The 144179-nt window shown below is 43.9% G+C and overlaps 2 protein-coding genes across 9 annotated transcripts; one reads left to right on the plus strand and one right to left on the minus strand.

The window, feature by feature from the left end:
- Nucleotides 1-7608: 7608 nt before the first annotated feature.
- Nucleotides 7609-28510, minus strand: RO60 (Ro60, Y RNA binding protein). The gene is made up of 9 exons (XM_047755472.1): nt 28384-28510; nt 19476-20074; nt 16609-16829; nt 15671-15817; nt 15285-15422; nt 11430-11546; nt 10359-10472; nt 9528-9674; nt 7609-8309 (listed from the first exon to the last, which is right to left on the minus strand). Exons 2-9 carry the CDS (start codon nt 20053-20055, stop codon nt 8157-8159), a joined length of 1617 nt encoding a protein of 538 aa, XP_047611428.1. The 5' UTR covers nt 20056-20074; nt 28384-28510; the 3' UTR covers nt 7609-8156.
- On the plus strand, nt 28464-65238 carry UCHL5 (ubiquitin C-terminal hydrolase L5). Of its 8 annotated transcripts, none has more exons than XM_047755475.1 (11): nt 28464-28722; nt 37729-37792; nt 39394-39499; nt 48491-48616; nt 48738-48799; nt 48879-49009; nt 51121-51184; nt 57608-57710; nt 58783-58896; nt 62514-62612; nt 64981-65238. In XM_047755475.1, exons 1-11 carry the CDS (start codon nt 28479-28481, stop codon nt 65023-65025), a joined length of 1158 nt encoding a protein of 385 aa, XP_047611431.1. In that variant the 5' UTR covers nt 28464-28478; the 3' UTR covers nt 65026-65238. The 8 variants fall into 8 exon arrangements, with proteins under 8 accessions (XP_047611431.1, XP_047611432.1, XP_047611429.1 ...); XM_047755476.1 differs by having other exon boundaries at nt 58786-58896; XM_047755473.1 differs by having other exon boundaries at nt 28586-28722; nt 39394-39574.
- The last annotated feature ends 78941 nt before the right edge of the window (nt 65239-144179 follow it).

Genomic DNA, 144179 nt, shown 5'->3' on the forward strand with positions numbered 1-144179 from the left:
CCAGATTCCTATGGAGACCTCGCTCTGCCCTGGGACCCAGTGCACGTGAAAGTCTGTGTGCACCTCTTAAGAATGGGGTCTCGGTTTCCCCCAGTCCTGTGGAGCTCCTGGGCACAAGCCCCACTGGCCTTCAATACCAGATGCTCCGGGTCTCTTTCTCCCAGTGCCGGATCCCCACACATGAGAATTTGATGTGGGGCTCAGAACTCTCACTCCTGTAGGTGAGTCTCTGTGAACCAGTTAGTTTCCAGTCTGTGGAGCTTTCCACCTGGGAGGTATGAGGTTGTTTATATCACGAAATCACCCCTCCTACCTGTGGATGTGGCCTCCTCTTTTTCTTCTGGAGTAGGGTATGGGCTTCCGGTCCATTTGGGTGGAGACTGCTCAGTCTTTAGTTGTGAATTTTGTTGTTTTTAGGAGAGAAGTTGAGCTCCAGTCCTTCTACTCTGCCATCTTAATCCCGTCTCCCAACCATGTATTTTAATGAAATAATAGTTATATACAATTAGAGGCATTTTTAAGACCACTGTTAATGCTCACACCTTATCTATTCAAATACCATAACAGATTGCGAACAGCCTTCCTCTTATAAGGTATATGATACCTTAAGAGAGTTCTTTAAAGAAATAAAAAGACAATTATTTGATGTGCATAGAATTTATTTGGTACATCTACCAGTTTCTACAAGAATATAAGTGACCAGAACAGTTCACACAGGGCCTACCCGCCCTCTGTGTCCAGAATGATTTGTTCAGTATGGGATTTGGCAGGGCTGGAAAGGAGAGTCCAGATTTCAGAGTATCAGTGAAAACTGTTGTGTAATGAAATAAATTCCATACATTATCATTTCATCCATTTTCTATTAGAAAACAGCAACATTACATCGTTAGGTATGTTATTTACAGTGAACTTGGAAGACTCAAAGCATCAGTGAGTTCATCAACAGACTTAGGAAGCCCCCTGCCTCTCCTTTCAAGGTCTTTTCCTTTGAAATGGAGCTTGTTACAGATCAGACTTTATGTACTTTAAAGCACCAGCTTGATGATTTAAAGTTTTCTCTGTTTTATAAAATATCCCTGCTTTGAAAGGCATAGTGAATGCAAAAACGTTCATATAATTAAACATCACTGGCCTGGATACTTCTTATTGCAATAGTCACAATGTTCTACAGCTGTATTCAGTTCTTTGAATGAATTTGCTTGTAGGCTTTAAACAAAATATTTGCCTCTTCTCTCGAAAAATTCCCGTAAAAAAGGAATCATTTTTGATTGGTACATTTCTGTAAATCTGTACTTTTTCGCTTATAGTGTTTAAATATGCAACTTGGTCCTTGAAGATCCTATTACATAAAGTCCAGCTTCTTGGATAATCTGTTATACAAAACAATAAAAACCTGAACTATCACAAAACAGTACTGAGGTTAGCAAGTCACCTGTGTATAACGCATCAGTGTGCCTAGATTATCCTGATAATGGGTGCTTCAACTACTGATGTACAATCAGGCTTTAATACTTAATAGTCAAATTTCTGTCCTTTATATAAAAGTCCCTTTGAGTCTATGCTTCAGAAACCCTGGCACTGTTAAGGCATTACTTAATGAACAGACCCTATGCAAAGGAGTAGTATGCCCGTGTGGAGAGCTGGTCATCGTTAAGGCAGTCAACAGTTTCATTTAGTTCACTTTAAGGCTCTTGCATACTTAATTTTTATTCTATGCAGGCATTAGTCTATATCATGAAAATGTTTATCGAGTGGCCAAATATGGACACTGAAGCCTCTATGTGAAGCAAATGGACAGTTCAGAACTGGATTACAACACCTCCTCCCCAACCAATTTTTTTTAAAAAAAGATGATTTCACGTATTTATGTCAGAAACTGGAGAACGTCTTCATTATCAGAAGCTGGCAACAGAGGAGGACCATGTAACTCAAATGCATGACGCGCAGTTATGTCTAGTTACACCATATACCAAATGACATGCACCCCATCTTCAGAGTAACAGTGCAAGAAAAACATTTTTCTTGGTTACTATTCATTAATTGTATAATATTTAATTTGTATGGATTCTAAGGCGTCTGCACTGCAGCTGCAGTCTAGTTAGTATTTTAAACACAAGTTTTGATGCCATATTTGTACTAATATAGTATTCCATCAATTGTAAGTGGTAATGATAAGTAAAATAGCAAGGCTCTAACTAGATTAACTACCCTAAGTGTTCATTAAGTGAAACCAGTGAAACAGAGCTTAGTACATCTTTTGTTCAAATACAGATTCTGATAACTTCTAAAAGGAGAGAAAGTTAAATGTATTTTAAAATGAAAGAGTATCACTTATGTTCATTAAATTAATATGGTGCATGGCGGTGCTAAATTGAAGCAAAGGGGAAAAAAAATCTCCTAAGGCTCGGAAATATCTTTTTATATATTTTCGTCGTATTTATAAAATTAATTCTCATTGAAAACAATCACCTTAATTTCAGTAATTGAATTTTGCAACATAATTCCTAAGTTTGATTCTTTCTACCAATTCCCTGTATAATTTGGTATTTTCAGGGTTTAGGAAAATGTGTCATTTATTATAATTCTACTCCAACAGTATGTTTAACTACATTATTAGTTTTCTACATGAAAAATATTACCATAGGATTAATTTTTAAATTTTCTTACTAATTATCTAAAGCAAATAGAACATAAAAAATGTGAATGTTATGTTAAAAAAAGGTTGAAAGTGGATACAGGTAATTTACAAGATCTTTTATGCTACCACCACACATATACGTAAGTTCTGTGAGGTACTTGGTGGGCCAGAGATTTTGAGGGTGGTCTTTCTACTTACGGAAATGCAACCACTGAGGCAGTCTATTTTCTGAAAGAGTATCTGATTAATTATTTTTTAGAGTGCTTTTTCTAAGAGCTAGTTCCATCTAGTAATTGCCAACAAGAGCTGAATAATTCATTTTACTGAAAGGCCACCACATTTCTGCAAACGCCTAATACAAAAGGTACATGATGTCATTGATTTGGGGAGAGCATTTATCAGCTCGGTTTTTGTTCCAAGAGACCTGCCCATTATTAACTTGGAAAAAAAAAAAATCTTAAATCACCATGAAACAAAAAGCAATCAGCAAAAGATGTATCCTAAACCTGTATTTGGGTGACTTTCCTGTCACTCATTTTATTACGCAAGTAGAGCAGGACTCGAAAAACCAAGACAAAAACATTAGAAGAAATTTTAAAGGAAAGAAAAGGTACAGAAATAATCTTCCAACAAATAAGACATTAAAGAGCAGATAATTGGGATGTATTAAATAAAACCCATACAGTACCTATGACTATTCGAATCGTTTATCCTTTTTTTCAAATTCTCCCTCGTACGGGTTTACACGGAAGCGCGAACATTTCTCCAGAAGGGGTTCACCCCACACCTGTGGTGCCCAAGACTAGAACTTTTCCTTTTTGATTACCAACTGTAAGGGATTTGCCAAGAAACCTGTGGGTAGATGATCTTCGGGTCAAATTAGAGTCAGTCCAAAAAGTGAGCACAATGGTTTCCCACTAATTGTGTAGCTAGAACTCTACTATGCTTCTGAAGATGCTTCTCACTTAACTGTCAGATCCTGAAATGCATTCAGGAATTCTGTCTTAAATTTCCAAAACAATTTTAAATTGTTTTTGCAGAATCTCAGGGGAAAAAAGCCTGATGAACCAACCTTCTGTCACTGGTAGATTTACCTGCTGTTTCAAATCATTGAGCACGGGTTCGTAAGAGCATCCTTCTCATTTAGAGTTTGTTTTCCTTCTGTGTAATGGGATCTTAGACTTGGAACATATTCCTTCTTTCTCTAATCAGAGAATAGTATCCTCTTAGTCATACGCTTCTCTGTTAAAGTTTTTCTTTCACATTTTCCCATTCAGAACAGGAGTGCTCTAAAAAAATGACTGAGCCCATTGAGCTATTTTTCAGAAACATTTTATCTTTGGAAACATATATCCTATGAAGTGTTTTTAAGTTTCAAAAGTTCTAACTTGTATGGCAAGCCCTCTTCCCAACTGAAACTTTACAAAGATATAATTGCCCTATGATCCAAGCATCAGGTATGTTCCTTTTTAAAGACAGGAAAACGCAATCACAAAGGTTAAATTGGTCTGCAGTCACACACAGTAAGTTAGATGAAGCGAAGGAGGTTCCAGAGTAACGCTAAACCCCACTCCGATCATCTTCCTAATGCTCCCATCCGATGGTTGCTAAGCTAAATAATACGTAACAGGGTTAGTGAGTGGAATTTCCGAGAAATGTCAACTAACGAGGAAGGAGAGAATTAGGAGTTTTGGTTTTACTGAGTACGACCATATCCTGAAAATATTTACGTATTTTCTAGGAAATAAAGTTGATGTTTCTTAGGATTGTTTTTTAAAAGCAACATTTTCCTCATCAGCAAAAAAGCTAAGAGTAATTCGGAAAATAAAACTTCTTGGTCACTTGAGCACCTCTTACTCATAACAGGGTGCAGTTTTCTTATTCTTCCTAAAGAACTACGCTGCGTCGCAACACGGTTATTAAGACATTAATGGTGCTTGAGGGCTGCTATGAGCTACAGAGGTTTACATGTTCTCAACTCCTCTTTCTCCTCCGGAGGCAATCAGGTATATACATTATTTCCTAATACCTAAGAAGATAAAAGCCTGGAATCATTCTGTTTTACCCCTGCTCTTGCAAGTCAGTATCTTCCCGTTTTGGTGGGGAAACGCATACTGGAATGAGAGTGAAGAGACCAAGCATTCTAGATCTCTTGCTCCAAAGCCACCCACTCTCAGACCTCAGATCCCTGTTCTAAATGTAAAAATGACCTTTTGGAGGTCCTGTTGTGGCTCAGCGGAAGTCAATCTGACGAGTATCCAGAAAGATGCAGGTTTGATCCCTGGCCTTGCTCAGTGGGTCAGGGATGGGGCACTGCCGTGAGCTGCCACCGGCAGTTCCGATTTGACCCCTAGCCCAGGAACCTCCATATGCCTCGGGTGCAGCCCTAAAAAGCAAAAAAATTGAAAAAAAAAAATTTACCTTTTAAATTTCTAACTTTTCTTCCATCTCCAAAGCGCCAAGATTTGAAAATAAAACTACCCCCTGTGGTTGCTTTTCCTTCTTTTTTGCTTCTTAAACCTGACCCTCAGCCATTTAATAGACTTACCTATGTGACGTGTGAAAGGTCCTATCTAATCTTACTTCTCTGATGGATTTAATATTAGTTCCTGAACATATCTAAAAGCAATGTAGAAACAGTACTTAACGGAAGGCAATAAATATTCTATAGTCCACTTAAAGTTTCTACTATGCATTAAAGGTTAGCTCATATTATAATTTTTCTTTTAAGACAGTAGGTTTACTTGAATTCAAGTACTAATACATAATGTTACTAAGTTCTTTAAATTCAACCTGAACCTAGTATTTTAATGTATCAAAAGTAGCTAACAATCCAATGCCTGACAGAGGGTGAAAACAGAAAAATATGAGAAGCAATGTGTTTGGGGCGGGGGGAGCTGTGAGGAGTGGTGCTACTAACTTTGCTGACCAAAAAAAAAACAACTCGTGTCAATCACAATATTTACAAATTGCTACCAGTTGCCTTGAAAGAAGGGCTGCATATCAGAGCCAGCGTTCTATTATATCGAGTAAGTCTGAAAGGAACATTTTCTTGTCACTCCCAGAGCCCAGATTTCTCAGGGAACAGAAGGAACTGTCTATGCCAATGCGGACATTCCTAAGTCCCCCTTGCCCCGTAAGCTACAGCCTCTAACTCCCAAGCACACACAGGTCTGTAATTTATATTTACTAGTTTGACTTTTCATATAATAGTGAGAAGGGCTTTATAAATTCCCAGTAAACCTTTAATTACAGTTAAAGAATAATACATAAAAACTGAAGTTTTCTCTGTACCTTAGACAACCATGATATAATTTTGAGCAAATATACTGGCATTTCAACAGGTTACACGTGCCCACAAAGAAGGGCTATTTGCTCAAGAAAATAATGCACTTTATCATGAAGTGGAGGAGTTCCTGTTGTAGCTCAGAGGTAAAGAACCCGACTAACATCCCTGAGGACGCAGGTTCGATCCCTGGCCTCACTCAGGGGGTTAAGGATCTGGTGTCGCTATGGGCTTCTGTGTAGGTCACAGACACTGCTTGGATCTGGTGTGGCCATGGCTGTGGTATAGGCCAGCAGCTGCAGCTGATCCGACCCCTAGCCTGGGAACTTCCATGTGCCTCACCTGTGGCCCTAAAAGGACCAAAAAAAAAAAAAAAATGTATAATAAAGAGGAAGTTTATACAAATAAACAGAAAAATTTAATTTCTAACAGGCTTGTTAGTGGTAATATGCCACTCAAAAACTGCCTTTCAAATCTGAAAGAGCTAGCTCACTTTATTACTTTTTTATGCTATCACAACAAACGAATAATGGACAAAGAGACAGGAGGCCACTGACATATTTATAGTTAGAAGGATCTAAAACTGGAGTTCCTGCAGTGGCACACTGGGTTACGAATCTGACTGCAACAGCCTGGGTTGCTGCGGAGGCCGGGTTTGGTCCCCAGCCTGGTGCGGTGGCTTAAAGGATGCGGCCTGCAGCAGGTGCAGCATTGGCTGCTGCTCTACCTCAGATTCAATCCCAGGCCCAGGAACTTCCATATGCTGCAGGTGTGGCCATTAAAAAACAAACAACTATCTAAAACTCATTTACAATTGGATAAAAAATTGTTAAAAGTAAAACAATACTTTTAAAGTAAGGAAAAAGCTAATCTGATTAGAGCTGAGATTTTATAACTGTCACACTTTCAGATTATGAGTTAAATCACTGAAACATCTTATGCTTTCATTTAAGAGTATGAAAAACAGGAGTTCCCGTCATGGCTCAATGGTTAATGAACCTGACTCATATCCATGAGGATGTGGGTTAAGGATCAGGCATTGCCATGACGTGTGGTGTAGGTCGCAGGCGCGGCTCGGATCCCAGGTTGCTGTGGCTGTGGTGTAGGCTGGCAGCTGCAGCTCCTATCAGACCCCTAGCCTGGGTACTTCCATATGCCGCGGTACGGCCCTAAAAAGACCGAAAAAAAAAAAAAAGCGTATTAAAAACAGAGCCTGTGCCTACACTGGCAATGTCGTTATAAGTGAGAGGAAACTGTCAGGTCGTGCCCCTCACTCACAGCAGGAAACAAAAGCAAACCACACAGACTTGCTCAGCTGGCACCCATTTTAGACGCCACCCAGGGGTCTCCCACTCTGTTTCTGGTTAACAGTAACAATTCCACAAGTGTAGGTAAAACATCAGAGGAGCCTCCAGGGCAAGTGGGCTTGCGACTCGTGTCGCTGTGGAGACACACGTTTGATCCCTGGCCTGGAGCAGTAGGTTAAAGGATCCAGCATTGCCACAGCCATGGTTCCCATTCAATCCCTGGCCTAGGAACTTCCATATGCCACACGTGTGGCCATTGGGGAAAAAAAGAAAAGCAAAAAAAAAAGATCAGAAACAAAGTATTTTCTTCACTAAGAAAGCTGCTATTTATGTGATTGTAGAAAACTGTTAAAGGAATTTGTAAAACTCACTCATAATTTAATCAAACATCTTGGTTCCGTTTTAACTCCCTAGGTATAAGAGTTTACAGATGAGTTTCATATTCCATCACAGTTACATGGTCCAGTGCATTTCAGAGAATGGGGACATTATCAAAGCTGTCCTTTACCGATGAAAACATTTAAGAAAACTTTAAGCATTTCTCAAACAGGTGACAGGATAGGGAACTACTTACACTTTTGGCTCTCGTTTCTTTTAAGTACAAATGTGATTATTCACCAAAGCAAAACTATTTTACAGTGTCTATGAACAGGTTCTCTATTAGATAGAGGGGCTACAGTGTATTCTGAAGCTATTTCCCAAGAGCTAGTTTAGGAGAAACAGAAAGAACTTTGGGCTCATCGTACTTCCCTTCCTTTCTTTTTTTTTTTTTTTTTTTGGTAAGGTAAACTTTCCATTATCCCACTCTATACCATCGCCTTACTCTGTTTGTTGGATTAAGATTAGCTGGGAAGTAGCTGCGTATTTTTTTTTTAGTGAGATCACTGCTGGCAGCGGACCTCTTGGATTGTGCTGGTGCTGGTGGTTAGATCACATCTAACGTGAAGTTTCGAATGACATCCAGGGCGCCTGTGTCAAAGCCACACATGTCCAACATGCCTCTGTCATCTGGGTCGGCAATGGTGAAACCATTGGATGCCATTCCGCAAACAATCAGTTTAGCCGGAATACCCATTTTCTGTAGGAAAAGATCAACACACATATTTAAAAAACAGTAAACAAAAGCAAATAACCTCCGCAATTAAAACACGTTAAATTCTATCACAGCTTTCCATTACAAAGTCGATTTTTTTCCTCCATAAAATCTGTCAACCTTTGAGGGCGAGACCATGTGATCTTCAGAAGGGGAGAACACTGAGTATGTAAACAACCCGCCCGAAATCCCTGCCTCTCTGTTCTGCCTTATCACTCGCTTATGAGCACAGAACACACTCCTGAGCCGCACCGGGCTCTGGACTTGCGAAACCTACCAGGATATTCGGGGTCATCAGACATATTTTTACCAGCATATCAAACACTGGGGCAGTGTGGCCGGGTATTATAAACATAAGGAAATAGTTCCCTGCAATGATCAATTTTTGGTGCACAACTTTGCTGTGTATAACACAGATAAAGTCACAGGTGACAACGTGTTCTCTGGAGCTGTGATTTAAGGGTAAAATAGCTGCGTTTCTGAGAAACTCCAGCAGTCACCGAGTGTGTGCCATGGCAGACACGCTGGGCCCTCGAGGCAGTTTAGCGAATGTAATTGTTACAACAGCCCTAGAAGGGGTGGTCCTCGTAACTACCACGACACACGGCACGGCAGCGGAATCAGATAATTCACGCAGGTCCAGTTAGGCCAAGAGAAGACCCAGACTCAGACCCCGGGCTGGCTTGGCTCCAAATTCCATCCGCTCACTTGTTCTCCAACTTCAGCATCACCAGAACCCCCAGGAGGGCTTGGGAAAACTCAGTTCCACCGCCAGAGGTCCTGATCCGGCAGGTCCCTCCCACGGGGCCCAGGAATATGCGTCTCTAACGAGGTCGCAGGAGATGTTGAGGCTGCTAGTAGGGAGACCACGCTTGAAGAACCACAGCTCCTCGGGCTCTGTTTCTGCTTCCAGTCACACTCGCCACAGTTCAGGCGCTCACGCAACCAGAGAGTCCATACTGGACAGGGGGCGACAGAACACTGCAGAAAGCTCACCCGGGGAGCACTGGCAGAGCAGAGAAAGACCCATAAACTTAAAACAGAGACTACAGCTTTGCTTTAATGGTATGCGGTCCTTAGCAAAACTCAGAAATGAGGCTTGACGTGTTCAAGGAGCACACGGAACCATTTTCCGAAAAGTACAGTGAATGCCTGAGAATCGCATCTTACTTGGGTGAGAAGGAATATCAGAACTTCTGATACCTTTCGATACTCCCTCAGAGCGGCAGCAGGGTGGACACTTCCAGCAAAGGTCTCGTTATCAGTGAACACAATGAAGACATCAGCAGCGGTATTTGTCTTCTGAGCCCAGATCATTGGAAGGGAACAATCTGTTTCCCCTGCTGGGATCTAACTCAGAACAAAGAATCACGGATAAGAATAAACAAAAGTGCCCTAGTTTTCATACTGAGATGTATGAATTAAATAATTAAAAATACTGCTTAGCATGTCCTTTTGTTTAGAGCCAATACACAGGCTTTCCCAAAGCTTGTATATGTATTCGAACTTTGTCGTCATGAGAAAATTGAAACAATTTGTTCATACAAATTTATTACTATCAGGCATGACATCAATATAAAATTAATATTTAATGCATGTTAAGTAAACTTTTTTTTTTTTTTGGCTGCACCCATGGCATGAGGAAGTTCCGAGGCCAGGGAGCAAACCAGCAGCACAGCTGTAACCACGCCAGATCCTTAACCCACCAAGCCACCAGGGGACTGCTGTGTTAAGTAAACTTAATAACAGTGGAGTTTTGGTTGCAGCTCAGTGGTAAAGAACCCGACAAGGATGCAATCCCTGGCCTTGCTCAGAAGGCTAAAGGATGCAACATTGCTGTGAGCTGTGGTGTAGGTTGCAGATGTGGCTCGGATCATGCACTGCTGTGGCTGTGGTGTAGACCAGCAGCTGTAGCTCCGATTGGACCCCTAGCCTGGGAACCTCCACATGTCGTGGGTGTGGCCCTAAAAAGCAAAAAAAAAAAAAAAAAAAACAAACAAAACAAAAAGCAAGCTCGATAAAACTGGTCCTTACCTGACTCATAGCCATTAGAACCTGCTGTAAGGTCATATCTGTAGTCAGTGGACAGGGTACCATTTCATCTGAAAACGCAACTATGTAAGAGTCGCTTTCTGTTCGTGTGACCACCTGCAAAATTCAATAGTAGTAATTTTCAGTAGAATTGGGAGAAATAAATACATTATCTTAACGTTCATGAAACTTCATCTTCAAAAGAAAGTACCGTATGATGCTTATTTTATTTCTAAATTTACATTACTTTGTTTGGGAACTGTACAGATAACGGTAGGAGAGCTTTCAAAGTACTTTTCAAAACTCTTTAAAGAAACTGGTTTTCACAACAATCCTTTGAAGCAAAGAGAGTATATATTATTCTTCTCATTTTATTAAATAAGGAAGAAAGTCACAGAAGAGACGCCAAGAAGCTCACCTGTGATTCATTTACTTGATACTCAGTGGCAGAGTCAGGGTAGAACCAAAGTCTCTTGGCTGTTATTAGTTCCTGATCTTTGAACATCATTAATTCATTAAAAATTTCTCTAGACAATTATCTATTTCCTTAAAAATACTGGTAATATTTAGTATGTTGTTGTAAAATTTAAGGTTTTTTTTTTTTTTGCTTTTTTTAGGGCTACACCTGTGGCATATGGAAGTTCCCAGGCTAGGGATCCAAACGGAGCTGTTAGCTGCTGGCCTAAACCAAAATCACAGCAACTCAGGATCTGAGCTGCGTCTGCCGACCGATACCACAGCTCACGGCAACACCAGATCCTTAACCCTCTGAGGGAGGCCAGGGATCAAACACGCAACCTCCTGGTTCCTAGTTGGATTTGTTTCTGCTGTGCCACAATGGGAACTCCCAAATTAAAGTTTCTATTCAGACTTTTCTTTAGACATGCTTTTTCAATATATCTACAAGACTGTATCATACCTACGTATATATAATTATATAAGTATCCTTGAGGACATATACAATACTTAAAATTTGCTTAAAACAAGTGAAAACGTAAGTATTGATCGTCTCTAACTTTATGGTTTCGTCCCGGAGAGAACGTCTTGGGGCGGCAAAATTCTCGGGGTTCTCACCATGCACATGGCTGCAGCCACCGTGCTAGCGCTGAGGATGCTGCCCAAAACCCTTTGCTCCATAGACCCGCTGACATCAACTGCCAGCAGGAAACGCTTTCCCGTTGGCTCAACCGTCTGGAAAGAGAAAACGAAACAGTCATAAAAAGCAATCCCAGAAATTATAAACAGATTATATTTCTAACAAACAATATTTACTGAATTTTCATTCAAGACTCCAAAATTTTGAAATTATTCATTTTTTTTGGTCCGCAGACACGGCATGTGGAAGTTCCTCGGGCAGGGATTAAACCCGCACCACAGGGAGTTCCCATCATGACTCAGCGGTGAAGAGCCCAACTAGTATCCATGAGGATGCAAGTTTGATCCCTGGCCTCGTTCAGTGGGTCGAGGATCTGGCGTTGCTGTGAGCTGCGGTGTAGGTCGCAGACGCAGCTTGGGTCCTGCGTTGCTGTGGGTGTGGTGTAGGCCAGCTGCTGAAGCTCTGATTTGACCCCTAGCCTGGGAACTGCCATATGCTGCGGGTGTGGCCTTAAAAAGACAAAAACAAAAAATCAAGTGCCACACACATGAGAGTTTATTTCCAGGCTCTCTATTCTATTCCATTGGTCTATATGTCTGAATTTATGCCAGTTCTACACTGTTTTGATTACTGTGGCTTTGTAGTAATTTCTGAAATCCTAAGTTTGGAAGTGTGACTCTTCCAACTTTGTTCTTTTTCAAGATTGGTTTCACTTTGGGGGTCCCTGGAGAGTCCATACAAATCTTGGGAAGGCTTTTTCTGTTTCTATAAAACTTTCATAAGGACTGCAATCGGTAGGTTGCTTTGGGTAGTCCTGTCATCTTAACACTATGAAGTGTTCCTAACTATGAACATGGGATATTTTCCTATTTATGTATTTCTTCTTAAACTCCTTTCAGCGATGCTTTTTAGTTTTCAGTGTCTAAGTCTTACACTTCATAGTTCAATCTGTTCGGAAGTCTTTCATGCTTTTTGATGCTACTGTAAATGGGAACATTTTCTTAACTTTCCTTTTGGACTGTTCACTGCTAGTGTATAAGAATACTACTGATTAGAGTTCCCGTGGTGGCGCAGTGGTTAACGAATCCAACTAGGAACCATGAAGTTGTGGGTTCGACCCCTGCCCTTGCTCAGTGTGTTAAAGATCTGGTGCTGCCGTGAGCTGTGGTGTAGGTTGCAGACGCGGCTCGGATCCCAAGTTGCTGTGGCTGTGGTGTAGGCCGGCGGCTACAGCTATAGCTCTGATTCGACCCCTACCCTGGGAATCTCCACATGCCGCGGGAGCAGCCCTAGAAATGGCAAAAAGACAAAAAACAAACAAACAAAAAACCAAAAAAAGAATACTACTGATTTTGGCTTCTTGAATTTCTACCTGCAACTGTGCTGAGTCCATTTGTTAGCTAGCTCTATTATTATTTTATGGATTCTTTAGGGTTTTCTACATATAAGATCACATCATCTGAGAACAGAGATATTTTTTCTTCCCCCCTTTTTTTTTTGCCTCTTTTTTGGCTGCCCTGCAGCATGTGGAATTCCTGGGTCAGGGATCAGATCTGAGCTGCAGTTGTGACCTAAGATGCAGCTGCAGCAATGCTGGATCCTTAACCCACTGTGCTGGGCCAGGGATCGAACCTGCGTCCCAGCGCTCCCAAGATGCTGCTGATCCCACTGTACCACAGTGGGATCTCCTCCCTTTCAGTGCGGATGCCTGTGATTTCGTCTCCTTTCCTAACTGCCAGAATTTCCAGCGTAGGTGGAATCCAAGCGGGAAGAGTAGGCATCCTTGTCTCCTCCTGACCTTGGAGAAAATGAGGTCAGTCTTCACCACTGAGCATGACGACAGCTGTGGGTCACACGTGGCTTTTATCGCGCTGAGGACGTTCACTTCTACTCCTAGGTCACCGAATGGTGTTTGTTTAGCGTTGTTTGTTTTTCCTTTTTTCCCAAGGGCCACAGCTGTGGCATATGAAGTTCTCAGGCTGGGGTAAAATCGGAGCTGCAGTTGCAGACCACAGCCATGCCAGATCTAAGCTGCATCTGCGACCTACACCACAGCTCACAGCAATGTCAGATCCTTAACCCACTGAGTGAGGCCAGGGATTGAACCTGCGTCCTCCTGGCTGCTAGTTGGGTAGGTTACTGCTGAGTCACAACGGGAACTCCCTGAGTGGCCTGTTTAAAATCAGAAAGGGTACTGCTGACTTTTGTCAAATGCTTTATCTCCATCACTTGAGATGATACGTGGCTGCTTTTTAATATGATTTGTTGCACATTGATTTTTCTTATACTGAATGATCTCTGCGTGTTGAGGATAAGTCTCAACTTATTTTGTTGAATAGCAAGACTTAAAAACTAAAAGTTTACCTGATGGCTCTGAGATAGAATTTCCATTCCTAAAAAATGACTTTCTATCAAAACAGAGGAGATCCACTACTGATTAATAGGAAAGACAGAGGAGCAAGTCACAGGATCCCAGAGAAATGCAAATTTTTATTTATATTTTTATTTATTTGTTTGTCTTTTTAGAGCTGTGCCCATGGCATTCAGAGGTTCCCAGGCTAAGGATCCAGTTGGAGTTGTAGTCGCCAGCCTATGCCACAGGCACAGCAAAGCGGGATCCGGGCCACGTCTGTGACCTATACCGCAGCTCACGGCACTGCTAGATCATTAACCCACTGAGCAAGGACAGGGATCGAACCGGCATCCTCATGGATACTAGTCAGGTTCATTAACCACTGAGCCACAATGGGAACTCCAAAATTTTAGAGTTGGTAATTTATTTAATTTTTTTGTCTTTTGTCTTTTTAGGGCTGCACCCGCGGCATATGGAGGTTCCCAGGCTAGGGGTCTAGTCGGAGCTGTCACTGCCAGCCTACGCCACAGCCACAGCAACAGCAGATCCGAGCCATGTCTGCAACCTACACCACAGCTCACAGCAACGCCAGATCCTTAACCCACTGAGCGAGGCCAGGGATCGATCCCACAGCCTCATGGTTCCTAGTCGGATTCCTTTCCACTGCGCCATGATGGGAACTGTGGGTTGGTGATTTAAAACTTATCAAAAATCTTAGCATAACTGGTTGTTGTCTAAAGGTAGAGAGATATTTATTCATAAACTTACAATGTTAATTATTATTATTATTTTTTTGTATTTTTGTCTTTTTAGGGCTGCACCCGTGGAATATGGAAGTTCCCAGGGTAGGGGTCTAATCTGAGCTGTAGCCACCAGCCTACACCACAGCCATAGCCATGTAGGATCTGAGCCATATCTTTGACCTATACCATGACCTATACCACAGCTCATGGCAATGCCACATCCTTAACACAGTGAGCAGGGCCAGGGATCGAACCAGAGTCCTCATGGATTCTAGTCAGGTTCTTTTTTTTTTGTCTTTTTGTCTTTTCTAGGGCCGCTCCCACGGCACATGGAGGTTCCCAGGCTAGGGGGCTAATCAGATCTGTATTAGCCAGAGCCACAGCAACGCAGGATCCGAGCCACGTCTGCGACCTACACCACAGCTCACGGCAAGGCCGGATCCTTAAGCCACTGAACAAGGCCAGGGATCGAACCCGCAAACTCATGGTTCCTAGTCAGATTCGTCAACCACTGAGCCACGATGGGAACTCCTCTAGTCAGGTTCTGAACTCCTGCGCCATGACGGGAAATCCTACCATGTTAATTACATACTCATTTTTAAATGAACTAAGGAGAAACAAATGAATATCTAATCAAAAATGGTTAAACTACTAACACCATCTTTAAAATATGTTGTTACAGAAGATTTTAACTCCTAACTGGGGCTTTTGTTTTAAAACAAAAATCAAACCATTACCTTAAATGTTTTGTAAAAAGCAGCATCCAAAGCTTGCAAAATTTCTTCATCAGGGCGCCACTTCAGTTTTCCTCTGAGCCCATGACCTGTTTTATAAGTTTCTAATGCAACTAAAACATGAAATGGATGTATACGAGCCTAGAAATACGACACAGAAAGTAAATGTCAAATTCAAGTGAAAAACATTATGTCTCTTAGATTTTTGTTATTGTAGCTAATAAACATATTTCAGAAAGAAGGCGAAAAATGAGGACACATGAATCTTAGAGTCAAAATGCAATGTGGTACAGTAAGTCTCAGAACTCCTAAGAAATGTGCCAACTCTATTTCCAAAATTTAGGAGCTAACATTTAAAATTAGTACTAGCTAACTAAGCTAATGCTTACCTTTTTTAACAGCTTCTCATTACACAGTTTTTCACATACTAAAGATACTTCTGAGTTTCCTGGTTCAAGCACTGAATTCGCGGTCATTTTTCCAAGGTTTCTTAGTAACGCTGTAAGAGGCATTTCTTGTAACAAAGCTTTCCATACCTGTTGCATAGGTAGAATGTAAGGAATTAAGGGGAAATTAATAAGTATAATATATCAATTAAGAACAGGGTCTTTAAAGCTTTCTTTTGGGATTCAGAGCACTTTTTTTTTTTGGCTGCACCTGCAGTATATGGAAGTTCCTGGGCCAGGGATCGAATCTGAGCCACAGCTGCGACCTATGCCACAACTGCAGCTGTGCTGGTTCCTTAACCTACTGTGCTGGGCCAGGGCGTGAACTCACCCTGCTGCAGAGACAGCACCAGATCCTTAACCTGCCATGCCACAGCAGGACCTCCTCAGAGCACTTTCTAAATAAACATTTCTGTGAACTGGTCAAAGGCTCATTAAAAAAAAATCACTTGCTCTATACCAAAGTAAGAAGGCGATGTTTGTGAAGGAACTGCAGAAAAGAATTTTAGTTATTTTAATTAATAAGGCAAAATTATCCGACGAACATTTTCGGGAGCAGAACTAACACTTATTGAATGCTAATTACATTTGGGCATTGTGGGAGGTGTTTTACATAAATGTTACAATTTTTTAAAAAAGTATTAATGAATATATAGTTGCCCTACATTTATTCTTTTAAGACATATCGTAAAGTTCCTCCAGACTAATCACATGCTGTAGCATCATTTATTTACTTCTTCATTTAATTTTTTTTGTCGTTTTTTTAACGTGTGGCCACACGTGTGGCATGGGGAAGTTCCCTGCCACGGCAGCGACCAGAGCCAAGACAGTGCCAACACCAGGTCCTTCACCTGCTAAGCCACAGAGAAACTCCCACTCACCTCTTTAGACTTTAAGTGATTTGTCAGGAGATGCTCCCGAACCAGTCTGTGCTCTTCTATCAGATGGATGACTTCCAGTTCGTCTCTTGTGCGTTTCACTTTCTCCACAGCCTCCAGGTACTTGAGCAACTTTTCCGTCTCCACGGAGAGGGCTTTTTCTTTATATGTGTCATGGACCTCTTTCCAGCCCTTGGTGATGTATTTGGTGACAATAGCAAGTCCTTTAACAAAACAAAGACGTGAAAAGGCATGTAGGCTTAGCAGGTAAGGACAGGACGTGTCGCTGAGGCTTTTATGGGAAGGCACCACTAGATGCACAGGAACTGAGACGGAGATACTTTCTGGGAAGACAAACTCATTTAAGCAAAAGGAGGCAACTATTTTTGCCTATTTCATCAAAACCGTTTTCATATGAGATTCTGGAGGGAAAAGGCCGACATCCCAAGTCATTTAATACCGAGTTTTTGTCTTTTTGCCATTTCTTGGGCCGTTCCCGTGGCATATGGAGGTTCCCAGGCTAGGGGTTGAATCGGAGCTGTAGCCACCAGCCTACGCCACAGCCACAGCAACACCAGATCCGAGCTGCGTCTGCAACCTACACCACAGCTCACGGCAACGCCAGATCCTTAACCCACAGAGCAAGGCCAGGGATCGAACCTGCAACCTCGTGGTTCCTAGTCGGATTCGTTAACCACTGAGCCACGGGGGGAACTCCCTTAATACAGAGTTTCTGTTTGTTTTTTAAGACACTAGCATTAGAACCATTGGTAGGCAGTGCCTCTCTCAGGTCCACAATCTCAGAACAACTCAGAGACGAACAGGTCTCTGTCAGTTAATCGAAAATTCACTTGCATGTTGCTCCTGTAAAGTTCTGGCCACGTGTCTAGTTCAAGAATCTGAGCATAAGGTATGACCAGCACTGTCAGTGAAATTTTAAGTGTTAATAAAACAGTATTATTTTCCTAAAAAATAAAATAAAAATAGCAACTCAATAGATAAAAAAGATACAATATATCAAAAAAAAAAAACAACCAGTAAGCACATGAAAAGATGAGCTTTTGTCCAAATACACAAATTCAGATTCAAACAAGGTTTTTTTCTTTTTTTCTTTTTTTTTTTTCTTTGCTTTTTAGGGCCACACCTGCGGCATATGAAGTTCCCAGGCTAGGGGTCCCATCAGAGCTACAGCTGCCAGCCTGTGCCACAGCCACAGCCACCAGGGATCCAAGCCGCAACCACAACCTACACCAGAGCTGATGGCAATGCTGGATCCTTAACCCACTGAGTGGGGCCAGGGATCAAACCCTCATTCTCACGGAGACTAGTTGGATTCTTAACCCGCTGAGTCACCATGGAAACTCCCAAGACTAAAAAAATTTTCATCTATCATTGGTAAAGATTAAACAACACTGGTAATAACCAGTGTTCAAATGTGGGGAAAAAGTGGCCACTTTCATATGCTCTGTGGATTTAACTATTATAGAAATTATAGAAAGAATTATGCTATGCAAATTTTTTGCACTGTAGTATTTTTGTAATGGTATAAAAAACAGAAGCTACTTAACTGTTATCACCAAGAGACTTGTTAAAGAAATTATAATATATTCATGTAATGATATATATGCATTTTTATTGACCTGAAAAAATATCAGTGATATACTTTTAAATGAAACAAAGAATGTTTATAAAATTTTTAAAAATAAAACATAGCATATATTTAGGAAACACTGAGAGTAATATACGCAGTGACTCCTTTTGAAGAGCAGGATAACTTTCCTACATTATTATTTTTTTGTATCACCCAGTTATCTTAAGACAAGCATGCAATTTCTAATGGAAAATAAAAATGTAAATGTATTTGTATATATATAAATATTTACAGTAATTTATTGCTTGAATTTCATTTGAAAAAGTCTATTTCTTTTAAAAAAAGGGGTGAATTAGGAATTACTGAGATTCTATGCATGAAGATATCATTATACAAATACGTGGGAGGGAACCAACACTGCCCTTTAACCTGTGTCAGGAACTGTAAGTATTTTAATAACACCATCACGTATCGTCACAATCATTTTAAGGGTTATTCCCTTTCTACCTTTTCGAATAGATGAACATACAGGGATTCAGAAAGGTTAAGTCACTTGGCGTAAGGACACAAAGTAATAAGTAGAACTGAAATTTGAACCCATCTGAGGGGCAATCTTTTCAAGTTTCACTTCTGGTGTAAAAAAAAAAAAAAATGTCAGGTTTTGGACATGCTCATTTTGTGAAAGTTCACTTAAAATTATTCCTGCGCAAAAGGTTTGCTTATTTCCCTTCTAAGAGGGACTAAGGAGGCATCGTAAATCCACCTGACGTCTCAAAAGTCTCTTCCCAAAGACACAGGACAACTGCCCCGAGTTCCCCTGGCTCCTGGCTGGCAGCTCGGAGGCAGTTAACATCCTGCATTGTTAGTTCAGCAGTGGTTCCAGTACTTTCAGGAACACATGTCCCAGGAAGACGGGGAGAGACAAACGGCCTGAGCAGCACAGCCTGGCCTCTGCCATCCACTGACCGGCTAGGAGCGCTTTGCTTCCTTCAATCACGTCCGCGCTGCTCTCAGACTCCGTGGTCACCGGGTGAGCCTTCTGGCCAGCACAGGGACACGCGAAGATGCAGAAGAGTGACCTGTGCACCGGTCATTTGCTTCTCGATCATTAATGTCTAGGTGCTTACTTCCAGGTGGGCATCGAACACACATGAATTAGTCAATCAACGGCCTTGGAGAAGGAAAGGCTAGTCCCGAAAGTATCACACAACTGACACCCAGTGAATGCTGGCTATTGCACGCGTGCAGCCCACACCCCGCAGGAAGACCTTACACTTACCTTCACTGGAAGGCTTGAGGTGCGACAATCTTAAGAGATCTTTGTGAGACCAGCCATTTCTCTGTTTGTATTTTGTAACTGCCAGGGCGAGGGCCATGCCTCCTTTTTCGTTGTACCAGTCGGCCACGGCCTTGCGGAGGGCACGACCCCACATGCCACAATGCATGCTTTCCTTGAGATCTTTCTTAAACTGGATGAAGGTAAAGAGATGTGTGGGGATGCGACAAACTTCGGGAACAGCTTTGAAGGCGGCTTGCTTGGTGCTGGTGTCGGAGCACTGGGAGCAGATGGCGAGTGCAAAGAGCGTGGGCTCCTGCTTTGCGTTTCTGCCCTCCTGACTGAATGACTTTATTTCCTGTATCACTTCGCATCCCCTGCCGTCTTCAATCAGTCGAAGTAAAGCTTCAGCGTTCTGGAGGCCCAGCCTCTGCTCTTGGATATAATACGTCCCACCTTCGGAACCAAAACATAAGAAGCGGTGCAGCCGATTCATGTCAGTGACCTGCCACACGCATCCACCTTCGGAATTGGCGAGCTGCGTCTCGTGCATCGGCTGCATTTGGGTTACTGATTCCTCCATTTTTCTGCCTTTTAGAAACCTATCAAAAAGCAAAATGTGGTTACAGCTAGAGAGGAACAATAAAATTATAAATTATAACAAGGAAAACTATTAATCTATACGTATTGAAATCTGCCATGAAATCTTTTAATTTAAAGACTTTTTTGGTCTATTTGCCATTTCTTGGGCTGCTTCTGTGGCATACGGAGGTTCCCAGGCTAGGGGTTGAATCACAGCTGCAGCCGCCGGTCCACGCCAGAGCCACAGCAACTAGGGATCCAAGCAGCATCTGCGACCCACACCACAGCTCACGATAATGCCGGATCCTTAACCCACTGAGCAAGGCCAGGGACTGAACCCGCAACCTCACGGTTCCCAGTCGGATTCGTTAACCACTGAGCCAAAATGGGAACTCCTAAAAATATTTTTTAAGCTCCGTTAAGTGGTGATATGCTACTCAGAAGCAACAACTAAGAAGCTGCATTGTTGGGGTACGGTTTGTTGCTGCAGAGCCTGAGCAGACAGCTAAGCACGGGGTCCAGAGGACCAGACAGAGGAGAATAAGGGGGTGAGGCAGCAGCTGTGGCTGACACTCCCTTTACTCCCTGAATCACCATGCAGACATCCGACTGCGTCCTGGCAGCTGTTCCTTCCTGTCCCCTTCTCTCTTCCCCTTTCCTGGTAGGACTGTCCCTCGGGGGGACCAGGCCTCGCCCAAGCCCCAAAGGACGAATCTTGATTGCTCTGAGCCGGTGGTTCGCAAGTTCTGTGTGCATCGCAATCACCGGAAGTGCTCATTTGGCTGCAAAACGACGGGTCCTCATCACCCCTCCAAAGCTGCTTTCTTTTCTGGCCGCACTCTTGGCAAGGCGAAGTTCCCCTAGGACCCGCGCACAGCAGTGACTTGAGCGGCTGCAACAGCACCACCGGAGCCTTAACCCGCCGCGCCATCAGAGAACACCTAAAGCTTCTTCCCCAATTCAGTAGGTCTGGGTGAGGTCGAGCACCTGCACTTATCCCAGGTTCCCAGGGAGCACGCTCACTCCCTGCCGTGTGACTGGCACAGGTACTGGGCAAGCGTCCCAATTCCAGCCACTGAGACACGTAAGTTTGCTGGATATGCTTCTGAGGTTGTCTTTACTCTTAAAAAGGGGCTTGGGCTCTTACAAAGGAATGTTCCCCTTTCTGCCCTGAGACGGTCATTGGCACAGGATGCCTGAAGCTGGGTCAACTACCTTGAGCCACGGGCTGGGGGGGCCAGTGTAAGAAGAGACGTTAATTTACGAGGATGGCAGACTCAGGGAGGGGGGAAGCTCGGTCGCTGAGATCATCAGGTTACCTGGAATTTCTTAATGTATCGTAAGCGTATCTTTACTGTTTATGCCATTTATGTTTCTCTTTCCTGTAGCCGAGAGCATCCTGCTTGACATCCCGTATCCACAGTGCGCATCTACAGCTTATGTCCCCTGTGACTACCCACGGCGCTCCTGCCATCATCTCTGAAGCTGCTACGACTAGCGTCTCACAACAGCATCCCCTTTTCTCTGCCTGCTGGCGTAACCACAATCACCCACTACGCATCAGTCCACCCCTGCTCTCACCGCAGTATCATGTGTACCCTCCGGTCTCCAGCCTGGACCACAACAGTGCACTGGGCTTCTCTTGACGGCAAACGACGACACAATGCAACCAACCATTACTGCATACTATGTGTACACACAGAGCTTTCTGTTCCGCTCAAAAAATTACTTTTCCTGTTCTTTCGGAAATCAGTCTATTTGATGAGGTAGAAACGTACAGACAATACAGAGCAAACGGTTATCAAGTGCTTCAATACAGAAGTACTGTGAATGGGCAAAGGAGGATAAAGAAACGCTGGCTCAGAAAGCCCGGAAGACTGAAAAACTGGTGCCTAAAGTCTGGGGAAAGCATTCCAGGAAGGAGATTCTGAAATCTTGCTCTGCCTTTAATTTTAGAAAAGGAACTAAGTATACTGACATATATGAGATACAGACAGAAATACTAAGTATACTGCAAGGAAACACTGACAGGTAAGGTAGGAGCTTAAAGAGGAACACAGGTAAAGAATTTTGTTGGGAAGATGATACAAGCTTAAGCATGTGTGTTTACTGTGGGGAAGGCTAAAGACAGAATCCTTTGAATATTAACAATTAAAAGCTAAGAAGCGGAGTTCCCATTGTGGCTTAACACTAACAAACCCGACAAGTATCCATGAAGATGTGGATTCGATATCTGGCCTTGATCAGTGGGTTAAGGATCTGGCATTGCCGAGAGCTGTGGTATAGGTCGTAGATGTGGCTCGGATCCTGTGTTGCGGTGGCTGTGGTGTAGGCCAGCATGGGAACTTCCAATGCCCTAGGTGCAGCCCTAAAAAGCAAAAAAAAAAAAAAAAAAAAAAAAAAAGCCACAGAGAAGAGCGTTCTCTAAAGAAAGGGAGGGGCACAGAGATTTAGAGAACAGGGGGAGTGCGATCGGGGACCACAAGGAGTGAATGAATGGCTGGTCGTTTCAGAAGCTCAGCAGGCAAGTAAAACAAGGCTGCAACTGGCCCAGCACCGCTGAGGAAGGGCAGCTGGGGAGAACACTGCAGGAAGCAGCTGGCCCAGCAGTCAGGAGGGCCTGCAGCGAGGAGACCTCACGGGCAGACGGTGCTTTCCAGAGGCTGAGTCAGAGAGAGAAGGTAGGAGAAGGGGAGCGAGCTGGAGGAAGACTCTTTTTACCTTTCCAGATGAGAGGACACTGAGGAGGAAGCTCCGGAGAGCTGAAGACCGCGGCGAAAGGCCTGAGGGAGGGAGTGAGATCCCTGAGAGCAGCTTTAGAGCATTCGGGGTGGGTCTGGCCCTTGAGAGCAAGAGAAAGATGTCACTCACTGGGGGGTGAAGGGGAATGAGGAAATTGAGGGGGTTCCCACTGCGGGGAAGTCTGGCGAGTCAGGAGCAATGCCTGCTTGGGTCTCGGAGGGGGAACACGCTGGCGCAGACAGGTGCTTGCGCTGAAGCCTCCCATTTTGACCATGACTGAGGACAGCGACGTGAACTGTGCTGGAAATACGGGTGCCCACCTTCCAAATCAGGCTCTGACAGAAAGCAGCTGAGGCTGGAGCAGGCCCCGGCCTCAGGTGCCTTCAGAGGCAGCGGTCACGTGACACGCATCCCCGGGGACCCACTGACAATTACTGAGTGCAGCACAGGCTGCAACTCCTCCTGCAGCAGCTGATGGCTTTTATTCTTAACCACTTTCCACTACGGCATCTACCTCCACCTTTCAATCCAAAAACACCGACAGGCTTCTTAAACACTGATACAATTAACTGCAGTTCCGGTAGAAAATATTATTTCAATCTTTACACTGGATGTGACGCTGCCAGCCTCTCCTTTAGATTTTACAAAAACACACTCTCTCTGCCGGCCTAGGCCAGAGCCACAGCAACTCGGGATCCGAGCCACATCTGCGACCCACACCACAGCTCAGGGCAATGCCGGATCCTTAACCCACTGAGCGAGGCCAGGGATCAAACCTGCAACCTCATGGTTCCTAGTCGGATTCGTTAACCACTGCGCCACAACGGGAACTCCTAGAGGAATACTTCTGAAGTGACATTCAATTATCATATATATTACCATGTCAGTTTCCCGGCACCAGGGCCCAAGTGGTGAGATTCAAGTTTCCAGTTCAAACCTTAAAATCCCCTCCTCCAAGTTCTTTCCCTTATTATTCTTTGTGAGCATATCCAGCTGACATCATTGGCTCCTTTGAGAACAGGGACCAGGTCTTATTTGTGAGTCCTTCCCCTGGCCCTGAGCCACCACTTTTAAGTAAGTAGTAGTGTATTTATACTTAAGGATCATGAAGCAAGATTAAAGTTGATTTTCTGAATCATTTATCCAAGAATTATGCATGATTGGCTTTTTTTTTCCCTGTAACACATTTATTTTGAAAATAAGACTCAATGCATGAAATTAAAAATATAATTCAAGCCTTTAGGATAAATTCTGAAATCAGCATAAAATAACAAATGTTTTATATGCAGGTAATAGAAATACAATCAAAAATAAAACATGGAGTTCCCATGAACTTGTATCCCTGGCCTCAGTCAGTGGATTAAGGATCCAGTGTTACCACAAGCACTGGTGTAGGTCACAGATGTGTCTTGGATCTGGTGTTGCTGTGGCTGAGGGTAGGCTGGCAGGTGCAGCTCTGACTGGAACCCTAACCTGGGAATGTCCATATACTGCGGGTGTGGCCCTAAAAAGAAAAAAAACAAAGGAAAACATGAAAAAGTTACAAAGTTATGAGTATCGAGTAAAAACGTCATCTGAGAATCGCATTTCTCTGTCAAGTTCTTCATATACATACATGGTATATAAATATATTTTTCTTTTCATTTTTTTTCTGGCTGCACCGACAGCCATGGATCGAATCCAAGCCGAAGCTGCAACCTATGCCACAGTTGCAGCAACACTGGATCCTTAACCCACTCACTGCACCACAGCAAGAACTCCCAGTCTAATTTTTAACATGGAACTTAAAAAACAGAACGGCAGCATGTCCCAAGCTACTCTGTCACTGAGTGGTGATACACAAATTAGCCTTAAAATTGGGTAGGTGATGAGACACAGTGGTATAATAAAGAATATCTGGCCTCTTTTGGAAGCATAGACTGTTAAGTGTAAGACAGGCTACAAGGATGTGTTATTACACAACACAGGGAATACAGCCAATAGTTTGTAATAACTGTAAATGGAGTTAATAACTTAAAAAATTGTACAGAAAAAAAATCTGGTTTTTTTTCATGATCTTCACAGGGCTTCAAAGACCACTCCTGAATTTTTATCAAAAACCCCCAAAACACTAATTCAAAAAGATACATGCACTGCAGTATTCATAGCAGTGTTATTTACAGTAGCCAGGTATGGAAGCGATCTAAGTGTGAATAAGATGTGTATGTACACACACACACACACACTGGAATACTACTCATCCGTAAAAAAGTGAGATTTTGTCATGTGCAGCAACATGGATGGACTTGGAGTGCATTATGCTAAGTGAAGTAAGTTAGATAAAGACACTTTCTGATACCACTTCCACGTGGAATCTAAAAAAAAAATACAAACTGTGACCCTAACAAAAAAGCAGCAGACACATGTATACAGAGAACAAACTACTGGTTACCAGTAGGGACAGGGAAAGAGCAGGGGCAATAGAGGGGTAAGATATTAATAAAAGGGGGTTTTAGGGGATTATATGGAAGTGTGGGTGTGCAACTTTTGAAAACTGTAAAGCACTACAGAAGGTAAAGAATCTTTCAATAAAAAAAGAGATAAAAAGAAAATCCTGAAATTTCCTTACTGGGGGGAATGTCTGTTATGCTAATGAGGTGCATCCTTCTGGGCCTTTGGATAGCTTCTGGATGGGGCCACCAGAAAGACCTATCATTTGATTCGAGGGTTGGAACTCGGGCCAGATCAATGTCTCCGGGGAGGAAGGCAGGAGACTTTGCTCAACCATATGGTCAATGATTTCATCAACCATGCCTAGTCATGAGGCCCCATCTGCAGACTCTGGACATCGAATTCAGTGGAGATTCCAAGCTAGCGAATGCGGGTGTGTGAAGGGAGGGTGATGGGCCAAGCAGGACCCCACAAACAGAAGGAATCCCCTGTCTGCCCCCACTGGCTGCTTCTGAGCTGCATCCCTTATAGTAAAACTGTAACCGTACACAGAGTGCTTTTGGTGAATTGAGGTGTTTTATTGAATTACTGTCCCTGAGAGGGTTGTAGGACCCTAAATTTGTCGTTGGCCAGGCAGAAGTGTGAGCAGACTGCAACCCAACCAGAAGCTGTTTTCTGAAATAAGGGCAATCCTGCTGGGGATCGGAGATACACACAGACACATACATGTGGAACCTTAATTTCTTCCTTCCCCACCTGCCGCCATCTCCCTTCTTCGAGCTTAAGCTCTACTGTCACTGGTTTAATAGGCTGTTGGGCAGTGAGTGAGGTCAGAGACTGGTCACTAGTTAATCCACTCCTGAATAATCAAGTGTTGTAAGTCCAGATTAACAACAACAAAAGAAAGTTAATTCTTTCGGTTGCCTGACCTAGTCAGTGCTCTGAAAGCACGGTCCTTCAAAGAAATCTAATACCGCTGAAGCTGTATTAAATGTCTATAAAGTAAACCTTTGGAGAAGAAATTAAACAGATCACTCTGAAATTATCCACTTCTCTTTTTATGCTTATTTTATACATTGCCCACTTCTTCTTCCTAATTTTGGATGCGAAATCAGTGAATACTATGTAACAGCACTTCTTTCTGCTTTTTATTCATTGAAACTAGAACATCTACAGTATACCAGCACTAATGATCTAATACTTCTAAGGAGTCCTATGTTTTTCTTGAATGTACACTTATCTAAATGTCTTTCCAAAGCTTTTTGATCACTTCATCCAAAGAGGTCAAACAAGTTTTCAGTTTATTCTTTTTTTTTTTTTTTGTCTTTTTAGGGCCGCACCCACTGCACATGGAAGTTCCCAGGCTGGAGGTCGAATCGGAGCTGCAGCTGCCAGCCTATGCCACAGCAACAGCAACACTGGATCTGAGCTGAGTCTGCAACCTGCAACCACAGCTTGTGGTGACAATGGATCCGTAACCCACTGAGCAAGGCCAGGGATCAAACCTGCACTTTCATGGATACTAGTCAGGTCCATTACCGCTGAGCTACAATAGGAACTCCCAGTTTATTCCTTGTAAATGAAGTCAAAGCTGACTTACATCTACGAGAGAGGGCAAGACAGCTGTAAAAGAAACAATACCACAAAAACTGGGGCCACAAATTCAGATCACTATCACTTAGACTGGTAACAGACATGAGTGGATCAAGTCAAGTGAGACTGCAATAAAAAGCTGTGAGGAACTGCAGCACACAGGACAGCATGGCCCGTTATTGCCAGATCTTCTCGTTTTTTCTCAAACACCCAGAAATCAGGATTTTTATGTGAGCTCTTAGAATTAAATGTTAACAACATAATTAAAGAAATCCCCCCCCCCCCACTTTCTGATTACTTATAAGTTGTGTCAAGGGCTGAATTTTCAGTTTGGTATTTCTACAACATGCACCATAATAAGCCGGTAGCAAATGTTACTTCTGATGTATTTATTTAGCGCCAAAAAACACTTCCAAGTTCACACCAAAATTACAGATTAAAAAAATACCACAAATACTGCAAACAGCTCTGGGCTCTGATGACACTCATTCTAGGTATGGTTGATAAGGAAATAAGGCTAGACTCCTGTGCCTCACAAACTTTCCCATCTAATTACACTTAACAGAACAGAAGCCCCCCCCACCCTTTGCTCTCCACCCCAGTTTGAGGTCGAAGTCTCCCAGGAATAAACTTCAGGAAAATTTCCATTTTTTTTTTGCCTTTAAATTTAACACTTGGTACAAACGCTGGCTTTCACTCTTCAGTATACCCATTCTTGGTTTACTATAAAGCTACTGTTTCCCTCAGTAAAATACATCCTATTTTGTGGCTTCACGCAGTCCTGAAGCACAAAGTTTCCTTATTCCAAGGAACGGACTACCTGTCTGAGAAGCAAAGAATCGGAGTTTTAACAAGGAAAGAATTTTTTTTTTCTGGAAGCCAAGGGCCCTTCTTGGAACTCAGAGCCTTAAGGAGCGATGCACAGATAATACTCCTTTTGAAGACGAGAGTCTTACTTAACAAGAGCATTCTGCCAGAGGCTGGTGAATGAGGGCGATTTCGGGATTTAGGGAAGACAGGCATTTTTGATTTAACACCTCCTTCGGCCTTACGACTACTGCAAATGTGTTCGGATGAACACACAATTTTCCAACCTCAGCTCCTTGGAGGCATCGCCTCCCCTTGCGCTTGTTTATCATCCCCCGGCCCACAGGCAGCGGCTTCTCCCCTCCCTCGGCATTCCCTCCCGGGCAAACTCGTCCCGCACAAAGATCCGTCTTCCCAAAGCCCAGGTCCCGGGCAACGCCTCTCGGCGCAGCAGCGGCGGGGGGCGGGGGGAGGAAGAGGAGGAGTAAGCGGCCCTCCCGACGCCGGCCTGCGGGAAGCTCCGCAAGTCAAGTACCGGCGGGGGCGGCCCGGCGTCCGGAAGGGCCGGAAAGAGCGAGGATGCCCCTCGGGGAGGCAGGTTCCGCGCCCCGGGCCAGAGGGCGCGAGGCCGGGCGGGAGCCGGCCCGGGCCGCGGGGACGCGGGCTGCGGGGCGCGGAGCACCGGCGGACCGGACGCGTCCCCGGGGCCGCGCAGACCGCACAAAGGGCCCCGGCCGGCTGCCCGCAGTTTCCTCACCTGTGCCCGGCGGCCCACTCTCGGAAGCCGCCGCGCCGCCGGGAGAAACGCTGCGCCTCGCCGCGGGACGACGACGCGCGGCGGCCTGACGGGCGATGACCGCTCCGGCTCCGCCGCCAGGGCCTGCGGGTTCTACTCCCCGAGCGAGCCCCGCCCCCTCGCCGGGCCCCGCCCCCGACTGGCGAGGAGCCCGGATGTTCCCTCCTCTGGCGCCCGGAAGCCCGCCCTTCCTCCGCGGCCCCGCCCCTCTCGCGTCGGCTCCGGGTCCTCCGCGGCCCAGGAAGAGTTTCGGCGACTTCTGGGCGGCTAGAGCGTCCTCCCGCCTCTGTCGCGCGGCAGGTGACGGCGCCCGGAGGCTGTCGGGAAGTAGGCGGGGTGACGTGGGCTTGACGAGCCAGCGGCGGGTTTGCCGAGCTCAGGGGCCGGCGGCAGCTGCAGCCGGGGTCGGCCGGAGCCGGAGGGGGCGCGGGGCGGCGTTTGGCCGGGGCCATGACGGGCAATGCCGGGGAGTGGTGCCTCATGGAAAGCGACCCCGGAGTCTTCACCGAGCTCATTAAAGGATTCGGTGAGAGCCGCGGGGGCCGTCCTGGGTCGGGACTCAAGGGCGGAGGCCTGAGCCGGGCATGGAGTGCTTCCGTGCGGCCCCGCCGCCCCGTGTCTGAGGAGGAGGCGACTCCCCGAACCGTGGGGCCGGGGAAGGGCAGAGGCAGGACTCCGGCCCTCCTCGGCCGGGGGCAGGCGCGTCCCCGGGGCGAGCTGGGGAGCCACCCCACGAGGTCAGGGTCGTGGCGGTCCTCGGCCCCGCCGTGTCTCCGCGACTCGGCGCTCAAGTCCCAGCTCCCTCGACCCGCGCCGCCTTGATCACCGCGCAGCCCCCGTCCCGGCCAGCTGTGCCAGGTGCCCGACTCCGGCCCCTCGCCCCGCAGGCAAAGTCAGGTGTGCCTTGTCGAGGGTGGGGTCCGGGGCGCCCAGGAGCCCGACCTTTCTGGTTGCTGGCGGCGGCGCAGCGCGGGAGGGGGACGGGCCCTTCGGACGTCCGCACGGGCTGGCTGCGTGGGACGCCGGGGCCCCCGCGCTGGTTCTGCTCATTCGCGGCTTCCGGCGCAGGGTGCCTTCTCCAGCCGGTGCTCGAGACTGGAGGCCACAGGCTTGCCTCCGAATTTCCTTCTGGCTCTAGTCCTTGTCTCTCATCCCAGGTGATCAACATACTGGCCTCTTGAGCCTTCCCTGTCCCTCTTGTGCCCACCTTCTTCTTTGGCAGTAAGATTTGTGTGTAGCTGTTACATTTCCTCAAGGATTACTGATTTTAGCTGGTATGTTGAAACTTGTGCTGGGGTGGACATCCTCTGTTGATGTAGATACTGTCTGTGGTACGTAGCTGTCTATTTGGATATCATTTATCAGGCGTATATTGTTCGCCTCCTGTATCTCAGACACGCCAGTAGGGTTTGGGGATTTTTGATTTTAAAAACTGTAATTAATTATTTACTTATCTTGGCCATGCCTGCGAATTGCGGAAATGCCCGGATCAGGGATCAAACCTGTGCCGCAGCAGTGACGGCACCGGATCCTCAGGATCCCTAACTGCTAGGCCATCGGGGAACTCCGGGTTTGGGAATTTTTCAGGTGAATAAAGCAGGACTGCTGTTCTAAAGAACTAAGAAGCAAATTGTAATAGGGTGTATTAATTGCTGCTTTAGAGTATGTGCACATAGGTGGTGAGGACATAGGCAGATGAAAAGGCACAAACGGTAGCGAGGCTAAAGTATATGGCTTCGAGAACAGCTAAGGAAGGGACTATAACATGGTGTAACAGAGTAGAGGAGTGTTTGAATCTGAAGCCGAAAGGGTAAACTGAGGCCATGTTGGGCAGTGTGCATTGCCCTATAGTCCCTGGGGACTTAACTGTCAAAGCTATCTCAATGCTGAAATAACAGCTTTTTAAGTAAAAAATTTACTGTGTGTGGTGTGCACAGTGGATTGGAATGAAATGAAAGAAGCTAGAAGCTTCTCAAAATGGTCCTTTTCAGATGATGGGCTTGACATAAAGTCGTCAAGACTTTAGAGAGGAAGAGGTAGGTTCAGTCATTTTTGCCGTATTTAAATCCACAGGACTGTTAATTGACTGGGTGTACCCCAAAAGAGGTGAAAATCTTCTATGGTGTCTAGCTTGGGAGATTGGGAAGTACAGGCACAAGGGAAGAGTAGACTTGATGGACAAGAAAATGGGTTCAGCTTTGGACATTCACTGAGTTTGAGATGTCTGCAGATGTAGCTCTAAACTTTACCTTCAAAGCTTAACTTTTAGGACATATCAACGTTAACCCTAAGAAATGTTGTACCAGGCAAGTTTATTGATTTTAAAATTAAAAAAAAATAAAAATCAGTCCATTCTATCAACAGCTATTGTTTCAGTTTCACATGTGCAGAAAACTTGGAATTGAAGATAATTTTGAAATAAAGGCATGCCATAAGAGACTTATTATGGCTCTGTACCTTTTATACCTGCATATATGAAAAGTGAAGCTATAGTTATTCATGCATTGACTTGATTAGCCAAAGAACTTTGTAAAAAGTTGTGATGGTAGTTGTGTGTCGTCATCAGATGCTTCAAAGAGAAAATAAGTTTATTCTAATCTTCCCCTATTTTTTTTCTCATCTAATTCATTGATTCAAAAAAGAATTTTTTTTTGTCTTTTTGCCATTTCTTGGGCCGCTCCCGCGGCATATGGAGGTTCCCAGGCTAGGGGTCGAATCGGAGCTGTAGCCACCGGCCTACGCCAGAGCCACAGCAACGCGGGATCTGAGCTGCGTCTGCAACCTGCCCACAGCTCACGGCAGCGCTGGATCCTTAACCCACTGAGCAAGGGCAGGGATCGAACCCGCAACCTCATGGTTCCTAGTCGGATTCGTTAACCACTGAGCCACGACGGGAACTCCTCAAAAAAGCTTTTGAAAGTTCTTTCTTTCAAGTGAAACATCTTATTGTACTATGAATGCTAGTGTAAATTTAAGTTTCTTCCTGGAGGAGGGAATTATTTGTGAATTCAGTGAATATATAAAAATTTGGGTGGAATGTAATGTCATGGTAAAACAGAGTTTTTATTAAGAAACTGATGGGAGATCCCTGGTGGCTGAGTGGATTTGGCATTGTCACTGCTGAGGTGCAAGTCACTGCTATGGCATAGGTTCAGTCCCTGACCCGGGAACTTACTCATGCCACAGGTGTGACTGAAAAGAAAAAAGATGGAGGAGTTCCTGTCGTGGCACAGCGGAAGCAAATCTGACGAGGAACCATGAGGTTGCGGGTTCGATCCCTGGCCTCGCTCAGTGGGTTAAGGATCCAGCGTTGCTGTGGCTGTGGTGTAGGCCGGCAGCAGCAGCTCCGATTGGAGCCCTAGCCTGGGAACCTCCATATGCCATGGGTGTGGCCCTAAAAGGACAAAAGAAAAAAAAAAGAAAAGAAAAGAAAAAAGATGGAGCAGAACTAGACTTCTAATTGATAAAGTACATATATACTTCATAAATACAGCAAAACAAATTATGATAATCTACCAATTAAAAATAGAAGCTTTGAACTTCTAATTCCATCCAAGATGGAGTAACAGGGAATTAATTTACCATGACAAATCAGTGATTTCAGCTTTCACTTCAAGAAACTAGGAAAAGGAGTTTCTTTTGTGGCTCAGCAGGTTAAGAACACGATTTTGTGAGGATGCAGGTTTGATCCCTGGCCCACCTCAGTGGGTTAAGGATCTGGCATTGCCACAAGCTGTGGCATAGGCCTCAGCTGCAGTTCTGATTCAACCACTAGCCCTGGAACTTCCATATGCCGCAGGTGCAGCTGTAAAAAGGGGGGAAAAAAGAAACTAGAAAAAAAATGAGCAGATTAAACCTAATGTAAGCAGATTAAAAGAAATAGTAGCAATCAGAGTTGAAAGCAGTCAAATAGAAAAGAGAAAAATATTAGAGAAAGTCAATGAAAGTAAAAGCTGATTTCTCAAGGATCAATAAAATGGATACACCTCTAGTCAGAGTGACTGTTAAAAGGAGAGGATACAGATGACCAATATCAGGAATAAGAGAGATGACATTACTACTGATTCTACAGATGTTAAAAGGATAGGTGAATATATATATATATTTTTTTATTTTTGGCTGCCCTGCAACATACGGAGCTCAGGCCAGGGATCAGATCTGAGCTCAGTTGTAACCTAAGCTGCAGCTGGGCAATGCTGGATCCTTAACTCACTGTGCCAGGCTGGGGATGGAACCCACACCCCAGCGCTCCCAAGGTGCCACCAGTCCCGTTGTGCCACAGTAGGAGCTCCAGGATCAGTGAGTGCTCTAGGAAATATTTGTGCAAATAAATCTGAAGACTTAGATGAAATGTACAAATTCCTTTAAAGACAGAAATGACCAAAGTTCACTCAAGAAGTGGTAGGTAAACAGTGTAGCCTTATAAAGCAAAATGTTAATTTGAAACTTTCCTACCCAGACAAATGGCTTCACTGGTAAATTCTGTGGAATATTTAAGGAATAAGTAATACCTACCCAGACTTTTCTGAAAACATTGGAGAGGAGGAAACAACTTTCCACTTCATTTTATGAAGATCATCATTATCCAGACACCCCAATCCAAGATGTTACAAGAAAACTAGAGACCCATATCCACTATCAACATGGGTGTAAAAATTCTAAACAAAATTGTAGCAAATCAAGTCCATAATATATTGAATACAACCTATCCTGACTGAGATGAGCTTGTCACAGGAATTCAGAGTTGGTTTAACATTTGTGATTCAGTGTAATTCACCATATTAAGAAACCAAAAAAAAAAAACGTAATGAGTGTCTCAGTAAATGCAAAAGGTATTTGGAAAAATCCAACATCTGTTAAGAATCACGAAGTGTTAGATTTTATCCTGGTTGCCAGCTAACAAGTATGCCTGTCACCGCTTTGTAGATACTGTCCAGACAGCTTCAGCTTTAAGGGACAGAATCACTGCTGGCAAAGTCGGCAGCAGGACAGTTCCATTTGCAGTGGTTCCTCGGTCCTCCAAGTCCATGGAGTGGAGCTGGACACAGGTGGATGCTGTGCATGAGAGTCTCATGGCTAAGGAGCTCTGAGCTTAGAGGGCTCTCTCGCTCTCTCTTTTTTTTTTTTTTTTTTTTTTTTTTTAAATTTTGGCCTTGCCTTTTGCATGAAGATGTTCCCTGGCCAGGGATCAGACCCTAGCCATAATGTGGGATCCTTAACAACTAAGCCACTTGGGAACTCCATGGAGCTCCCAATTTTATAAAGAGGCTGCTAGCAAACTCAGCCTTTGGCTCTCGGAGGATGTAAGTCTTCCCTCTGCCTCAGAGGGTTACACTGTCTCTGCCTTTCAAGTCTGTTTATTATTTTGACATACACTCTTTGACATTATTATTTTGAGAAGAGAGTCCTGCACAAATCTGGTAAATTCTTAGAAGCAAGGAGTAATAGGAGGACACTATTGAGAATTGTCTCCCAACAAAATCCATCCTTTCTTTCTGTACCAAATACGCCCTTCCCTTAGCTACTCGACTGATCTGACCTGACCTGCAGGGCTGGTGCCAAATCTGTTTACCATTAGTCTCTTGAAGTGTTGACGTTAGGAAGCCAGGGGGCTTTCTCATCGTTGTGTTGACGTTTCCTCTTGGTTTAAGGCATTAACTCAGGTGTAGCAGTGGGCGTTGGTGACCGTGCAGACTCTGCCGGGGTCTGCGGGGAGAAGTCTAGCAGAATTCCCTCATCCTCAACTCTGGCCTGTGAGCTCAGGCAGACCTGAGTGACTCAGGGCCACGGTGGTGTTTACATGAAGGTCTGTTTCAGCCACTCCTAAGGTGCCTGTCACTTTGTTTTGGGGGAGAGGCAAGTTAATACTTGGCTCTCCCACCAGAAATCTAAGTATAGTTACGAGGGTGTCCACAGTACTTCGAAGGCAGGTGCTGTTACAGTCCTTGGGACCGACTTAGGGTCCGAGTTAACAGTGGCTCCAACTTAGGGCCCCTGCTCATGTCAGAGAGTCGAATCTAGTCCTTGTTTTTGGAGAGGTTGCCTGAGAGCCGATGGTCCGGCTTTTCCTATTTAGTCACGTCACCAGCTGTAACATTTGTCATGCCATGAAATAACTGAAAACAGGGTTAGGGGGGTTCCCGTTGTGGTGCAGCAGAAACAAATCCAACTGGTAACCAAGAGAGCGGGTTTGATCCCTGCCCTCGCTCAGTGGGTTAAGGATCCGGCCTTGCTGTGAGCTGTGGTGTAGGTTGTAGGTGCGGCTCGGGTCTGGTGTTGTGGCTGTGGCATAGGCTGGCGCCTACAGCTGTGATTCAGCCCCTAGCCTGGGAACCTCCATATGCCACAGATGCTGCCCTAAAAAGCAAAAAAAGAAAAAAAGAAAAAAAAAAGGAAAGAAAGGAAGAAAACGGGGTTAGGGAGGACATAACTGGGGCTGTTTTTTTGTGGGAGGTGCAGAAGCTGGGGTCATGCCTGCTGCTCCGGGTAGACCTGTTGATAAGGTTAGGGAACTAGCAATCCTGTGGTTGGAAGACAGCACCTGAGGCCCGCATACCTCAGATTCCATCCCAGGCACTGCAGCAGCTCTGGAGAGCCTCAGCAGGGTGTTTTTCTTGGGGAAAAAGGCTCCAGATATATTGTTGAGAAGATTATTTTTGAAATAAGGTTTGTAATAGAGCTATTTTGTAGAGCCACTAGTTTTATAATAAAAATGCATTAATCAAATATTTTTAAACATTTTAATTTAGCAAATTAATTACATTGTACTTAGTATTTTATAACTTAAAATCAATTTAATAATAACAGTGTTCTGATTTGAATGACAGCTTATTTGGTCATCCTATTTGAAACTTAATCCAGCTATTTAATAAAGTTTTTTCTAATCAGCGGAGTCTCCTACCTCTTAACTTCCAGAAGGTATCCTGTGTACCTTTCATATGCAAAGTATGTACTGTACTGTCTTTGAGTTATATGTTCTTGTCTTTGATTTATATGTTCTTGTTTCCTAGTAGATTAAAGTTCTTAAGTATTGTTCAGATAGTTTATTATTTTCTGTCTTGGACTTGGCACCTGCAGTTGGTTGAATCCATGGATACAGAACCAGTCGAAAATATTTGTTAAATAGCAGTGATTTGTTAGCTTTTAAAGCCTAGCCTCCCCTCAGCTTTTTACTTAGTATATGTGAGAGGAGTCAGCATTAAGTGATGCCTTGAGTTTAGTGTTTGAGAATGTTTACGTCACAAGAATTGTGTGGCTTGGAGGAAGCAGGTAGTATCCTTGTTGTAAACATGAGGAAAGTGAGGCTCAAAGACTTGTTCTTGCTCAGGGTAAAGAACTCGAAGGCAGTACTAGAATTAGAATCCACGTCTTGATTATCGTACATGAGGGAATTATGAGAATTGAATGTGCAAGGAGATAGGTGCTGACAGTTGAGCACACAGTTTTCCTTGCACAGCAGTGTGTATGTGTCTACCGTGAGATCATTTAAACGGTATTTCCACTTGAAATTGCATTTTTCCAAAAGATTTTGGGGCTCTTTTAATTCAGTGGCTTTTGTTGTGTTTTTGTGTGAGATGCGCGATGTTTTAATGTTTGGTCTTTTATAGTTGATTTGCAGCAGCAGCATCAGTGTTAACAATTGCCTTAGTGTCTTTTCGTGCCCGTCTCCACACTTGTAACTGTAGGTTTACATTTATAAGGTTTTTTCCGCAACTAAGTGTATGTGGATGTTGCACCCTGTTGTAGACATTCTGATTGTTTCTTGTTCTCTTCTCCTGCAAAAATACAGGAGAACTCTCCTTACACCTGTATCTTTAATAAAACTTGAGTGGGTGCTAAGAGATACTTGCTGAACAGGGCAGATCGAGGTCCTGAATTGCAAGAGCACCCGAAGTCTCAGGGTTGGTCCAACTTTTTTTTTTTTTAAACCCCTGGCTTTTGTAGGTGGTCTAAAGGCTTCTTCAGCTCTCACTTGAAGTATTCTGGACTATTAAAAAGTGCCCAGACTTTGGAATCAGACATGGGTTTTAAAGAGTTTCTTGACATATATTAGCTGTAGTGAATTAGGTTAACCTAACCACCTAATATCTCTAAGCCTCTTTCATGTGATACTTGCCTTGCAGGGATTGGAGAAAGTGCATTTAAAGCACTTTATTCGTAGAAGATCCTGGTAAATTTGGCTCTTTTTTTCTGCTGTGATAGTAATACCAGCTGACATTTAGCGAACCCTTAGAGTGTGCAGGGCAGTGTGCTAAATGTATCTCATGCAGAGTAAATTATCTAAAGAGATAATAAGGTAACTCGTTTATACCTCAAACCAGCTCTGTGAGTATGGCGAACAGAGCAGTTCATTGGTCCTATAATTAGTAAATGGAGGAGCCAGGGTTCACATTGGAGGCCGAGCTCTTAACGAATTCTCCATCACTGCACCGTGAATTACTGGAGCAGGGTTCTTGACCTTGGTACTTTGGCCGTGCCTTGTAGTGATTAGACACTTGGGTTGGATAACTGATTTCATCCTAACACTTCGGGCCAGATTGTTCTTTTTGTTGTTGGCTCTTCTGTGCTTTGCGTCCCCACCCTTAAGTGACAATAGTGGCAGTAAAAATGTCTCCAGATGCTTTGAAATGTTCCCCAGGGAACAAAAAATTACCCTGGTTGAGAACCTCTGTTCTTGAAGAAGAGCAGGTTTAGTACGGGATTCTGATGTCGTTGAAATTAAACTAAATTTAATTTAAAATGTATAGAATTAGGATTTAAGATGCAGTTGGCACGAAACATGTGATTTGAAAGTCACTGTTAGGTAGTAGTTAACCATTACGACTTAAAAAAAAGCATACAGTGGGAAAATGAGAAGGCCGAGAGCAGAGCTGTGGCACCTCAGCAGCTGAATGAAGGGAGTGGGTGGAGAGGAGCCAGAGATTGAGAGAGACTGAGAGGGACAGTCATGGGGTGGGACTTACGGAAAATCTTTGAGCTTTTTAAAGTTAGAAAGTAGTATGTTCCCATTGTAAATAATTAGAATATAATGAAGGAACAGGACTCGATTGTGAGTTTTATCCATTTTACCACTTGTCATGTCTTACTGCCCCCAAATGTGCATCTGTTCCCTCCAGCCCTCCCTAAGGTTCATGGACTTATAAGGTTCATGGACTTATAAGTGGTGGATTGATTGATTTTTATAATTTATTTATTTTGTCAAAGTATATTGATTTCAAATGTGCATTTCTTTCAGTTAGGGTTTTATTTAATGGCAAAGAAAGAATGAGTTATTTTGCTTTCTCAAGAAATAATTTCTTGTTTCAGGTTGCCGAGGAGCCCAAGTAGAAGAAATATGGAGTTTAGAGCCTGAGAATTTTGAAAAATTAAAGTAAGTGTATTTTTAGTTATGTTAGAAAGAATATGTCTGTATTTACACAAACTTTTGTCTGTTTATTTTACTTGGATTACCTTACGCTGAAAACAGTGTCTCCTTTAAGGTTTTTTTCAGCTCTGTGAGGTATGGGTGTTATTATTCCCATTTTATAACCAAGAACCTGAGACTCATAGATGAGTAATTTGCAAGGGTTTCAGAACTCTGTGCTTCCAAATCAACAATGTACTGATCGAGTGATTTTTTTTTTTTCTTCTAACAACATTCACTTATAGATCAATAGTGTTAGAACATGGAACGCATTTTAACGTAAAACGCGTGAATAGCAGGTCACTCTACAAAGCCATGCTTAATAGATAATGTATATTAATAGTAGTTCAGAATTTGTTTATATGTAATTACATTGCTTCTTGGGGAGGTTACTATTCAGATTCCAAATGTTCAGGCCAGAAAGTGCCTTCCTCTTAGCCCATCCCTCTGAGCCTCTTCTTATTCCCCCACCAGCCAACCTGCCTGCTCTGAAGCCTTAACACCCTGTATTGCAAATGGGGGTTGGAGAGGGGCTTTCCCTTGGGGGAGCGTTCTCAGAGTCCCAGGGGGGACTGTCGGGATATTTTTTTTAATTGTTCCCCTCTGTTTGCCCCTTCCCCACAAAAAGAGCAATCATTTTAGATGGAATAAGAGATAAATTCTAGCCGAGAATTTATCAGGGAAGGTTAATTAAAGATGCATCATTTGTTATGTCTTTAGGGGACAGGAAAGCTTTTTGTTGCATGGAAGGCAGTGGTGAAAGATAGGCTGGAAAGAACCCTAAAGCAGATTTAAGGGTTCACGGGGGGCATTCCTCCTTTTGGGAGGTGGATGACTTCATCATGCAGGAGGTGCAGCATCCAGTCAGGACTTAGAAGAATGAAGGTGACTTCCTCTATTTCCTACTGTGCATGTTCTCAGCCAGTTGCTCGTGAGCATCCTGTGAGAACTTTATTCGTGTATACTGGGACTCAGTCTAGAGTTAACAATTTCTTCTATTTTGTTATGTTCTTTCTGTTTTTAAGTGAGGTGATAGAAGGTAGAATTGAATAATCGACAGATTTGACAATAAACCTTTCATTACAATTCCATTTTAATTGATGTAATTTCAAGTTTTTTAGCCTTGTCTTGGGCAGCATTCTAGTAACTATGGGTAGCAATAGAAATCTTTTTTTTTTTTTTTGTCTTTTTGCCATTTCTTGGGCCGCTTCTGCGGCATGTGGAGGTTCCCAGGCTAGGGGTCTAATGAGAGCTGCAGCCACCGGCCCACACCAGAGCCACAGCAATGCAGGATCCGAGCCGCATCTGCAACCCACACCACAGCCCACGGCAATGCGGGATCGTCAACCCACTGAGCAAGGGCAGGGACTGAACCCGCAACCTCATGGTTCCTAGTCGGATTCGTTAACCACTGCGCCACGACGGGAACTCTAGAAATCTTTTTAACAAATGTTCAGATTTACTTCATTTGCATTGTATTTCTTAAGTAGCTGACTAAAACTTAATATATTGACAGTGTGTTATAAGAAGCAAGATTTGGTGTCCATAATTTGTATTTTATTTTGTAGGCCAGTTCATGGGCTGATTTTTCTTTTCAAGTGGCAGCCCGGAGAAGAACCAGCAGGCTCTGTGGTTCAGGACTCCCGACTTGACACGATATTTTTTGCCAAGCAGGTATGGTCCTTGGATATGCTGACCTCAAGAGCAACCCTTTTTATCAACAGGACTCTACGGGACTCTTTTCCACCTGTGAGTCTTTAATGTAGTGGTGCTCCAACTTTTTGGTTTTACACTTGCTTTTTTTTTTCGTTTTGTCTTTTTAGGGCCCACCCACGACGTATGGAAGCTCCCAGGCTAGTGATTGAATCAGAGCTGCAGCTGCCGGCCTACACCACAGCCACAGCAATGCGGGATCCAAGCCGCATCTGCAGCCTACACCCGCAGATCGAACCCGCATCCTCATGGATGCTAGTCAGGTTCTTAACCTGCTGAGCCACAATGGCAATTCCTACATTCTTAAAAATTATTGCGATCCCCAAAGACTTTCTGTCTGTGTGGATTATTTATTAATGTTTGTCACTTATACATTAAAACGGAGACATTTAGGAGGGTTCCTGTTGTGGTTTGATGGGCTAAGGACCTGATGTTGTCTCGGTAAGGATGCGTGTTTGATCCCTGGCCTGGCTCACTGGGTTAAGGATCTGGGCTCCAATTCAGCCCCTAGCCTGGGAACTTCCATTTACTGCAGGTGTGACCTTACACAGAAAAGAAAAAAAAAAAACCTAGACATTTAAAATATTTATTAATTGATTTAAAAATAACAAATTCCTTGTATTGTTAATGGTAACATATTTTTAAATGAAACATAGGTATATTGCAAAAGAGTAGTGAAAGGAAGGTATTGTTTTACATTTTTGTAAATATCTTTAATGCCTGGCTTAATTGCACACAGCTGGATTCTCCTGTCTGCCTCTTTATTCGTTCTCTTGCAGTGTTTTTGTTTTATTTTTTGTTGAAGCTCATGAAGAAAATTCAGTCTCCCATATATGTGTAGTTGGAGGGGGAAGAGTATGTTAGTTTCTTATTAAGGAAATTATGGATATGTTTGATATTATTTAAAAAACACCAGAAATGTTCCACTTCTAAAGATTGGTTGTAATATGACATCTGAAATCATCAATGAGCTTTGTATTTTGTTATATTAAAATCTTTTGGTTTATCTTGCTCTTCAAAAGGCTCATTTACTCATACAGGATCTGATAACATCATGCACTGGTCGTTTTGAAAATTTGCTGACTTACACAGATCTTCTAAATGTGGACTCATTTGACTATTTTAGTTATATCCATTGTCAGTAAAGCCCAGTCGTTAATATTACCATTTATGTCATCAGAAAAGTTGTTAAGTCTCATGAAACTCAAACTCACAGTGGCGGATCGAAGTCTTAAAAAATCCTAATTTTCACTTGAAAGTGCTGATTTTATCCAGGACAACAAATACTGTCAGGTGTTTTCCTTGAAGTGACAGACTCGTTTCCCCTGTTTTCAAGAAACTATCTGCCAGACACCCTGTCTGAACAACGGTGTGTGTTTGCCGTATGTCCTTTAAAATCAGAGCGAATGTTCCAGGAAAACAGCAGCCGGCTTAGCCGACAGCTCAGACGGTCGAGCTCGTGGCCGTCCTGGAGACAGCCAGCACGTTTGGGTTTGCAGCAGAAGGGCTCTGCTTGTACTGTCTGTCTCATTCACTGGGGCTTGTACTCTGAGGTAAAAATGGAAGAAAAATAATTTTGACTGCTTTAGCAAAGACATGCTTCAGTAAAACTAATTTTTTGTCTTGTTAATATAATGTATATTATTATAAGGCCTAAGTATTTTTAAGGTGTAGAAAGTACTCTAGGAGTTCCTATTGTGGCTCAGCAAGTAAAGACCCATAGGATGTGGGTTCAATCCCTGACCTTGCTCAGTGGATTAAAAGATCCAGTGTTGTTGCAGGCTTGCAGTGTTGGTCACAGATGCGTCTCAGATCTGGTGTTGCTGTGGCTGTGGTTCAGGCCAGCAGCTGCAGCTCCAATTCAACCCCTAGCCTGGGAACTTCCATATGCTGCAGATGTGGCTGTAAAAAAAAAAGAGGAGTTCCCTTTGTGGCTCAGTGGTAACAAACCTGACTAGCATCCATGAGGATGCAGGTTCAGTCCCTGGCCTTGCTCAATGGGTTAAGGATCCGGTGTTGCCGTGAGCTGTGGTCTAGGTTACCGACATGGTTCGGATCTGGCGTCGCTGTGGCTATGTCGTAGGCCAGCAGCTACAGCTCCAATTTGACCCCTAGCCTGGGAACCTCCATATGCCATGGGTCTGGCCCTAAAAATAAATAAATAAATCCTAGAGTACGGATTTATAATTTTTAGAGTCCCTTGATATTTTTCTAGTTCTGTATTACATTTCTGCCTTACTATAATGTTTTATTTGTATTGCATTGGTCCTGCCACATTTATTAATATGTCAGTAGTGATTTCCCATAGTTTCATATTTTTATACTATATTATGCTCGTTTCAATTAAATTGATCAGTAATGCAATGCCATCTATCAGTCTTTGTAGTGTATACCTCCTCTGAGCATATGCTAGTTTATAGTGTGTATTGCCTAAATATATAATCCTTGGTGGTAGACTTGAAGAGCTGATAGTAATGATTTCCAATCCAGTGTTTCTAGACTCAGAGGAATACTTTCAGGTATTTAAGGATTTTGATTAAAATTATATTATTTGTGATGAGGTCATACAGATTAAGTGTGTAGTTTTGGTACTTGTGGATGGAGTTGCATCAGTTCGTAGAGATAATGCTGCCTTGTTATCTGCTGATCATATGCTCTAATTGAGAGTGTGCATGTGTGTGGATCACTGATTAGCAAAATACTGAGCAAAAGATACTGTCTTCTGGTAATTAAGTTCGTGTATGAGGATCCAGGAATGACCTTCTTGGTGACGGTTCTCTGCAAAACAGTGTTGTCTTGTTACCTCTTCAATGATGAGAAAGCTAAGCTCTGTCTGACTTACTGCCCAAGGTCATGTAGCCTTGCTTGGTGCTGGGTTTGTGTGTTTCTCCACCTGTTCAGTCTTTCAGGAAAGGATGGTTGAGTGTCTGCAGTGTGCCAGGTGCTGTGCCCATGCTTGGGGAATGATCCCTCCCCTCTAGGGTGTTTCGCGTCAAGGGGAGGAGATGGGTATTAATCAGCGAAGTGCACAATTACAGGGGTAACAGGTGCTCCAGGGAGTGAGGTGAGAACCATGTTCTGAGGTTGGAAACAATCTGTTAAGACTGTCTTCACTTCACACACCAACCGCAGGGGTCAGAGTCCCCCAAACCACCGTCACTTCTGACACCTGCAAGTTTAGCAAGTCCCCAGGAGCGCCCTCATGTTCTCTAGTTTGTTAGAAAAGCTCATTGACCTCACCGTTGTCGCCTACGACAGTGAGAGGCTACAGATTAAATCCAGCCAAGGGAAGAGACGCCTGGGGCAGAGTCCAGGAAAGTTCCATCTGCACAGCGTCTGGTTGTCTTCTCCTACGGGGGTCACAGATGGCGGTACCTTGCATGGAAGTGGCGTGTGACAGTGTGCAGGGTGTGGCCATTCGGGCCATCTCGGCCATTCCTGGTATCTGGAGTTTTCTTTGGCCCTCCATCTCCAGCCACCCTGGAGGTTGAGCTGATACTGCTGACCCAGAACCCTAAGCCACAGTGTGCCCACAGCCCCCAGGGAGACAAGACGCTTTTATGAGGCATGGCTTTGCAAGAGGTGAGAGCTCAGCTGCCAGGAGCCAAGGCGAAGGCCAGCCTCTCTGGGGGCCGGATTCAGCCCTTTACTGCACACATAGCCGTGGGACCCATCCCTTGAGAGGTCTGAGAAAGCGTCTCCGAATGAGGGACGATTCCGCCGAAATCTGAAGGTTAAGCGGGTATTGTCTGGGGAGAGAGGCTGAGGGTGGCCCCAGATTCCTAGGAGCGTCATGGCGCAAGAGAGTTAGGCTGTAAAACGTCCTTCGGTCGGGCGATGTGACTGGGGCGGGGGAGCAGGCGCGACACCCCGGCCGGAGAGGCGCAGCTGGAAGAGCGGCCTGTCAGTCCGCTTTCAGGGCGGCTCGGCGGAGACCCGGCGGTTCGTAAGCAGCGCGAGGAGTCCTCTTTCACAGCCACTGTGGCGCCTGGCCGGACCACAGGCCCTCTCGCTTTGTTCCTTTGTGTGTGGTTTCTACCCAAAGGGGACGTCGTGGTCCCGGCGGCTGATGCAGCTCCGGCCGTCCTGTCTCGGTGCCCCCTCCAGCCAGCAGGAGGGGCGCCACTCCCCGCTCCCTGGCGACACTTGCCGGAACCTGCCCGCGCCCACATGCTTTCTCTTTGGCCAGACCTCAGTCACGTGGCTGAGGCGAGTGGGAACTGTCCTCATTCCAGGGGGACGTGGACCCAGATACAACTTGGACCCTCTGTTCGAATGGACCAGGAAGAAGGTGGCTCCTAGAGAAGAGCTGCCTGCGCCCGCCGCAGAGTCGGGTCACGCAGGACGTCTTGGGCCGTGCCCGAGGCTTTTGTCTCTACCCCAAGAGCAGTAGGTTCCCGAGGTGTCTGAGGAGGGGGCCTCGATCAGGGTTCTTCTAGAGGAGATGACTTGGGCTCCAGTGTGGGGAGAGCAGCGGAGGAGGAGGGCGAGGTGCAGGATGCGAGACGGCACATAGTTAGGAGGCTCTCGCAGCGGTCCGTGCACGACTGCTCCGGGGGTAGATGTGAACAGGTTGGGAGCAAACTCCCTTATGATACGCCCTTACCGTGATGGTTGGTTACAGAGATGCGGGAAGAGAGCATACCAGGGAGGATGCCTGTGTTTTTTTCATTTTTCCCTTTAAAAAATGATAATCCTTGATCGATGACACACACTCATAGCCTCCTTTTGTTTGTTTATTTGGCTACTTTAAGAACTCACCACCCCAGTAAACTTGAACTCTGTCCCTCCCTTCATCCAGGTAACCCCAAGGTTGAATTCTCTATGCTGTTGCCTTATTTCCTTTTACTGTATTTTTTTCTAATCTTCAAAAGGCTGTGTTTTTGTAAAAAGGATCATGCTCTATGTAGTTTGGGAGGACTTACTTTTTTGACTTGATATTAGATATTATTAAATTTTTGTGTCTGTTTTGCTTTTTCCAGGGCTGCTCCTGCAGCATATCATATGGAGGTTCCCAGGCTAGGGGTCTAATCGGAGCTGTAGCCACCGGCCTACACCACAGCCACAGCAACATGGGATCCGAGCCGTGTCTGCGACCTACACCACAGCTCATAGCAACGCCGGATCCTCAACCCCCTGAGCAAGGCCAGGGATCGAACCTATAACCTCATGGTTCCTAGTCAGATTTGTTAACCACTGCGCCACAACGGGAACGCCGATATTATAGATGAGTAAGATTTATCCATAAGATGTTTATTATGGTAGTTATTTTGCTGCTGCAAATAGTAATTGCATGAAATACATAAAGAGTGTTTACTCTCTGGATCAGCATTCCACTTTTCCACCTGCCATTTCACTTTCTAGGTTTCAGCCAACTCTGGCTGAGAATGTTAAATGAAATAAACCGGTTTTATTTTATTTTGTTCGTCTTCTTGTCTTTTAGGGCCGCACTGGCGGCATGTGGAGGTTGCCAGGCTAGGGGTTGAATTGGAGCTGTAGCTCCTGCTCTACACCACAGCTCAGGGCAACACCACATTCTTAACCCACCAAGCAAGGTCAGGGATCAAACTCGCGTCCTCGTAGATGCTAGTCAGGTTCATCAACCACTGAGCCATGGTGGGAACTCCCTAATAAACCAGTTTTAAATCATGTGCTGTTCTGGAATGTGTGGTGAAATCTCATGCTGTCCTTCTCTGTCCCATGTGGGATGTGAAGACTCCCTTTGCCCTCGTGTGTGCTGCCAGCCCGTTAGTGTAGGGAAAAATATCATATACATCAGGGGTTGGTACTGTCCATCTTTGAGGCATCCACTCACCAGGGGTCTTGGAAGGTCTCACCCAAGGGTAATTGGATTCTTGTGCTATATATAGCATAACCACTTGGTGGCGCTAAACTCATTTTAGAACCAGCAGGGCTGTCTTTTATAGCCATGACTGTTCACTCATGCACAAAATGAGCTTAATAAATTGTGGACAGCGTAAATCCTTATTTTATTTATTTTTTTTTTAGAGCCACACCTGCAGCATATGGAAGTTCCCAGGCTAAGGGTCTAGTTGGAGCTGCACCTGCTGGCCTACAGCCACAACAATGCCAGATCCAAGCCTCATCTGCAACTTACACCACAGCTCGTGGCAATACCAGATCCTTAACCCACTGAATGGTGCCAGTGATCAAACCCACATCCTCATGGGTACTAGTTGGATTTGTAACTGCCGAGCCACAATGGGAACTCTGCATAAATCCTTATTAACATCAGAAGACCAGTATCCAAAGATCTTTCTTTTCTCTCCTTTAAAAAAAAAAACTTGAGAGAGAGCGAGACGAAGAAGCAGCTTTGGAGTTCCTCTTGTGGCTCAGCAGGTTAAGAACCCGACCATGTCTACAAGGATTCTGGGTTTGATCCCTGACCTTGAAGTTCAGTGGGTTAAGGATCCCGCATTGCCGCAGGCTGCTGTGTAGGTTGCAGATGTAGCTTTGATATTGTGTGGCTTTGGCATAGGCCTGCAGTTGCAGCTGCAATTTGGGAACTCACATTTACAACAGATGCCTCTGTAAAAAGAGAAAAAGCTTTATTGGGGGTTCGCATTGTGGCTCAGCAGAAACAAACTTGACTAGTATCCATGAGGACTCGGGTTTGAGCACCAGCCTCGCCCAGTGGGTTAAGGATCTGGTGTTGCCATGGGTTGTGATAGTATGAAGACATGGCTCAGATGTGGTATTCCTGTGGCTGTGGCTGGCAGCTACAGCTCCAGTTCGACCCCTAGCCTGGGAATTTCCACATGCTGTGGGTGCGGCCCTAGTTAAAAAAAAAAAAAAAAGACAAAAAGAAGCTTTATTGAAATATAATTGATACACAAAACCCGCACATGTTTAATATATACAGTTTGATGAGTTTGGAAGGCAATTTTTTCCCTAATTCTTAAAAAATAAATTCTTAGAGCGATGGATTACTGATTTGTAGTCCTTAGATCATAGGAACGTTTGATAGTATTTTCTCCCATAGCCTCAGCATCTGGCCTAACATTGGGTACAGATTATGGCTTTAGTGTGTCATCATTTTGAAAGAACGTATGAATGAGTACAAATTTTAACTTTTGCTGACTTCCTCCTACCAACCCACACTCCGATAATTTTGGTCCAAGATAAGGGAGCATGAAATCTTGTTTCAGTTAATGACCTTTGTGATACCGCCTTTAATCATTCCAAATATTCATCCAAATTTACTTAAGAACTGTGATTCAGGTCAGGATACATATTAAAAGAAACAAGCAGCAATGTTAATTGGATTCTGGATCTCCTGTTAGATTTCCCTAATTGGCAATCATAAGGTAGTTTTGAGTACAAAATGATTAAGAGAAATTATGGGAGTGTAGTTTGAGAACTGTTCTCTACTTCAGAAAACAGTCTTAGGGCATTTCTCAAACTTACTGCGGTGAAAAACCTGAGAACTGGTGGATATTCACAAGACCTCAGAAGGCTCTGGCAACAGAAAAGTAGAGGAATATAAGAGTTAATGAGGGAAGATAATTGAAAATTTTTCTTTTGAAATCAGTCAAGATAAAAATAATTTACCAAACTGTAAAATCATAAGCACATTAGCATTTTTGGAAAGACTCTAATAGAAAATGGTATTTAATTACAAAATAGTAAAAAAATAAATAAATAAATAAAGCAATAGAACTAAGCTGTACTTCAAAAAAAATTATTTTTTGAAGTTCCTGTTGTGGCCCAGTGGGTTAAGAAACTGACAAATATCCCTGAGGATGCAAGTTCAATTCCTCACCTTGCTCTGGGCTAAGGATGATTCAGCGTTGCTACAAGCTGTAGCATAGGTCACAGATGCAGCTCACATCCCATAGTCCTGTGGCATAGACCTGCAGCTGCAGCTTCTGTTCGACCCCCAGCCCAGGAACTTTGATATGCTGCAGGTGCGGCCCTAAAATGGAGGGAAAAGTCATTTTTCAGGTTTAGATCAGTTAACTTTGCTGGTGTTCGCACTGATCCCCTGTGCCTCTTTCCATGTCTGTCATCTCAGCCCGTGTAGATGCTGTAGGGAGTGTGGCAGAAGCCCTTGTCTGTAAGTAGGTGTGGTCTTGTTGGAGAGACCACATGCGTCCAGAGCCAGCCTCGAGTGGTGGGCAAGTGCATGACGTTCTAGAACCAGATCACCTGCCTCTTGCTTAGCTCTGTGCCCTTGGGGCAGGCTTCTTACCTCCTTGTGCCTCAGCTTCCACAGACGTAAAGGGGGGATAACAACATTACTCCTTCATAGGTCGTTGACAGGATTGGAAGAATTAATACATGTGGAATGCCTAGCAAAGTACCTGGCACATAGTAAGTGCTATCTAAATGAACTCTGACTAGAATCTGTCAAATAAACAGTATTAATTAACAGTTAATACCTGTTAGTAAGTTGTTAAATAAACAATGGCTAGATGACAGTGCTGTAAAGCTGGAAAATGTGTGGGCCGTGTATACACTTCTCAGAATTCAAATGAGGGAAGAAGCTAATGTGAGTTGTTGGATAATTTCCGTAAGAGCCAAGTAGGTGAGTTGGAGCTTGCTGCGGTCCTATAATAGGGGTTGAATGTTTATAGATAGAAATGAGCTTAGGAGGAATTGACTAGGAGGGAAGGAAAAGCTCTTCTGGCTTATTAATCAGATGTGTTTTAGACCAGGAAAGAGTGGCCTTGCTACCCTAACCAGATTGGTCTTCAGTGAGATGATGAGTTCATTTAATTTATTTGATTTCCTAGAATCTTCAGTTCCAGAATTGCAGCAAATTGCTGAAAAGAGATCAGAATGGAAATTGATCTTGTTTATCATACTTACGCTAAGACTATGCGAAATAAAATTTGGAAACTTAATTTTTTCATATTTGGAGGATTACTGTCATCAGTTGAAATATTTTTTTTAACAAATTGATAATATTTTTGCTTTTATATTTTACAGGTAATTAATAATGCTTGTGCTACTCAAGCCATAGTAAGTGTGTTATTGAACTGTACCCATCAGGATGTCCATTTAGGAGAGACATTGTCAGAGTTTAAGGAATTCTCACAAAGTTTTGATGCAGCTGTGAGTATAATTTTATTATTCCTAAAACGCCCAATTTGTAGTGCTTCTTACTTTAATAGGTTACTGTTAAAATAAGTAAAGTGTTAAGTGGAAATAATGTATTGATTATTGTTTATTTCAGATGAAAGGTTTGGCACTGAGTAATTCGGATGTGATTCGCCAAGTACACAACAGTTTCGCCAGGTAGAGACGCTGTGTGTTCAGTAAATACTGTTTCTTTCTTTGCTTGTTTGTCTCTCACTTTTTTTCTTTTCCACTGTAGACAGCAAATGTTTGAATTTGATGCAAAGACATCAGCAAAAGAAGAAGATGCTTTTCACTTTGTCAGTTACGTTCCTGTGAATGGAAGACTGTACGAATTAGATGGATTAAGAGAAGGACCGATCGATTTAGGTAATCTGGTTCCTATTGCTGGTATTTCACCTTTGACAAGGAAAAAAGATTGGCTGTTCACCTTTGTTTCAGCCACAGTGCTGCCTAAGTTTGGAAAGGGGGGAGGCCTGTAAGGTATAGTATCAAGCAGGCCCTAAGCTCTTCGGTACTGTAAGAAATTAAGTAGCAGGTACCAAGGGCAGAATTGACTGCTGTAGTGCATTTAGTTTTGTCCTAAGAGAAAAAAATTTTTAACCTGTAGATTACATAATTTATTTTTTATTTTTCAGTTAACTTGTGAAAACTTCTTCTTTTAGTGAACTCAAGTTATTGTCATTTTTAACCTGTCGACAGATACTAGCTCTGTCATCTTGTATTCAAAGTATTTTCCTTTGGATCATTCAGAATCACTGTAATTCAATGTTTAACACTCTAAAAATATTTTCCTTTAAAGTTTCTACTTAAGTAGGGCATCAGTGTGCCGCCCTTTGTGCCAAAGGGTAGATTTATGCTGATCCCACCCATCTCCAATCTTGAGCCAACTATTAATTGGTTATTGAGACTGAGGGTACAGTTGGTGGTTCTGGTACAGCAATGAACTAATAGGCCCTCAAAGGAATTTTAACTCCGTGTTTTTACCTCATTAAGTTTTCTTTCTTTTTTTAAAATTAGGTTTAAGTCCTAATTTTAAGATCTATTTTAATGAAACCTATTTTAATGGAATCTAACGTTATCCGCTATTCATAAAACTTTATACTTTGAGATTTTTAAAAAAATTAACAGGGAGTTCCTGTCATGGCTCAGTGGTTAGCAAACCCAGCTAGCATCCATGAGGACACGGGTTCAATCCCTGGCCTCGCTCATTGGGTTAAGGATCCGGCGTTGCATGAGCTGTGGTGTGTGGTGTAGGTCACAGAGGTGGCTCTGATCCCCCCTTGCTGTGGCTGTGGTGTAGGCCGGCAAGCAGCCATAGTTCCAATTTGTCCCCTAGCCCTGAAACTTCCATATGTCTCAGCTGTGGCCCTAAAAAAACAAAAGACAAAAAAAATTTTTTTTAAATGAAAAAATTTACAATTTCATTTTGCTTGTACCAAAATAACCATGCCCATGTCTAGAACCAACAGTTCATCTAATGAAGAGTTACATGTTTAAAAATACTTATTTTTTGTTGTGGCTCAGCAGAAATGAATCTGACTAGTATCTATGAGAATGCAGGTTTGATCCCTGGCCTCGCTCAGTGGGTTAAGGATCTGGCATTGCCATGAGCTGTGGTGTAGTTCACAGACATGGCTTGGATCTGGCGTGGCTGTGGTGTAGGCTGGCAGCTACAGCTCTGATTCGACGCCTAGCCTGGGAACCTCCATGTGCTGTGGGTGCAGCCCTAAAAAGCCAAAAAAAAAAAAACCACCAAAAACTTAATTTTCTTTGTTTCACACAGAAAATTAATAGAGTGTTCTTTTGATTCCCTGGAAATTGATTTTCTCTGATTTGATGGTTGGTCTGATCTCTCCATTTTTTCTCTTGGTTTCTATCTGGTCAGCCATTCTCTATTCATTAGATGGATCAGATATGAAGGAAATAAAATGTCAAAACTATTCTTAGCCAGTTTTGTTATACAGCTCGTGGCTATGCTAAAATTTGGGTGAAAAAGAGGATTGAAAACAACTGGCTAAACTTAGTTTTGCATTATATGAGGACTTCAGGTTCTGTTTGGTTTTGTTTTTTTCTCTATAGTTATGGTGGTGAGGAGCCAGACAAGGATTGACTCCTTATTTTGCCACTAGCAGGTGTGCTGGTTTTTCTTAGCCCCCAGTTTTCATCATCTCAAACGTGAAGATAGTTACCCTGTCTTCAGAGTCATGAGTTTTAATGAAGTAATTCCCTAATTCACTGCGTTCTCAGACACTTGTTTAGCACTGCCAAGTGACACAGTAAGGAGCAATGCAAATGATGACAATAATCTTTCCCCAGCCATGACTAAGAAAGAGTTGAAGCTTAACGCAGTTATGCTAAAAGGGTTTTACTGTCTTGAATATGCTAAAAGATTAGTTAAAAGATGTTTTGGACCAAACTATTGAAATAATGTTACTGTTGATACTGTTGGACATAAATGCTTTTAAATTTCTTTCTAGGTGCATGCAATCAAGATGACTGGATCAGCGCAGTGAGGCCAGTCATAGAAAAAAGGATACAAAAGTAAATGCTCAGCTCGTCTCATTGGAATAACTAATGCTTCGGTTTTTAAACATTCTGTAAACCTTTATTGTATTGTTGTTTTAGCAAAACTTATTGAATCTCTCTCTCTCTCTTTTTTTTTTAAATGACTGCACCCGTGGCATGTGGAAGTTCCTGGGCCGGGAATTGAACCCAAGCCCCAGTTGCAACCTAAGATCCACGGCTCTGGATCCTTTACCCCACTGGTCCCACCTGCACCTTCACAGAGACCCGAGCTGTGCAGTCAGGTTCTTAACCTACTGTATCACAGCAGGAACTCCTTCAACATCTCCTTTTGATGGGATTAGTATGCTTAGGAAATCCATTCAGAAAATCTAAATTCTGCATAGCAGTACGTCATCATGTCTTTATAGAAATTATACATGCACACCTCCATTAAGTTAGATATTTTGGGAGTTCCCGTCGTGGCGCAGTGGTTGACGAATCCGACTAGGAACCATGAGGTTGCAGGTTCGATCCCTGCCCTTGCTCAGCAGGTCAAGGTTCTGGCGTTGCCGTGAGCTGTGGTGTAGGTCGCAGACGTGGCTCGGATCCTGCATTGCTGTAGCTCTGGCGTAGACTGGCAGCTACAGCTCCCATTCGACCCCTAGCCTGGGAACCTCCATATGCCGCAGGAGTGGCCCAAGAAATGGCAAAAAGACAAAAAAAAAAAAAAAGTTAGATATTTTGTACAGTTACTTTGTAGTCTTGTTTTTAGGAGTATCTTTTTCAAACTAAACTTTATTTTGAGGTAATTATATATTCACATTCAGTTTTAAAAATAAATCACCGAGGGAGTTCCTGCTATGGTACCAGGGACTAATGATTTGGCTTGTCTCTGTGGCATTGCTGGTTTGATCCCCAGCCCGGTGCCATGGTTAAGGATCCAGTGTTGCCGCAGCTGTGGCCTAGGTCAGGAGCATCTTGGATTCAGTCCCTGGCATGATAATTTCCACAGGCCGAGGGTACAGCCAAAGAAGAAAAAAGAAAAAAAAAAATACAGTGAGGTCCTATGTACCCTTTACCCTGCAGCGGTAGCATCTTGCAAAAATACGGTCACAGCCAGATCTTGACATTGATGTAGCCAAGATACAGAATAGTTCTATCACCACACTTGCTCTTCATGTTGCCTTTTTATAGCTACACCCACTCTTCCCTCCCACCACCACCCCCCATCCTTAATCACTAGTTTTATAATTTCTGTCACTTACAGAATGCTCCATAAATGGATTGATGTAATATGTATGATTGGCTTTTTGAATTGGCTTCTTTCACTTAGCATAGTTCTCTGGAGATTCTAGGCCGCTGATGTGGCAGTAGTGCATTCTTTACCCTTAAAAGACAGCTGGATTGTTTCCAGTTTGGGGCTATTATGAATAAAGCTGCAGTAAACACTTGCATGCAGATTTTTGTAAAAATGTAAGGTTTGGTTTCTTTGATTGCCAAGGGGTGCACTTGCTGAGTTGTATGGTAAATGCATGTTTGATTTTTTAAGAAATTGGCAGACTCTTCCAGGGTGGCTCTACTATTTTATTTTATATTCCCACCAGCAGTGTAGTATGAATGATCCATTTTCTCCGCAACCTTAGCTAGCATTTGGTTTTGTCAGAATTTTTTATTTTAGCCATTTTGATAGGTGGGTACTGATACGTCATTGTGGTTTTGGTCTGCATTTCCCTAATGACTGATGTTGAAAATCTTTTCCTGCCTTGTGTTTATTTTGTAACTGGGTTGTTTGCTTTTTGACTCTTGAGCCTTGAAGTTCTTCACATACTCTAGATAATTACTTGTCCTTGGTCATAAGTGTTGTATGAAGATATTCTCCTCCAGTCTACAGGCCGTTCTTTGATCCTCCCGACGTGGCCTTTCGCAGAGCAAACACACTTAATTCTGACAAAGTCTCATCTGTCAGTCTTTCCAGCTATGAATTGTGTTTTTGTTATCTAGTCTAAGAATTCTTTGCCTCTCCCTAGACTCCAAAGGTTTTCTCCTCCTTTTTCTAAAAGGCTTATAGTTTAACATTTTTACGTTTAATTCTGTAATCCATTTTGAATGAATTTTTGTGTGATGTGAAGTTTATTCAAGGTTTATTTTTTTGTCTCCGTTTGTCCAGCTGGTCTAGCACCATTTATTAAAAAGGTTGTCCTTCCTCTACTGAACTGCTCCTGCATCCTTGTTAAAAAACTGTTTGTGAATTCACTGTTGTGTCCCAGGTCTCTTTGTCTGCTCTCTGCCAGTACTACAGGCTTGATTACCATAGCTGTACGTTGTGAAATCAGGTAGCTCGATGCCTCCAACTTTATGCCTCCAGTTTTATTCTTTTCCCCCTCAAAATTGTTTTAGCTGTTGTAGTTACTTTACTTTCCTGTGTAGATTTTTAGTATAATCTTGTCTGTCTACAAAAGTTCATCTGGGACTTTGATAGGAACTGTGTCAAACATCAATTTTGGGAAAATTGGCATTTTTACTGTGGCATTTTACCTTTTTTCTTGCAATCCATGAATTGGTGTGTCTCTCATCTGCTTGGATCTACTCTAATTTCTTTCATCAGCATTTTTTAGTTTTCAGCATACTAGTTCCATACATGTTTTGTCATGTTTATACTCAAATGCTTCATATTTTTTGAATGGTTACAAAAGGTAGTGTGTTTTTATTTTCAGTTTACATGTGATCATTGTTAGCATAAGAAATGCAGGTGATTTTTTTCCTTTATCTTGTATCCTTTGACCTTGTTGAAATGATCCACCATTTTAGAAGGTGTGTGTGTGTGTGTGTGTGTGTGTGTGTGTGTGTGTGTGTGTGTGAATTCCATGGCATTTCCTACATAGATAATCATGTTTTCAAAGAGGGACAGTTTTGAATTTGTCTGTTTCCAGTTTTAATTCTGTCAGTTTTGCTTCACATGTTTTTGCAGGTCTGTTTGGTGCATAAACATCTATAATCACTGTTTCTTCTTGGTGGATCGACCTTTTCGTTATTGCGCAATATCCCTCTCTAGTAATTTTCTTTGCTTTGACGTTTATCTCATGGTAACATAGCCACTCCTGCTTTCTTTTCATGAATGAAAGAAAAATATGCATGAAATACATGGACGATGTTTTTTTTATATCCTTTTACTTTCAACCTATTTCATTGTATTTGAAGTGAATTTCTTAAAGGCAGCATACATGACCATGTTTTTTAGTCTGCTCTGCCATTCTCTGTTTCATTTGGTGGGTTTAGCCATTTCCATGGAATGTAATGGATTTATAAAATTACATGTAAAATGAAATGTATTTAATAGAATACGTTTAATTAATTAATTAATACAATATAATAATAATGATATGTTATGATTTAAATCTACCATTTAAATTTTTTCTCTTTTCTTTGTTTTCTTTTTCTTTTTTTTTTTTTTTTGTCTTTTTGCTATTTCTTTGGGCCGCTGCCGCGGCATATGGAGGTTCCCAGGCTAGGGGTCGAATCGGAGCTGCAGCCACCGGCCTATGCCAGAGCCACAGCAACGCGGGATCCTAGCCGCGTCTGCAACCCACACCACAGCTCACGGCAACGCCGGATCGTTAACCCACTGAGCAAGGGCAGGGACCGAACCCACAACCTCATGGTTCCTAGTCGGATTCGTTAACCACTGCGCCACGCCGGGAACTCCCTGTTTGTTTTCTTTTTCCTGCTTTTCTGTGAGTTACTTGGACATCTATAATAGTTTTGAGTTTATTTCATTGTATGGCTTTTCTCATAGTTTCTTTAATTTATTCCAGTTTGTTGATGTTAACATTTTCCCAGTTTGAATGAAGTAGAAAACTCTTACCTTCCTGTGTGTACTCTTACCGTCCATGGTTATAATTCTCTTAAATAATTACTTCACGTACATTTAGGACTTTCTCAGACAATATTATAATTTTTGGTTTAACTGTGAAACATATTTAGAAAACTTGAGAAGGAAAATACATGTTATTTACTCCTATTTTAACTGTTTGCATTGTGCTTCCTTCCTTATGTTCCAGAACGCAATTCTTTCATCCTTTTCTGTCTGTTTAGAAAACGTCCTTGAGCCATTCTTTGAGGGTGGATGTGCTGTCAACAGAGTGCTAGTTTTTCTTCATCTGTGAATGTCTTGATTTCCCTTTCATTCCGGAAGGTTATTTTCACTGTGCATAGGACTCTGGGTTCACAGTCTTCTTTAAGCACTTGGAAAATGTTATTCCACTCCCCTCTGGCCTCCACTGTTCATGATAAATCCACCATTTAAACTGTTTATTACCCTTTAGATAAGGAGATGTTTCTCCTGTATTCCTCTCAAAAAAAAATTTTTTTTTTTTTGATTTTCGTTTTCATATATTTGAATATGATGTGTCTTGGTGTGGATTTCTATGCATTTATCCTCTTTGGATTTTGTTCAGCATCTTGAATCTGTGGGTTTAAGTCTCTTGTCAAATATAGGAAGTTTTCAGCCTTTGGAATTTGGAGCATTTCTCCAGCCTCACCCTCTCTCTCACCTTTCTAGGACTCCAGTGACAGATAATGTCCCTGCTTTAGTTCCACAAGTCCCTGAGGCTCTCTTAACTATTTATTTTCATCTCTTTTCTTTGTTCAATTGGGTAATTTCTATTTTTCTATCTTTCAGTTCACTAATTCTTTCCTCTGTCTTCTCCATTCTGCTCTTGAGCTTAACCACTGAACTTTTTTTTTAATCATTGCATATTTCAGTTGTAAAATTTCCATTTGGTTTTTATTTGTATCCTCTGTTTCTTTGCTGAAACTTTTTTTTTTTTTTTTTTGCTGCACTCATGGCATATGGAAGTTCCCAGGCCAGGGATCAAAGCCAGCCACAGCTTCCGCCTACACCACAGCTGTGACAATACCAGGCCTGCCCCCGCCCCAAGGGCTCAGAATACTGCAGCCAGATCCTTAACCCACTGCACTACACCACACCGGGATCTCCTGTATCTTGATTTTCTTTAGGCTGCACCTTTAGTGATTTTATTTATTAGTTTGAAGAGTTTCTAGTGGAATCTTTATGTTTTTTTATATTTAGTATCATGTCATCTGCAGATGGTGAGGTCTTTGAATTTGGATGTCTTTTATTTCTTTTTATTGTATAATTGCTATGGCTAGTATTTTTAGTATTACTTTAAATAACAGTGGTGAGCGTGGATATCGTTGTCTTGTTCCCTATCAAGGCAAAGCTTTGAGCTTTTCACAGTTGAGTATGCTGTTAGCTATAGGTTTGTTGTAAATGGCCTTTATTATATTGACGTATGTTCCCCCATAACAAGTTTGTTGAGAGTTTGTATCAGGAATAGATGTTGAATTTTGTCAGATGCCTTTTCTGCCTCCATTAAGATGCTCATATAACTTTTGTCCCTTTTTTGTTGATGCGGTTATCACATTGATTGATTTATGGATATTGAACCATCTTTGCATCCCTGGAAATAAATACCCCATGATACCTCACGGACTATGATATATACATATATATCTATATGTATATACACATATATATCTATATATATAATTTTTTTTTTAATCTTTGTCTTCTGAGGGCCGCACCCACGGCATATGGAGGTTCCCAGGCTATGTGTCTAATTGGAGCTGTAGCCGCCGGCCTACGCAAGAGCCACAGCAACAAGGGATCTGAGCCGTGTCTGCAACCTACATCATAGCTCACGGCAATGCTGGATCCTTAATCCACTGAGCAAGCCCAGGGATTGAACCTGCCGCCTCATGGTTCCTAGTCGGATTCGTTTCCGCTGTGCCACAGTGGGAACTCCAAGGACTATGATATTTTTAATGTATTGTTGAATTTGGTGTGGTAATAGTTTATTGAAGATTTTTGCACCTGAGTTCATCAGAGATGTTGGCCTGTAATTTTCTTTTTCTCTAGTGTCTTTGTCTGGTTGTCGTATCAGGGTAATGTTGGCCTTGTAGAATGTGTTTGGAAGTGTTTCTTTCTCTTGAATTTTTTGTAATAGTTTGAGAAATACAGATACTAACTCTTGAAAAGTTTAGTAGAATTCCGCTGTGAAGATGTCTGGTCCTGGACTTTGCTGGGATTTTCTGATCGCTGGTGTAATTACGTTGCTGTCAGTCAGTCTGTTCAGATTTTCTGTGTCCTCCTGGTGCATATTCTTGGAGCTTATTTGTTTCTAGTGATTTATCCATTTCTTCTAGGTTGCCCTATTTGTTGATGTAGCTATGATTATATTTGTGATGTTGGTGGTAACTTCTCTTTAAGAAAGCTTTTGGAAATGTCAGTTTTTATTATTCGCTTATTGGTAGATTGGTGTTCACCTCAGAGAATAAGGGGGTAGCCACAATAGATTATCTTAATTGACAATAGATTATCTTAATTGTAATAATGTTACAATTCTTTATTATGTTATAAACATTAACTTTTTTTTTTAGGTACAGTGAAGGTGAAATTCGATTTAACTTAATGGCCATTGTGTCTGACAGGAAAATGATATATGAACAGAAGATAGCAGAGTTACAAAGACAGCTTGCTGAGGTTTGTGGTCATGTTTTTACATATAAATTTCTAGCTTAGTTATTCTCTCAGGGAAACTATTCACTTTTCTTTTTTCCTTCCTTTCTTTTTTAAAAATATAGTTACTCAAGTCTCTTTAGTAGTGGTTGAAAGAATACACTCTGGAGTCAGGCTGCCTAGATTCAGCTTCTGCCTTTGCCAGTTAAAGGAAGTATGAATTAGTGTGTAATTCTTTGTGCCTCGGTGTCTTCATGTAAAATGGGGATATTAATATTTACTTTATAAGGTTGTTGTGAGGATTAACTGAGATAATATATGTATAAACCATTTAAAAAAGTGACTGGCAAATGGTAAGTGCTAAATAAGTGTTAGCTATTATTATTATTATAAATTACTGTATTTTTATTATGTAATTAAGCAAGTTAGAATATATTTCTCACAGAATTAATTGGGTACATTTAGATTCACATGTAGTCTTTACATATTTCGAGAAGACCTTTTTTTTTAAACACACCTTTGAACACTTTTTGTTGTTGTTGTTGCTTTTTAGGGCTACCCCTGTGGCGTATGGAAGTTCCCTGGCTAGGGGCTGAATCAGAGCTGCAGATGCCAGCCTGCTCCACAGCCACAGCAACGCGGAATCCGAGCTGCGTCTGCAACCTACAGCACAGCTCACAGGCATCACCAGATCCTTCATCCACTGAGAGGGGAGGCCAGGGGTCGGACCTGCGTCCTCATGGATACTAGTTGGGTTTGTAATCCACTGAGCCACATTGAGAACTCCCTGATCACATTTTCTTCAGAGTATAAGCACATTTATGTATTTGATAGCTGAATAGAAGGGGATAGCAATCAGTATATTACAGCATAGGTTGTTTTTAGGTAAAAATTTATGTGTTGCTGTAGAACGTATAAATTTGAAAGGTACTACTTAGGGTTTTTATCTTTTCATAGTGCAGTTATTAAGTTGGTATTCTGTCATCGGTATTAAGATGAAAATTTGGGAGTAACTGTACCATGTTTATTACTTAAAAATATTTTAAACATAAGCCTCAGTCACTAGGGTGCGCTGTTTCTTTTTCTTTCCCCTAAGGAGGAACCCATGGATACAGATCAGGGTAGTAACATGTTAAGTGCTATTCAGTCAGAAGTTGCCAAAAATCAGATGCTTATTGAAGAAGAAGTACAGAAATTAAAAAGATATAAGGTATGTGTTTTCGATTTGTTCCCTTAATGTTTTAATACAGAGGGGCACATTTTAGCATGAAGGTGTATCAAATGCTTGATTGTTTGCCCCATCACTTACACATTTTCAGAATAAAGAGTTGATTCCCTGGCACTCTAGAAGAAAGGTAACTAGTGAGGTTTCTTTTTGGTTTTTAAATTTATTTTTATTTATTAATTTTTTTTCTTTTTTTTCTTTTTAGGGCCGCACCCATGACATATGGAAGTTCCCAGGCTAGGGGTCAAATTGGAGCTGTAGCTGCCGGCCTACACCACAGCCACAGCAATATGAGATCCGAGCCACATCTGCGACTAATACCACAGCTCACGACAATGCCAGATCTTTAACCCACTGAGAAAGGCTAGGGATCGAACCCGTGTCCTCATGGATACTAGTTGGGTTTGTTACTACTGAGCCACAACAGAAACGCCTCTTTTTTATTTTTTTAAAGGATTATGATGAACAGATTAAAAAATTTTTAAATACATTTTGTTGGTGTATAGTTAACTACGAACAGATTTTTAACATATTTGATGCTTTAGTTCACTGAAATTATTGCTGATGCTCAAATTATCCTATCTTTGGCCATTCGAAGCCCCTTTCAGGCTGCCTCCTCAGTCCTTTTGATGTGACTCTTCATCTTTGATAACTTCCTCGCTCTCCACTATGACAAGATGTTTCAAACTCATCTGTATGTCTGCTTCAAACTTGGAATCGTCTGCTTTTTCAAGCAGTCCTGAGTGGTTTTGGTGAGAAGTGGTGTTTAGAAACCACTCTTTGGATGCTCAGAGTGCTCAGTGATTGGTCATGATTTCTAAGACATTTAGGAGCTAAGAAATACTTTTTAAAATATATTTCCTGTTTTATCTTTGAAGAGAAAAATACAATGTGAATTCATATTAAGACTCAGATTTAGGATTGATGCGCTCTCTGTTTAAAGTCAAGCATTTGTATATTTTCGTTTCAGCTGAAATACTTGGTTTCTAACACGTTAATATAATGACTTGCTTTATGCTACCTATATGTGCGTCTAATATGTGTATCTAAGCATATACAAAAAGTTTCAAAATAACAGTATTAGTAACAACTGAGAAGATTTTTCTTAAGTTGACTTTTCCTTAGGATGTATTTCATTTGGGATGTACAATCAAATTAGTGCTTTTTTTTTTTCTTTTTAGGCCCCCACTCACAGCATATGGAAGTTTCCAGGCTAAGGGTCAAATCAGAGCTGTAGCTGCTGGCCACAGCCACAACCACAGCAGTGTCAGATCCGAGCCATGTCTGCAGCCTATACCACAGCCATGTCTGCAGCCTATACCACAGCAGTGCCAGATCCTTAACCCACAGAGCAGGGCCAGGGATGAAACCCATGTCCGCATGGATACTAGTTGGGCTCGTTAACACTGAGCCATAACAGGAACTCTAAATTAGTGCATTTTTTTAAATTCACTTGAAAATTTTTTTCTCTTGATTTTTTTTAATCACCAATTTATATACAGATGGGTTCATTTGTTTTATTTCATCTTCCAGTTTTTTAGTGTTTTAAATTTTTATTTAATTTTAATTATGTCAGACATGTAACTTGGAGTCAGATACTAAGCAGGGCTGTCTTTATAATGTCTTTCTCCTTTACTTGCAATCTGTCTGATAAGCTTTTTTTTCGGAGAGTGAAGGGAACATTGGCTCTTGTAGGACTTTGGGAGTGGCTGTCACAGTAGAAAGAGCAGGTTTGCATTTGAAGTTCAGCTGAAGGTGGGGAGATTGTTCTTTTTCTTTTTATTACTTCTGCAGTGTGGGCATAGTGCTTTGCAACATAGTAACCAGCGAACAAATGATTATTAAAATAAATGCACCTTGGACTAGTAGGATTTCTTCAGCTGAGTGTGGTAGGGGCTGACTCCAGAGAATTCCAGGCAGGAGAAAAGAGGGCCGGATTCATGGAGACAGGAAAGTAAGGGTTGAAAGCTCGGATATTATCTTCTATTTTACATGATACAAAAAGAGAACTATTGATTATTTGTATATTCTTATGCAGTGTTTCTACATAATTAACTAACTGTATTTGCCTCAAATAAAACAAAGTTTTTAGAATCTTTTCCTGCTACATTGTTTGAGAATGCTTTGTTCAAACAGAGATAAACTGATTCTCATGCTGATATAAAATGAACACCTGTTAAGATTTTATTTAGTTTGTTAATTAATTGAACGAACCTGTAAGTTGTCACAATGAGTTCAAAGGAGAAGTCAGAGAAATTCGAATTTATGTGAAGTAAAGGAATGTTGAAATGAATTTGCAAAAGATAGAAATTGTTGTTTTTCTATGGAAAAGGAAGTAAATTGAACTCCTCCCAGACAATATTTAATAGCTCAGTGGCATGAAAGGCTAGAATCATGTAACTTGGGAGAGTGTGCTTTAGATGCATGTGGTTTTCCCATGAAGCACAGATTTTTTTTCCCTACAGTCTGTTCCCTTTTGGTCAAAACTAATTCAAAGGAAGATTGTTCTTAATCACACAGTAAAGCTGATTTCATTACATGTGGCCTGATTATTATATAGGTATAGAAACAAGATTAATTTGTTATGTGGGCCTTAAATTTGCTTTCATAAGTTAATTTTTCAAAAATTATTTCAGATCGCACCTTTTAAAATTGAAGTACAGTTGATTTATGAGGTTTCAGGTATAGAGCAGTGATTCCGTTCTGTTTGTGTGTGTGTGTGTGTATTCTTTTTCAGCTTTTTTTCCATTATAGATTAACACAAGGTACTGACTATAGTTCCCTGTGTTGTACTGTAGGTTCTTGCTTTTTCAGATTAGACTTTCAGAAGCCTCTGTTATTTGCTAAGCCAAGATTAGGAAGCTACAGCCAAGGAACTCTCTCCATATGTTTTATTGAAATAGTCTTTATTCTCAGTGGGAATGGAGTCTCATTTATTTCTAGTATTTTCTCCTATGAAAATTGAGTATTTTCTTCCATTTCTTTTTCTTTTTTTTTTTTTTTTGTCTTTTTGCTATTTCTTTGGGCCGCTCCCACAGCATATGGAGGTTCCCAGGCTAGGGGTCGAATCGGAGCTGTAGCCACCGGCCTATGCCAGAGCCACAGCAATGCGGGATCCGAGCCGCGTCTGCAACCTACACCACAGCTCACGGCAACGCCGGATCGTTAACCCACTGAGCAGGGGCAGGGACCGAACCCGCCACCTCATGGTTCCTAGTCGGATTCGTTAACCACTGCGCCACGACGGGAACTCCCCATTTCTTTTTCTTTTTTCTTTTTAGGGCCGCACTCATGGCATATGGCAGTTCCCAGGCTAGGGGTCGAATGGGAGCTGTTGCTGCCAGTCTACGCCACAGCCACAGCAACGTAGGATCCAAGCCACATTTGTGACCTACAGCAAAGCTCATGGCAACTTGGGATCCTTAACCCACTGAGCGAGGCCAGGGATCAAACCCGCAACCTCATGGTTCCTAGTCAGATTTGTTTCCACTGCACCACGATAGGAAGTCCTTTTCTTCCATTTCTATTTTGAGATGGCTGAAAAAATTATCAGAAACTTAGTGAAAATGTAAAGGTAGTGTGGTTTGATATTTTGTTTGCAGATTGAAAACATCAGAAGGAAGCATAATTATCTGCCTTTCATTATGGAACTGTTAAAGACTTTAGCAGAACACCAGCAGTTAATACCTCTCGTAGAAAAGGTAAGTATTTATTGGTAAATTCCTAAATTAGATTGAGATTTTCCAAAACACCTTTTTGGCTTGAGTAGAGATAAATTTGTTGAAGCTTTTTAATATGCACTTTTTGCCTTTACCTGTTGTTTTACATACCAGATGAGATTAGTTCAACCTAAAATTGGAAGATGAAAATAGAGGGTTGTGCACTGCTTCTGTAGTCTTCAGGAATCCCGGTTGTGTTATATTAGAATGAAATTTAAAACGTTTTCCTTTCTTTAAGCTGAAAAGAGATTATTGATTTTAATAGTTGAAGTAAGAGATTTTTTTTCGTATTTAATTTAGCAAAAGTTTAAATTATCATAGACTTTAGAACTAGAGTGGATATTGAAGGGGGTGGGGGAATGTAGCTTAGCCGATGAAACAGGTTTTCTTATTCCTAAGAGAGTATTTTTTTTTTCACTAGGGGAAAACTAGTATAGGTTACTGGAAAATTCTGACTCCTAAGACTTTTTTCCTTCAGCATAAGGCACTTTAATGAAATTTTTGAATATATGCAGATTCAAGTTTATTCTGTGTCAGTGTTTTCAAGTTTATTCTGTATCAGTGTTCTGAAAGTGGCGACTTTCACTGGATACTCTTTAAAATACATGTTACCTGGCCCCTCCCCAGATACTCTGATATGGGGAAAGAATCTTTAATAAGTTCCCCCAAGTGATTCTAATGCACCTGGTCTATTTACCACATTTTGAGAAATACTTTGAGAAGAACTACTAGGCAAGTAAAATTTTGGACCATTAACTTAAAGACCAGAATACATGGTAGGTATATTTTTCTTATTAATTTAAAAGTTCATGAAGCAAAGATACATTTCAACGCAACTGTTTTATATCATCATACATTCTAAATCATCCAAGATGTGAATTGAGGTTTTGGTGTATACCTTATACAGCTTAGATCCAACTTTTAGCATTAAATGTAGGAACTATTGCAAAAAAGACAGCTAAATCTTCTCTTTTCCATATAGATTTTTCTATTCATGGGTCTCGACATGTTAAAGTCATAAAAGTCCAAGATGGGAAGCTGATTAAAGTTTTAGGTTAACAGTTAAGGTCCTGTGAGTCTCAAAACTGGTTGGTAGCAGGGTACCTAGATACTGTGTTCTTTGTATGAAGCACTGTGAAATGTTTCTTTTTTTTCTTTTTCTTTTCTTTTTTTTTAGAGCCACACCCACAGCCTATGGAGGTTCCCACGCTGGGGTCTAATTGGAGCTGCAGCTGCCAGCCTACGCCACAGCCACAGCAAGGTAGGATCCGAGCCGTGTCCGCGACCTACACCACAGCTCACGGCAACACCGGATCCTTAACCCACTGAGCGAGGCCAGGAGTTGAACCCGCAACCTCATGGCTCGTAGTCGGATTCGTTTCTGCTGCACCACGATGGGAACTCCTGAAGTGTTTCTTTCTTGAAAATGTTAAACAAAGGAGCGATAAGGACTGTGGTGCTAAATCACATTCCCGGATTTTAAGTGCAGATAAATGTATTGAGACCAAACGTTACTAGAGACATTTTCAATGTATGTATTTTCTTTCAAATTGGTCTATGAAGAAACATTTTTGTGCAAGTTAATAAAAGGCCCATTCTTGTTTGATTTTAATGACAGCATATTTTCATACTTTTTAAGAGGAAAGTTAGAGTACGAACAGCTTTTCCGCTTTTGGGTTAGAACCATGCTTCCCTAGTTCACATTATTTTGGACACACGGTGGCAGTATATGAATGCCTAGTGTTGGTGGACTACCAACTCAGTGTTCTGGTGTTTGTATTGGTTTTATTGAAAAGGTCGTTACTGACTTTCTAGCTTTTGTCTATTTCTCCATAGTGGAAAGAGCATAATATTCTAGTCTTCTAAAAGCTTGCTTCTCAAAGTATTGCCTGAGGACCAGCAGAACTGTCATTACCTGAGAGTGTGTTAGAAATTTAGATCCTAGGGGCATTTCACTGAAGCAGTCTGCGTTTAAACTCATGTAAAATATGTCAAATATGCAGAAATTAATACAGAATTTTGCTCATACTCGATTTGTTTGATAAATGGGCACATATGTAAATACATTGTTCTGAAATAGTTGTGAACGAGTATGACTTGATGGAATGAATAAGTATGTATTTTTATTATAATAACACATTTCAACTTCAGGTAAGAAAGAACTGCAAACCAAACATCCTCGGAGTAGTTTGTTCCAGTTTGCAAGCTATAAAAGATAATGCTCTAGAAATCTTACAAACAGTGCTTTTCAAGCCTTTTAGTTTAAGAATGCCCTCTTAGACACATTCTATTTTAGTATGATCTAAGACAGATTTTTAGGTTTTTATAACTTACTGTCTTTAATTTCTAGGCAAAAGAAAAACAGAATGCGAAGAAGGCACAGGAAACCAAATGAAGAACATGCTTTGGGATGTGTACGCATTTCTGCTTCTGCACTTACTTTCGTGGAATCCATTAGGTATAAAGAACTTTGAGCAACATTGGAATTGACTCTGCACGTTTGGCGGTAGTACCAGTCTGTCTAGTCCATTATTAATGCATGGATTCACAAGCTCTCCCTATCTGCATCCTGTGCATGGAGTGCATTTAAATAAAGGTGATGTTCAGAGTGCTTGCCCCCATTCCATTTTTTGACATTGGATCTGAGAACTCCTGTTGGTTCTCTGGATATGTAACGTACACCATAATGAACCTAGAAAATGAACAAATGATAGTCTCTATCTGTAATGGTTATGATTAATCTTGCAATCTTTTAGCTTGGTTAAATGTGTAAAATTTATAAATACCAGACCTTGAGTGATCTGAATGTCTTGTTTTCATCATTAATGAAAAAAAATCAGTATTTCTGTTTTTGATATCTGAATATTTTGAGGATTTCAAAACGATTATCTCCTATATGTCAGTTATTTGGAAAAGCTTGATTTTAATGCAGATCATTTGGAAAAGAGCAAAAGAATAATTTCTACTGATTTTCATTGCTACTAGTAGAAAAAGTAATAAACATCCCAATTTTATTTTAGCAAACTTTTTTCAGTGCTTGGGGTTCTTTATTTATGTGTTACAGAGTTGTTTCAGGAAGGTGTACTGTATGTCAAAGAGAAATTTTAGGTTAAGAACAAATTGTAAAAGATTGCTGGTGTTGCTTTCAGTTTGGCAACATGTTTTCAAGCTGCTAAGATGTATCTTTATTAGTTGGAGGTTGGGTGACCAGGCTACCTATCTGCTTCTTTTAAAAAAAGGACGGTGTGGTGGCGATTCTTCTGTGCCAGTTTGAACAAGTTAGTACAGTGTAGTAGTGTCCAGGAGCCCTCTGCAGTTTGCCCACAGTGGAATTTTTTTGGAATTTTGTTTTTTATTTTATGAAGTAATATTATATTCTTGCTCTTAATCTGCCTTTCCAAGTTAAACTTTAAAGAAAATTTTATAAAACTTTTCTTTATAGAGGAAGTGATCTTTTTTTTTTTAATAGATACATTTCTGAAATTAGTACATGACTTTTTAACATTTTTATTGTGGAAAGATTTAAACATGTAGAGGGGGCTGTGTATGCATGAATATTTTAAGGGTTATTGTTAAGCTTACTTACTGTACTTTGTTGTTGTTGTCTTTTTAGTGCCCCAGCCGCAGCATATGGAAGTTTCTGGGCTAGGGGTCAAATTGGAACAGCAGCTGCTGGCCACAGCAATGCCAGATCTGTGTTGCATCTGCAACCTACACCCCAGCTTGTGGCAGTGTCGGATCCTTAACCCACTGAGGGAGACCAGGGATTAAACCCGCATCCTCATGGATACTAGTCAGGTTCTTAACCCACTGAGCCACAGTGGGAGCTCCACATTATGGTATTAATAAATAAGTAATGTGAGAAAACCTGATGGGAAATTGAGCGGCAAAATTAATGAAATATTTTTCGTACATAATTTCAGTTGAAGGTCTTGAAGAAGAATTTGTTCATATGTTTGTGGGTAAATATATTTTACTTTGGATATGAGAGTGATTATGGAGTGTTTTCAAAGCCATGATGCGGTTTAAAAATGACTTCCTAAGAATTATTTTAAGCTCATCTGGATCCCATACATTTATTTCAACTTCATTTATATACCCTCTTCTGTAGAACCTTACATTTTGTGGCGCACTGCTAGGAGCATTGTCGTAAGTAGTATCCGGAGTCATGCTGGCATGAGGATCAGGAAATACCTCGGTGGACTAGGAGGGAGAGCCTTAACAAACCTGCATTCTTACGGTCACGTGATCTGAGACAAAGCTATCAAAGCCATCCAAAAGAGAAGGAAAATCTTTCCATTGAATGGAGCCAGAACAGCTAAATAGCCCTGTGGAAAAAAATGAAACGTGATCCCCTGCCTCACACAAACTAATTTCAGATGGATCATACACCTAAATGTAACAGCTGAAATATAAAGCTTTATATAGGAAATCAATATCTGGATAGTAATAACCATGAAAGAATTAGTGTTCATGAAAGTGAAAAACTTGTGATTGAAAGGTGTTTTTAACAAAATACCTAGTCAGTGTCAAATGACATTTTAAAATAGGCCTTGAGGAGTTCCCACTGTGGCACAGTGGGAAGGAACCCGACTAGTATCCATGGCGATGCCGTGACCTGTCATGTAGATCACAGACATGGCTTGGATCCCGAGTTGTTGTGGCTGTGATGTGGGCCACCAGCTGTAGCTCTGATTTGACTCCTAGCCTGGGAACTCTCATATGCTGTGGGTATGGCACTAAAAAGCAAAAAAAAAAAAAAAAAATTTAATTAAGAAGATAAAAAAATAAAATTAGCCTTGCACTCCCATTGTGGCTCAGTGGATTAAGGACCCAGCATTGTCTCTGTGACAATGCAGGTTCAATCCCTGGACTTGCTCAGTGGGTTAAGGATCTGGTATTGCTGTGAGTTGTAGCATAGACCCACAGCTGCAGCTCCAATTCGACTCCTGGCCCAGCAACTTCCATATGTAGCATGTGCAGCCATTAAAAAAAAAAAGAAAAATTAGCCATATAAAACCACTGAGTAAATAGATATAAGGATATTTTCTTAATCTGAATGTAATAAAATCCCTCGATAGTCATTTCCATGACTTCAGAATGGTTTATCTGCTGCTTCTTTGATGACTGCAAATGCATTGTGACCCTTCATATTAATTTCTACCTGTGAATAAAGAAGTATGACTAATCCTTTTCTGTGTCCTCAGTTATGAAGCTAGTGGGCAGAGAAAATGGAGGAAATACATAAATGTTATGTGGAAAATTTTTTTTCTTCACAATTTTTTGGTGGGGGGGACTTGAACCCATTGTCTTTTCTTTGTTTTTTAATTAATTATTTTTGTGTGTGCTTTTTAGGGCCACACCTGTGGCGTACAGAGGTTACCAGGCTAGGGGGTCCAATTGGTGCTACAGCTGCTGGCCTAGACCACAGCCACTGGGTTTCAAGCCAAGTCTGTGACCTACACCACAGCTCACAGCTGTGCCAGATCTTTCACCCACTGAGCGAGGCCAGCGATTGAACCCACATCCTCATGGTTCCTAATCAGGTTCGTTAACTGCTGAGCCATGAAGGGAACTCCTTGTTTTTAAGTTTTTTATTATAGTTGATATACAGTGTTGTGCCAATTTCTGCTGTACAGCAGTGACCCAGTTATACATGCATGTATATGTGTGTGTGTGTGTGTGTGTGTGTATATATATATTCTTTTTCTCATAATATTTTCCATCATATTCCGTCCCAAGTGATTATATACAGTTACCCGTGCTGTACAGCAGGACCTCGTTGCTTAATCACCTCAAATGCAATAGTTTGTATCTACTAACCCCAAACTCCCAGTCCCTCCCCCTTGGCAAGCACAGGTCTATTTTCTCTATCCATGAGTTTGTTTCTGTTCTGGAGATAGGTTTATTTGTGCCATATTTTAGATTCCACCTGCAAGTGGTAACATATGGTATTTGTCTTTCTGACCTACTTCACTTAGTATGAGAATCTATATTTCTATCCATGTTGCTACAAACGGCAGTATTGCGTTCTTTTTTATGGCTGAGTAATATTCCATTGTATACATGTACCATATCTTCTTAATCCATTCATCGGTCGATGGACATTTAGGTTGTTTCCATGTCTTGACTATAGTTAGTGCTGCAGTGAACATAGGAGTGCATGTATCTTTTTGAATGAAAGTTTTATTCGGATATATGCCCAGGAGTGGTATTACTGGATCATATGCTAGTTCTATAGTTTTCTGAGGTACCTCCATACTGTTCTCCATAGTGGAGGTACCAATTTACATTCCTACCAACAGTGTAGGAGGGTACCTTTTTCTCCACACCCTCTCCAGCTTTTGTTATTTGCAGACTTTTTTTTTTTTTTTGGTCTTTTTTGTTTTTTTAGGGCTGCACCTGTGGCATATGGAGGTTCTCAGGCTAGGGAGGTCGAATCAGAGCTACAGCTGCTGGCCTACACCACGGCCACAGCAACACCAGATCCGAGCCACGTCTACGACCTACACCACAGCTCACAGCAATGCCGGATCCTTAACCCACTGAGCAAGGGCAGGGATCGAACCTGCAACCTCATGGTTCCTGGTCAGATTCGTTTCCACTGCACCACTACGGGAACTCCTGTGGACTTATTGATGATAGTTATTCTAACTTGTGTGAGGTGGTACCTCATTGTAGTTTTGATTTGCATTTCTCTTCTAATTTGTTATGTGGAGCATTTTTGTATGTGCCTGCTGGGCATCTGTATGTCTTCTTTGGAGACATGTCTGTTTAGGTCTTCTGCCCATTTTTCAGTTGGATTATTTGGTTTTTTTGCTGTTGAGGAGAATTTTTTTTAAAAGATGCGTTTAAAAGAAAGTCTCCTTTGCTCGTTTTGCCCTTTCTTTTCTAAAATCTCATTTAATGGTTGGGTAGGTGAAGGCACTTCCATTCTGTTTTATGCCTGAAATAGCTTGCCAATTCTAAGGGATGTACTTCTGCTCTTATAAACAAGGAAAGCTTGCCAACAGCTGCAGTACTGGCTAGTCTCACTTCATATGTTTAGTTCCCAAGATAGCTGCCCTTTTTCTAGCAGAGAGCAGTCAGCTTGCCTGTGTCACTAGAATAGACAAACATTTGTTCCGGGATCATGAGCCATGGGGATATGCTCCCCCACTTAGACCGTGACACATATGCCTGTGTCTTAGGGTGTTATATGCAGATTAATACCTTGAGTTATTAATTGTAGTTGCCTAAAACATGTCAAGACACATACAGAAATTATTCTTCCTGCAAGAGGACTTTTTCTTTCATTTGAGAAATAACATGGCTTTTAAGTTTTTCTCTTTAAAAAAAAAAAAAAAAAAAGGAGGGAGTTGCTGTTGTGGCTCAGCAGCAATGAACAGGACTAGAATCCATGAGGACGCGGTTCAGGTTTGATCCTGGCCTTGCTCCGTGGGTAAAGGGGCTTCAGTGTAGGTCATGGATGCTTCTTAGATCTGCTGTGGCTATGGCATGGGCCGGTGGCTGCTCCAATTTCACCCCTGGCCTGGGAACCTCCAGATGCCACTTTTTAGGGTGTGGTCCTAAAAAGACAAAAAAGGAGAAAAATTTTTTAAAAATAAGCAAAAATAATAATTTCACTTCCCCACAGTTCCACCGCCAGAGATGACGTTAACATTTTAATGATCCTCCTCCCGCCACCCCCACCCCCCGGGTGTTCTCGGGGTTCGTCTTCCATGCCCTCTCCACGTTCTGAAGTAGATTTATGTTGTGCACATTGTTTTTAATGTTGATGATATGCAGTGCGTCTCTTTTGTATCATTGACCACTTACTTGCAGGTAGCAAACCACTCTTGCTATTTTAAGAGGAATGGGAATTAACAGTGGGAATCTTGAAACTACTTAGTTCCTTTCAGAGTCATTGGAAGATACAGAGGAGTGGCCTCAAGCTCTGCTCTCCCGAAGTGACTTCCAGCAGAACATGTTACTGGCGCACCAGGGGGATTGCTACTGCTGTAACAGTCAAGGGCTTCAGCACTAGATGTCTTTTTCTTTCTTTCTTTTTTGCTTTTTAGGGCCATAGGTGCAGCATATGAAAATTCCCAGGCTAGGGGTTGAATTGGAGCTACAGCTGTTGGCCACAGCCACAGCCACAGCCGCAGCAACACCAGATCCGAGCTGCATCTGTGACCTGTGCCACAGCTCTCGGCAATGCCAGATCCTTAACCCACTGCATGAGCCGGGGGTCGAACCCATGTCCTCATGGATGCTCTTTGGGTTCCTTACCGCTGAGCCACTTTGGGAACTCCTGGCCCTGGGGTGTCTAATGCTAGAACATGCTGCGGTGGTTGTGTTCTGGGAGTGGGAGGCTGCCACACCTGTCTGCTGGCACCGAGTGACAAAACATGGGAAAGCAGAAGAAGGCAACCTCTCCATGGCTGCACATGCCATGGAGATGGCTTCTGCCTGTCTTTTCACTTCCAAACCTAAGGTTAGGCTTTTCTGCAGGAAGTCTGGGAAATGAAACATTAAAATAATAATAATAATAATAATAATAATCCAGAAATGAAATGCTTGACTCTATAAACATTTCTATACAGTAACATACACCATACAATTTTAAGAGACAAACCAAGTTAAGCCATAAAAAAATGTATAGTAAAATACAATGTGTAGTATACAGATTTGTCTTACAAAACAAAGGGAAAAGATGATATATGAGAAAAATTGGCAAGTGGTATGAACTGGCAATTCACAGAAGAAATTAAAATGGCTTGTGACAATATAAAAGATAGTAAATCCCACTAGTGATTAAGAAAATGAAAGGTAAAATAATGAAAGGATGCCTTTTTCCTGTCAGATCATGGAGAAGCTAAAGTAATTGCTAATGTCCATTTTTACAGTGTGGACATAAACAGGCAAGCTCCCCAGCCAGAGGTAGAAGCTGTTTTGAAAAGCAGTTGGGAAGTTCTCAAAATTCAATGGTGCATATTGAGTTTTGAGAAAAATTTCATTCTAAGAACTACTTTATAAGCACAGCCTCATTTGTTATATTTATAGAAATAAATGTTGTTTTCATAATTAGTGGGCATTGTGCTTTATTTGCTGCACTTAAATTGGTTGCCAAAGGGGAGGGGGAGGGAGTGGGATGGACGGGGAGTCGAGGGTTAATAGATGCAAACTACTACATTTGGAGGGGATGAGCAATGAGATCCTGCTGTAGAGCACGGGGAGCTCTCTCTAGTCCCTTGTGATGGAACAGGATGGAGGATAATGTGAGAAAGAGCATGTCTGTATGTACGTACGTGTGACGGGGTCACTTTGCTGTGCAGTAGAAAATTGGCAGAACACTGTAAACCAACTATAATGGAAAAAATAAAAATCATTAAAAAAGATAAATTGGTTTTACTTTAACAGCATTATAAATAAACTATTATAAAATATCTTTAAAAGTAAAACAGGAGGGAAATGAGAAAAAAAAAAAAAGGAAATTGGTTTTACGATCTTTACAGTTTCCGTAGCAAAATGCAGAAGTGCAATCAGTCAAAACCTCAATTAGGAATAAAACAGAAAACCATTCACCATGTGCCAGGCACTGTCCCAAGTATTTTACATGTTAAGTCTAATCCTCACAAGATAGGAAGTGGACCCTGTTAGCCCATGTTCACCTGGGGACTAAAGCACTAAGATAGTAACTCGCTCGGGTTCCAGTAAGGAGCACCCAGGCTCCAGGCGCACGCTCGGGCTCCTAAGTCGTCCTTCTTGCCCTCTCCCTCTCCTCTTTCTCCCTCTTTCTAGTCCTGTTTTCCTTTCTCCCTCTTCCCTCCCTTCCCCCTGCTCCCCCCCTTCCTTCTCCCCACCCTTCTCCCAGCCACCCTCCCCTCGCTCCTTCCTTCCCTCTCTTCCTTCCTCCCGGCCCTCCATCTTTACAGCTGCAGCTTGCATGGTGGACAGAAGCATGGAGTGGAAGCCCTCCCGTGAGGAAGCTGGCTCCGGCTTCATCAGAAGCTCTGCAGGAGACGTCGGTGACCTTTGCTGAGTTATTAAGGGAAGCCTACAGCGAGGGGTAACCCGGAGCCCGGGACCCAGGGGCTCTCTGGGGCCTGGTCCTGATAATGCTCTTGATGAGAGACCCGCAAGCTGCCCGGGCTGGGCCTCCCAGGCTGCGTCTCCCAGTGAGGTGACCAAAGTCCAGGACCTGCCCTTTCCGCTTAGGATTCGAGGGGGTGCTCACTGAAGGCGATAAGGACCCATGGGCTGGTTGAGACAACTCAGTAAAGCCTGCTGGAGACTAAGGTGCACGTGAAAGGCCATTTGTTACTTTACTTCGCGATTACAGCTGCCAGGCGGGCCAGACATTCCTACCGGCCTCTCAGCCGCTCTCTCCCTCGTGGGTAAACTCACCAAGGAAACCACATTACGACCAGAAGGTTGGTTGACCCTAGAGCAGGCCCGGAGGAAATGACTTGTTTTTTAGAGACCCTGGCTGTGAGCGCTTTGACGTGTTCCCCGTACCTGACATCAGCCAGACCTGCCTGGTTCACTGCACGTCCCTGGAGGAGATGCTGCTCCAGTGTTTTCCTGCACATTCCTGGGGACTCAGGGCCAACAGTGGGAACTCCGTGATGATCCCTTTCCCGGTGGATGTTTTCCTACTGACCCCTCATGTCGCAAAGATGTTCAAATATGTCGTAATTTAAGTTTTTTAATTATCATTTTATTCTAATCTGGCTTTTTACTGACATCTGGAGGGTCTCTTTAAGTTTTCAAACTGTCTCCAGATAAAGGGACGATTTCCTACAACCCTATGTAACACCTATGTATGAGGAATCAGTGTTTCAATTTTTTTTTTTTTTGGCTTTTTTACGGCAACCCCACCTGCACGGCATATGGAAGTTCCCAGGCTAGAGGTCCAATCAGAGCTACAGCTGCCAGCCTACATCACAGCCACAAACGTGGGATCCCAGCCTCGTCTGCGACCTACACAACTCATGGCAACGCCAGATGCTTCACCCAGGGAGCGAGGCCAGGGGTCGAACCTGCATCCTCATGGATGCTGGTTGAGTTCGTTACCACTGAGCCATGATGGGAACCCCCAGCGTTTTATTCTAATGTTGCCGCCGTGACCCTTCCTAGCATCCCATCCCTGAAATAGTCTCTATCTGGTTCACACGTTGGGAAGGCCCTGCACACTGACTGTGATGTGGAAAGCTTTTCTCGGAGAGCACACAGGATCGCTGCTGGAGTGGAGGTGTTCTGATGCAGTGAACATCTTGGGCAATACAGTTACTTCTTCAGATTTTAGGGCAAAATCTACTTGAATTAACATTTGCGGGGGGTGGGGGAAAGCACTGGGGGTTTGGGATGGAAATGCCATAAAAATTGGGTTGTGATGATGGTTGTACAGCTATAAACGTAAGGAAATTCATCGAGTACTTTAAAAAAACATTTCCAGTCCAAACACGGCTGTGTTTGCTAAAGTTACCTCTTCATGTCTTGTGAGTCACTTGTCTGTCTAGCCTCTACTGCCATTCTAAGAACTGGGTCTTCTGGCTGACTTCCTAAAGCTGGTAAATTCACCTTCACAGTTAAAACACTAGCCTTTCTGCAAATGCTGTTGTCCTTATTGTAACCCCATCGTGCAGAATGTTGGTGTGCAGGCTACTGAACTTGGACTTGGGAGATCTGGGATTCTAGTCTTGCTGTATATTGTGAACTACTGTGTGATCCTGACCACATTCTGTTATCTGCTGAAACGGTACGTTGTTCTTCGTTATAATTTTCTTATTGTCAATATGCAGTGATTTTTATTTTTTCCACTATAGCTGGCTTACAGTGTTCTGTCAAATTTCTACTGTACGGCGAGGTGACCCAGTTGCTCATACATGTAAATGTTCTTTTTTCTTACATTATCCTCCATCATGCTCCATCGCAAGTGACTGGATATAGTTCCCTGTTGTAATTTTCAAGTAGCACTTACAGAGCAAACAGATGGCTTTCACATCTGTTTATACGACTAACCCTTAAAACAAATATTGCTCTATTAAAGCTTCCTTGTATTAGACACACACACTCTGGCATTCTCTTGATCGCGCTCTCATGGCTGAGTCTAAACACAAGAAATCAGGCTTAGGAATATAAGCAACTCTATTCTGACACAGCATCTCCGATGCGACTTCGCGTCCTTTGTATATATCATCTTTATAGCTTCTTTGCCAATGTGTTCACAAAGAAAAATCAGCTGTCTTCTGGATACGTCTTTAAGTAAAGGTAGACCATTCTTGGGGCCTTGGAATAGAATTGACATGTAAAAAATTTGAATTATGTATTTTAACACAGGAAGATGGCAGGGCAGAAGCCCTATTGTAAGTGCCACGTGATGGTATTACAACAGAAGAGGCCAGGTCGGAGATAGGCTCGCGCATCTGCTCGCCGATCCCTGGCTCCTTCAGCCCGAGGGTCGCTGCTGGGTTGGGAACACGTGGATGAAGCGATGCGGTCTCGCTCTGTCGACTCAGGCTGCATCTTCACCTGGTGAGGTTGAAATAGTCCCCGGCCGTGACTTCCCCAAAGAGCAGGGACCACTTGATAAGTAACGATTCCCTGTCCATTAGACAAAACAGTCGAAAAGGAGTCCAGTTTGCCTCACATGCAGGAATAATATTTATGCCGTTGGAGCAAATGTTTATGAGACTCAGCTTCCTCTTGGGCTGCCCGCCGACTGTGCCGTGTTGTGGTCACAGTGTAAACATTCCTGCTAGCAGCGTTTTTCTTTTTTTCCAGAGTCAGTAACAGCTTCTTTGGCGGGGTGGCACCAGGGGGAAGAAAGAGAACAGAAGGGTTAGCTGGTCTGCAGTTGAGGTTCGAGATGCACGAGAACGACGGCGACTTGTAGGTTCTCTCAGCGTTTGGGTGCTGGAGAGGGCTTTTCAGAAACTTGGGAATTAGGGAAAACAAGATCGCATTCTGGAAGTTTAATGATGAGGTCAACAGGGGTATGAAAGTCGCAAGTCCTCAGCATAAAGCAGACTTCTCCCAGACCGTTTGGACGTGACTATAGCCCAGAGGTCACAAAGGTGACGCCAGCAGAGGCGGACAGGTCACAGAAAGGAGCGAAGCTGACCCGGTACTCGCATAATAACCACTCCCACAAACGTGTGCTTTTCTTTCTTCTTTTCTTTTTCTTCTTTTTTTTTTTTTTTTTTTTGGTGACAAAGAGGCCCCTCTGTTCAGTTGCCTTTTCTCTCATCCGTGAGATAGAACAACACATATTTTATTTTCCTCTCAAGGGGGAAGTGGGGAGCACACATGCGGATCAATGGCAGGTGACACTTGGCCAGCACAGCAGACACCCGTGAGCAGAACACACACGGTTTCCAAAGGGGAGGAGCTGTTCCGCAGCTGCGGCTGACTGTTGCCAGGTGAAAATCAGGGGCCCTTGTTGCCAGATAACCTCATGTTTTGAAAGAAGCCCCCCCAAAAAAACCACCCACAAACCAGGATTTATTGAAATTTCTCAATTGGTAAGTGTTGGCTTTACACCACTGCAGGCCACTGGGAATTATATCTAGTCACTTAGAACAGAGCACGATGGAGGATAATGTAAAAAAAAGAATGTGCGTGTGTGTGTGCGTGTGTGAGAGAGATTGGGTCACTTTGCTGTACAGTAGAAAATTGACAGAACATTGTAAGCCAACTAGAATGGAAAAAATAAAAATCACTTAAAAAATAAATAGTAAAGCTTATGAAAATTTGAAAAAAAAAAACAAAAACAAAACAAAAAAACACATCTGTCTGTGGGCTGAATTTGACCCAAAGTCTCCATAGCCTCTGCTCTGAGATGACTGAATATATTCATATTGTATAAACGTAGCTAAAACCAGAGGAGTTAGTCACAAGGGAATGGCCAGCGATAAACGTGCGGCTATTACCGAGTCGGAGAATCTCTCGAAGTCCGTCCAAAGGAAGCGTCTCTCCCGCTACGTGCCTGGGTACCTCTGCTCATAACACTTAGATATTTCCAGTGTGAAACGCACCTTGAATTCCTTGGGGAAACCTCATTTGATCCCTCTGTAATAGGTGCTTTTATGTATTGCTCCATTCTGTTTGCTAGCATTTTGTTGGGGATTTTTGTCTCACTGTGCGTTACATAGTAATTTTTTTTGAGATTGATGTATTGCTATGTATGGGGGATTGTTGTGTCATTATGTGTTACGAGATTCTCTTTGCTAACATTTTGTTTGGGATTTTGGCTCTATGTCTGTGCCTGTATTGGTCTTCATTTTTCCTTTGTCATACTATATTACTTGAATTTTGATGATAAGATTATGCTTCCACGCAATGACTCTGATAATTTCCAATATCTGAAGTCCTGGTGCCTCTGTTTTTTTGTGTGGTTTTTTTTTTTGTATTTTTTTGTTTTTTCATGGCCACATCCATAGCATATGGAAGTCCCTGGGCCAGGGACTGAATCCGAGCTGCAGCTGCAACCTATTCCACACTGGATCCTTTAACCCGCTGGGCCAGGGATTGAATCTGCACCTCCACAGCAACCTGACCTGCTCCAGTCAGATTCTTAATCCACTGTGCCGCAGTGGGAACTCCAGTGGTGGCTGTTTTTGATGTAGCGATTTCTGTTAGTTTTTGCTCAAGTTGCCTTGCGCGCGCGCGCGTGTGTGTGTGTGTGTGTACTCGTGCACACACTCAGATGTGTGTTCTTTATCTCATTGTTCTTGAAAAGTTATTCTTAGGAATATTTTGAAGGCTGGGCTGTAGATTTCCTTGGGAGTAGGCTTACAGTGCTTCTACCAGGTACCCAAGGCTCAGTCTGTTTGGAATAACCCTAAACTCGAGCACGGAGGTTTCCTGAGCTTCCCCCGTAGTGCGAACCTGAGGCTCTGCAAGGGCTGATTCAAGTATGGTTCTTCCTGATCATGGTGTGTAATCCTTTGGAGTTTGAATGTTTTTTTGCGGGATGGGTTTCCAACTGAACAATTTTTATGGCAAAGGGGGCTTTGATTACTATTCCTGTTGGCCTGGGAGGCTGTAAAAATGAAAGATAAATTTTTCGGAGTTTAGCAGATGTCTGAAAAGCAAAAACATCTTTCCTGGGCTCTTTTCTCTCTTGCGTTGTTCTTGTTTCTTTGGCCTGGTAATTCTTTTTTACCGTGTTGGTCCTTGGATCATTTCATCCGTTGTTTTTTGTTTACTGTTGTCGTAAGCAGGAGATTGGGTCCACTCCCGGGACGGAGTCCCTAGACAGTGAGCTTCATCCTCTGTTACTTGCTCCATGTAAAAGCTGTCAGGGTTTCCTAACAGAGTTCTTTCTTAAATTGCAATATAATTGACACACACCATTTAATGTCATGTTGTGTGTTCAGGTGTCCAGTATAGTGAATCCACATTTGTGTACTTTACGAGATGGTCACCACAGTAAGACTTATCATCTGTTACCATTTAGTTATTTTAATATTATTGACCGTTTTACCCATTTTTATGCATTATATTCCTGTGACTTCAGTATTTTATAACTCAAAGTTTTTCCCTCTTAATCCGTTCGCCTGTTTTGTTCAGCTTGTTCTCTGTCTCCATGAGTCTGTTTCTGTTTTGTTTGCTGTTTTTATTTTTATTTTTGAATTTTTTTTTCTGGCTGCATCTGCAGCATGCGGAGGTCCCTGGGCCTGGGACCAAACCCAAGCTGCTGCAGTGACAAGGCTGGATCCTTAACCCACGGTGCCGCAAGGGAGTCCCCTTATTTTGTTTTTTAGATTCCAACTAGTACCTCTTAATTATTTTTAAAAATTGAAACTAATTTCATTGAAAGTATATGTAGGTCTTACCCCTGCACTAGAGGCATACTTGGTATTTCCATGTTCTCTGATTACTGTGGAGTTCATCTTTTTTGTGTGTGTTTAATGGCCATTTGTTTTTGTTTGTTTGTTTGTTTGTTTGTTTTGCTAGTGAAGTACTTGTCATATATTTAGCCCATTTTTTCCTATTGCTGTATTAATGTTTTTTAAATTAATGTCATTAATTTGTCATAGCTTTTGAGATACTAAAAAATACTGATTTTTTAATAGCTTTGTAGATACTAAGAAATACTGGGTTCTGAGAAAAGCTGACGTTGTCTTCCTGGGGCTGCTCTGCCGTCAGGTTCCCTCCATCCATAAAAAAGGAAGGATATTGTATGGCTTGAGGCGAATGACATCTGTCTCCTTGTGCTGGAGGCAGTGTCCTCTGGATCAAGCGGTTTATTAAGTATTTATCGCCCATACTGAGCGTCAGGTATTTAAGGAGGTTCTGGGCATGCTGTGTAAAAACAGCAGACGTGCCCTTTGTCTTCCTGCGGTTTACGCTCCAGGGAGGTTGAGGAACCTGCACCCATCGGCTCGAGTTCGTAGTTAGGAAGCAGTCTGTGTGCTCCGGAAGGAAAGCTTTCGGTGAGGTCGTCATAGATCCTGGGAGACCCCATCATCTTGGGGGGCATTTGAACTAATATCCAAAGGACGGGGCCGGGGGGGTGGGTAGGTAGACCAGAGCTGGGAGGTGTGTGGGGCAGGAAGCATCCTAGGCAGAAGGCAGCACAAAGCTGGGAGCCAGCAAGGAGTAGAGGGTGTCTCGGAAACGTTGCCATGTGCCTGAGGTGCCACATGTTCCGTCTGGAGAGCCAGCAGTTGTGACTGTGCAGAATTTTATGTGTTACTCTGAGTTTGGCCTTTAGGACGAATACAAGTCATTCAAGGGGCTTCATCGGGGGAGTGACACGGCCATCATGGTGGCTCCTTCCCCAGCTGGAGGGGACCCTGGTCCCCTTGCGCCACCTCTGTCTTGTGGGTGACACCTCCCTGCCGGGTCGAGTTCTGTATGGCGTAGGTGCCTTCTGACTCAGGGCTTTTCTCAGCGTCCGGGTTCTTCCCACGGTGTCCTCAGGACCTGTCTGTGGTCCTCTCACGTGCTGCCCCCACAAGGCTGAGCCATCCTCAGAGGCGACCCCATTCCCGCGGAGTCTGACCGCTCACTTCCCATCAGCCGCAGGAGCCCGGAGGTGCCTCCGGGAAGCATCCAGGTTCCTGCACAAGCCGCTGGGCAGAGGACAGATGCAGCGTCTGCCACCCTGGCGCCCTGCCTTCCCCGGCTCCCCTTCCCACCCTCGCCGCCTGAGCCTCTGAGTCAGGTCCCGCCCACACCCATCACAAGCAGGGAGCAAGGCTTGCTTTCTCCTTTTCAAATCTTGTTTATTCTTCCCATGATAGTCGATTTACTGCGTCCTGCCAATGTCTAAGGCTTTCATTCTTTTTTGGTTTTGGCTCGTGTTGGCTTTTTAGGGCTGCTCCTGGGGCCCACGCACATTCCCAGGCTAGAGTTGGAATCGGAGCTGCAGCTGCCGGCCTACACCACAGCCACAGCTCTGCTGGATCTGAGCTGCAGCTGCGACCGACACCACCGCTCACAGCAGCACCGGGTCGCTAACCCACAGATCGAGGCCAGGGATCAAATCCACTGCCCCATGGATACCAGTCGCTAAGCCACAACAGGAACTCCAAGGCTTTCATTCTCTTCGGATGTAATGGGACTTTCAAGGAAAACCACAGTGCTTCTCCTCTCACACTGCTCTCTTGCTTAGATGCCTCCATTCTCACAGGTTCAGTGCACATGTCACGCTCTTGGAGTTCCCATCGCGGCTCAGCTGTTAATGAATCCGACTAGGAACCATGAGGTTGCAGGTTCGATCCTTGCCCTTGCTCAGTGGGTTAAGGATCCAGCGTTGCTGTGAGCTGTGGGTAGGTTGCAGATGCGGCTCGGATCCTGTGTTGCTGTGGCTGTGGTGTAGGCGGGTGGCTACAGCTCTGATTTGACCCCTAGCCCGGGAACCTCCATATGCCGCGGGAGCAGCCCAAGAAATGGCAAAAAGACAAAAGACAAAAAAAAAAAAAAAGACAGATGTCTCGCTTATGACTCCCAGGGTCTTGTTTCTCTCCCAAGTGCCTGTCCAGCCTCCTGCCAAACGTCTCCATCTGTCTTCTGTCATCGCAAAGCTCTCTCGGGGCCGAAAATACACCCACATCTTCCTGACTTACCTGTTCCCTTGCTGGTAACCAGACAGCAAAAGTGAAAGGCTGTCGTCATCTCCGAGTCGCCTTGACCTTCTCCTCCTGGGTCGACTGTCTCGTGCAGGGCGTTCGTCTGTGTCATGACCTGTCATCACCACTTGGCGTGTCGGTGCTGGCACCCCGACTGACACTGGCCAGGCCATCCTTAAAGCGCTGTTGCCCTCCTCCCCGGCCCTCCCTCCCATGTAAAGCGCTACCAAACCCTAGCACAGGAAGTTTACATTTAAAAAATCATTTGCTAGAATTTATGAATGCAAAATTCTGTGTATATTCACTCACACTGAACTTTGGGGAGTTTTTTTGGCCACACCTGTGGCATGCAGAAATTCCTGGGCCAGGACGGAACCCATCCTACCAGCAGTGACCTAAGCCACTGCAGTGACCATGCTGGATCCTTAACCACCAGGTCACCAGGGAACTCCCTTTTTGTTTTCCTGATATCTCAGTTTTATGGTTGCCTTAAGTTTATTGTCAGTGAAGAGAGTTCAGCCTTACCCAGATGAATACAAATATTGTGCTTTTTAATTACCTGACTGCCTGTATCTCACTTGGATTTGCTTTATTCTCTTCTGAATTAATCTTCCCCAGTCATAACTCTTTTTCGTCTCGGGATGATTGATATGCTCTCTCTCACCTACTCAATGAACAAACCATGCAGGCTGTTTGTGTAAGTACGCGGCTTCAGCGCAGTTTGTCAGAGCCCACCTTTTAAGCCATTTTCCCCTCCTTCTGCCTCACATGGCAGTCGGGTTGGACTCCCTGTGCCCTAAATGTTCCTTTGTGACCCTTCCTTTCCGCCTGCCTTATGCCGACTCCCTCCAACTAGACTCCTTTCTCAACTTCCCTCCCATCTTTCATAGAGAAATTCTGGTTATTTTTCAGAGTCCATGTCAAATATTTTCTCTTCATCCAACCATTCCCTTCAATAACAAGCAAGCAGAATTGGGGGCGCCTAGGTTCTCCTCGGATCCCATAGAATACTTGAGGTCTCTCTTGTGGCAGTGAGTAAATCTTTCACTGTATCAAAGTGTATAGATGACTGTTTTTTTTTTTTTTTCAAAAGCGTAGGCCAGATTCTCAAAGCCACGCCGCTGCAGTGACCCACGCCACTGAAGTCAGAGTCTTAACCCACATATCGATATTGGATTCCACATATAATGATATTTGTCTGGCTTGACATCTCTAGGTCCATCCTTATTGCTGCAAATGGCATTATTTTATTCTTTTTTATGGCTGAGTCGTATTCCATTGTATATGTGTGCTACATCTTCTTTATTCATTCCTCCGTCATCTACCCTTTATTTTTATTTTTATCTTTTTGCTTTTTAGGACTGCACCCATGGCATATGGAAGTTCCCAGGCTAGGGGTCACATTCCCCTCAACCATTAAAAAAGACAGACTCATGCCATTTTCAGCAACATGGATGCAATCACAGATTCTCATACTAAGTGAAGTAAGTCAGAAAGAGAAAGACAAATACCATACGAGGTCACTTATGTGTGGAATCTAAAATATGGAGCGGAGGATCCTATCTAAAATCACAGAAGACAGACCATGGCCAGGGAGCGCAGACTTGGGGTTTCCAGCGGGGAGAGGGAGGGAGTGGGATGATGGGGATCTGGGGGGTTTTAGGGATGCAAACTGTTGTGTTTGGAATGGATGGGCACTGGGGCCCTGCTGGGCAGCACGGGGGACTGTGTGTGCTGGGTCACTTTGCTGGACAACAGAACTTGAAGAAACACTGTAAATCAACTAACTTTAAGACAAGAAAAGGGAAAAACCCACAAAACCAAAGATGTCCTAGACATGGACTGGCATACAGATGAAGCTGGCTGCTAACTCTTTCTAAACTTGACCCACAGAGCTCTGACTTGGGCTTTCCTCTCCTCCCATCTGCTTTGAATTCTGCTAACCGGAGTCTTCCCTTCCCACATGCTGTTGAATTTCAGATGAAGGGGCACTGCTTCCTTCACACTTACAAAAACACTGACTGGTTCCCCCAGGAGAGGTTTTGCCTGTACCCAGCAGGTTAGGTGCCAGTGAGATTAATTAGTATTTTCCTAAGCAGCCCACATCCTATTCTTGGGTTTCCTTTTTCACTTTCTTTTTCGTCCTTTTTTTGTTTGTTTGTTTTAACCAAAAAAGTTAAGTGGAGAGTGTTTTTTCATCTGTCCTATAATACATTTTTCTCTTCTTTTACTCTCTGTGTTTTTTACTTGTCTGTGGGCTTCTTTTTTTTTTTTCTTTTTTTGGGTGGGGCAGGAACAACTCTGCCCAAGGGATACAGAAGTTCCCAGGCCAGGAATTGAACCTGCACCATAGCAGTGACCCAAGCTGCTGCAGTGACAATGCTGGATCCTTAACCCACCATACCACAAGAGAACTCTCTGTTTCTTTTTATATTTTAATCTTGTGTCTTTTTAGGGCTGCATCCATGGCACATGGATGTTCCCAGGTTAGGGGTCGAGTTGGAGCTGTAGCTGCAGGCCTACGCCACAGCCGTGGCAACACCAGGTCCCAGCCGCATCTGTGAGCTATGCTGCAGCTTGCGGCAATGCCACATCTTTAACCCACAGGCCAGGGATGGAACCCACATCCTCACAAACACTATGTTGGGTTCCTAACCCACTGAGCTGCAACGGGAACTCCCTTTCTATGTATTTCTTAGATATTTTTGGATTTTAAGTTGTCAGTGGCATCAGTAACTTCCACGTGCTACTGCAGAAAACAAAACAGTGAACCTTCCACTCTCAAAACTGTTGGAGTTTCTATTTATTGATTGATTTATTTTTTCAGGACTGCACCCTCGGCGTATGGAATCCAAGTTGCATCTGCGACTTACACCACAGCTCATGGCAATGCCAGATCCTTAACCCCCTGAGCGAGGCCAGGGATTGACCCTCGTCCTCATGGATGCTAGTCAGGTTTGTTAACCGCTGAGCCACGATGGGCGGAGTTCCTCTTATGAATTAGGAGGTGGTTTCGTACAGATTAAAAAGTAGTTTCCCCAGCTCCTCCCAAAGACTTGTGTCCGTGTAAATAATTTGCTACTAATTATTATGGAAAAGCAGAGACAGATGCATACAAACAAGAATTTCTTACACACTGTACAACCTTGGGCAAGTTCCTTAACCTTAAATCAAGAGGAGTTAATTTTCTTATCTGAAACATAGGAGGGATAATTGCACCTGACTCACTAGTTTGTTGTCCTGGGGATGAAATGGATTATGTTGTGTAAAGCTGTTAGCACGGTGCCTGGAACAAGTTAACTGCTCAACAGAAGGTAGCTGTCATTATAATTGCTTCTGTTAGATTCTGATTCATAGGGTCAGGAGTGGAGGCTGGGAACGAGCAACTTGCGTGGTTCTGAAACAACCCATTTTTGCTCTAGACAACAGTTCTCTGTCTTTTCAATATTAATAAAGTTAAAAAGGCTCAGATTCAAATATTATAGTAACTATACTTTGATATACAATGATTAAGGAAATGCACAATGACAAAGTTGATTTGAATTTATTTAATTTTTATTTTATTTTATTGCTTTTTTAGGGCCGCAGGTGCAGCATGTGGAAGTTCCCAGGCTAGGTATCAAATCAGAGCTGCAGTGGCCGGCCTATTCCACAGCCACAGCCATGCCAGATCTGAGCCACGTCTGCGACCTACACCATGGCTCACGGCAATTCGGGATCGTTCACCCACTGAGCAGAGCCAGGTATCAAACCCGCGTCCTCGCAGTTACTAGTTGGGGTACATTACTGCTGAGCTGCCACAGGAGCTCCACTTTGAATTTATTAATGCTTTGAAAGAAAAGTATTTTTAAATTCAATACAGTAGATACATTTGAAAACAGCAGTAGCTGCATGTGACCTGTTATGTATTCAGTCCAAAAACAAAGGCCATTGGGTGCGCCAAACCCATCGAATGGTGGATTTGGTGACTGCTGGGTCAGAAGTCAGGGTGCTGGACTGGCTTAATCCCAAAGACATCTGTGGAACATGATAGATGTTTTGTTTTCTCTGCAAAACCAAACCAAACCAAACCCACTTCCATGGTGGAATACATTTGGGAAATACTTGCTCTTAGAGTCATAAAGCAAAATAAGTCATTAAAATTTCTCGGAAGATCTGGAATAATGACAGCTATTGACTTCGGTTTACCCACGACCCTAGGTCCTAGAGTTTACCAATCGTATTTGACTAAAAAATCCTTTCTTCCCACCACAGCTCTCAGCATTCCTAAAACTGCTGTTCTGAGGAGGACGGCCTGAGAAATGCTTGTAGCTGAATGAGAACAGGCCTCTTCCAGTTTATTTCTGTATTTCTAATGCAGAGTACCAGGCGTGGCCCATAGTCATTGGAAAAAGATGTGGCGTTCCTGATGTGGTCTGTGGGGTTAGTGATTTGGCATCTCTGTGGAGGTGCAAGTTCGGTCCCCAGCCCAGAGTCTGGGCTTTGGATCCAGCATTGCTGCAGCTGTGGCAGAAGTCTCAGCTCCCGCTCAGGAGCCAGGCTGGGAAATGCCATTCTGTAGTGGGGCATAGGGAAAAAAAAAAAAAAAAGGTTATTCATTATTTAAAAGGAAATATTTTACGTATACAGAAAAGTGTAGAGAAGGATATGACGAGTACCTGCGGACCGACTATTAATACTTTAATAAGTGTTACTATTGTGCAGTATTTGTTTTCAAACACTTTCTGCAGACATCGTCAAAGCCTTACCGTCTCTAACTCCACATTCCTCTCTGAGTAACCACTATCCTGAAATTACTCTGTATCCAACTCAATCCATGCATGCATGAGCTGCATGATCTATGCCACAGCTGCAGCATTGCCGGATCTGTAACCCACCATGCTGGGCTGGGGACTGAACCCACAGCTCCACAGAGACGCCAGATCACTCAATCCACACATGCGTGCTTTGGGCTTTTACTACATACATATTTGTTAAAAATAATATATAATATGTTTTGTATGTTTAAAAAAATGTGCTGGGAGTTCCCATCGTGGCTCAGTGGTTAACGAATCCGACTAGGAACCATGAGGTTGCAGGTTCGATCCCTGCCCTTGCTCAGTGGGTTACGGATCCAGCGTTGACGTGAGCTGTGGTGTAGGTCGCAGACACGGCTCGGATCCTGAGTTGCTGTGGCTGTGGCGTAGGCTGGCAGCTACAGCTCCAATTAGACCCCTCCCCTGGGAACCTCCATATGCCGCGGAAGTGGCCCCAGAAAAGGCAAAAAGACAAAAAAATTAAAAATGTGCCTGAATGCTTATAGCTCAGTTATAAGATGATGAATAACCCATTAAGAAATTGGGCAAAGGACTAGATTTTTATTTTATTTTTCTAAGATTTTTATTTTTTCTATCATGGTTGATTTACAATGTTCTGTCAAATTCTGCTGTACAGCAAAGTGACCCAGTCATACATATATATGTGTGGGTGTACATATATTCTTTTTCTCACATTATCCTCCATCATGTTCCGTCACAAATGATTAGATAGAGTTGCCTGTGCTCTACAGCAGGATCTCATTGCTTATCTGCTCCAAAGGCAATAGTTTTCACCTACTAACCCCAAACTCCCAGTCCATCCCACTCCCTCCGCCTCCCCCCTGGCAACCACAAGTCTGTTCTCCAAGTCCATTTGCTTGTTTCTTTTCTGTAGAAAGGTTCATTTGTGCCATGTACTAGATTCCAGATATAAGTGATATCATATGGCATTTGTCTTTCTCTTTCTAACTTCACTTAGTATGAGAGTCTCTAGTTCCATCCATGTTGCTGCAAATGACATTAGTTTGTTCTTTTTTATGGCTGAGTAGTATTCCGTTGTGTATATATACCACATCTTCTTAATCCATTCCTCTTTTGATGGACATTTAGGTTGTTTCCATGCCTGGGCTATTATGTATAGTGCTGCAATCAAGTTGACATATGGGTGCATGTATCTTTTTGAATGAAAGCTTCATCCGGATATATGCCCAGGCATGGGGTTTCTGGATCAGTTTACTGAGGTCCCTCCATACTGTTTTCCGTAGTGGTTGTACCAGTTTACATTCCCACCGACAGTGTGGGAGGGTTCCCTTTTCTCCGTACCCTCTCCAGCATTTGTTGTTTGTACACTTGTTAACGATGGCCGTTCTGACCAGTGTGAGGTGGTACCTCATGGTAGTTTTGATTTGCAGTTCTCTAATAATTAGTGATGTTGAGCATTTTTTCATGTGCCTGTTGGCCATCAGGCCTGGATTTTTAAACAAAGGAGATAAAGGGATGGCAAGTAAGTGCATAAAAAGATGCATACCATAACAATAGATAGTACTACATGCCTCCTAGACAGTCAAAAATTAAAAGGGCTGACCATGAGAGTTCTCTTGTGGCTCAGAGGGATAAGGATTCAGCATTGCCATTGCAACAGCTTGGGTTGCATCTGTGCTGTGGGTTCAGACCCTGGCCCAGGAACTTCTGCATGCCGCAGGTGAGGCCAAAAAAGAAAAGAAAAGTAATGCAAAGGCTGACCATGCCATGTGCCGGCAAGGATGAAGGCAGCTGAAACTCTCATACGCTGTTGAGGAAAATTCACAATTGTGTGGCCACCTGGGAAAATTGTTTGGCACAAAGTTAATAGGTATTTACCCGGGAGGTATGAAAGCATATGTCAACACAAAACCTGTCCATGAGCGTTTGCAGAAGCTTTGTTTATGATGGCCCCCAACTGGAGACAACCCAGATGTTCACTAACTGGTCAGCAGACGAACGGGGTTACGTGTGCCTCCAACAGAATATTACTCAGGGATAAAAGAAATGAATTACCGAGACCAGCAACAATACAGATGACTCTCAAAGGCCATTTTATTTATTCATTTATTTATTTATTTATTTATTGTCTTTTGTCTTTTTTGTTGTTGTTGTTGTTGTTGCTATTTCTTGGGCCGCTCCCGCGGCATATGGAGGTTCCCAGGCTAGGGGTCCAATCGGAGCCGCAGCCCCCGGCCTACGCCAGAGCCACAGCAACGTAGGATCCGAGCCGTGTCTGCAACCTACACCACAGCTCACGGCAACGCCAGATCGTTAACCCACTGAGCAAGGGCAGGGATCGAACCCGCAACCTCATGGTTCCTAGTCGGATTCGTTAACCACTGCGCCACGACGGGAACTCCCTCAAAGGCCATTTTAAGTGAAAGGAGTAGATCCAAAAGCTTAGACACTATAGGATTCCATTTATATAACATTCTGGGAAGAAAAAAAAAAACTAGAGAAATAATCAGACTAGTGGTTTCCGGGGCTTGGGGTTGGTGAGGGGATTCTGCACGGAAGCATGAGGAAAACTTTTGGGATAAAGGAAATATTCTATATTTTGATGTGAATGATAGTTACATGACTGCACACATTTGTCGAATCTCACTGAACTGCATACATAAAGAGGATGAATTTAGCGTTTGTAAATTCTCAGTAAGTCTGACCAAAGAAAGAAAAGCAAACTAAAAATCCTGCCGGGAGCTCCAGCTGTGGTGTGGTAGGTTAAGAATCCTCCTGCCCCTGTGGAAGTGTGGGTTCCATCCCCAGCCCCGCGCAGTGGCTTAAAGGATCCAGCATGGCTAAAGCTGTGGCCTCGGTTGTAACTAAGGCTTGGATTCAATCCTTGGCCCAGGAACTTCCATGTGCAGCGGGTGCGGCCGTAAAAGAAAAAAACCCTGCCCCAAACAAAAGCTTGTAAATGTTTGCTCTAGTGCTGTTAAGAAGGAAAATATAGACATCTGTCTATAAGGAAGCAAGTATATACGTTGTGGTTATTACATACGATATATTACACATTATCATATTAATACAGTCTCATACTATGTAGAAATTTAAATGAATGAATTTGGTTTACATAGGTTTACATAGGTTTCCGTATTTCAGATGAAATACTGAAATCTTAGAAGAAATAAGCTGCAAAAAGGATATAATACATGTATTCTCTATACATATACTGTATGAATGATACCAATCACGCATGCGTGTGAGTTTATAATCAGGTATATGTATATCCGAATCTTTTCAGCTTGATTTTATTACAAAAGTTAATAGTCACATGCTAATTTACATGACTTCATTGCAAAGCCTGGGAGGCACTTTTGTACCGTGATTAAGTGTATTTGCTCTGTTACAAGAGTCAGACGAGGTATGGACCTTGTAGAGACCACTCCCAAGTCTCTCCCTTCCTTCCTTCCTTCCTTCCTTCCCTCCTTCCTTCCTCTCTTCTGTCTCTTTCTTTTTCCCATGCTAGGGGTCAAATCCGAGCCATAGCCGCTGGCCTATGCCATAGCAACACCTGATCAAGCACGTCTGTGACCTACTCCACAGCTCACAGCTATGCTGGATCTTTAACCCTATGAGTGAGGCCAGGGATGGAACCTGTGTCCTCATGGATGCTAGTCAGGTTCGTTACCATTCAGCCACAGTGGGAACTCCCTTTTTCTTTCTTAAGTAACAAAAGCAAGTTACAGGTAGAGCTTTCCAAGAATACTCAAAAAATAGAAATTCCAAGTAAAATATGAAATAACAGAGAAAATAACATTAGGAGCTATTTTAATGGCCCATGTGGTCGATCCCAACTCTTACCCTTAGAGTTTGAAAAGTCTCTTTTACTCCAGAATGAAAATAAGAAGCAACGTGTTAGATACAAGAGGGTCTTTCTGCACTTTGATTCAGGGAAACAAACTCTAAGAAACTCTTACGGGAACGAGACAAGTCTGTTCTAATAAGTTTGCAGAATAATTTGTTTCTTCAACGTATGGTAACCTGCCTTGAATCTAGGGTGAGTCAGAACATTTTTTTGTTTTGACCGAGGAAATTACTCATATTTGTGCACAAGCAGTTTTTGTTCTAGTGAATCTGTCTTCTGCTTCGTCTTTTTTATTTTGTTTTGTGGAAACAAAAGAAGGCACATGATGGTGTATGGGCTTTGTTCATGAGAACCGTGTTCAAGTTCAAATCCTTTATTTGCACCCTGGATGATAACCAAGCCACTTTCTCTCTCTCTAGGTCTCAGCTTCTTCCAGCCCTGCTGTTCCTTATCTGACAGAGTCACAGTGAAGATGGCAGTCTCTGTTTAAATGATAACCTTGTCACAAATGTCGGTTCTTATGTCCCTTCTCCCTTCGGAGTGGATCATGGCTCTTGCTGTGCTGTGAGTCTGGGCTGTGGGACGCGGTTCTCAGTCAGCATTTAGTCCTCGTTACCATTCATTCCCTCACTGAGGACTGGGCTCGCTCTCTATAGATGGGCTGTGATTTCATTAGACAGAGAGTAACGGGCGTCAGGAGTAATGGCTTAGGAGTCGCGTTGTGGCTCAGTGACTGATATCCATGAGGGTGCGGGTTCAATTCCTGGCCTTGCTCCGTGGGTGAAGGATCTGGCATTGCCGTGAGCTGTGGTGCAGGCTGCAGACATGTCTCAGATCTGGCGTTGTGGCTGTGGCGTAGGCCGGCAGCGACAGCTCTGATTTGACCCGTAGCCTGGAAACGTCCATATGCGTGGGTATGGCCCTAAAAGGAGAAAAGAATAAAAAAAGAGCAATGGCTTAAAAGGAGACTGTCTGGGAGTTCCGACGTGGCACAGAGGACACACATCGGACCAGGAACCATGAGGTTGCAGGTTCGACCCCCGGCCTCGCCCAGCGGGTGAAGGATCCAGTGTTGCCATGAGCTGTGGTGTGGGCCGGCAGCTGTAGCTCTGATTCGACCCCTCGCCTGGGAACCTCCATAGGCCGAGGGTGCGGCCCTAAAAAAAAGCAAAAATGAAAAAGGAGAACAACTGCAGGTGTCGTTAGGCCTCAGCAGGTCCTTGGAATCAGGGACCAAGGTCGTTTCTACCTTGTTTTGCTAAACATGGCCCCCCTCCCAGGGTCACCTCGCTGGGAGTTCCTCCTGGGCTGTTGGAGGTCCCCTCCCAACAACCGCGTGGGGTCCAGGGAGACGGTGCCCCCTCCTTTCAAGGCGCCCCAGGAAGTGCTGCACAGCTCGTTTATTTAGATCATCCCATTAAGCTGCGTAATAAAAGAGGGCAAAGGACAGTGCCAGGTAGGTAGGCTCTGTGCCACGAAGTCATCCCGAGCACCCAGGCTTGGGAGATGGCTCTGCCGCCCTCAACGCGAGGGTTACAAGGCTGCCCCCGTTCTTGCGCGTGGTCATTTCTCAGCCAACAAGAAGTGGCAGCTGTGAGACCAGGGCGTCCTCTTGGGGAAGCTGACTGTCCCCTCCCCACGGACTGATGGCCACACAGCGTAATAGTGTCGGAGCCTCAAATGGCCGAGATGTTTCTAGGACCCAAGGCAAAGAGGGGAGTGGGTCCCGGGCTCTCGTTGGCCATCTCCACTCCGAGGTCAGTGGCCAGAAGTTGGTCATCGGCCTCCTCGCCACAGTGGGGACGGGGACATGCAGTCCTTGGGTTGGACAGCCAACAAACCCCCGAAGAACAGGAGAACTTGGATTCTAAAAGGAAGGCAGAATGGCTAGGGCGGGGGCGTGGGCAATGTCTATCACTGTGTGTGACTAAACTGCCGGAGAACGGACACTGCCTTGCTCCTGTTTCAAAAAATTAAGGGCTGGGTTTTTCAAACAATGAATCAGTGTTCCCAGCTATTTTAGATTCGAGAGAAAATGACTCATGTGATAAAGTAAAGCCTGTGAGTCTTTAGGACAGGTAGAGTTTACCCATGATTCCTGTAAGTTGATTTCCATGTTATGGTTTTGATAGAAACGAAAACCACGCTTCCTAAGTGAATTGACGTTGGAATTGCTTGTCCGAGTGACTCGTCGCTTCTTAACTCGCTCGCCTGGGTGGGGGATCTGTCCGCGTTAACTGTTTCCTTCTTAGGAAAGGAAGGCAGCCCACTCCTTCTGTTTCTGAATCATGAACTTTCTCTTTGTTCTTCTGCAGCCTCTGCGATGGCTCTTTCCTAGCAACTGCTCCTTTTTTTTTGTTTGTTTTTTAAAAAGTTCTACTGAAGTATATTTCGAGGTTGTGATAATTTCTTCTGTACAGCAAAGTGATTTTCAGCTGTACGTGTACACACATCCATTCTCTTTCTCTTCCCACACAGATGATCACAGAGTATTGGGTAGAGTCCTCTGTGCTATACAGCTGGACCCATTGGCCAATCATTCCTTACACTTCTTTGTATTTTTTTAATTTTTAAAAATTTTGTAGGGCTGCAGGTGTGGCATAGGGAGGATCCCAGGCTAGGGGTTGAAGCAGAGCCACAGCTGCTGGCCACAGCCACAGCAATGGCAGATCTGAGCCGAGTCTGCAACACACGGCTCAGAGCAACGCCAGATCCTTAACCCACTGAGCAGGGCCAGGGATCGAACTCACATCTTCATGGATACCAGTGGGGCTTGTTTCCACTGAGCCACGATGGGAACTCCCCATATACTTCTTTTTAAAGGCCATCTATCCTTTAAATGTCTGTGCTCCCTAAGCCTGACTGGAGAGCTCACTTCCCCTCTCTGTGCATCCCGGCTTTTGCAGCTGGCTTCAGAGGACAACTCCCGTCTTGGCTTCTCCAGCCCAGGCTTCCCCTCTGAAGCTCTCATCTGTATATTAAATACCTCTGGGACCATTTCCAGTCTTTTAAAATGTCTTTTTTTTTAATTTAAAAAAATGAGACATATAATATGCCAGAAAAGTGCACAAATCATAAATAGGCAGTGTAGTGAAAAATTAAAAAGCAAACACCTCTGGTAACATATCCGGTAGAAAGACAGAATTTTCCAAGCCCGGCTGGAGACTCCTGGATCGTCCTGGTTAGCTGTACCCCCTTCCTCTCTTCTGGAAGTAACTGTAATTGTACTATTGTGATCTCTGTTTAACAGAGTTTTGCAAATTGTGTTCGCCTCTCTAAAGAGCCTGATGCACAGTTTGCTGTTTTAACTCTTTGGAAATAGAATCATACTGTGTTTATTCTTTGGAAGCATGTTCTTAAGCACATATACATTTAGAATTGTAATCTTCAGTGCCGTCAGTTGCTTTATCACAATGGGGATATTCTCTTTACCTTCAGTACTGTATTGATCTTGCATCTGATATAATTACTACATTATTTTAGTATGTGAGTATCTTTCCCACTTTTTAATTTCTTTCTTTCTTTTTTATTCTTTTTACAGCCACACCTGCGGCATACGGAAGTTCCCAGGCTAGGGTCAACATCAGAGCTGCGGCTACAGCCTATACCACAGCCACAGCAGTGCAGGATCCGAGCCACATCTCTGACCTGCACTGAAGCTTGTGGCACTGCTGGATCCTTAACCCACTGAGTGAGGCCAGGGATGGAACCTCCATCCTCACAGACAATGTGTTGGGTTCTTAGCCCGCTGAGCCACGATGGGACCTCCCACTTTTAAATGTTCAATCCTTCTGCGTACTTACGTTTGGGGAGTCTTTTGTCAACAACACAGAGCAAAGTTACACCTAAGTTCTCAGTACCTGACGTCTCCTTGAGAGTTTACCGCATTTACGTTTAGTGTAATTGCTGCCATGTTTGATTTTAAATCTGCCGTTTTGCTGGATGGCTTCCAGTTTTCCCATCTCTTTGAAATTTCTTTGTCTTTCTTTTCTGGGCTTCTTTGGATTTAAGTTGGTTTGGGTTTTTTTTTAATCATTCTACTTTATCACTCTGTTGGTTTTCGAAGTTATAAACTCCCACCTTTATTTGTTTGGTAAATGCCTTCTGGTTGTTCGAGCACAGCTCAAATCTGTTTTCCAAGGAAACCTTCCTTCTCCCTCCCTCCCTCTTTCTTTCTCTTCTTCTTTCTTTCTTTCTTTCTTTCTTTCCTTCTTTCCTTCTTTCCTTCTTTCTCGCTTTCTCTCTTTCTCTCTCTCTCTCTTTCTCTCTTTCTTTTTTTTTTTTTTTGTCTTTTTAGGGCTCCACCTGCAGCATATGGAGGTTCCCAGGCTAGGGGTCGAATCCGAGCTGTAACTGCCGGCCTACACCACAGCCACAGCAATGCCAGATCCGAGCCACGTCTGTGACCTACACTGCAGCTCAAGGTAACGCCTGATCCTTAACCCACTGAGCGAGGCCAGGGATTGAACCTGCATCCTCATGGATATTCATCAGATTCATTTCTGCTGAGCCACGATGGGAACTCCAGAAATCTTTCTTGCATCCTGTGCCTTTCCCACCATGAACTCTGCAGCCCTGGTTCTAGTTCTATTGCCCCACACTGTGCATGAATCACATCCATAGCACTTATCACTCTTTGAGCCAACTGTTGCTTATGTATCATTCTCTCTTAATAGACTGTGACATATTTAATAACAGAGAAAATACCTAATTTATCCTTGTCAATCTTTTAACACAGTCCTTTTGGGATTAGGTATTCAATAAATAAATTTCAGTTGGAACATGCAACTGGAAAGTACTTATACAAAAACTTCAGTCCTGGGAGTTCCCATTGTGGTGCAGCAGAAACGAATTTGACTAGTATCCAAGAAGATGAGGGTTTGATCCCTGGCCTTGCTCAGGGGGTTGGGATCTGGCATTGCCCTGAGCGCTGGTGGCACAGGACAGCAGCTTGCAGCTCTGATTCCACCCCTAGCCTAGGAACTTCCATATGCCATGGGTTCGGCCCTAAAAAGAAACAAAGTGAAACAAACAAACAAAAAAAGCCAACAACAAAAGAAACTTCAGCCCTAACTAAAATGTACTCTTTCTCTGAAATGTTCAGTATTTGGCCTTGGAGCAGGAATGACCTCTTTCCTTTTAATGATCTTTCCCTGTCAAATTAGATGTAGTGATTTATTACAGTGCCATATTTGCCAGCTATCTAAAGATGTGGGTCTCAGATTTTAACGTGCGCTTCTGTTCCTGGGATCCATCTCCAATTCCTTTTCTTCCCTTCTCCACTTACCAAATTATCCTGTTCCTCAGAGCCTCATTCCCAGGCAGGTTCTCTGTAAATCCCATCTCACCCTCCCCACCCCACCCCCTTGAGGTCCCACCCTGGATTCTCAGGGTTGGCTGGGAATTCTATCCCAGCCTCCCCTCCCTTCCCCGCCTGGATTTCTGGCTGAGCTGGGCTGGCAGGTGCTGCTCCTTCTGTTTGTTTCCCACAGGAGCTTTGCCAGATAGGATTTCCCGTTAACATTTTATTCTCTGGACCTGATGTATATGCTTCCTTTTCTCAGTCTCCAAAGCTGACTGTCTCTCTCTTTTTCTCTCTCTCTTCCTCTCTCTGTCTTATGCTTCCTTGAAGGTAAGTGTGGTGTTGTAAAGAGTAACTGGGAGTTCCCAATGTGGCTCAGGTGAAATGAAGCCGATTAGTATCCCTGAGGATTCGGGTTTGATCCCTGGCCTCGTTCAGTGGGTAAAGGATCTGGCATTGCCACAAGCTGTGGCGTAGGTCAAAAATGCAGCTCAGATCTGGCATGGCTGTGGCTGTGGCATAGGCTGCCAGCTTCGGCTCCAATTCAACCCCTAGCCTGGGAACTTCTATATGTTGCACCTGCCATCCTTAAAAAAAAAAAAAAAAAAAGTAAATGAACCTGAAGAAAACAATTTTCAAATTTCAGCTCAGCTGCTGTTGCCTCTGTGTTTGGGCAGTCACATCCACCTCCCTGGGTTTCCTTCCCCTTCCTCTGTCAAATATGTAGAAGGAATATCATGGAATTATACGGCAGTGCATGAACGGTACACAGAAGGTTCTAAATAAATGTTATTTCATTTTAAATAATATTTAGTTTCCTGAGTAAACCATGAGGGTGGAGCCCAGGTCTAATTCATATGTGTGCCATCTCAGGTTTTGCATGGTGTTGGTAAAAGTGAATTAAATGTCATGAATCCAGTTGACTCTAATTGTTTAGAAAGCATTTGGAGGCGTTCCTGCTGTGGTGCCGTGGGTTAAGAATCTGACTGCGGTGGCATGGGTCACTGTGGAACATGGGTTGATCCCTGACCCTGCACAGTGGATTCAAGCATCTGGCGTTGCCACAGTTAGGTCATAGCTGCAGTTCAGATTCAATCCCTGACCCAGGAAATTCCATATGCGGAAGGTATGGTGATTAAAAAAAAAAAAAAGAAAAGAAAGAAGGAAAGAAAAAAGAAAGAGTTTGCAATCCTGTTTACAAGTCAGAGAGATTTTTAAGCCACAGACTTAATTTATTGCTGCTTCTCCAATAATGTAACTTGAAACATTTTTGAAATGGAGGAGTATGGCACTTGCACTTAGAGAAATCTTGAAAACGATGTTTTAAAATAATATTTAAATTAAAAAATAATATTTAGAAAAAAACCTTCATTTTTCTGTTAATTTGATAGCTAGCTTTTTCATTTTGGACTAAGGCTAAATAATCTATCTTGGTTTTTCCCCCATTTATTTGATTAATGTAATATAAACAAGCCTTAAGATATTTAAGTCACTGGGGTTGAACAGAACAAACATCACATCGCAGGCCAGGTTCAGATTTCTACTGACTCGAGTGTATTTTCAACCTTTGATTTAGCTTAGCTACCACTAGGGAGATGCAGTTTCAGGGTGACATAATTTAGAAACAAATTGAGGATAATTTGTAGCATAATCTGTAACAAGACTCACCATTATTTTAATTAATTATTCAATCACATTTGAAGGAGTCACTAACTGCTATCATCAGAACTGAATGATTCAACTACCTACTCAAGTACCAATGAACGAGTCCAAGGGTGATCTGTGCCTTTGATTTAATTATATATCTTTAGACTTGTTCTCTGATTATTTAAGGTCTGTGCATTTTATCTGGGTCTGCCTTTCAGACGTGCTCCTTTAGAACAGGGACGTCTAGAAACATACAATGTGATTTGATGGAAAGAGCCATGAAGTGAAGCTTACCCAGGTCTGGGTGTCTGCTTCTGCCTCCGCCACCAACCAGCCGTGTAGAACTGGACAACTGCCTTCATCCTTTGGGACTTGGAGTCCCCAACTATACAGCAGATTTTTAACAGAATGAACTCTAAATTCACTCATTTTTACTTTTTCCCTACTTCCAAGAAACTGAGATGTGACTGACATAGAACCTTGTGTTGGTTGTAAGTGTTCTACTTAACAATTTGCCCTGTGCATTTGTTGCGAACTGATCACCACAATAAATTTAGTGAACATTCATCACAGACATAGCTACAAATTGTTTTCTTGTGATGAGAATTTTTAAGATCCACTCTCACAGCAACTTTCGGATATAAAACATTGTTAACTCTCATCCCCATGCGGAGCATGGGAGCCTCACGACTGGGCTTCTTGTTAACCATGTTCTAACTTGAAGTGTAGTTATTTACAGTGTTGTGTGAGTTTCAGGTGTACAACAAAGTGATTCAGTTATACATATACACACACACACATATGTATGTTCTTTTTCCGATTATTTTCCATTATAGGTTATTATTACAAGATACCGAGTATGTGTCCCTGCTACACAGTAGGCCCTCGGTGAATGAGCTCTTTTGTGTGTGGTACTGTTTATATGCTAATCCCCAACTCTTAATTTATCTCTCCTCCTCCCCCCACCAGGGGAACCTTTGGTAACCATAACTTTGTCTTCTATGTCTGTGAGTCTATTTCTGTTTTGTAAGTAAGTTCATTTGTATCTTTTTTTTAGATCCTACATGTAAGTGATATCATATGTTATTTGTCTTTCTCCGTCTGACTTCATTTGATATGTCAATCTCTAGGTCCATCCATGTTGCTGCAAATGGCATTATCTCAATCTTTTTTTCTGGCTCATTAATGTTCAATCGTGTGTGTATGTGTGTATCCATCTGTCTATCTATCTGTCTAAACATCTACTGTCCATTCATCTGCTGATGGACACTTAGATTGCTTCCATGTCTTGGCTATTATAAATAACGCCTCTATGAACATCTGGCTGCATGAGTCTTTTCACATTAGAGTTTTCGGCAGATAGATGCCAGGAGTGGGGTTGCAAGACTACATGGTCAGTCTATTTGAGTTGCTTAAGGAATCTCCATACCATTCTCTACAGCGACTGCATGATTTGTCTTATAAATGGAAGTTTGTACCTTTCGGTCGCATCGACCCATTTTGCCCATCCCCCACTCCCTGCAACACCAGTCTGTTTTCTGTATCTGCAAGTTCAGGGTTTTTAAATATTTTATTTATTATTTTTTTTAGGGCTACACTCGTGGCATACGGAGGTTCCCAGTGTAGGGGTCTAATTGGAGCTGCAGCTGCTGGCCTATGCCACAGTCACAGCAATGCCAAATCTGAGCCACCTCTGCAGCTCCACCACGGCTCACAGCAACGCCAAATCCTTAACCCGCTGAGCGAGGCCAAGGATCGAACCTGTGTCCTCATGGATGCTAGACAGAATCATTTTCTCTGAGCTACAATGGGAACTCCTAGGGTTTTTTTAGAGTCCACATGTAAGTGAAATCATATATGTGATATTTATCTTTCTCTGTCTGACTTATTTCACTTGGCAGAATGCCCTTAAGACCCATGAACATGGCAGTCAGCCAAATTTCCTTCTTTTTTGCTGCTGAATAATATTCATTGCATAGATCCCACGTTTTCTTTATCCATTCATTTGTCTGGACATTTAGGTTATTTCCATGTCTTTGCTATTTCCAATACTGCTGCAGTGAGCATGGAGGTGCAAAAATCTTTGAAATTGTGATTTTGTTTCCTTTGGATAAATAACCAGAAGTGGAATTGCTAGGTCACATGGTCGTTTTATATATATATATATATATTTTTTTTTTTTTGGTCTTTTTGCTATTTCTTGGGTCGCTTCCATGGCATATGGAGGTTCCCAGGCTAGGGGTTGAATCGCAGCTGTAGCTGCCAGGCTACGCCACAGCCACAGCAACTCAGGATCCGAGCCGCGTTTGCGACCTACACCACAGCTCACAGCAACGCCGGATCCTTAACCCACTGAGCAAGGTCAGGGACCGAACCCTCGACCTCATGGTTCCTAGTCGGATTCGTTAACCACTGCGCCACGACAGGAACTCCGAAGGGCGTGTTGCCTCCCTGTTGGGGAATCGAGCCCAGGTCTCCCGCGTGACAGGCGGGGATACTCACCACTATACTAACGAGGATGGCTGTATTTTTAATTTGTTGAGGAATCTAATACTGCTTTCCACAGGGACTCCACCAATTTACATTCCACTAACAGTGTAGGAAAGTCCTCTTTTTTCTACATTTTCACCAACATTTGTCATTTGTTGTCTTTTTGGTAATAGCTATGCTGACAGGTGCAAGGTAACCTCTTATTGTGGTTTGATTTGCATTTACCTGATGATTAATGATGTTAGGTATCTTTTCATGTACCTATGGGTCATCTGTGTGTCTTTGGGAAAAATGTCCCTTCAGTTCTTCTGCCCATTTTAAAATCAGATCTTTTTTTTTTTTTTTAACTGATGAATTTTGTGAGTTCTTCAGTATTTTGGATGTTAACCCCTTATCAGATATATCATTTAAAAATATTTTCTCCCATTCAGTAGGTGGCCTTTTCATTTTGTTATTGGTTTCCTTATCTGTGCAGAAACGTCTTAGTTTTCCACAGTCCAAGTTGTTTATTTGAGTTTCTGTGGCTCTTACTTTTGGTATCAAATGCAAAAAATCATTACCAAGACGGTTGTCTAAGAGTCTACTGCTTATGTTTTTCTTCGAGGAGTCTCGTAGTTTCAGGTCTTACATTCAAGTCTTTAATCTGTTTCGAGTTCATTTTTGTGTACAGTGTAAGGCAGGGCTCCAGTTTCATTCTTTTGCATGGAGGTGTCCAGCTTTCTCAGCACCATTTATTAAAGAGACTGTCCTTTAACCGTTGTATATTATTGGCTTCATAAATTATTTATTTTATTTTTCTTCTTTTTGCCATTTTATTGGGCTGCTTCCATGGCATATGGAAGTTCCCAGTCTAGGGGTGGAATCGGAGCTGTAGCCATCGGCCTACGCCAGAGCCACAGCAACGCGGGATCCGAGCCGCGTCTGCGACCTACACCACAGCTCAGGGCAACGCCAGATAGTTAACCCACTGAGCAAGGGCAGGGACCGAACCCGCAACCTCATGGTTCCTAGTCGGAATCGTTAACCACTGAGCCACGACGGGAACTCCTGTCATAAATTAGTTGACCATATACATATACATGAGTTTATTTCCGGGCTCTCTCATCTGTTTCACTGACCTAGGTGTCTGATGATTCTATATTGTATTTTATAACTGTACTTTTGTAAATACAGTTTGAAATCATACACCTTGATGGCTCCAGGTTTGTTCTTCTTAAGATTGCTTGGGATATTTTGTGTTTCCGTACAAATTTTAGGATGACTTGTTCTATATCTGTGCAAAATGCCATTGGAGTTTTGATAGGGATTGTACTGAATCTGTCGATTGCTTTAGGTAGTAGGGACAATTTAACAATATTAATTATTACAATCCGAGGGCATGGAATATCTTTCCATTTATTTGGGTCTTCAATCTCTTTCGTGAATGTTTCATGGTATTCAGTCTGCAGGTCTTTCATCTCCTTGGATAACTTTATTCTTAGATATGTTATTATTTTAGATGTAATTATAAATAGGATTATTATCTTAATTTTGCTCTATGTTAGTACATTATTAGTGTATGGAAATGCAAAAGATTTCTGTATATTGATTTTGTATCCTGCAACTTTACTAAATTCTTGTATTAGTTTTCACAGCTTTTTTGGTGGAGGCATTAGGGTTTTCTATGTACAATATCACATCATCTGCAAATTATGACAGTTTTACTTCTTCCTTTCTAATTTGGATGCCTATTATTTCTTTTTCTTGTTTTAATGCTCTGGCTGGGACTTCCAATACTATATTGAATAAAAATGGTGAGGGTAGGCATCCTTTTCTTGTTCCCATTCTTAGAGGAAATGGTTTCAGCTTTTCACCATTAAGTATGATGTTAGCTCTGGGCTGGTCATATGTGGCCTTTAATAGAGGGAGGTACTTTCTCTATATACCCACTTTGTTGAGGTTTTATTTTTTAGATTTTAAATAGATGTTGAATTTTGAATAGATAATTGAATTTTATCAAAGGCTTCTTCTGCATCTATTGAGATGGTCACGTGATTTTTATTTTATATTTCGTTAGAGCAGTGTATCATATTGATTGATTTGTGGATGTTGAGCCCTTCTTGCATCCCTGGAATAAATCCCACTTGATCATGGTGTATTAATGATCAACATTAACAGTTCTTCTAATGTATTGTTGAGTTCAGTTTGCTAATATTTAGTTGAGAATTTTTGCATATATGTTCATTAGGGGTATTGGTCTATAATTTTCTTTTCTGTGGTGTCCTTGTTTTGTTTTGGTAATATTGGCCTCATTAAATGAGGCTGGAAGTGTTCCCTCCTCACCTGTTTTTGGGAAGTGTTTGACAAGGATTGATATTAATTCCTCTTTGAGTGTTTTGTAGAATTCACCAGGGAAACCATCTTGTTTTGGACTTTTTTTTTTTTTTTGTCTTTTTAGTGCCGCACCCATGGCATGTGTTCCCAGGCTAGAGGTCTAATCAGAGCTGTAGCTGCTGGCCTACACCACAGCCACAGCAATGCAGGATTGTTAACCCACTGAGCGAGGCCAGGGATCGAACCTGCAACCTCATGGTTTCTAGCTGGATTCTTTCCCGCTGAGCCATGACGGGAACTCCCTGGACTTTTTGTTGGCAGGTTTTGGTTTTGTTTTGTTTTTTTGTTTTTTGTCTTTTTTTTTTTAGCTATTTCTTGGGCCGCACCTGCGGCATATGGAGGTTCCCAGGCTAGGGGTCTAATTGGAGCTGTAGCCACAGACCTACGCCAGAGCCACAGCAACGCGGGATCCGAGCCACGTCTGCAACCTACACCACAGCTCACGGCAACGCCAGATCGTTAACCCACTGAGCAAGGGCAGGGACCGAACCCGCAACCTCATGGTTCCTAGTCGGATTCGTTAACCACTACGCCACGACGGGAACTCCAGGTTTTTGATTACTGATTCAATCTCCTTACTGATAATCGGTCTGGTGAGATTTTTTATTTCTTCATGTTTCAGTCTTCATGGAAAGTTGCATGCTTCTAGGAATTTATCCATTTCTTCCAGTGTTCAATTTGTTGGATGTAGTTGTTCAAAGTGATCTCTTATGATCCTGGTATTTCCGTGGTATCAGTTGTAACATCTCCTCTTTTTTTATTTATTTGAGTCCTCTCTTTCCTTCTCTTGAGTGTAGCTAAAGGTTTGTCAATTTTGCTTGTCTTGTTTAAGAACCACTCTTGGTTTCATTGATCTTTTCTATTGTCCTTTTCAGTTTCTATTTCATTTATTTCTGCTCTGAGCTTTGTTATTGTCTTCCTTTGACTAACTTTGGGCTTAGTTTATTATTAATATTTTTAGCTCCTTTGGGAGTAAATTTAACCTGTTTATTTCAGATATTTCTTTTTTTATTTCTTTTTTATTTTTTATTTTTTGTCTTTTTGCCTTTTCTAGGGCTGCTTCTCGTGGCATATGGAGGTTCCCAGGCTAGGGGTCAAATCAGAGCTGTAGCTGCTAGCCTATGCCGCAGCCATAGCAATTCAGGATCTGAGCCGCGTCTGCAACCTACACCACAGCTCACAGCAGTGCCAGATCCTTAACCCACTGAGCAAGGCCAGGGATAGATCCCACAACCTCATGGTTCCTAATTGGATTCATTAACCACTGCGCCACGATGGGAACTTCCTTATTTTTTAATGTAGGCATTTGTCACTCTGAATTGTCCTCTTAGGACTGCTTTTGCTGCATTTCAAAAGTTTTGATTATATTTCCATTTTCATTTGTCTCAAGTTTTTTAAATTTATCTTTTGATTTCTTTGAGCCATTTGTTGTTCAGGCACATGTTGCTTAATCTCCCCCATTTTTAAATTAAAAATTATTTTTCTGAGATATTTTATTAACTCAGGATTCAAGGAACAGAAACAAAGCCTGGTTAAGAATACACGATTATTGGGGATAAAATTTTTTTTTTTACCAGAGATATTTTTATTAGTTTAATTATCAAGAAATTATCTCCTTTCCACAACAAATGTAAGATTTAGGATTCTATTTTCTTTTAGCTTTGTTCATAGATGGCTTTGAATAGTTAATTCTTTAATTTGATGTGATTTAGGATGTGATATATATTACTCTAAATTTTTCTCTGTATTCCTATCCATTTTCTTTTTTTTCTACCTTTTTTTTTATTACTCAATGAATGTATCACATCTGTAGTTGTATAATGATCATCACAATCAAATTTCACAGAATTTCCATCCCACAAAACCCAAGCACTTCCCCCCACCTGGGGATAACATTGACTTGTATGCATACCCTCCAATACCTCAAGAGATCATTTTGCTTAATCCTTCTGTATTCCATTGGAAAACAGGTTCAAAGACATTGAGAAACTTCCTCAAAACAACATAAAGCAGTAGGCGTCGCTGGGATTAGAGCCTCAGCCTGCTGAGTAAAATGGCCCAGGTGCCTGTGTGTTGCCTCCTTTTTCCTCCTTTAAGAACCTTTCATGGAGCCTTGTTATAGACAGGAAGTTCAAGAAGTTGGAAAGCACGTCATGATGAGGCTTTTCATGATCTGCCGCATCTCTCTTGACAGCATTCCAGAGCCATCAGACCTTCTTCTTATTTACATTCCAGCAATGCTGAACCATTTTCATTCCCCTGTGTAGTGCCATGTGGATCGCTGCCTGTTTATTTTCCTTGGCATCAGATTTTCTGTTTTCCCTAACCTTTATCTTCTCTCCCTCGGCGTCTTTCATGCTGTCCTCTTTTTCTCGTGTGCAGTGTGTGCCTTTCTCCACAGTCCTGCCCTGGTCTTCTCTACACCCGCTTTTCATGAGTGATCAGTCTCATTCGCCCTGAAGGGCTGGGTTGCCATCTTTGTATTCCTCTCTTCCAACTCTTGATCTCCGAAGGGATGTTACAAGATGTTCCAGTCTCAGGGTGTCACATACTGCAGATGGTCCATTTCGCATTCATTCCTGTTTCTTCCATGGTGATGGTAAGAGATTTAAAGCTCCGCTTTCAAGCCTCCTTTATAGTTAAGGGTGGCTGTGTTAAAAGTTCTACAAATGTCACGCCTGGTGCCGCGTCTTCTCCTTACTCCTTTCTCCTGCCTAGACCTCTGGAGGCACATTTGGGATCACAGGGAATGAAAACCACGCAGTAAGGGTAGAGAACAGGAAGCCTGAAGGAAACAGGTCTCAATGGCATTGTTTGGACACAGAATGCAGCCTGTCCTGTCCACTCCCAGGTTTTTGTCTGTGTGAGGAAACGAGAATTGGCCACTACCCATAGGGTTTCTTCAGTTCAGCTGAATGCAGTCCTGATTGCGATACTGCACGTATCTTGAACGTAAACCATCTCATCTCTCGCATCCTTCCCTTTACTTCCCATCGTTTCTCATTTCAGTCAGTGGTACCACCATGAACACAGGATCCCAAACCAGAGGAAGGGAGTGAAACTCGGTTTGTCTCTCTCCCTTGTGACCCTGTCCTTCTGGAAATCACGTCCTTCACATCATACCATCCATCTACTTCTCTTCATCGCCACTGCCGTAGGCTCTGGGGGGACTTGCACTTGGCAGGGACATTTTTCAGCCCACCACATAAAAGTGGGAGTGTCATAAGGAGTTTCTAGTCAAATCCCTATGGATATAGTGTCTATTTTTGCAATGTATCCACTCTGCAAATGTCTCTTACCAATTTGCTGTGTCAGGAAGTGGTGGGTCTAGAACTCAGAAATCCTTTTGTGTTCTTGCCACCCTTACCATGCAGACACATCTAACTTTGATTATTGCTCCTGAAATTTCTTAGGTGCAGCCTCATTTATTTAACATATCTAGTGTTCCATTTAATTTTTTTTTCTTTCTTTCTTTTCTTTTTTTTTTTTTTTTGAGGCCTAACCTGCAGCATTTGGAAGTTCCTGGGCTATCGGCCAAATTGGAGCTGCAGCTCCTGGTTTACAGCACAGACACAGCAACCCTGGATCCAAGCCACATCTGCGACCCACACTGCAGCTTGCAGCAACACCCAATCTTTAACCCACTAAGTGGAGCCAGGGATCGAACCCACATCCTCACGGAGACCATGCTGGGTTCTTAACCCTCTGAGCCACAGCGGGAAATCCGAAACATTTTAAGCTGACCAAAGCGAATGATTACCTAGCAAAATACCATCCAGACAAAAGATTGGCGCAGGCTCACTGAGGTTTCATTAAATATCGGTGAAGATACGTGTTGAGTCAGGAGCATAATTCTCCAAACTCAAAACTGACTTTTCTCGTCTTGGGCACATAGATATGCGATCAACCCAACTCGAACTCTTTTTCTCTCTAGACCATCATTAAAGAAACATCAACACTTTGAGCGGTTTTCTTTTTAAAGTGGTGATGCCAGAAAACCCAGGAACTCAGAATTGCTGCTTTTGTGATAGTATTTCTTAAAGGGAACTGGACAAGGATGGTGTTACAACCAAAGTTCTAGCCGCAAGCATTGCTGTCAGCTGCATCACCGTGGCGTCTGCAATGCTTTGAAACCATAGAAACAAATCAAAGCTACTGCCGGTGTTTGCACTGAGCTGAGACTGCTGGCGCATGACTGTTCACACCGCCAAAGATGGTAAGAGTTTTCAGCAGCCGAAAATAGATTCAGGTACGTCTGTCCTGTCTCCAGGCGCTAATGGACACTGAAGTATTTTGGCATTTGTACAGTCATCGCTCTGGTCTCCTGACGTGGTTGAGAAGGTGACTGCACTTGTCTTTTATGGTAATTCGAGTTGGGGGTAAGAAGGCGTAAGAGCGCAAAGCCAAACTGCAGGGTGGCCATGTGCACTGTGGCTGTAAAGTGAAACAGTCTACAAAGTGGCAAAGGAAATCACCCCTCTTTGTCTGAATGTGGGCAGCACACAGAGGTCAGAGCACTTAAAGGAGGGAAGGAAAGCAGCCATCACTGATACGCGGCTGGAAAGAAGAGAGTATTCAACTTGTGCTGCATCCGCTGCCACCTGAGTAGAAATAAACACTGGGATTGAATTTCCTGGTCTTAGCACCGAGGAACAGGAGCTGTTTTAGTTAATGTTGGGAATCAGTTTTGAAAACATACAACTTTGGGGGATAACAATTTAGGGAAGTTTTTATATTTGATAGTATAGGTGAAATGATCCATGTCAGTGAAATAGAGCCAAACAGAATTCATGATGAATAGATAGAAAATTTTATTTTCTTTTTAAAATAAAGGATAAGACTTTTTTTTAGAAAAAAAAAACAGATAAACTTTAGACTTCTGCAAATGACTCTCCATTTGGCTACAGGAAGTCATATATCCTCCACTGATTCTCCTCAACTTCACTCTTTTTAGCTTTTTTTAAAATGGCTTATATGTATTTTATTTATTTTTTATTTTTTTACTCGATGAATTTATTATGTTTATAGTTGTACCATGATCATCACAACCCAATTTCACAGGATTTCCATCCCACAACCCCAGTGCATCCCCCCCACCCCCCAAACTGTCTCCTCTGGAGACTATAAGTTTTTCAATGTCTGTGAGTCAGCATCTGGTCTGCAAAGAAGGTCATTGTGTCCTTTTTTCAGATTCCACATGTCAGTGAAAGCATTTGATGTTGGTGTCTCATTGTATGGCTGACCTCACTTAGCATGATCATTTCTAGGTCCATCTGTGTTGCTAAAAATGCCAGTATTTCCTTCCTTTTAATGGCTGAGTAATATTCCATTGTGTATATGTACCACCTCTTCTTGACCCATTCCTCTGTCGATGGACATTTAGGTTGTTTCCATGTCTTGGCTATTGAAAATAGTGCTGCAATGAACATCGGAGTACATGTGTCTTTGCGAGTCATGGTTTTCTTTGGATAGATGCCCAGGAGTGGGACTGCTGGATCAAATGGTAGTTCTATGTTTAGTTTTCTGAGGCATCCCCATACTGCTTTCCACAGTGGTTGCACCAATTTACAATCCCACCAACAGTGTACTAGGGTTCCTTTTTCTCCACACTCTCTCTAGCACTTATAGTTTATAGACTTTTGGATGATGGCCATTCTGGCTGGTGTAAGGTGGTACCTCATTGTGGTTTTGATTTGCATGTCTCTAATAATGAGTAATGTTGAACATCTTTTCCTGTGTTTCTTGGCCATCTGTATGTCTTCTTTGGAGAATCGTCTGTTTGGATCTTCTGCCCATTTTTGGATGGGGTTGTTTGTTTTTTTGGTATGGAGCTGCAGAAGGTGCTTATAAATTTTGGGGATAAATCTCTTGTCAGTTGACTCCTTTGCAAAGATTTTCCCCCATCCTGTGGGTTGTCTTTTCGTTTTGTTTAGGGTTAGCTTTTTTGTTTTTTGACCACACCTACAGCATGTGGCAATTCCCTGGCCAGGGACTGAACTCATTCCTCAGTTGCAGCAATGCCAGATTCTTAATCTCCTGCGCCACTCGGGAACTTCCCACCTCCAGAGAGTGGTTCATAGTCATAGACTGGCAGCCCGAGGGCCACATCTGACTCTAAGTGTTTCTTTAAACTCGTTGTGAATGTGGTTATCTTTCATTCTCCAGTTGGACCGTTCTGCCACCCTTGCTCTTGGGTTTCCCATATGTTTGCTCAACCTTCCTCATGTGTTCCGCCCCATTTCCTGTGTCACGTGGGGGTCCATCTGATGCATCTTCATCTCAGATCATTATTCTCCTCAGTCTTCCAAACCGATGCTGCTCTTCCTTCTAGATTCCCGCAATCTGTTGTGATAATTTCTGCTGTACAACAAAGTGATTCAGTTGTACATATGGACACATCCATTCTCTCACAGATTCGTTTCCCATGTAGATTCTCACAGATGCTGGGTCGAGTTCCCTGTGCTTCCAGCAAGTCCCAGGTGGCCTATCATTCCATATACCTCAGTATGCATATGCCATTCCCAAACCCCTAGTCCATCCCTCCCCCCTGCCACACCTGTCCCCTTTGGGAACCATGAGTTTGTTTTCAAAGTCTACGAGTTTGTTTCCGAAGAAGCCGTGCTTTTTAACCTCTAACTTGACCCTGTCTGGATGTGATGCCTGGAAATGCTGCACCCATGTGGGGAGGAAGCCAGTGTGTGGAGAAGGGCAGAGCCAAGGGAAGTGCAGAAACACTGAGCTGGGACCCTAACAAGTCACAGCTGGAGCTGCTTGACTTCTGCTCTTCCAACATGGTGAGTCATGGCTTCTTGGTGCTCACAGTTCAAGGCATTCAAAGTTACTGTCTCCCAAGTTCACTGCATCTTTGTTCAATAGGCAAAATACTCTTAGGTTTGTAAACTCCAGAAATCTATTTGTTCTTTTGTTGTCCTTTGGAACGTAAACCACTTCTAGATACAGACTCTCTCTACAGGAACAAAAATCCCTGTCGAGAAATTAGCTGAATGCTTTGCTGAGAAAGTACTGACTAGTTCCTAGGGTCACTGTGACCATTTTTCTTTTAACCACTATTACAAGGTGGTTATAATGATTATACTTGGTGTCTGCAGAAGGATGTGTAGTTTACAAAGGGCTTTATGTGTCACTTCCTTTAACTCTAATGACAGCCCCGAGAGAAGAGATAAAGATGCAGAAAATGGAGACCGGAAAGCTCATGTGATTTGACCAAGATCACAAGTCCAGAAAGTGTCCAGAAAGGACGTAAATCTGGGTCCTCTAACCCTAGGTTTGGCTCTGTTGCCACTAAAGCGCAGCTAGTGTTTGGAGCAAACCTGTGGGTTCTGGTGAAGGAAGAGTTTACTGGCACAAAATAGTGAGGTGGTTCCAGACCGATGGCAAGGAAATGGCATTCTGTTCCCAGCTGTGCCAACCACCAGCTGTGAAACCTTAGGTGAATCACTTTATCGCCCAGAGCTTCCATTTCAAGGAATTACGCCAGATGATCTGTGATGTGCTTCTTGATTCTAACATCCTGTGATTCTGCAGTGGAGAACTGCTTATGCAAATAGGGTACACACCGTGCTTTATATGAGCTGTAAAGCTTCCTTAGTGACCAAAGAGGCACCAAGTGTGTGTGTTCTGCTTGGGCTTCTATTTTAGCCTCCATACTCACACCTCCTGCGCACCTGTGAAAATGTCCGCAGAGAACAGATGGGTTGAACATCAGCTTAAACTTGCTTCATCCCCCGAGTCCTGGGCTTTTTGTTTGCAGAACAGTTTCACTCTAGAGCTGCAGAAATCATTGGTTGCTGAGCTAATCTTATCACCGGGATTCTTGGGACGTATTAAAGACGGCAGAAGAAGCCAGCTCTGAGGAGTCTCCTGGATGCTTTATTAAGCACTTGAAACGGCAGGTTTCCCAATTGATTGTCCCATGACTCACTTCACTATTTTCATGAAGCATGTGATATTTGCTGCCTCCACAGTTTTCGGTTTGCCCACGTAGCCCTAGAGGCTATTTTCTTGTAAGCAATATGTCAGCAATTTGAGAAAATTGCCAGCAGGGAAACCGTTGTGCCTCGGTTGCAGTTTCACAGTCCTAGAACTCATCTTTACCCAGACAAATCATTGTTGAAGAAAATGTATCACCACCAGGACGTGGGTCCCTCAATTGGAAACCGGCCTGTGTTGGAAAGTGGGATACATTTGCTGCCAACTATAAAGTAGTGCTGTATGAATAAATATAAGCCGTGGCTGGCTAAAAATATCAGGGGCTACGGCCAAATTAGGACAATAGGTAGAGGAGGATGGGGACATGATTGCAGAAAGTCTAGCTGTGTGTGGACTGGAGTGGCCTTTGAAAGAAGATGCTGGACATTGATTCCCCAGAGGGATGATTTTTTTTTTTAACTAGAAAATTTTTTTTATTCCAGGTTTACAGAGATATAATTGACTTATGAGACTATATAGGTTTAAGGCGTACAGTATGATGATGTGACTTATGTCATGAAATGATACCAAACATTTAGCGAACATCCATCATTGTCATATAGATACAAAAATTAAAGAAAAACCGAAAAAAATTTCTCCTGGTAATGAGACCTTTTAGAGTTTACCCTCTTAACAACTGTCGGGAACACAGGGCAGACAGTGTGGCTCGGCTTATCCTTTCGTACTTTTGCACCCCTGGTAATTTCTTGGCTCATAACTGGAAGGTTGTACCTTTGGACCACCTTCATCCAATTCTTTTTTTTTTTTTGTCTTTTTGCCTTTTCTGAGGTCGCTCCCACGGCATATGGAGGTTCCCAGGTCAGGGGTCCAATCGGGGCTGTAGCTGTAGCTGCCCTACACCACAGCCACAACAACAACACCAGATCCGAGCTGTGTCTCTGACCTACACCACAGCTCATGGCAATGCCAGATCCTTAACCCACTGAGCAAGGCCAGGGATCAAACCCGCAACCTCATGGTTCCTAGTCGGATTTGTTAACCACTGAGCCACAACGGGAACTCCCACCTTGATCCAATTCTTCGTTGACCCATCCCTCATCTCTGGTAACCACCAATCTGATCTTTCTTCCTTGGACTTTGTTTTTGAAGTAAAATTGCCCGACACTCTGTTATTTCCTGTCAGGCCACATGGTAATTCGTTTCTATACATTACAAACGGATCATCAAGATAAGGCCAGTTACCATCTGTCACAAAGATATTACATAATTATCGCCCATTTCCCTCACACCGTGCATTTTGTACCATGACTCATTCATTTTGCAACTGGAGGTTTGTGCCTCTGCATGGCCACAGAGGGATGAGTTTTGAGTGTAAAGAGAGTGATGCAAACGTGTGCGTTAGGTATCTTTTTAGGTGACGGAAAACATGAGTCACATGAGTCAAGGAAATGGAATTACGGGCTTATATGAGTGGGAACTCCAAAAGGCGGTTGGATCCCCTGACTGTAACCAGGGACTCACACCACTTTGCAGCTTTGCTTCTTTCTTAGTGTTGGCTTCATTCTGATCATTAGATCTGGGCACGCAGAAGAAAAGGTAGCTCCAGGAAGCTCCAAAGTTATATCCTTTTAATCCCCCAGCACGTGTGTGTAAATAGCAGGGAAGAATCTCATTAGCTTTATTTGGGCTATAAACTCACCTCTGGCCCAACCCCTGTGCCAAGGAGCTGGAGCATGCTTACTGGCCAGTCTGGACCACTGCCTATGTCTGGGGACCGAGCAGCATCATGACTGAAAGCCCATCAGAATCAGATGCTGCAGGGATGGGGAGTCTCCCCAAAGGAAGGAAAGCGGGGCAGACAAAACCTGGGTGTACTTGAAGCGCGTACATTTCACCATGAACCTAAAGTCTTGAAACTAAAAACAAAGGCGAGTTATGGAAAGGATTTTTCAAATGATCTAGAAATGCTTTGTCCTAAAATAAGAACAAATGAAATAAATAGAACTAAATAAAACTTGAATCAGGTAGTGTGCTTTTTTCATCTGATTCATATTTCTCCCATGCATCAATAAATACAAATTACTGAATGTATAATGGCCAATACTTTGGAGGAAATTTAAATAATTGTGAATTAGACAATCCTCTCTTTTTAATTTATGGCTGCACTCTCGGCATATGGAAGTTCCAGGGCCAGGGGTTGAATCTGAGGGGCTCCCGTGACCTAGGCTGCAGCTGTGGCAACGCAGGATCCTTTAACTGCCTGGGTGGGGCTTGAACCCATGCCTCCACAACATTCTGAGCCCCAGCTGGATTCTTGCGCCACATTGGTAGCTCCTAGACAACTGCCTTTTGATAGCAGAATCAATGATTCATTCTGTTTCCACACTTGAATAGATTTAATGTAACCCATGAGATACTGGAAATGAAGAAATTATTAAGCTTTAATGACCTTAGTCATTAGATTGGGTTCCCTGGAACAGACTCAGATGGACGGCTTCATGCAGAATGTTTGCAAGAAAGGGAGGAAGGCAGGATGAGGCAGAGGCAGAAGCTGACCCAGGACGTGATTGCCGCTGAAACCTCAGCCCATCTTACAGGAGTTCTGGAGCTGGGGTGGCCTTCAGAGTTCTCCCAAATTAAGATGGGGGGCCAGGCCTTTGTACACTCACATTGATAGGTCATTGGATGCAGGTCGATTGGGTGGGGAGAGGACAGACACTTGGTCGAGGCAGCCCCGCAGCTGGGGGCGATGCCCGGGAAGGCTGTGGGTTTTGGGGCATGCGCAAACAACACCTCATACGGCCGGGGAAGCAAGGCTCAGCTGAGGGGCATGCGCAGAGGACACCTCACGCGGCCTGGGAAGCAAGGCTCAGCTGAGGGGCATGCGCAGAGGACACTGTCTGCAGCGGGGCGAGGCGTCGAGACAGGCGCGGTCCTGAGGGAGGCAGCGCCAAGTGGCTTCCACCCCATTCTTGGGTGGAGGGCTTTTAAGGGCAGTACGCAAGGGTCAGATATATTGTGGTTTCGGACTGCAGGCAGAAACAACCTCTTTTGGCCAGAAAACCTTTAAAACCTTTCCCACTGTCAGGAGGAAGAAGAAGGCCGATCCTGCCGCCGGAAGGCAGGGACTCCAGAGAGCGCAGGTGAGGAGCTCGACGGTCGCAGCGAGAGGCGCGCAGTGCGTTCGGCGGTCACTCCCAGGGTGAAGACTCGGAGACCCACCTGGGGAGGGTCTGGAAGGAAGATGAAACTAGGTCAGCGTCCTGGCGGAGCAGGTCTAGGCACACGAAGATCTCGGAGGCCAGAATCGGTTGCTCTCACCCAGACCGCTTCGCCCCGAGCACGGTGCCTCGTGAGCAGCAGCACGAGCCCATCACTTTGTAGACCTCTCACCGTCACTGCAGCTCTTTGAAAGTCCTCCTGGAGTTCGAATTGTGGCGCAGCGCGGACGAACCCGACTAGTTTTCATGAGGACGCGGGTTCGATTCCTGGTCCTGCTCGGTGGGTTACAACATGCCGCGTGAGCTGTGGCGTAGACCGCAGACACGGCTCGGATCTGGCATTGCTGCGGCTGTGGCATAAGTTGGCAGCTGCAGCTCCCATTCGACCCCTACCCTGGGAACTTCCATAGGCTTGCGTGCGGTCCTAAAAAAAGTCCTCCTATGCTGGCATATGAGGGTCAAAAGGACACCGTTCTCGGGGTCCATCCAGCAACTGTAACTCGCCCTCTGTACACCGGCACCCGTTAAGTCCCAGAGGTTCGAATGAACTGGAAAGAACAGGTTTATTGCTCTGCCCGGCAAAGGAGGCCACAGCAGCCTAATGCCCTCCAAACTGTGACCTCCCTTGAGAGGGGGGGGAAAGGGGTCTTACAGGTTTAGCTTGAAAAACACAGGTCTTTTGATGAGGATTTGGGTGCCTGTGTTCTCCTCCCTCCCTATTTCAAGGTCCTTAAGGCTGGAGTCAGGTGGGCCTCAGGTTCTGGTGATCTTCGGGATTATGCCACCTTGCCCTTCTCTGTGCAGTGGAGACAGTTCAGGAGAGGAAGGGGTCCTACGGAGTGTTTTAAGGGGAAGAGACAACACCAGGTCCACTCTAACTCTGCCTAGGAAGCAACTGTTAGTAAAAGAAGGTGACTACGCAAGGGAGAAAACATTTGTGAAAAGCTGATTAGAGAAAGTTAGCGGGCCACGGCAGGGCATGACACAGTGGAGACTGTTTTAACTAGTTGTTAGCTATGACAGTATTTCCTCCTCATGAGCGCTTGGGTCCACCTTTTGACATGGAGGGGAGGCCTGGGAGGCTCAGGGAAAGCCTTTTCCTTCAAAACACAAGGGCTCAGGGGCTTGTATATGGTTTCACAACTATCCAGCATATCATGTTCCCCTTTTGCCTCCTGCTCCACTTATGTTCTGATAGGAACAAAGAATTTGTGCCTCTCCAACCCCAGTGGAAAAGAAACAATGCCCCTGGGGGCATGGATATAGGGCAAGGAACAAAAGAGAAACATGCAGCCTTTCTTTTTTTTTTTTTTTAATTTTTTTTCTGTGCTTTTTTTGGGGGCTGCACCTGCAGCATGTGGTTTCCAGGCTACGGGTCCAGTCAGAGCTAAAGCTGTTGGCCTACACCACAGCCACAGCCACACAGGATCCGAGCCTCGTCTTCAACCTCCACCACAGCTCACAGCAACACCGGATCCTTAACCCACTGAGCGAGGCCAGGGATCAAACCTGCAACCTCATGGTTCTTAGTCAGATTCATTTCCACTGCACCACAATGGGAACTCCATGCATCCATTCTAATACACATCCTCTAAGGAGGAATGAGTGGCAAAGGGAATTCATCAGATGAAAGAGAGCTTTTGGAAATTGTTTATTAAAATTTCATCTTTAATGTTTATCGACATTTCAGGAAAGGCTAGCAAAAAAATGGGAGATAAAGCTGAGGACTCTCCTGGAAAGTAGAACAAAATTGCCAAATGTAGGGTAATGCAGGGTAATACAGAGGTGTAATTGCTGCACTGCCAAAAGGCAGAAAGAGCTGACTGGAGATACCCAAGTGTGGTGGGCAGGCCTGAGGTTCTGGCAAAGATAGGTACACAGGAAATATTAGAGGAAGCTTGTGGTTACATAGCTGAAGGAATTTGCACAAATAATCCACCCTCTTTGTAATTTCTGTTTAGCACAATAAAGACAATAAGACCATTCAAAAGGCTGAACCCTGTTAAATGAGAAGCCACAGCACCTGCCTTCTAATAAATGCTCTTCTAAAGGGTAACAGTTAATGTGCCCCTGAGTCCTTCTCTCTTTGGAAAACCAAGCTCTTGGAATGAAAAATACTAAAACACATGGACAGCATTCAGTGTCCACAAGACCACACTGGTAGCTGAGCCCACACTTAACCTTCAGACTGTTGCTTATGCTTTGAGTTAAAACAAAACCCCACCAAAAAACAGAGCTCCTGTCGTGGTGCAGCAGAAATGAACCCGACTGAGAACCATGAGGTTGGGGGTTCGATCCCTGGCCTCACTCAGTGGGTTAAGGATCTGGCGTTGCCGTGAGCTGTGGTATAGGCGAGCAGCTGCAGCTCTGGTTAGACCCCTAGCTCGGGAATCTCCATATGCTATGGGTGTGGCCCTAAAAAGACAAAAAAAAAAAAAGCCTTTTTTTTTTTTTTTTTTAGAGATTTTGGATTTTTTTTTCGTCTTTTTAGGGCTGTACCCGAGGCATATCGAGATTCCCAGGCCAGGGGTCTAATCGGAGCTACAGCTGCTGGTCTGCACCACAGCCACAGCCACAGCAGATCTGAGCTGTGTCTGGGACCTACACCACAGCTCATGGCAACGCTGGCTCCTTAACCCACTGATCAAGGCCAGGGATTGAACCTGTGTCCTCATGGATGCTAGTCAGTTTCATTTCTGCTGAGCCACAACAGGAACTCTGAGATTTTGGATTTTATTGATAGTTTACAGTTGCTCAAATCCAGTTATTTGAATATTTACATCTAGTTGTAATTTATAAAGCAACTTTGGTAATTTTCTTTGATACATTTCATGAAGTACACGCTTCAAAGAAACATCACAAACATACTCAGCTTGTCACTGATCATTTTTGTGAATTTTAACAGAAGGATATTTCCAATTTACAATCCAAGTCACTCTGACAGCTAGACACTTGTTAAATCCTTGTCAAAAAACCTCCAGGTAGGTACGCTGGTTCCTCAAGGTAGGTTAATTGGGATTCACCCAGAGAAACCCATTTTCCCTCTATTAGAAGGAAAAAAAAAAATCTCTTTAGAAGCTCATTTAACTTCTTTGTCCTCGATGCAGTTTTGCTCTCAGCTTCTGCGGCACCGAGGAGCTCCATGGAGCAGTGAAGATAAACACCTTTCCCTGTAACTCAAGATAACGCCGCCACTCAGACCTGTGAAGCGACACCTGTTGCAAGAGGATAGTAGGACGATCTGTTCTCAAAGTTTCGTGATCACCGAGACTCAGGTGAAAGCAAACAGCAGCCCCCGGAGGCCCACGGGTCTCCAAGAAGCCCTGCAGCTGGATCTGCTGGATGCTCATCAGCCCGGGGCGTGTCTCCCCCGAATCCGCACAGGGAGCTGCAGCGGCCCTCGGTGGGTGAGGTCAGGAGCCGCCCAGGACGCGGTAAGTGTCTTCCTTTCCTCTTCATGCCTTGGGGATGTTCCACTTTCCCTTCTTTGCCTCGGCTCCGCGTGATTTTACGACGGGACAGGATTTGCTGTTTCTCTATCCTGTGTGTACGCGCACCGCAGACCTGAGTCAAACCAGCTGCCTCTTTGCGATCTGGGGATCTTGAAACCGGCCTCTCTCTTCAAGGCTTGTGCTTTCAAGTGCCAGACATGTTAGTTGCTTGGGAAGATGGATGGATCAGGCGAGTGGCTGCGGTGACAGAAAGGTCGTCTCAAATTAGCTATGTCACCAACATTGGCTCATATCCTGGGAAATCTGGATACAGCTGACTTTGCGTATCGTTGGGAGTGAGGGTTTACCTGATACTACAGGTTTCTCTCGGTTTCTTTTTTGTTTTCCCCCTTGTCTTTCTAGAGCCACACCTGCAGCATATGGAAGTTCCTAGGCTAGGGGTCAATTTGGAGCTGTAGCTGCCAGCTGTGTGCCACAGCCACAGCAACGCCGGATCCTTAACACACTGAGTGAAGCCAAGAATCGAACCTGCACCCTCATGGATGCTAGTCAGGTTTGTTACTGCCGAGCCACAACGGGAACTCCGAGGTTTCTCTGTTTCTTATCTCTGTTTCCGTCTGTGTTGGCACCCTGGCCTCTTTGTCTTGTAATGTAAGAGGTTTCTTTTGTGTGTCTTGGGAAGATGGCCAGGAAGCAGCCTCACTTTTAACTCCTCCCACAACCGCCACTCCAAAGGCAGAGAAGAAATGCCCCTGACTTGAAATCGCATGGCAGTCAGGGCGAGGGCTCTTGGGCTCCTTCTCTGAATGAATCTGCTGCTAGAGGTCCCGAGACCTGGCGTGGTCCTGTGTTCACACTGGGCCAGTGCCCTGAGATGGGGAGGGGCACTTTCTCCAAGAAGAGGGGTTGTGCCCTCACTGCAGGTTCAGCAGATAAAACTGCAGTTACCGTATTCAGACCAAGAGGAAGAAAAGGGGAGGTAGCTCTGCCTTGGTTTTCATTGCATCCTTGACGTGATAACCTCCTGTGTTATGGAGGCCATGCTTGTCCTGCTTTGCTGCATGACAGGCCAGCACATGGAGGGATAAGGTACCAGGTATTGGGGCAAGGAGAGCAGCTTCACTCAGAAAGCCAACACAAGGAGACGAGGGGGACTCTCCAGTGAATCACCTTGCCTGGGTTTGGATGCTAGTTTTTTTTTTAATAGAACTGATAGCGGTAGGGAGGTGAGGAGGTAAAATTAAAAAGCCATACGTTGTTGCAAATATTTCCTGCTCCTGGCCAGGCTCCTGGAGGGGATGTGTTAATTTCTTTACTGCAGCCATTCACAGGTGAGCCTGGTCAGGGTGTTGCCTGTGAGCTTCGACCAAGGTGTTTCAGCTTAAGGCTCAGGCATGGGAGGCAGGGTTCCCGGAGATGGGCTATTATGTATACTTGAAGCTCTAGGCAACATCCCTTTAGTGATGAACTTGTAGCAAAAGCAACAGCATACAAAGGTTAAAGTAAAAGAAACAGCCAGTTTGGAGTCAGATTTATTCTTTCCTAAAATGAAGACGGCATAACCTATTTAAAAATCTTTGGCAATCTTCCGGGGTCCTTAAGAGTTTGGATCTCTGTATCCAGTGTGATATATCAGACCACTGAATCCATACTCTTCCATATTTGGCATAGTGTTTTTTGTTTTTGTTTTTGTTTTTTTTTACTAATGTAGATAGGAATTTGAGCATTCATTGAGAGCACATTGCCAAGAAATCAGTGTATACTGCTTTTCAAGGCAAGGCTGGCAGATACACTTGGCCCCGTTCAATCATTCACATGTGCCTCCAATACACTGAGAATGCCTCGTGAATAATGCTTTTGATGGAATTGTTTTTTCACTCGTTACTTTCAGAAACCTTTATCAAGGACCTAGTGCAGATCCTATTTAGGAAGAACGCGTCATAGTCTGTGCTCTCCTCACATTTATAGGGGAAGGAAAGAGAAAGGCAATCAAATCCACACAGACTGGCAAGCCCAGGATGAAATTGTGTTGTTATTGGGCTCTATAACTAGAGTGGGTGTCTGGGTTATATGGGCCTGTCGGAAGCTCATAAGTAGGTGCACTTAGACGGCGTCTCACAGGATGAGTAGGAACTAACCAGTTAAGACCATAGCGATGATCTTCCAGAGAGAAGAAACAGCATGTGCGAAGGGCCTGAATTAGAAAAAAAGAAAAAGAAAAATGCTGCACCAGAGTCGGAGATCATGCAAGACTTTACGGGCTGGCCTGAGACGTTATCATTTTTAGCCCGCATGCAGTGTGGCATCCCCGAAGGCAGTGGGACAATTTGATTGATGTTGACAGATATCATTCTGGTTCATTCGTTCATCTGTTTCTTAGGCTCCAGATGATGGAACGAGACTGGTTAGGCTCAAAGTCTAATTTGGCCCCTTACTCCTTGCGGGACCCAGGACAGGTGTCCTAACCTCTTCATGCCTCAGTTTCCTCATCTGTAAAACAGAGATAGCAACAGTAACTCCCTCCTAGATTTGTTGTGTGAATTAGATGAGTTAACCACATATAAGGTTAAAAGAGTCCTTGTTGGTGCTAGATTTACCCGCCGTCTTGTGTATAGTGGTGTGTACATGTTTATCCCAAGCCTCTGATTTATCCTTCCCTGCCATGTCTCCCCTTTGGTAACCATGAGTTTGTTTCCCATGTCTATGGATTTATTTCTGTTTCGCGTTTGTTCATTTGCATCATTTTTTTGGAGATTCCACATGTAAGTGGTATCGCAGGATATTGGACTTTCTCTGACTTCATTTAGTATGATAATCTCTAGATCCATCCATCCTGCTTCAAATGGCATTATTCAGTTCTTTTTATGGCTGAGGAATATTCCATTGTATAAATATATCACATCTTCTTTATCCATTCCTCTGTTGATGGACATAGAGGTAGCTTCCATATTTGTAAATAGTGTTTCAGGAACATTGTGGTGCGTGAGTCTTTTCCAATTAGAGTTTTCTCTGGATATATGCCCAGGATTGGGATTGCAGGATCATATGGTAATTGTTATTTTTAGTTTTTTAAGGAAATATTCATGCCGTTCTCTATAGTGGTTGTACCAATTTACATCTGACCAACAGTGTGGGAGGGTTCCCTTTTCTCCACACCCTTTCCAGCACTTAGTGTTTGTAGACTCTTTGATGATGGCCGTTCTGGCCCATGTGAGGTGATAACTTGGTTGTAGTTTTGATTTTCATTTCTCTGATAATTAGTGACGTGGAACATGTGCCAGTTAACCGTGTGTATGTCTTCTTTAGAGAAATGTCTGTTTAGATATTCTGCCTGTCTTTTGATAGGGTTGCTTTTCTGATAGAGAGCTGTATGAGCTGTTTGTGTATTTTGGAGATGAATCCATGGTTGGTTGCATCATTTGCAAGTGTTTTCTCCCGTTCTATAGGTTGTCTTTTCATGTTGTTTATGGTTTTCTTTTCTGTGCAAAAGCTTTTAAGTTTAATTAGGTTCCATTTGTTTTGTTTGTTTGTTTGTTTTTGTTTCCGTTACTCTAGGAGGTGGATCCAAAAAGATCCTGCTGCAATTTATGTTGAAGGGTATTCTGCCAGGGTTTTTCTCTAGAGTTTTATAGTATCCAGTCTTAACATTCAGGTCTTCAATCCATTCGAGTTTATTTTTGTGTGTAGTGTTAGAGAATGTTCTAGTATGAGTACTTACTGTGTAGCATGGGGAACTATACTCAATATTTTGCAATAACCTGTAAGGGAAGAGAGTCTGAAAAATAATAGATACAGTTGTATGTATAAATGAATCACTTTGTTATACACCCGAAAATAACGCAACATTGTAAATCAACTGTATTTCAATAAAAACTTTTATAAAAGTACTTGGAGTTTCCGTTGTGGCTTGGTGGGTTAAGAACCTGACCAATATCCATGAGGATGTGGGTTTGATGTCTGGCCTCACTCACTGGGTTAAAGGATCTGGTGGAGGTCGCAGATGCGTCTTGCATCTGGTAATCCTCTGACTGTGGTGTAAGCCTCACCTGCAGCTCCGATTCAACCCCTAGCCAATTGGACCCCTAGCCTGGGAACTTCCATTTGCTGAAGGTGCGGCCCTAATAAGATAAAGAAAAGTCTTTGAAGTATGTGTTGTTGAAGTGCTTGCTATTAATATTGTTGTTGTTAATAGTTATAAGCAGCTCCTGTGTCAGTAAAAAAGAATAAATAAAATTAATAGGCCTGCATTTATGTATGTATAAATGTAGATGTATATGCGTGTGTGTGTGTGTGTGTGTGTGTGTGTATCAACTTTTTAGTTACATGTTAAGTACTCTGGATGCTAATACGAATCTAACTTCCAAAGTGATGATAGGAGTTGTGCTGCGGTGCAGTGGGTTAAGAAGCTGACTGCAGCAGCCCGAGTTGCTTATGGAGGCATGAGTTTGATCTCTGGGCCAGCGCAATGGGTTGAAGGGTCCGGCATTGCCACAGCTGTGGCACAGGTCACAGCTGTGGCTCAGATTCACGCTCCAGGGAATCTGAACTTTCATAGCTGCAGAATTTTTATGGCTGTGGGTGGGCCATAAAAAAAAGTGGTGATAGTGGCAAATTTTCTTCAGTGGGAGCCTCTGTGTTTAATGAATATATCTTTTTGATACATGCTCTGAGTTATTGAGAAATGGGATTCATTATTGGCTGCTTAAAATAGACTCCAAAGAGGAAGAATGCACACAACTCATATGGTAGTTATTTTTAGGTAGGGGAGTAGAAAAAGCAGAATGAGATTAAGGAGAGATGTATATATTTTACCAAAAACAGGTATGGAAAATTTAAACACTTATAGTGAAAATGTATTTGTAAGTTATTTGTATGCAAAAGGTAATTATGGAGAAGAAAATAGCAATGTACACTCAAAACGTTTTCTTACCTGGCAAAAAAATGAACATTTCTAAAATGCGCGGCTTTAAATTTTATTCTCCTCTTGGTATTTGTAAGAAAACATACGTTTGGTGGATTTTGTGAAATACATGTTTCCTCTTTAGAAGGCAAAGTCTTATTTGAATATCTCTGTCTGTCATTTTTAAACCTGTCTTCCAAGCTGTCCTTCTAATTTCTATTCTTGTCTCTAACTGAACATACTGTGCATGTGCTCGAGACAGATGGATTTAATTTTATTATGATCCAACACAAATGGAAAGTGAAATATGAAAAGGGTTTTTCCATTTATACAGCAGTAAGTTAACCTTAAATCTAGCTTTATGATGTTTAACTTGGAGATAACCTGCCAAAACATGATTGATTGATAGGATTGAAATTAAAACCCCTAATGGGATGCCTGAGTTTGTAAATAAGGGTTGAGAATTATGGACCACAAGGTCATTTTCTTTATTGCTCTTTGTAGAAAGGAAAAGTGGGTAAACAAACTTCAGTGAGTCTGTGGGCTTCGGTGCCCTGTGGGCACAGAAGCCAGGGTAACAACTCAAGGAGTTTGTAAACCTGTGGTTCATAGAACACAACTATTCAAGACACACAACTGTGTGTGCATGAACAGACTAGAGGACAAAGAACAACCTGGGGAAAAGATCATGCAAAGGAGAATGAAGTATAAGGTGAAACTCCCAGCAAGGATCCCACAATTTCTTTGCATTGCACAAGCCAGAACATGATCCTAATAGCTTCCTTGCTAAAATCGTCAGCATGATCTACTGAAGTCTTATTTGTTGCACTAGCAAAAATAATGGGGAGTCTCGCTGTGGCTCAGTGGATTAAGAACCCAATATACTGTCCATGAGGATGCAGGTTCCATTCCTGGCCTTGCTCAGTGGGTTAGGGATCCAGTGTTGCTGCAAGCTGCAGCATAGGTCACAGATGTAGGTTGAATCTGGCGTTGCCGTGGCTGTGGCGTAGCCCTCAGCTGTAGCTCCAATTCGACCCCTAGCCCAGGAACTTTCATACGGCACAGGTACAGCCATAAAAAGAAAGACATATCTTTCAACTCTGTGAAGACATATATCTCATAAAGCAAAGCATTTTTTTTTTTGGCTGCAACCCAACCATGGCATGTGGAAGTTCCTGGGCCAGGGATTGAACCCATGCAAGATCCTTAACCTGCTATGCCTCGAGGGAACTTCCAAGAAAAGAAATTTGTACATGCACCTTGCATTTCAGGCTCCAAATTATTCTCCTAAAAATACTAACATGGAAACTAAGTATTTGGCATGAAACATTTAAAAGAAGGATGTACTGTGTCTCTCTTAAAATAAAAGATTAATTCTAGTCTTGCAGAGAACAAATGTTTTGTTATTAAATTTAGTTCCTTTTTCACCTCCACACTTTCTCCTAAATGATTGGAATTTCCTCTAACTCTGATTTCTCTCTCTCTCTCTTTTTTTTTCCATGCTTTTGCTCTGCTTGTTTTCCTTTTTCCGTCTATTTTCAGCATCTCATAAAACTGGACAACTCTCATCCAGTGATTCCCTGTATTTAAACTTTCTTTCATGGACAAGAAGCTAAAAAAAATTAGGGGCCACCCACATAAGATTATTTTTTGTTGTGCTAATGACAGATGCCAGAAACAAATTAAAAAATTGAGTAGATTCAGTTTTATATAAAATTCACTACCCCATACGTATTTCTCATGCTGCTTCTTAGACCCGTGAAACATTTATTACTGACTGACCGCGATCTGGGGACTCATTTTGGACATCCTGTTCCAATCGGAAGGAATTAGTCTAAAGGACCTAAAGCTTCAGGTTATGCAAAGGGTTTGTTCTCTATTTCCTTTGTTGTAGAATTACAAAAAAATTTACATGAAAAAAAAAAAAACCCGAGATAGTGTTTACTTTTTTGTTAAAGGAAAAATATTGTCTCCACTGAGTTTTGATCATGTTTGAGATGAAGTCTCCACTTTTGAAGATGACTTGGATTTTGATTGTCTGGTCCCTATCTCCTGTGACAGCCTCTTCTTCCCACCACTTAGTAAGCTTCCCCTTGCGTGGGTCTCCATGTGCAACCATCCAGGATCCAGTCCTGCTGGACTGTCAGGCTCCTTTGTGCTTGAACATACAGTGTCCTCTCTTTACCCAATTCCAAGGCCAACTCCTAGGGGAAGCCTTTGTGGGCACCTCCCGGTAGGGCTCGTGGCTTTTCCCCTTCTGCTTTCATGCGTGTATACACATACCCACTCTGTACACACACACACATCCCTTTTATCCCCTATAGCAGGGCAAAATCTTATTTATACGTTCTTTTCTATAAGCGCTCCTTGAAGATGCGAACTATATCCTTTTAGGTTTTTCATGTGCAGATGAGGCGCGTGGCAGGAAAGCTCAAATCTAGTAGGACAAGTAACCCAGGTTCTGAAAAGATGGTCTGTCATGTGACACGATGAAAACCTGTGACCAGTTAGCCCTGGTCTCTGTTTGCGAAGACACTTACTCACCCCGGGCGTGAATCCTGCCCTCCTGCCCACCATCCCCCTGCTCCCTCCCACTCCTCCCAGCCCTTCGAAGACAGATGACTGCAGTCAGGTGTTTTTGTTCGCTTAAAATAGCACTCCCCACCCCAAGATGTGTCTGTGTATATTTGAGTAATGAATAAAAGCGTATCTGGATGGATACAGACACACACCAGTGTAAGCAGTGCTTAGAGAGAAAGATTTGCATTTCTTTTGGCCATCTTTCCATGTCCATCAATGTATTTATTTTATCATTTTTTAACAGCTGCTTCGTGAGACCACATGGCTTTGGATTTTCTTTTTTTTTTTTTTTTCCTCTAGCACAGTATCTGGAATAAATATTTGCTGAGTGAAGGACAGAAGGTCTCCTCAGCCCTTGTATCTAAGCCCGACTTGAGAATCTAGTGAGCCCAGCAGTGACCTTCTCTGCAGCCTCCAATGAGAAAACAGGAAGGAAAATGAAAGGGAAGTGGTGGCAATGGCATGACTCATTCTGTTTTTGTGTCTAATTCCCTCTTATCATAAAGTAAAAAACAGGGGCTGAAAAAAAAAAAAAAGGTGTGGTTTCACAAAACATCATCATCATTTTTCTTCCTAAAACAACAACATAGCAACATATGATTATGGAAATTGATTTGGGCCCCAGATGATACCCCCTTGACGCAGGATGGAACGGTGACCTTCCCCAAAACATACCTTCCCTGAGGGAATAAGAGTTCTGATGTCATGTTATGGAATCCAGTGACTGAGAAAATAATAAATGGATTGGAGTTCTCTCGTCTATGTTCTGGGCATTATGTGACAGGTGGGAGGCATGCCTTGGGAGAGACCTGCCTTCCTAGGGCCCAAGAGTGGTTCATGAGGTGTTGGGGTTCCTGCCAACACAAGGAAGGCAGAGCAGGATGGGAAGAAACTGAGGTCCCAGTCCAAAACCTTTTTTCAAACTTTTATCGTGATATAGTTGACTTACACACTTTATTTCAGGTGTACAGCAAAGTAAATCAGTTATACATATACCCGTTCCTTTTCAGATTCTTTTCCCATATAGGTTATTACACAGTCTTGAGTACATTTTTCCCGTGCTATGCAGTTGGTCCTTGTTATCTGTCTATTTTATACGTAGTAGGGTGCATCTGTCAAGCCTAACCCCCAACTTATCCCCCGCCGCCACATTTCCCCTTTGGTAAACATAAGTTTCATTTTGAAATCTTTGATTCTGTTTCTATTTTGTTAAGTTCTATTGTATCATTTTTGTTAGGTTTCACATCAGTCATCTCATGATGTTTGTCTTTCTCTGACTTAGTATAATTTCTAAGTCCATCCATGTTGCCGCCAGTAGCATTATTTCATTCTTTTTAATGGCTGAGTAATATTCCACTGTAGATATGTACCACATTTTCTTTATCCAGTCCTCTGTTGATGGACATTTAGGTGGCTTCCATGTGACAGCTGTTGTAAACAGTGTTTCAGTGAACATTGGGGGGCCTATACTTTTTGAATTCATGGTTTTCTTCAGATAGATGCCCAGGATTGGGATTGCTGCATATAGGAAAAAAATCTTGGCAAACGAAGCAACTGACGACAAGGGATTAATCTCAAAAATATGCCAGCATCTCATATAGCTTTATATCAAAAAACAAACAACCCAATTCAAAAATGGTCAGAAGATCTAAATAGACATTTATCCAAAGACAGACACGTGGCCAAAAAGCACATGAAAAGATACTCGACATCACTAATTATTGGCGAAATTGCAAATCAAAACCACCGTGAGGTATTACCTCATACAGGTTAGAATGGCCAACATCAAAAAGGCTACCAACAGTAAATGCTGGAGAGGGTGCGGAGAGAAGGGAGCCCTCCTGCGCTGTTGGTGGGAGTGTCAGCTGGTGGAACCTCTGTGGAGAACAGTGCAGAGGTTCCTTACCAGAAACCCCAAACTAAATACACAACTACCAATCCCAAACCTTGGTCTATTAAACCAGGCCTGCTGCTGCCTAGAGGGCATCGTAGCCTTCATCTTTTCCAGGCTTTGTGGACCAGCCATTATTCTGAAAACAGAGAAGCCTTGATTTGACCACCTCCCAGAAGAGGGTGTTGGGAATAGCTCTGATCACCTAACAGCATGGATGCCTGCTGGGAAGCCAGTCTCCTTTTATCTTTGCCAGACACACACAACTTTGGGTGTTCACGTCTCCACCCGTGACTCAGTGATGAAATCCTGATTAGCTTGAGTGACCCTATTCCGTTGTCAGCGATTGATTTGGGGCTGAGAACACGATCAAGCTCTAGCTCATGAAGAGTCAGCTGCAGAGCTTCTGGGAAGGAGCTTCATTCTTAAAACCCGGAGAGGGAGTTCCCGTCGTGGCTCAGTGGTTGGCGAACCCGACTAGCATCCATGAGGATGGGGGTGCAATCCCTGGCCTTGCTCAGTGGGTTAAGGATCTGGTGTTGCTGGTGAGCTGTGGTGTAGGTCGCAGACGTGGCTTAGATCCTGTGTAGCTGTGGCTGTGGTGTAGGCTGGTGGCTACAGCTCCGATGAGGCCCCTAGCCTGGGAACCTCCATATGCCTCAGGAAGCGGCCCTAGAAAAGACAGAAAGAAAGAAAGAAAAAGAAAACCCAGGGAGTAAATAGTCTCTTTTCTTATTTGGGAGCTGTGGTACGTGGTGTGAGACCAAGAACAGCAGACGCTCCCTTGTGGCGTGAAGAGAGTTTCAACCCAAGGTGCTGAGGATGGCAGAATAGGAAAAAATGAGGGAAAAAACTCCATGATGAATTTGATAAACCACTGAATTAGCATCCTGGAAGTACCTGTCTCTAGACCTCTTTTTCACGTGAGATGAGAAGGTGGCTGAGTTGTGGAAGTTGAGCGAGTCCATTTGCAATCAGGAGCATCCTTACTGTGCAACGCTCAATGTTGGGAGGCCCTCCTCTGAAGCAATTCTGGATGAAATGCTCTCATTACGTAATCTCTCTTCTCTTTACTTTCTCCTGTCATAATTTCCACTTACACCAAAGTGCTGTTAAAAAAAATGGTGAAAAAATAAGACTTCTCCACCTGGTTAGATTCTATGCCTTTCTTTTAATTTTTTGTTGTTGTTGTCTTTTTTTTTTTTTTTTTTTGTCTATTCTAGGGCCTCACCCGAGCCACATGGAGCTAGGGGTCCAATTGGAGCTGTAGCCGCCAGCCTATATGGCAGCTCACGGCAACGCCGGATCCTTAACTCACTGAGTGAGTCCAGGGATCGAACCCGCAACCTCATGACTCCTAGTCGGACTCATTTCCGCTGTGCCACGACGGGAACTCCAGATCCTATGCCTTTCCAACCTCAGACACTTCTTCCATTGAGGCTCCCACATCAAGTTTCAGAGCTCCTGAGACATACTGACTCTTGATTCTTTATGAACGTATACCAACACTGTTCCATCTGTGGAAGATAACTTAGGTCTCGTGAAAATACATCCGTTCCTCAGATCTACGCCAGATCCTGTAACATGCCCCCTGTTAAAATAACTTCCTTCATCTATGCGTTGCCCTTGGTTTGAATCAGTCTTTTTACAGATATCCTTGTCTGCTTTACTCTGTGTGGATACCTCATCAGGCTCCTAAAATAAGTGTGGAACTTCTTGAAAGCAGAAGTGAAATGGACGATGTTGAATGATTCATGCAGTCATGTAGGTTTCATAGAATTTCTCCTCCAACCCTGGTCCATTGCTTCCTAGGTAGCAGATGCTCCATAGAATTGGCCAGATTGGTCATGGGTGAAACGAGAGCATTGGACGAAGGGATGCTTAAGATGCTTCCTGACTCTAGGGGACCGTGCTGAAGGTGAAAGTGAAGTGAAACCGTGGTTCTTAGAGGTACATAGACGTTGGAGCTTTGAGAAGGAGATAAAAGAGAAACCATGAGTGTGGGCGGTGGTGAAATATGATTATCTTGAGTTTTTTTTTAAAACATTAGCATTTTTCAAGCCGAACTTCTATTTTTGGATATCTTTTCTCGTGATATTTACTTTTTGATGACTCTTCAGGCTGGCTCTTTGCACATGCAGAAAGTCCCCTTGTTTGGGAAGAATGTGCTGAAAATAGAATCCCCTAGTACGTGGCTGGTCATAAATTTCCACTGGCTGCCAGTGTTTGGTGTTTTCTTGTAGCGTTATCCGCCCTTGTTTTAAACTTTGCACACGCCTGACATGTTGGTCTTGGAGGGGGATTTGCTTTGCTTGAGGGGAAACACTCTAGTGGGCTATTTTTGAACCCGATTTGACATTTAGACTCGGAAATACTGTCTTTCCAAGATACTTCTCCCGGGATAAGCTTGCAGCACAGATGCAAAAGTACACGTCGAAATCTTAATCATTCGCTCACATGATCTTTCAGAGAGACTTTCCTGCCTGCAGACTTCGCTTCGTGTAGATTAAGTGATGGGTACAAAATAAATACAGAACGGGGGCGAAGAATACAAAGTTCAAGGACTCAAAATCCTCCCTTGCTCATTTACCTCAAATTCTCGTTTCGAAGGTTCAGGAACACGGGAAAGACACACGTATGAAACTCCCGGAGACGCTGTTTTGCTTCAGCTTAATGATGCATCACATCTCTGCTTGTTTTTCCACCATGACCTCAGTGAGGTCTGTTGGCTCACATAAGAGGTGGCAGCTAGGTACACATGAGCTGCTTGGACAGTTCCACCCAAGAGAGGAAACGGTGGTGGGATGTGGAGAAGACAGCTGGAGGGAGAAGATGAAGGCTGCTGTCCGAGGGTAAAAGGGCAGGAGTAGGGAAGCTTCATCTGAAGCTGCTGAAACAGAAACCCTGCTGTGCACTTGTCCAGAAGCAGCACAGCCTGGGGAGACCCGCAGCAGCAAGCAAAGGCCACCTGGAATTCCCTGGTGGCCTAGTGGTTAAGGATCTGGCATTGTTGTTGCTGCTGCGGCTGGAGTCACTGCTATGATGCTGGTTCGATCCTTGACCTGGGAATTTCTGCATTAAAGAAAAAAAAAAAAAAAAAAGGCCTTGGAGTTCCCATCGTGGCTCAGTGATTAACGAATCTGACTAGGAATCATGAGGTTGTGGGTTCGATCCCTGGCCTCACTCAGTGGGTTAAGGATCCAGTGTTGCCGTGAGCTGTGGTGTAGGTCGCAGACGAGGTTTGGATCCAGCATTGTTGTGGCCCTGGTGTAGGCCTGTGGCTACAGCTCGGATGGGAACCCTAGCCTGGGAACCTCTATATGCTGTGGATGCAGCCCTAGGAAAGACCAAAAAAAAAAAAAAAAGGCTCGTGCCACCTGCAGAAGAGGAAGGCACCAGGACACGTCTCTTGTGTTCAGTCGAATTATGTTTTTGAGAGATGGCCATTTCTTCACAGTGAAAAATAGCCACTAAACTGACCTGCTGGAAGTCTTTGTAAGACACAGTGGTTCAAGAGCTCTGCACCTCTGCTTGGTGCATTTCTTCTATCTGGGAACAGTTTTTTTTTTTTTGTCTCTTTTTGTCTCTCTTTAGGGCCACACCGGTGGCATATGGAGGTTCCCAGGCTAGGGGTTGAATCAGAGCTGTAGCCACCGGCCTATGCCAGAGCCACAGCAACTCGGGATCCAAGCTGCATCTGTGACCTACACCACAGCTCACGGCAACACCGGATCCTTAACCCATGGAGCAAAGCCAGGAATCGAACCCGCATCCTCATGGTTCCTATTCGGATTCGCTTCCACTGCGCCATGACAGGAACTCCTGGGAACCTTTTTTTCTCTGCCTATCTTACACCTTTTCCTCCCCAGCTGGGGGCTCGTAAGCAGTCCCTGGAAGCTCCTTTCGCTGAAGCCTTTCCTGATCCCCCTTTTCCCTGTCCTTAGGTAGAATTTCCACTTCTGTTTCTGAGCTGCTCCTCGCTGTACAACGGCAGATGTGCATAGCTCCTATAATTCTTCAGTACCTTTATTTTCTATATCTCTCTCCTATTACTGCTTCTGCCCCCATTAGGGCAGGGACTGAATCTCCCTCATTTCATATCCCTGGAATTAGGAACAGAGCCTGTGTCTCTGTAGGGGTCACTGTCTGTTTGTTAGAGGCATACATAAAAGGAGGGAGAATGGTGGAGCAGAGGCTCAGGGAACCAGGCTGCAAGGGTCAAAGGCTTCTGAAGCTTCATATGATAGATATGAGCATTGGTGGTCACCACCCTACAACTGAGTCTTTAAAACCCATCATTGCCCTCGGTCAGGGGTGTGGAGCGTGTGTGATGGGCATCCCTTCGCTCTCCCCTGAGGAATCCCACTATGAGTGTGATACCTACCTGGGCTTATCTGCTCCCCCCCCCCCCCCGCCCCCAGCTAAATCCTGTGTGATCCCATAGAAGAAAGGAACAGTATCTTGTCCTCTGAAAGGGTTGCGAATTTGCATCTAAATTTATTCATTCATCTTCACCAAATATTTCCTGGGTATCTATAATGTCCTGGATATTAGGCTACCCCACACGAGGGGTAAAGGATTTTATGATTTGTAAAATCTGCATAAGGCATCGTCTTACCTTTGAACTGCCCAAGAGGGAGTTCCCATTGTGGCTCAGCAGGTTAAGGGCCCAACATTGTCCCTGTGAGGATGTGGGTTCCATCCCTGGCCTTGCTCAGTGGGTTAAGGATCTGGGGTTGCTGCAAGCTATGGCATAGGTCGAAGATGTGGCTCGGATCTGGTGTTGCTGTGGCTGTGGTGTAGGCCGGCAGCTGCAGTTCTGATTCGCCCCCAGCCTGGGAACCTCCGTATTCTGCAGGTGTGGCCTTTAAAATGGAAACAGAGAGAGGGAGGGAGGGAAAGATAGAGCAGGAGAGAGAGAGAGAGAGAGAGAGAGGAGGAAGTCCCCAAGAAAAAAAATTCCAGAGAGCGATTAACCGGCTCCATATCGGCTTTCCGCTCTCGTTACTGGTTGGAACGAGTTCCGCAGGAAATCTCTCTCTGCTCTGGAAGGTATTTGGGTTCATAGGAGAGCGTATGGGCTTTGGAGGCAGACGGGTCAGCCTTAGCATCCTTTCTCTTCACTGAGAACTCTAGGCTAATCTACTCCATATATATCAGTGTCCATTTCTTTATCAGCCAAAATGGTAGTACCTATTACTGGTGGTTGGAGTAAAAACTAAACGAGGTAATGAACATGTGGATGTGTCCAGGGAATGGGAGCCTTCGGAAAATGGCAGGTGTAATGAGTATTGTTACTCTTTCCCGTAGAGTCCTGAGAGAATGTCCCCTCCGCAGACCTGGTGCTGGTTTTGATCAGCGAGTATCACTTGCACGTCTAGAACAGGCTCCACACATAAACTTCTGGAGAGGCAGGGCTGGCATGTTGCGTACTGGAAAAAATACCTCGATGGGGAAGAAACACTGAGAAGAGAACAGCCAGGCTGCCGTCATTGGTACAACGCTGCGATTTCTTCCCTGGGGTCTCGGGACCGCTGCAGGCCAAGGATGGGGAGTGGGCGGGAAGGTGGCAGAGTGCACGTAGAGAGTCGGGGGTCCTGGTGACAAGGAGGGACTGGCCAAGGAGACTGAGGAGAGCCCAGGGGGCTGGGAAAAACCCTCCGCAGGGGTGTTCTAGCACCCAGATGAAGAAGGGCCTCGAGAAGGAGGCTGGCATTAAAAAAAAAATGAAAATCTGCCATTTGAAGCCACGTGGATGGTGGACCTGGAGAGAATGGTGTGAAGTGAAATAAGTCAGAGAAAGACGAATACCGTATGACCTCACTTATATGTGGAATCCCAAGCCAACTCATGAATAAAACAAAAAAGCAGCAGACGCACGGAAACGGAGAACAAGCTAGTGGTTCCCACTGAGGAGAGGAGTGCGGGAGGCCCTGTACAGGTAGAGGCAGAAAGGATTAGCATGGGTGACAGAAAACGCGTGGAACTTGCAAAGATTGTCAAGAACTACATTATTTAAATTTAATTCAATTTAAAAAAACGAGGCTGGGGTCACTTTTGTCAAAAAGTCTTCCTCTGAGTCTTCTTGTACTGCTCAGAGATCACACGCAAACACAAGGGTTAGAGCTCATAGAAACCCCCCGAAAAGATCGTTGTCCTTGATAGGGACGAATTAGTACTGAGCTCTCGCGCTTGCTCAGAAACAGTGCCTTCGAGCGGACCAATGTTGCAGCCGCCCCGTTTTCCTTCTTATGCCTGTTTTGTTCTGGCTGGTTTCCCTTGTAGTCATGAGTTCAATAGGTAGGGAAGATGCGTCAAAGGCAGAAAACAAGCCCTGAAGGAACTCTTTCCCGTCCATGTGCTGTCTTTTCAGGACTGGCTCTGGAAAGACAACAGGAGGAGTTAAACAAAAGAGGATGCTTTGGTACAGCTAAGGCAAGCGCTCTTTGCTGAAGGACCCTGCCTGCTTTGCATCCTTTCTGTTGCCAGAAGTGCTGATAAAGTGCCGCCCAGCAGCACATAAAAATTGCACAGTGGGGAGGTGGTAACTGCATCTTGCATTTATTAACTAAAGGTTTGTGCCAATGATTTCCAGGCTTTCCCTAACCCTAAACTAATAACCCTTTTTGGTGTTAGAACAGCCTCTGTTTGATTTTTTAAAAAAATCTGTCCTTCTCTACTCTTTCTCCTGAGGGGATAAAGTAACTCTCCGGATTAAATCTAATTTTGTTTTGAGAATTCTGACGCCTGTTAGGATGACGGGAGATGGCTGCAAGGTTGTCCAGCTGCAGATGGGAGTAGCTGGGCTCAAAGGGAAAAGAATCACCAGCCCCGCCGTGGTGCACTTAATTTCAACCCATGAGCCCTTCTTAGGATTGGGTGTCATTTTAAATCACTTTGAAGCCTCATCTCTCAATTAAGGGTTTCAGAGTCCTCTGCTCAACCTGTCAGCACCTAGGAAGAAAAGAAGCCTGCTTTGCTCTCAGATTTATAGGTTCTCTTTCTGGTTCTGTCTGTCGCCTCCCTCTCCCTGAGTCTGCATTCCAGCTCTCCAGTCCCCCGCTTTGGGGCCTTTGCTGCATCCTTTCCGGGAAGCTTACACAAGTTGTCCTCAGGTAGAGCACCTGCTCAGGTAGCTGTGTTTTTCTGTGGCTCTGGGACCTGAGCGGAGGGCCCTTTGGGAGGGCCAGCAAACCTGCTAACATCCTGGCTGGTGCCATGGTGCAGGACCTGCGTCCCTGGGGAAACCACCCCAGCCCCATCGTTTGTGGTTCCAAATGACACTGGGTGGCAGGACATCCCCACAGCCGCCTGGGGCCTGCGCTTCCAGCCAGTGAGAGCTGCCTCCGAATCCTGTTTCACCAGCTCTTCTTCTACCAGGTAGCGTCCCCTCTCTCCCTGGATCCCCCACCTGGTGAGGCACCCAGCACACCTTTCAGAGGTAAAGGCAGGCTGCTCCCTTGCTCTCTCTGAAGGTGCCTCGCAGTTCCCACCCGCCTCAGCTCAGTTCCCCTAATCCTTCCTCACAACTGGTCTTCCCTCTGCTGCCTCTTGCTCCCTCATGTTAGTTTTCTGTGCTGCAGTAATGAAGCATCATAGACTTCGGGGGTCAGAACCACACTTAATTGGTATCACACAGTTTCCAAGGAGCGGGAGGCCAGTCACCCCTCAGCCACATCCTTTCCTGGGGTCTCAGGACCCTGCAACCAGCCATGATCAAGGTTGGGGCTGCCTTCGTGTCCAGGGCTCTTCCCAATGCGCACAGAACCCGTCTCCCGAAGCTGCAGGGCTCCGGGCGCTTTGCTGCCCAAAAGCCAGCGGCAGAGCCTCTCGGAGCCCACGAGCCTGCCCTTCTTGGAGGGCCTGCTGGACCAGCTTGGCCCTCCCAGGACAATGGCCCGCGCTGCGCTCTGAGTACCTGATGAGGGACTTAGACCTTCTCTCCATCGTTGCCACGTAACATGGTGTAACCACAGGAGGGGTCACCACCTCCGCAGGCTCCTCCCATACCCGGGACCCAGATCTGCCCTTTGTCCATCCATCACGCTATTGACCACATCCTCCGAAACACCCCTTCCCAGGTAACACCTTTTTGCTGAACGCGTATCCTCACGTGGGTGAGAAAACCTCACCCACATCCTCCCTGATCCCGCTTCGTGGGCTTAACCACAAATTCCACCACCCGCTTCGCCCATGTGACCCCCTTCGGCATGTCCAGCTCTCGCACCTGCCTGATCGCTTCCTCCTCTGGACGCAGACTCCCCACCCGCCCAAATTCTCTTCCCCGCCTCCCCTGACCGCTTTTGAAAGTGAGACTTTAGAAGCCAGAGCCAGATGCCTTAGATCTGTGCCCTCACCCCCTCATCCTCCTGCGCTGCCCGCGTCTGCGGCCGCACACCTGCCTCTGCCCGTCCTTTGGGAGGCGCTGGTCCGTGCGAAGCCGGGCCAACCCTCCGCATGTGCTCTGAGCCCCTTCCCTCCCCCGCTTGGGGACGGTGCCCCTGCAGCTGCCTCCCCCTTACGCTCTGCGGCCAGCCTTCCAGCTCTAAAGGCTCACTCCTGATTGCTGCCTCTCAGACCCCAGCCACAGCCTGTGAGCGCTTGCCCTTCTCAGCACCGGCCCGTAGGACTCGTCTGTGTGCATCTGCCTGACACAGCTGTCCACAGGCGCCCTTCCCTCCTTTCTCCCTAGAATCCACTTCAATCAGATATGCGCCCCCCACCCCCTAGGAACAGCCCTTGCCGCAGGCATAACTGGCCTCTTTTTTGTCACATCCGGTGATCAGTCCTCATCTCACTGAAGCATTTTGCACCCCTGAGCACAACCTCCCTTTTAAAAAAATTTTTTTTAATGATTTCTATTTTTTCCATTATAGTTGGTTTACAGTGTTAATTTTCTACTGCACAGCAAAGAGACCCTGTCACACATGTATCACAAGTGACTAGATATAGTTCCCAGTGCCCCTTCCCAGGATCTCATTGCGTATCCATTCCAAGTGCAATAGTTTTCATCTGTTAACCTGAGACTCCCCGTCCATCCCACTCCCTCCCTTACCCCTCCCCCTCAGCAACCCCATGTCTGTTCTCCAAGTCCATGAGTTTATTTTTTTAGAAAGATTCATTTGTGCCGTATATTAGATTCCAGATATAAGTGATATCATATGGTATTTGTCTTTCTCTTTCTGACTAGTTCCATCCATGTTGCTGCAAATGGCATTATTTTGTTCTTTTTTTTATAGCTGAGGAGTATTCCATTGTGTATATATACCACATCTCCTGAATCCATTCATCTTTTGATGGACATTGAGGTTGTTTCCATGTCCAGCTATTGTGAATAGTACTGCAATGAACATTTGAGGTGCATATGAAATGAATGAAGGTTTGTCTGGATACAGGCCCAAGAGTGGGGTTGCTGGGTCATATGGTAGTTCTATGTATAGTTTTCTGAGGTCCGTCGACACTGTTTTCGTAGTGAATGTACCACAATCTCCTTCTTGAAACCCTTTCTGTGGTTTCCAGGATACCACCGTGGATGGCTCCCCCTGTTTCACGGTATGGATGATAGCCCATAGTTAAAGGTAGGAAGGCAAGGTGCAAGAGAATGTGTACAGTGTGAGGATTTGTGGAAAAATTACGTTTTTGCTTGTGTAGGCTTAAAATATGTCTGCAAGGAAAGCCAAGAACATTTGTTGCTTCCTAGAGAATCTCAGTGGCTAGGGACAAGATTCAAGTCCTTTCGTATCTTTGGACTTTTCTTCTTTTGCCTTTCAAAGATATTACCTATTCAAAGTAAATGAAATTAAAAGCACACAAGCCAGGAGTTCCTGTTGTGGCTCAGCAGTACGAGAGCCCAGGTAGTATCCATGAGGATGTGGGTTTGATCCCTGCCTCGCTCAGTGGATTAAAGGATCCAGCATTGCTGTGAGCTGTGGTGTAGGTTGTAGACTCAGCTTGGATCCCATGTTGCTGTGGCTGTGGCTGTTGCATAGGCCAGCAGTTGCAGCTCCGATTCGACCCCCTAGTCTGGGAATTTCCGCATGCCACAGGTGCGGCCCTAACAAGCAAAAAAAAAAAAAAAAAAAAAAAAGGCACACAAACTGGAATTCCCACATAGTGTCTCTGAGGATGCTGGTTCGATCCCTGGCACCGCTCAATGGGTTAAGGATCTGGTGTTGCTGTGATCTGTGATGTAGGCTGCAGATGTGGCTCGGAACTGGCCTTGCTGTGGCTGAGGTGTAGGCCACAGTTGCAGCTCAGATTCGACCCCTAGCCTGGGAACTTCCATATGCCATAAAGAGATATGGCCATAAAGAGAAAAAAATAAATAAATACATATGATCTGATATAGGAATTGGTTGGCTGGGTTACGGCAGAAGTGGTGGCCACCTGCAGTTGCCAAGTATCCAAGGCCATCAGCCTGTTTGCTAGAGTCACTGGGTGGCTTGGTCCCTGAGCAATGGCACTGAGATTTCTGGTGTAGAACACACTTCTGGTAACAGGACCAACTAAACAATTTAATTCTGTTAGTAAAACAATGTCAAGGGGAAACTGTTCATGAATTCCTTTTTTTTGCCTGTGGGAAAAGGAACACATGAGAAGGCAGAATTGCATGAAGTAAGAAGTGGTCATGAACTTGACCTACTCAAATTGTTGTAATACCAGAGAAATGGGAAGGGAGGAAGGAAGAATCCACCTTAGAAGGAAAAAGAAGGTAAACTAGCTTGATGAAGATCCAACTGAAAGGAACCTTGAGGGTATATTAATTTTTAATTAAAAAGGAGACGGAATTCATATTGCCTTTTTAATTAAAAAGGAGATAGAACTCTGAAGTTTTATTTCAGAGATTTGCAAAGGCACAATATTGCTATTATGTGTTGCTCATAAACTGCGTCGATCTTTTGTTCTTTATTTCCAAGTGAAAACACATGTTAATTCACAAAAAGGGCTGCATTTCAGCTCCTTGGTATTGTGTTGGATTCTGGTGGGGGTGTTGAGGTGCGTGTGTGTGTAGGGGGGTGGGGGTGTGTATAGGGGGACATGGGTACAGGTTTTGATTCCTTTTTAAAAAATTCCTGGGAGTTCCCGTTGTGGCTCAGTGGTTAACGAATCTGACTAGGAACCATGAGGTTGCGGGTTCGATCCCTGGCCTTGCTCAGTGGGTTAAGGATCCAGCGTTGCTGTGAGCTGTGGTGTAGGTTGCAGACACGGCTTGGGTCCCGCGTTGTTGTGGCTCTGGTGTAGGCCGGTGGCTACAGCTCTGATTCGACCCCTACCCGGGAAACCTCCCTATGCCGTGGGAGCAGCCCAAGAAATGGCCAAAAGACAAAAAAAAAAAAAAAAAAAAAGCCTAAATGTCTCCCTGAATCACGGGAAGTTTTTTCTGATTTGGTCCTGTGCGAATACTCACTTCCTTTTTCCAACCCGAATTGGATCCTCTGTATTATCTGTTCCAGTTTTTTGACTTGAGGGATGTGAGAACAAAATAGCCATTTCTTTCTTTATCTAGAACCCTCTTTGCTGATCCCGAATGCTCAAGTCCTTTTAATTTGTGTCCATCCATTCATTCATCTAGGGATCTAGGTGGTGAGGAGTTGGGGGGCAGCGCCAGGCTTTAGTACCTGGAATGCTAGGATGCCAGGTGCATAGCCAAGGAGTCGTTAAACTTTAGGCTGTTTTCATACACCCCTGGGGCCCATAAGGAGGTTGGTGACGCTCTTCTATTGTAATGTCGTCTTGGTCACACACAGGGTGTGTTGAACCCTTAGGAAACTGTCTTTGGGGACAGTCAGAGGAATGGGGACGAGGGGAGAGCATGCTACTTGCCTTCAAATATTTTAAGGGTGAGAAGGAGGGTAAGAGTTTAGCCTTGTTCTAAACACCAAGGGGTAACATTTAGACCAAGTGTGGTAGATACTGGAATTCAGACCAGCGGGGACATGAAATTGCAGGAAAATGATTTCTTTCCAAATGTCTGAATTCCCCCAGAGACGGAATTGTAGGCAACTGTTTTGGAAGGTTCTAGCACAGGCCGGACAGGTTTCACTTTCAGGATGATCAGAGGAGATGACACCTCACATCTCTCTGTTTTCTCTTTATGTTCTCAGATAGCGGCTTTTGACCTCTCCCGAGTCTTGCGTTCTTCCTCGAATCTAATAATAGGTGTCACTTCTCTCCCCAGAAACAAAAGCACATGTGCCACTATTTCCTCCTGTACTAGCTATTAAAAATAGATTCAAAGAAAACAGCTCTGAGGGGGGACCGCCTAGGCCCCCAAAGATAAAAAATTGAAAACCGCTGCTCTGAATTACTTGTTTCCACAGGGTTTGAGTAATTAATGGCTTCATCGGAAACTAAGGATGCTTTTAAATCATGCTTCAAGAAATAGCATTTTCCTCTAAACTCATTGAAACAAAGCACATGGGTCTTTGAAATTAATTTGTTTTTATGGACTTTGCAACACATAGGTCAGAAACAATAACAGATTAAATATTTATTCATTGGGAAGCCTTTTGGAAAAGTAGAATTCTAAATTTAGTTGATTTTGAGTGCTTTTTATAGATTTGTTTACAATGTTCAACTTTGCCTATTTTCTTATATGGTCCTTATGAGACTTCTGTGAGGCAGGCAGAGTATTTCCAATCACCTCACTTTACCAGTGACCAATCTGAGCTTCAGAGAACTTAACTGATGGCCTGAGATCAAAATTAGAGGGAGCCTGTATCTGATGGAAGGTCATTCATAACTGGATTCAATTCCTGGTTCAGACACGGGATCTCAGAGCCATCAACACCTCTTCGCCCCAGTTTCCTCATTTGTGGACGTGGGGTCTTGCTAACACTCACCTCCTAGAGGTGCTGCCCACCTTGAAAGGAGATTCATGGCTTTCGTGTGTATCAGCCAGCTACGTGCAAGACATGTGTCCTGAGATACTAGATGTAACGTGCTTAGCACAAAGGCTGGCTCAGAGCAAGTGTTTATTAAAAAGATATTTAATGATAAAATTAAAGCAGGAGCTAATGTTTTAGGCTTTGTATTCTGCACTGCCTTCCAAGACTTAACTAATAGTTCTCATAAAAGACAAATATTAGTTGTAATTAAAAGGGGGAAGGGACTGGGAGTTTGAGGTTGGTAGATGCCAACTATTGCATTTCCAATGGGATAAGCAATGAGGTGCTGGTACAGGAACAGGAAACGATATCTAGTCTCTTGGGATAGATCGAGATGGAAGCTGACATAAGAAAGGGAAGGGATGTGTACGTGTGTGACTAGCTTACTTTGCTGTGCAGGAGAAAATGGCACAACATTGTAGATCAGCCACACTTCAGTGAAACTTTAAAAAAACGGAAAAAAAATCTAGTTTTGTGGATTACCCAGAAACGTGGTAGGATGCAATGGGATTATTAAAAGTGTTCTTTGTTACCAGCGTCATTTAACCATCTGTTTTGGTTATCTAATGCTGCATAACAAAATACCTGGGAAAAGCTAGTAGCTTCAAGCAACCCTCTGTTCCACGCCTCACTTCTGTGGTCGGGGGTCTCAGGCCGGGCGCCTAGGAGAAGAGTCATCTCTGTTCCGCTCACCTGTAGCAGCTGTGTTTCAAAGACCAAGGCCAGAATCACCACACCTGTCTTGTGGGTGATGCTCCGAAGACTCACACAGTGAGTGGGGCTCCTGGTGTGTCTGTGTATCTCCAGGTGGCTTCTCACTGTGGTCTTTCCAGGATGGTGGCTTTGGGTAACCAGACTTCCCACATATTGGCAAACGCTTCCTAAGGCCATGTCCTGAGAGATAGGTCCTCTTTCCCACACCAGCCACAGGAGGGACCCATCATATTTTTTTTTGTGTGTGTATCTTTTGCCTTTTCTAGGGCCACTTCCTGCAGCATGTAGAGGTTCCCAGGCTAGGGGTCTAATCGGAGCTGTAGCCACCAGCCTACACCAGAGCCACAGCAACGCGGGATCCAAGCTGTGTCTGCAACCTACACACAGCTCATGGCAACGCTGGATCCTTAACCCACTGAGCAAGGCCAGGGATCGAACCTGCAACCTCATGGTTCCTAGTCGGATTCATTAAGCACTGCACCACGTTGGGAACTCCTGCAGCATCATATAATTAGAGGCAAGTCACCAGGGCTGCCTGGGGTCAGGGGGAGAATTGCACTCCGTCTTTGCCTGGAAGGTGTAAAACCACGTGCTCACCAGGCTTCCTCCTCATCTTCTTGTTAGTTAAGAGCACGGGCGGGTTATTGTACGTATGTTGGACGCTGGACGCGGGGAGCATCTGTACAAAGGATGAGACTTTGCATCTGCCCTCGGTGAGATTACGGTGTGTGTGGGGGTGGGGAGAGACTGCCTTCGGAAGCATAGATCACCAGGGGTAAAATGTTCAGCATGATAAACTGTGTCTCCCCTGAGGAGGCCAGTTTTCCAGCTGCAGTCCCACCGCTAAGGCACTGTGTGCCCGTGGCCGAACCCTGCAGGCTCCCTGGGGTTCCATGTTTTTGTCAGAGCGGACAGAGGGGGCACAGCCTGTGCAGGGAGGGAGAGCCCTCTGCTACCTCGCTGGTGTTCCTTTAAGCGGCTCATCTGTCAAAGAGGATTTCCACTCCAATGCCAGTTCCTTAAATTTGTCGCCTATGTCATACGTGGCAGGTGCGCTCCAGGCGCTGCAGGAGAAGAAGCAAATGAATGCCTGTGCCCTTCATGGACGGACACGTTTGTGCTACGTATGATAGGCATGTGCATACAGTCTTACGACATGGGGATAGAAAATATGTGTGTCTTTGCAGTCGATGCAGGTGACGCCAAAACGACATGAAAGGAAACACGCGGAGACTGTATATCACCCCTAACGCAGTCGCGGCCCTGAGAGACATAGATGAGATTTAAGTGTGCGTTCAGCCATCGTCCGCCAAATCCTTGTCTGCAGGGACTGACCCTTGGGGGTCACAGACACCCACTGTTTCCCAGGCAGCAGACTTGGTTGTAGTGGGTTCTGTCGTCACCTAGTTTGGGCAAGTGAATTTTCCTCACTCCCCTACATCGCCACCTCCTTAGAGTAACAGCCTTGAACGACTTTGTAAGGATCCTTCCCACTCATGAAAACGCATGGATTTCCTGCGTTCTGGTTTTTTGTTCATCCCGTTCTGTGACTTCAAACACCTTTGAAAAATGCACATTTATTGAGTGTTTCCAGTGTAAATGCTTGGATGTATTAAGAACGTCTTTTTTTTTTTTTTTTTTTTCCCACCTTAACACGTAGGTTTGTATATCTGGTCATGCTCCAGAGTGGCAGAACCCTGGAATTCTAATATATAAATCTGGACCCCAGCTCAGCTTGCCTCTCTCCCTCCCACAAAGATACCATCATACAAAACTATATTTACAGGTGAACCAATTAAGAATTAAGGATGTGTACAAAAGTAGGCGAGATAGCCAGAAATACTAGTGCAAGAAAGCTTTGGGGAAATGGGTACCGTAGTCCACACTGGAACCTGGGGGCAATGAATTATGTACCGAGTGAGGGGAAGCGAAGCAAATCTCGGTGCCGATTTTAGGGACGGAAAGCAGGTGTTCCAGGGGAAGAGTGGATGGGAAGCGCTCTTAGCCTTAATATTGCAGAATCTTAATTTGCAGCCACCCGTCTTCTGCCATGTGGATTCAGAGCCAGGAGGTGAGGGGAAAAAGTCTCTAACAAGCAAGAACGTCTTTTAAATAGAGTCTCCTATTGAATAAGCCTAGGCAGCAAAAGGAGAAAACCCCTCTTAGAAGCACGCCTGTGTGCCGCACCCAGACTTTTTTAGATTGCAAGGTGCATCACATGCATTTCTCCGAAACAAAAGTGCCTCATTGCACGTGTCCCTGGATGTTATTAGAGTGTTTCATTGGTTACCACTCTGATGGTATCTGTGTCCCGGGTTTCTCCATTCTTGCCCTTTTAAGGTCCTTCTCTGGCCAGTTACAACACTTCTGGGCCCAGGCCCAAAGTCTCCGTGGTGGGTAAACATTATATTCCCATATAAGAGGGATGAGATAGAATCTTTGTAGGCAGCACTGCTGAAGAAACTGTCCATTAGGTCCAGGCAGGCTGTGCTTGAGGAAATCCGTGCGTGATGCTAAGTTACAGAACAACCCAGCCCTTGTAACCTGGCAGAGAAGAGGCTGGCCGGCTTCGTTAGGTGGGGAGGGGAGTCGTGTCGGTTTCCACGCATCCTTAGTCGATCCTCGGATGACCGTGTGCCGTGAAGGATCTGAGCCCACACAGGGCTAAGTAAGATGCGGCGTCTAGCAAGGGGCTGGCAGGAGCTGGGTCACTGCTGGAGCCCAGATCTGTGGGCAGTGGAGTGTGGGCTGGCCGGGGGTGGGGTTGGGGTGCCTGGTGGCCCGTTCAAGGCTGGTCTAATCCAGCATGTGCAGGGAGGGAACGGGGTTGGGTGGGAGGCAGAAAGAACCACAGAGAGAACCTGAGAGCCAAGTGCAGAAGGAGATGGGGAAGGAAGGGGTCAAGTCACTGCACTTGAACCCTGCTGTGTTTTAGACTTCCTGCTGTGGTTCAGCGGAAACGAACCTGGCTAGAATCGGGGAGGATGTGAGTTCCATCCCTGGCCCCGCTCAGTGGGTCGAGGGTCCTGCGTTGCTGTGAGCTGTGGTGTAGGTTGCAGACGCGGCTTGGATCTGGTCTTGCTGTGGCTGTGGTGCAGGCTGGCAGCTGCAGCTTCAATTTGATGTCTAGCCTGGGAATGTCCATATGCCTTGGGTGTGGCCCTGAAAAGCAAAAAACCAAAAAACCCCCAATACCCCCCCAAAAACCCCCCAAAACCTGCTGTGGGGAAATGGGTATGTTATGGATTTGGCTTAGGGTCTCACCTCCTTGACGTGTAAATAGTACATTTTATTCCCTCCACCCCAAGGCTATTTCCAGTGGTACTCCTTCAGCCAGCCTTTCTGGCTGGATGACAGCTTCCTTTTTTTTTTTTTTTTTGGTCTTTTTGCCTCTTTCCCACGGCATATGGAGGCTCCCAGGCTAGGGGTCTAATCGGAGCTGTAGCCGCCGGCCTGCGCCACAGCCACAACCATGCGGGATCCGAGCCACGTCTGTGACCTACACCACAGCTCACGGCAACGCAGGACCCTCAACCCACTGAGCGAGGCCAGGGATCGAACCCGCAACCTCATGGTTCCTAGTCGGATTCGTTTGCTGCTGAACCACGACGGGAACTCCGACAGCTTCCTTTAATGACGTTGCAGGCCCAGTCAGTGCCTTTCCGTCCTTTTCTGTATCCACGGTCCTATTTCAGTGGCTCGCGGGGAAGCTCCCGGGGGCGGTGGGCAGGGCCAGTGTGGCCACGGGGATCCCGCTCTCAGCAGGGCCCTGGGCTTGAGGTTCAGGCTCTGTAGTCGCCACCTTGATGTCCTCGGGGATGACGTCTTTGAATTTGTGCTTGGAATCTGATGGGGCTTGGAGCTTCAGCCCCACGTGGAGGTGCTCTGCCAGGCCCCAGGCCTCGTGAAATGCTCCCCTCCCTGCTGCTGCCCAGTGATGGCTGCTGTCGTCTGTCCCCAGGGGTCTGGAGGAGTCGTCGAGCCCAGGGTTTCCACGCAGGGTACAGGGCCCTGGGGTGAGGGGACGCAGGCGGAGTGAGCCTTGCCTGGCCTCCCAACTCAGATCCAGTGCTGAGGTTGCAACACCCTTGAGGGGTCCAGCAGCCTCGGGAAGGGGACCCCCCAGCCTCGAGCCCCAGGGCAGCCTGCACCCTGTTTGGGCCCCTGGAGCCTGTGAGGGTCCCTGTGCTTGAAGAAGAGTGACGTTAAATACGAATAAAAAAACCTCCATGACAGGTTGACAGACCCTGGATGAAAGGGAAAAGCTTTATATTTTAGTACTCTTATGGGTGATTTTTCTTGCTTTTTAAACAGGGAGCCTCATATTTTCATTTGGCATTGGACCTTAAAAATTATGTCACCAGCCCAGGTTGTTATATATGTATATTTTTCTCTTTTTGTGGCCGTACCTGCAGCATATGGAATTCCTGGGCCAAAGCCAGATGGAAGCTGCGGGCAGGGCTTGTGTCACAGCCATGGCAGTGCCTGATCCTTAACCCACTGAGCGAGGCCAGGGATCACAGCCACAGCCTCACAGAGGCTGGGTCCTTGCCCCGCTAAGCCACGATGGGAACTCTGGTTGCTGTGTTTTAATCCTCTTATCCCTTTACAGTCCCTAATCTTGTGTTCAGCTGAGTGCGGCCCCACCTCCTCTCCCCTGCTTGACCCTCCGGCAACTCCAGTTGGGGTGGAGAAGGGGCAGGTTGGCTCTGGGGACATGCTGGGGATGAAGGGGATGCTCTTTGCTTTCTGTCATTCCTTGTAGTTCCTCTGGCAGCTTGTCTGCAGACTTGGGGCTTGCAGATGGAGCCCTCCTCCACAATCCTGTTGATAAGAGACTCAATCCCAAGGAGCTTTTCTAGGTAGTGGCCCTCTCTCCTGGGACCTGGCTGCCACCATGGCTGACCTCTAGTTGGCAGTCTCATGCAGCATCCATCTGAAGTAGGCAGGACTCTGTTGCACCCACCTTGGCCCCAGTCCCTCCCCTGTGGTCCCGACCCTGGAGCCTCGGGCTCAGGCAGGTACCATCTCGTGTATCCGGGGAGTTCCTGGCCCTTCTCTGCCTCACTCGTTCTGCCCTGAGCTCTACTGGCATCTGGGCCAGTTGGCCATTCTGTTGGCTCAGAGAACATCCAGCTGGGCAACAAAGTGCCACTGTCACCATCTCTCAGTTACATGAAAACTTCAGAAGCACGTCTCTCCTCTTGAACTTAGACCTCAAGTTTTTGAGACAGAAAACAGTTCAAAAAAGGCTGTCAGTTGGAGAGGCTGGCCTGTGCTCTGCAAACACCGTATTTCTCCCTCCATCTCCAGACAGGCCGGATCGTCCTCCCTTGCCGAGGAGGGGCTACGTGTAAGAGTGCAGCCCTCTTTGGACTTAAATTTAATCTCTCTGCTTCCAGCAGAACACCAACCCCTCTTCCATCCCTGCCGTCATTTCCTCATCTCC

This window comes from Phacochoerus africanus, chromosome 12 (genome assembly GCF_016906955.1).
Source record: "Phacochoerus africanus isolate WHEZ1 chromosome 12, ROS_Pafr_v1, whole genome shotgun sequence".
NCBI classification, from domain to species: Eukaryota; Metazoa; Chordata; class Mammalia; order Artiodactyla; family Suidae; genus Phacochoerus; species Phacochoerus africanus.

Coding starts and splice junctions, on each gene's coding strand:
- RO60 (XM_047755472.1), bottom strand. CDS start 20,055: ATGGAGGAATCAGTAACCCAAATGCAGCCGATGCACGAGACGCAGCTC. Junction 15,423..15,670: donor ATGAGAAGCTGTTAAAAAAG/GTAAGCATTAGC, acceptor TCGTATTTCTAG/GCTCGTATACATCCATTTCA. Junction 11,547..15,284: donor CTTTTTACAAAACATTTAAG/GTAATGGTTTGA, acceptor TTCTCTTTCCAG/ACGGTTGAGCCAACGGGAAA.
- UCHL5 (XM_047755475.1), top strand. CDS start 28,479: ATGACCGCTCCGGCTCCGCCGCCAGGGCCTGCGGGTTCTACTCCCCGA. Junction 39,500..48,490: donor CGATATTTTTTGCCAAGCAG/GTATGGTCCTTG, acceptor TATATTTTACAG/GTAATTAATAATGCTTGTGC. Junction 49,010..51,120: donor AGAAGGACCGATCGATTTAG/GTAATCTGGTTC, acceptor ATTTCTTTCTAG/GTGCATGCAATCAAGATGAC.